A 137,416-nucleotide genomic window follows, 5' to 3' on the forward strand; every position below is an offset into this window, starting at 1 on the left:
TTTATAAATAATTGGTTTTTCTCTCTCTTTTATTGCTTTATTTAATTGTTCTCGATATCGACAATATGATAAGTGAATAGGGGACATGAAAGGACGTTGTACCACGAGCTGAGGGGAAGACCAACGCTGAACTCTCGCAATCGAACGGAGCTCTGTCATCAATCAAAGTCTACTTTAAATCTATATACATATATATACATAAAAAAATAGATTCATTGTAGTTAAATTATACAAGAAGCTATAGCATTTTGTTAATATTTATTTGTAATAAAAGTAATGAAACAGGTACTTAATTGATAACATTGCGACGCATAGTTATTTTTCTTAATAATTACTTGTTTAATTACCTGACTGTTGTACCAATTACCAAATTACAGGTCATTGATGTTGGGCCAGACCAGCACAGCACCCTAGCCTCTTGGCCTCTTCCCCAATGACCAACGCTTCTCCCTTTAACTGTGACCATTCTAAGGGGTAAAACTTTTGCAATCAACTAATGTAGATTGTTTTAAGTGGTTCGATACTTGTTCTATTTAAATAAGGTCCTGAATTCAAGTCATTGTAAATGTAAAAACTTCACGTTTGGAAGAGTTTTACTTCTTAGTAACCCGACCCGACTGGACTCGAGTGGATTAGTCGAGACTTAATTGAGCTTCCGAATACCATGATTCACACTAAAAAAACTCTTGCAATCATGTGATTAGTTTCGAACTAATTGAATCGAGCTACGGTGGTGAAGATAAAAACTTTTATTTTATCAAACAGCCCTTTTTTACTGGTTTTTTTAACATTGGGAATATTTATGGTTTATAATATGGTGAGGTTTAAGTAATCATATCGCGGTTACAAAATCAATTTTTTATTTTCTTAAATAATAGTAATAGATAATTTTTCATTCCTAATTTTTTGACCCCTTTTCCTTATTTTCAATTTAGCACCCCCGCCACCTCCCCCCGGCGGCCAAAACAACATATTCGATATATATGTCCTCCAAATAATTTAAATAAAACATATGTTTTATTAATTTTATCCATATGTTAGATGATGTATCAGTACTGTATCATATGCAGGAGATATCACTGCAACGAGGAAAATATCAGCGCGATGCCGTGGTTGGAATATTTTTTGATGAATTTGTTGATTTATTATTATTAGTTTGTGTAATAATTAATATACTACTAAGGTGTCAATTTTTCTAATTAGAATATCGATTGCAATATAATAGGTCTTAAGTGATTCGCTAATTTTAAGAAACGACCTTTTTCACAATAGGTTTGATATTTATTAAAAGCATATCGTGGTCAAGAGCATGTTAATACCCAAACAAAAATTACTTTTAAGTAAACATGTTAATCTAACATTAATTTCACCTTAAAAATAAAGGGCATTTCTAACATCACGTATTAAACAGACTACTTAAATAGGTGAAAAAATAAAAATAATTTATTCATTAGTGAGTCGATCTCGCTCGAATATAAATTAATCAGACGTAGAGGACTTTCAAGTGATACGCACCGAAAAAATCACAAATAAAAACAGACTATTTAGATTGGTGACGAATTGAAATACGCTTTTATCAACTTTAGTTGGTTTTAGGTGAGTTGACACTTATTATCCTTAGGTAAGGCAGCGGGTGCAAGTCACGTGGTTGGAGAAATTGACGATCATGAGAGGTTTATCCCTTAATGGATCGAGCTTGCTCGAACCTATATTAGTCGGACCACTTCTGAATATAAGGTGGTACCCATCGGAAAAAAAATATATTTAATAAAATTTTAAAATTAATTTATTATTAAAAGAAAAGAAAAAACGTATCCCATTCTTTTTATAATTGTAGCAAATAATGATAAAATATTTGTGACAAATAACAATAAGAAAAGGAAAAAAAACTCGATGGTGACACATGGTATCTATGTGCAATAGTTTTAGTTTATGAAGATGTCTTTTTATTTAAATAATAGAATAGCTGAACATTTCACGTTATATATATAACTAAGTAATATACGTAATTTAAATTAATCTAATGATACTCGAAAAAATAATATTTTTGAGTTCATATGAAATTACTAGACGGTGTAATCTTTAGATATGCATGCATAGATACGTAGCGTTTATTAGCTATAAAATCCACTTTCTGTGTAAGTGTACCTAACACAGAAACTCCATTTTTCAGCAGGTTCAGAGTATATAATGGTCGGTGAGTATGCATCCTCTATTTATTAATTAGTAAACTCGTCCAAATCGATCACATAAATAGGTAGCTAGGCTAATATTGCTTTTGCTTAAATTAATAGTCCAAAAATTAAGATAAGAAAAGACATAATGGGAGAAAAATTACTCATTGACTTAGTTGTATGTATCAGCCTTATAAGGATTGAGAAATTTATGCTTTGTTTGGAAAATGAAAATTTATTTAACTGTAGTTCATTTTAACTCCACTTTATGCCATGTGGGCTAGTGGAATTTTAAGATGCAACCTCTGGATCTTAGTTTCATCGTTGCAACGCTATGATCTTCTTTTTTTTTCTAATGAAGTAATCTCGAAGCTATATTTTATAATAATTTCTTTTATATTTTTTATTTATGGTTATGAGTTATGATATGATGATATGTTTCACTTCTCTTGCTCTTGCCATGTCATTCCGTGTTTGCCTTGTTGACCGGGGTCAACCACCGGACACTTTAAAATTGCGGCATAGATTAATGTTGCGTGTTATTTAGTTTGTAGACAATAAAATTTTATATATATATATATATTTATTTATTTATTTATTTATATTTTTTCAGCATGTATCATGACATCTGAAAGTTTATTGGATCCCGATTTATTCAATTCAAGCTGGATCGATTCACGAAGGCAGTAAAGCTCTTTCACTATAAATTTTCCCAAATAATGTTAAAGATATTTATATTAGTCCAAGGTTATAGATTCTCCTATATTTGGATATAGATATATGTGCATATGCTAGTTTCTGTACATCTTTCTACAAGTTAGGCAAACTAGCTAGTTATGATTAAATCAAGGGAAAACAAAGAAATCGTAATTTATATATAAGTTTGTGACAAGATTTCAGCCGTGCCCCACAATATCAACATTGCAATTATATATATATATGTATGTATATATGTGGTTACCAATTGATGTACGTACATATATATGGAATCACAGCTTTAATTTATCCTCTCGGCCCCATGCATCGATATCTTTAAGGATATTCCGGTCCTACATCTCCTAAATGTTTCGCCTTTCTTATCTCAAAACCTTAGCCGTATGATTTTATGGAGAGAATCCAAGAGTCAAGAAAAGTGATGGACTGCAGATTAGAGGGGAAGAAGATTATTGGAAGGGAACCCACATTATGTACGGTCCCAGAAGCACGGCGCCGTGTGTTATCTTTTTCGACAAGGAGAGGATCACAACTCCAATAAATTTAACCTAGTAATTAAAGAAAAGAAAAATTTAAGTATTCACCTAATTTCGAATTTGAAATCTCTTGAAATTACCGGAGCGTCTTTGACGTGATTATTCACGCCGTGCATCACCATAAATTCACAGAATCTCGAAGATTAATCAGGCGAAATTTGAACATCTCGTGTTAGCAAGAAAAAGACAGGGACAGGATCACTCCTACAAAGCTGGCTATTACTAGTCAGAACGTACTTATCAGGATTTTTTTATTTTTTTTTAAAAAAAAAGCTAATACGTACTCCTTTTTTTTTTTGCTCGAGAAAGCCAATACGTGCTCGATGGAGCTTACCATGAATTTTATGATTGGCTCGCAGCCAGCGAGCAGTGCATGGTGAACGAAAGAAGACATACACTAATCCTTCTCGATCGAGCCATATATACGAATTGGTATGGAGCACTTGCGTAGATTTGGATTATTGAATTAAGACATCTATAGTGAAAAAAATAAGTAAATAAAATAAATAAATCGTCTTAAGTTATTAAAAATATTATATAATCTAATGATGTCCTTTCTTTTATGAATTAGGGAACCGAAGTCCAATTGCGAAGTCCATTTTCCTTTCATTTGGATTGGAGAAATTTATTCATAATGAAATATTTATTATAGAGGAATGGATCTTAATATAGTAATATAAAATGTCTATTTAAAAGTACAAGATCATCCATTTAATCATTATCAGTGAGACTTATGTATTTTTTTATTTAATTTTATTTCGTTTTACATCATATTTATGTATTAGTCCATTCCAAGAATTTTTTTTTTTTAAAAAATTAATATATACATAAAATGGAGAGGGAAGGGGTGCAGCCTACGGAATTTGAGGAGGCTGACGTGGCATAACCCCATTAGTTTGGATAGGCCTTCCGTCCTTTATCAATATAGGGTGGGGGCGGGGCATGTCAAAATGCCACTCATTTAAAGAAATGGATCGTTCCGCTTTTTTTCTTTTAAATAAAATGTCATATTTGTCTCTTATGAATTAAAATAAAAAAGAATTGTGATTGGAAAAGTTTACTGTTAAAAGTGAATAGATTCGATTTGAACTCGATTAGTCAAATACATTAAATTTTTGAATATTAAAATACAATATCGAATAAATAAATTTAAAGCAATAATAGTGAAAATGACTAAGAGAAAAGAGTTAGGGATGGATGCATGGATCGATGATCGATCATGAGAACCTCATTGATTTTGGGGGACTGCAACTGTGGAAGGAACCGCACACTTCTTGGACGCGGATGGACACAGACACTGAATTGAATGAATGAACGAATCAAAGGAGCTAATTGATCGGCTCCGGGAAGGACGGAGGTTGACGTTGACTTGAGTTGGGTCCCACTGCCACTGCCACTGCCACTGCCACTGCCACTCCCACTCCCAGTCCCAGAATGGAATTCATTTCCTTCCTTCTTTCCTTTTTCTGGTTTGTCTTTTATTATTATTATTATTATTATTATTATTTATTTTTCCTCTCTCTGCTCCGATGAATCGAGGGGAAACCGCATCAAAGATATTTAGGTTGGCAGCCCACTTCTGAATAGATATGTACGCGTATGTGTATATATCCTCATCATCTCCGGCCATATTTGGGCCACCACTGAGACCGTCCAGCCAGGAGAGATGTATGTATTGATTACGCTGTTCTATGCACAGTACGTAACTCTAGTAATATTATGCACAAACTAGCTAGACATTATTCAAAGCATTTGGACAGTGCCATGAAAATATATGGACAATGAACATTGCTTTCCAGCTAGAAACTTAATTAGCAATGATACGATACATGGCTTTGCAGCTCGAGAGGTACGAGGCACGAGGTGAAGTGTGAGCTACTTGAGTGTACCTAGATAACGTTAAGTTTAAAAGATTAATTTCGTAAATTTACCGGGTCGATTAAGGGTCCAACCCGAAGCCCGCACGCATTTATCAGGTGAGGATGAGGATGCGATAAGTGATATATTATTTGGCTGCAAACTTTTACTTTCACGATATGGTTTGGTAATCCACAGCCAGATAGCCCACGAGACACATACCAAAACATTCTTCAAATTCGAACCCCAAAAAAGAAATTCTTATGCCCTTATCTCTTCCCCTTACTCTCTTTTCTTTTAACCCTTGGCTGGCCGGAAACAAGAATTTGGACATTCTTTTGCTGATAAAATGTCTCAAATCAGCAAAATCACAACACATGCTACTTCGCTTCTATCTATTCCATCTTCTTTTTTTCCCAATGTTCTGACATTTTATAGGAATCTCTTTTTTTCCTTTTTTAGGTCACTGAGTATTTTAAATTTGTCGTCTGAACTAATCTCCGAATTATGGCTCCGAGGTGATTCCAATAGGTTTTAAATCTTTGCAATGCTGCAAAACCCATATGCCACACTTGGTAGAACGGATTTAAAAGACTTACTAAAATTCTAAACCTATATTTGTTGATGACGGAATAGGAATTAGGATGGGTATTTACAGGGATATATAAATATTGCGCAACCACTTCCAACTAGGTGGTGGGTTAATGGTGGATTAAGATAATCTTTTGGCCAGGAAAACAAAATTACCTCTATCACTGTTCTGAGTTTACATGATTGCCGCAAAAGAAAGTGAAGAGAGGGTGCCGGAAACCCACCTGTAGTGGTGGTGGCCGTCGTCGAGCCAACCATCCCTCAATAGAGAGACAGAGGGAAAGAAAATCAGGGCTGTGGTAGTCTAAAGTTTGCCACTACGGTCCCAATCGCGTCTGATGTAGACGAGATTATGCAAATTCCACGATCATTCAAGATATCCATTTGACAGGCAGTGGAGCAGGACGGGACCGGACGAATAACAAGAAGTATATCAAACAAAAATGCTAACTGATTCATGTCTACTATTAGCCTTAGCTGCCATTATCCCTGTCTACAATATTGCTGATATCGGCTCCCCCCAATGCCTATTGGTTCTGCTTATACATAATCTAAACCCGGCACTTCCAACATTGCTTTAGGTAATCAGCTCCATAATAGTTAGCAACACAGATAAATAAACAAATGAAGCTCTGTCTAAGATTTCCAACTTCGTTCATCTATATGAAGAGATCAGGGTTTTTTCCTCTATTGGCATGTCTCATCATTTGCTTGAAGTTGCTATTAGAACTGTCCCCTGTTCATTTGGTTGCATTGGAGATTCATAAAATGGCCTGCAAAAAAGAATTAAAAAATGGAAATAACTTCTAAGTCGATGAATGAACAAAAGATAGACAAGATGCCAATGAGTTATTTACCTGAATCCCCATAATTGAGGCTAATATTTCACAGTTTCTGGTGGTTACGTGGATTTTTCATTTAAAAGACGTGAAAAAGCATGATAGCATCATCAAGCTTGCTTAGGGATTCCTCTAGGACCAATCTTATTCTCCGTAGCCGATTCACCTTTTCCCCTAAAGTCCCCACCCTTTTCTCAACAGGGAGACTTAAAAGCTGCAAGAAACCAGAACCATAGAATTGTAAGTGACTGCACATCCAGGTTCCAAACAGTGCGAGAAAGCAGGCGGGGAAAGAAGTTAGCAAAAATGGTGATTTATGCACCTCTTTTCCTTGTTCCATCTCATGAGCCACTCTCAGGCTCAAATTTAATGCAGCATGGTACATATCGTTCTCTACGTTTTTCCAGAGTGTGGCCTTATTCACTTTCCACAGCACAAACTGCGATTGCCTGTTTCCCATTACAGTTACTTTCTGCAGCAAGCACAAAGTTATTTATTGCTAAACTGATGGCTAAGTAAAAAGTGAACGCTAGAAGTCATCGTTGGCTCATTGCCATCAATTCTCAACATGTGTAAGAACATAATTTGAAACAAGGGCACCTCTAGCATAATGAATTTTCCATGCAATCCACACGACTAAACAACACAAAATTTCACTGAGCGCAACAGACTGCATGTTCAGTGGAAAATGCAGATCTTCACAAGAAGTCAAGAATGCATGTCTTTTAGGAGTCTAAGGATACCTGCATGTAAACATATTCATCCTTCCAGAGCTTGTATAGAATCTTCGGCGCTTCCTTCTTATCGACAAATGCAGTGTCTGAAATCTGCAATGAAGAAAATGTGGTAGATAATATACAAGCATCATACTGTGAAATCTCTTCCAACACACATTTCTTCCAAAAGAAACTCTTAAAGAAAAACATGTCAAAAGGAATTGGACAGTTGGACAAACCAGATACCAAGTTTAATACCATCCAATGTAACTAAATATCAGATAATATCCAATATAATATTTCTATTAAAAAGAGTAGCATAGTTACTGGAGGTAAGTCATTACCTTGTCGGTCTCAACAAGGTGACCTTCTTTTGATAGCAACCTGAATATTCTGTAAGAATCCTTACCATACTTTTTCAACACAATTGATTCGACCTATGGAAGAAAATCAACTCTTACAACTTAGTTTAATCGATCAAAATAAACTTTGTTGCACAATTTGATGTGAAAGAGAAGAAAGAAACGGACCTCTTCATTTTGAGCAAGTTCAAGAATACTCTTCAAATCTGCTCAATGCATTTAAGAACCAATTAAATATCTCTAGCACTAATGGAGTCCAAGAACTTAAGTTGCATGAAGTCCTGTTTCCTAGCAGGACAAATAATATGGAGGCAAGGAGAGCTGATACCAATAGAATACGATTCATCTGCTCCTTTCTGGCATTCCAAAAGAGTTAGATAATCTCTAAGATCATCCAAAGTCATGGAGCGACCTACTTCTGCTTTCATCGCCTCTTCATAAATAGCATTTATTGACACTGAAACTGCAAAAGATAGCATTAAGCATATAAGAACACATAGTTATAAAGATCTGAATTCTGAGCTTGTAACACGAGAAGAATCTACAATATGATAAGTAAGTGCAGTGCAGGAAAAGATTGGATGATAGAAACTAATGTCATTAATAATGTCAGATTTGGGGTTGGGGGGGGGGGGGGGGGGGGGGGGGGGTGGGGGTGGGGTGGTGTGGTTGAAGGGGAACTCCTGGTGGGAGCAAAATGCCCCAACTAAGAGGATACATGTATAGACCAGTCCACAACTCTGATAAATAACCTAAAGGACTATTTATTGATGACGTATCTAAGTGTACCAGTCTGAGCAGTTCCCAACTTCACATAGACCTATGATAGCATAGTCAAATAAGTATGGAATAGTATGCTTCTGGAATGGAGATCAACCACCATATAAACATGTTCATGAGTGAAAAGTGCATGATTATTATGATGAACAAGTCTAATGAATATGTTTTAGCTGCTCCTTTAGTGTACAATGAGTTTAGTAGAAAGCAAGACAAAGAACACAAAATCTCAAGAATAGATCACCAGAAGTTTCGGTTTTCAATTTGCTCTCCAGTCTCCTACCCGCCTCCAACATTGAGCTTAAGGCAATGGCAGCTCCATCATCCAGCCTTTCTCTCACATTCTCAACACAAGCCTACAACAGACAATAATGTGTGGAGTTGTCAATAACATAAAAAATAAATGATATACTAAAATAAATGACATTATATAAGGTGTACCAATATGTAGGGTGCATGTTGAGACAATAAAAGCAGTGCAGAAGCAAACAGAAAAATTCTTCATCCATGGGAGCACATAAAGTAGACTCTCACAGTTTGAAGAGGTGCTCATTTCTAATTTTCACAAAATATGGATAGAGTCTTTAACTCTTAAATGCATAGTTGATAAACAATCCATGGCCTTCAGATGAATCTCCTATGAAGATCAATAAGGCAAATGGGAGCATAGCATGAGCATTACACGTCACTACATCATTTTGGCATGCCAAAAAATTATCCCAGTTTTTAGCAGTACAAACAGGCATGCTCCAAGACAGAGGAAATGGGAAAATATTAATGAACAGGATAAGGGCATCTTCACATGGTCATAAGAAGTAAAGACACCAACTCACATATCCCATCGCTTAAACCAGTGGAAGACACCTCATCCCTGTCAAAGATAAAATAAAGTGGACAAAGAGGAAAGGCAACTCAACCTTGTGCCTAAAACGGCGAAGGAACTCCTCATAATTGGCACGCCAAAGGACCTCTTCTTTGATTCCAAGATCACTGTCCGATGCCAGAAGACTGTGCTTTCGCTGCATGGTATGAAAAGATATTAATTCGATATGTGCTTAAACCAGATGGCAAGCTTCAGAAATAATCATTACACCAACCTTTTCACCAACATCTACAAAAGAAGCCTCAGCCTTCTCCGAATCTATGCAGTTCTCATCGCTCATGAACAAAAATCTCTTAGACTCCATCGGAGCTGCTGCTTCTAGAACACGTTGCACAATGTCTGGTCCAGCGGCTATCTATAAAGAATTAACTTTTATAACCAAGCCAAATACAATTCCTTCAAGATTATTTAGTTACCAAATTTGAGTCCACGTCTCCAGATGCCAATGCAGCTTTCTTGGACTATTAGATAGTGTATATATATATTACATAGAAAAACACAAATGCAACCCATTGAACAATAGATATAATTTTATAACAGAGGAGTGTCATGAATAAAAGACCACGATGAATATCATCGCGAGACCTCAAATGCATTAAAAGGGCACAAAAGTACATGAGATGCAATTATTGAGAAATGTTCTACAATTCATTAAAGAATGGTCCACCAGAGAATTCGTGTCTCACTTTACATCCAATATTAGAAACGGAACTACAATGAGAATAATTAAATCCACTCCTGAGCATATGCCTGAATTAGCATCTAAGTAGTATGATCTCGACCAGATTGTCCAACAACTGAGGTTGAGATGACAACAGACAATGTTTGCGTAGGTCTTGCCTAACACAACTATCAACTCATAAAAATGCAAAACTGTCAACTCATAGACATGCACGACTCATAGAAATATAATAAGTACCTTCAAAGATCTTGACGCTCGCTTCTTTGCAGCTAGTTCGTCCTCACTCGGGGGAGCAAGAACTGGTTCAATGGCCGGACAGCGTTCAACGAAATGGGCATGCACAAGTTTGGAAAGGTTTTCTCGTACAGCATTCTCGATATTAGAATTTTCTAGAAGAGTACACAAGTTCAGTGTTGAAGTTAGTATCTAAAAATGTGTATGTTCTTAACCTATAATTTGAGCACATTTCTGTTCCCACTTAAGGGGATATATACTTAAAATGCCTGAGCCAACAAACTGATCAGAAGCACTAAATTCTCTCCACTTGCAAACTAAACATCAAATACAAACAAGAAGTAAGAGTTCAGATTGGCAGTCGCGGAGAAAACAAATGTTTTACAACTCACAGTCAAATATAATAACAAAATATTCAACCAATATTAGAATTATCGAACATTTCGAGACTTGCCTTGAATATGCTTGCCAGATTTGGCCCTGTCAATCAACTTCTCCAACGTTAGCCGACCATGCTGCAGCAAGCCTTCAAACAACTCCACACACTACAAACATCAACGGACAGAAAATCAGTTTCCCGGGAACCACCTCCAAGCTCAGGGACACATAAACTTAGAGAATGGTCGTCAAACCCACCCCTTTCTCTAGTTCCTGGGACACGACAATGATGAACTTTGGGAATCTTGTACGGTGGATAATGTTATCAAACAACGCTATATACTCAGTTGTTTGTTTCACTGCATCTCCATGACCACCTGCAGACAAAAAAAAAAATCTCAATTCGATGAGGTAGAATGGACTTTAATCCGAGCTCAATTGGGGAGAACTGCGAATCCGAAATACCTGGATCCTTGGCAGTGAAAGCCTGAACCAAGTTCTGCTGTATCAGAAGTAACAAGCAGGTCTTAACTTGTGAGGGAGGGGTCTCCAAGAACCGAGCGATGTTCTGCTGACTCAGAGGCCCTCTACGGAGAAGACACTCACAAATTTTCTGCACGTTCAAAAAAAAAAAACGAGCTAAGCTAAAGATGTGAGAATCAGCTCATAGCGTCAAGAACACGACTACTCGAAAGCAGGCAGAGAGAGAGAGAGAGGGATTTTACAGCAGCGAGATCGCCGAAGTGGGAGGAGACAATGTGTACTGCGTACTTGATGCCCCACTGCGTAGCCATTGATGAACTGCTACCTCCTCCTCCCCCCGCTGAAATCCTAATTTTATTCTTCACAGTTCAGTTCCGCCGCGCTGCTGCAGGGAGAAGAAAGAAAGCAAGGCTTCGACCGATAATGGGGCGTCCAATAGGGTCGACCCCAACCGAACCGGGATACCAGAAGATGCTATGGATCTATATTACAAGACCCGAACCGAACCAGAGTTCATCCCCTGCAAAGCAATTCACACAGAGCCCCTCACACTTTGCCGGCGCGGATCGCCATCGTTAGGGAGAGAGACACAGTGTATGTACTATGTGTGGATGTGGTGGTGCTCTGAATCGTGTCAAATTGGGAATCGATCGAACTTATTGTCCGCAGCCCCGATTCACTTTGACGGAGCAAGAGCAACCAGAGCAGAAATCACTATATATATATATTTAATTACCCTCTTTCGAGAGGTTATTTATTCATTTAACAAGAGATTTCCACGCAAGCTCATGAGATTGCTCTATTCATTCAAAGAAGTCTTCCGCATAGACTTCTTGAGCGATCCCATAACTCATGATTAGACGTCCTTCTGACTTCTTTAGATCAATAAATTTTAGATATTTTATCTTTGAAATATTTTCTAATTTTATCCCTTAATTAATGCATATATTGGTTATTACAGAACATTTTTTTAGCAATAAAACTTTTGATTGTATCCACTAATTAATACATGCGTAAATTATTGTAAGGTCCTACTCTTTAAATTTAGATGTATTCGAAAGTTACTTGATGACAGCGCAGCTGCGTAGATATAATTGATTAGATACTATTAAAAATAAACTCGTGCAACACGAGGCTTAGAACACTAATAAAACCCTAAAACAGACAGAGATTGAGGTGTCGATGGTGTCGCACCTAGCAGCAGAGATGAGAGCTCCATGGGACCAGAGAGACGTCACTGAGGCCACCCTTGGCTGTCGTCCCCCCTTAGATCCTCACAACTTTGGCGCCCTCCTTCCGGTTGTCGCCCCAACCTTGGCCGTTGTCCTAGCTCTGGCTATCATCGTCCCCTTCGGCAGCGAGAGTGAGTCCGTGTGGTCACCCCAACCATGGTCGTCGTCCCAGCTCTGAAGTTTTAGAGCTTCAAACTTCATAATCGTATTTGGTATTATAATTTTCTTTTATTTTAAAATTTCCTAAACAAAATATTTGTAATATTGGTTCGGTTCTATTATCCGCTATTATCCGAACCAAATGAATAGATTAACCTAACCAATTAGATGAAAAAACAACCGAACCGTTAATAACTGGTCCAATGGTTCTATTATTTGTGGATCGGTTCGCAATTTAGTTTGGTTAATTGGATATTTTGCCCAGCCCTACATAACCTAACCCTCCCCTACTGAGGATAACAATTAACCTCCACTCCTCTAATTCTGAATTTTCTGAAAATTAGAAAAAAATTTCCAAATCCTTTTTCACTTTGCAAAATAGCCCACACCACTCTCTTTCTCTCTTCTTTGCACCGTTTTTTCCTTCTCTGCACCATTTCTTCTCGAGTTGGAGTAGGAGGAAGGGCTGAAAGAGTTGTAATAACAGAAGAGAGAGAAAGAGAAGTGGGCTATTTTGAACATTAGAAAAATTTGGGGACCCTTTTTTATCTTCTAAAAATTGCGAGTGAAATGTGTGGGATGACTATGAGCCGAGAATTTTTCACAAACCCGACCGAATTGTTGCTCCGTTCGGATTGGGACGACCGCGCTATGCAAGGAAGGATGCCGGTTCGAACCGGTTTTCCCAGGGATAGATGGGCCGATATCGAGCCCAGTTAAGGAATCAGATGAGTGGGTGCTCGTCTCGCTCCAACTACATTCTCTGGCCCAAACAAGAGCTGGGCCTCCACCCCACCAAAAGTAGGATTAATCCCAACGAACCCCCCAAACAATTGATTCGTTGACCACTCACTCCAAAACTTTACATTTTATTACGTACAACCCCTTAACCTTTCGATTTTGACTTATCACCCTTGAAATATCGGGCTTTGTCTTGAGCAAACACCACCAGACATCTTATGTTTCATAACTACAAGTGCAAAACAGGCATACCTTATGGATCGACCCATTATTCGCATCTTAACAAATGGATTTCTCATATATTCTTTCGACCACTCCTTACATACACACAACACGACTGATAGAAAAAAAATATTAAAAAAAAGAGAAGAGGAAATAAGCAATTACATGTACATTTTCCGATTATCAAGCAAGTTCATGAGTATATTAAAATGTCAGAGGCATGAAAATGATGGGCGCGAGAAATTCTTGCCGGCTAAGATTGAACTTGAAACCTTATAATTTTCGACGAAAATATACGCCACTATACTATGCTAAGTTAAAATTCAATATATTTCTATAACCAAAAAAAATCAACATACATCTATATCTATATATATATATATATATATATATATAAATATAAAAGTAGTAAAGTATATGACTTTAAATATTTTCAAACTATTTATGATTTTTTAATAATTCGTTTCTTTTCAATTATAATAATATCGATGAATATATATGCCATGTAATTCACAATAGGTAATAAATGCATATTATTAATTAACGTAAACGGTTACAAAACACATGAGAGATTTCTATTTCACCAAATGTGCATACATAGTAGCCTCCGGCAATATAATTACCCAAGCATTATATATTATAATATATAGATTATTTGTCAATTCACTGTTACATAAAAATTCTCTTTTTTTAGCAATAAGAATTTGTTCAAACGATTCGACGCTTATTCTTTTAAATAATGTCTCGGATCCGAATCTCATGAATTGAGAAAATTCTTGACTGTGAGAGTTTTGTTCTCAGTAGACCGATTGGGATCGAATTAGATTACTCATGGTCCGTTTCGGATTTCTGAATACCATGATACGTACTCGAATAACAAAAATATCTTTTCTCGCTTACAAATGGCCCTGTACTATACTACAAATTTTGCCTGCGTTCATGGGACAGCTAGCTAAGTTTAAATTTGGAGAAGTAAATAAAGGAAAGAGAAAGATATATAGAGGATTGACCTTACTATACTAATGAGCAATTGGGTAGGGAGTCGGGGAAGAGAGAGAGTACGTGTGAAGGGAAGCGGCCGCCGGGGGGGGGGGGGGGGGGGGGGGGGGATGGAATTTGTGACCCCATATGCATCGAATCAGGGGGACAGAGGGACGTGAGTGATATAGAGACGGGACCACGAGGGGCACGCGTGGGGGCTTTGTGATGTGCTCCCCCACCCCCACTATTCTCTGGTCCCCCCCCCCCCCCCCCCCCCCCTTGGCCCAATCTCACATGATCCTGTCACTTATTAATGTTTTTTTTTTCCTATTGACGTGATTGCCTTCTTTCTAACTTTCTTGCTCGATAATTAAATCGACCGATACACATGTATCGATCAACGACCGATTATCGGCGAGAACTATACTGGCTTCCTCGCGATCGCAATTTCTTCCCAATCTAGCTTAGGCTACTTAGCTAGTGTTTGTTGATAAACTGCAGATTGAAATATGGTATATGTTATCGATAGTGCAGTGCATATGGAAGAATAAGATGTCGCTATTTGTGCATTTAATAATTCACCGAACTAACTAGAAGCTCATGTTTTCTTAAGATATTTTTTACGACCGAGATTGACATAATATAGACCGAAATTTACACGGCGGGCTGGGATGGTGCCACAGTCCCAGTGGCCATATGTAGCCCACCCTAGTAGTGGTGTTAGGCTAGTTTTTCGTTTGTATCCGATCGAAAGCCTAATAGCACGCTGAGCGGGAATCGTTCCCAGCCCGGCCGACATCTATATGGAGAATTATTGAGTGATTGTAAACTATATGCACATTACATGCCAAATTAATCCAACTATATATATATATATATATATATATATATAATATTGATGGTATATAGTATTTGTTCAGTCGATCGGATTACATATATGATGATATGATATCGTTGCTCCTAGCTAGCTAGCAAAGAAGAGATAGAGTAATCTCCCACCCTATGTTCGGACATCATGAATTTATTATCATTTATTATCTCTTGCTTTCTGAAAAATCAATAGATTAACTCAATTTTTATTTCAGGCCTTTTTCTTTTTTTTTTTTTTTTTTCTTTTTCAATTAGGTCTATCATCTATGTGAACCTCCCTATAATAATAATAAAAAAAAAGAGTATAGAATTTTTCGTTTTCGGTGAGAAATAGTGTACAATATATATTTAAGACCTGTAAAATGTGAAAATTTATTTTCAGTTTTCCCCTTTTTATTGTTTTTAAGTATATATCGCGTGCTTACTATCATTCATTCAAACACGTGGGCAAATACAGATATCGAATCGAGCTGACAGGATTTTTTACAGCGCTGAAAAGCTGGGTGGGAAGAGAAGGAAAATGCTCTAATTTGTTCTTCTCTGCAAGACGGGCATGATTTTGCATGATGATAATGCCACTTATATACGAGGTATACATACACACACATATATATAGATCATAGCACTTTGAACGATATTTCTCCGAAACATAAAAAATGTTAGAAATATCTGGAATAAACTTCTAATTTATTTGTACTTTTTTTTTTTAATTATATTGTCTATTTCACACCAAAAATTAAATTATGAGCTCTACCGAAAAAAGAAAAAAAAACATATAACGGATCGACTAGGAAGTTATCAATCGCAGGAGCAATGCATTTAATAGGGAGTCGGAAGTTGGCCACATTGTGAGAATGTTCATCTTCATAATTGCACGTCGATATAAGATGACAAAATAGGAACGATCGAATTGACGGCTATCCAGGACGGTATATATAATGAGCAAGAAATCATTATTAGCAGCTCAGCTCAGCTGGGCATGCATCATTTTCTTTGATGGAGGGACTTGTTAAGGTTCTTGCCAGCAGCATTAGTTGTTTGATGGTAACACTCACCTGCCCACATAAATAAATAAATAAATAAATAATCGATCAAATGGGAGAAGAGACTGAGAGAGCCTCATTTATTTCCTCTTCCTCCCTTCATGCTTGATCGAACTCCATTGATTAATTGTTTTTTTTTTCAAATTAATTTTTTCATTCATCTATTAATTGGTTCACTACATAATTTGATTGCACATATTATTACGTATATATATGTATATGTAGTTTGCGATTGACTTTTATTCGTAGATAAGGAAACTCTTTTCTTTTTCTATGGTTATAAGGAAACTGTTTTCCATAAAATATGAATGGAGTCTGCTCGATCTACTGTTTTATTTTCACACTTTCTTGTCTCGGTTCGAAGATAAACCTTTTAACTTAAATTCTTTTTTTTTTCGGTGTGAAACTTGATATCTGAAAGTCCAATAGGACCCCGACTAATCCAGTTGAGTCGGGTCAATCCACTAATGAATAAAACTTCCCCAACGTGAATTTTCTACGTTCACAGTGACTTAAATCCGCCTTTTAACTTTATTTTGAAGGGCTTTTTTTTCTGATAGTTTATTTCGGTGGGATAATATTAACCTCAGTGGGCAATCTTTTTAAGAGTAATATAATTTTTTCAGTAAAAAAAAAAAGGGAATAAAACTGAAAGTCCTAATAAAAACTAATTTACACTTTTTAAAAACCAAATTGCACGTAAATGGAGTTTGGACTATGGAAACCTCAGTAATGTCACCGGAAATTAGAGCCGTAAGGAAATGATAAAAACAAAAGGCACAAAAAAGAAGAAGGGGGGTGTGGGGAAGTATGACGACAGTGTATCCCACACAGCTTACGTACAGCTAACTTCCGGTTCCTGCCTTCCTCTTCTATCTATCTATCATGCCCTTTGCGTGAACTCGACACCAATAAATATCACCACTTGACCCTAATAAAAAAAAAAAGAAAAAAAAGAAGCCTATTTCTTCTCTCCTCGGCCTCCTCCTCGATCGGATACTACCGATCAAATCGTCATCTGAAACTACTGTCTCTCTGCGTTGGCTTCTGGCAGCTGGTGCGTTTCTTGCTTAGGGCAGATGGATAGTTCCAAAGGGATCGCATTGATCAGATCGAGCGCAGATGCTGAAGTGAGCTTCGGTATCCAGTTTTTCAATCTCATATGCATGCCCCTCAGATCATGCGATCCCTTTGGAATTTTCCATCACTTGCTCTAATAACTGATTTCCTATGTGGTTCCTGGTGCGTCGGATTTCTCTTCAAGGTACGCCTGTAATTGGATTAACCACTCGTATCCGTTACACGCACAACTTAGATCGATTCACATGAATATATGAAAGTCTGCTGTCTAGTCTTCTAGCTATAGGATTGAAAACTAGCAATATATAAAGAGAATTTGAAGGCATAGAATCTGTTCTTTATCTCTTATATATATATATATGATCTCTTGCTCATGGCTAGCTCTACTCACAGTGCACATATATAGTTCCTGCATATATACATATATATATATATATATATATAGGAAGACCAGGGTGTATGCTTTGGAAGTTACATCTGGATTTGATCCGTTTGAGCTCTACAAAGAGTCAACACACAGCTCTCTATTACATAAGTTAATTTCTGATCATTAGTGAATGATTTCTATTTTAAATTAGCATGTATATATATATATGTATGTATGTATGTATAAGACCATCTCTTCATGATATTAATTTGTCATATATCACTTTTGGTTTTATTTTTCAACATATTGACTAATTAATCATTTTTCTGAGAAACCCTCGAGAAGATCAATATCCATTAGCCGAGATCAAAGAATTTTCAAAGAAAACTAGAGGAAATGACGAGTTAGAAAGCATAAAACATGCTTAACACAAATACATATATATTGGGCAGGCAGTGGTGTTGTGAACATGAATGCTGATCTTTATCGAAGTTCCGAGATTGATCGAGAATCTAAATATATATGGAATTGCTTCTGTGCAAGAAATGATCATGCCGCGCGTTCATTAGAGACCACAAAATCAAGACTCGTTGAATTCTCCGTGTCATTTTCTCGACTTTTTGAGGCACACAGCAACACATATATTTTGTTGACAGTTTTGCCATACATCGATCACTAGCGCGCATACACATAATTGACTCAGGAATAAATATCCACTGGGGAGTCGATATTAATTTGTTCCTGAGTCCAAGTTTATGGTTTTTCCCGATGCCGGGCATCTTCTCAGTGTAAAGAGATCAGAAGAACCACAAAGTTCAATGTCATTCTTGCATGCATATATATATATATATATATTTTGTGTGTGTGTGTGTGTGTGTGTATTAAAGCATAGGATAGGAGATGGATTGTTAATCAGGGAGATAAGATAAGAAAAGAAATGCTTGATGCTTCCTTTGTTTCTTTTTGAGGAAATGATCCTTTTTCTTTCCCTTCTTCTTCCTTTTTTTTTTTTCCTTGGGCATACGAATTATCTTTGCCTTTCTAAGGCATATACATATATTGAAGGTATCTTCCACTTTACATATAGTTTATTATCTTTAAATAAATAGAGATTTATTTAACAAAAGAAGATTGAATTCTCTAGCTAGCTAAGATTCTGATCCTTCAGGAGGCTTTCTCCTTTTTGAAATAATTAATGCGTTGGAAACAAAAGGAATAGATTCTGATTCTCAATTCCTTGTTTGGTCTAAATCTCCATCAAATCTGATGCCCCTTCGACTTTCATCAATTGATGCGTTCCTGATCCGGTAATACATTATGCTGAAGAATACCATGTAAGTTATATATATATGTATACATCTCACAAACTTTATGGTAATGGATCTTCTCATTTTGGCTTCTCTTGAAAGCACTGGTGCAGCTTTTCCGTTAGTGGTTAACTGAAAAGCATTTCATCTTCTTTACTCACTAATTAGTATATATAGCGGAGTGTTTGATGCCAAAAAAAAAAAAGACAGAAAAAAAAAGCCAGATTGAAAATAGTCGTCGGCATAATAGTATTCGATCTTTTTGTGATATACTACGGAGGGCCATAGATTGAGGAAAGGATACATTGGACTGATGGACTCATACATATAGGTATATATATTCGTACATCCACACCAAATAGAGCACCTATCGGCTATCTTAGTACTGAATCAGTGAATTCTATACCCTACGATAGTCTTAGGCTATGGATTCTATTTCTATCTCTCTCTTTTTAGATTCCCCCCCCCCCCCCCCCCCCCCCCCCCCCCCCCCCCCCCCCCCCCCCCCCCCCCCCCCCCCCCCCCCCCCCCCCCCCCGAATTTCAGTGTGGGCCTTAGAAAGCCCAAAAACCTAAAGCTCAAATCCCAAATAGTAAAAGCCCCACTCCAAGCCCATGACCAAACCACAAACTTGGGCCTTTTGTTGGGCAACTGTTTCGTTGTCAAGGGGTCCGTTGGTCGAATCCTGGGCTGGAAGACAATTTCAATCTCGAGCGTATTTGATAACACAAAGTTTACCTTAATAAAAAAAAAAGGATAACACAAGTTTATTGTGAAAAATAAGGCTTCTTTTGGGATTTTGGTGCTGGTCATATAAATGTTTTTTTTTCTAATTTTTAAGCAGAAATAATGTTTGTTAAACTATTTCATAATCATAATTTTGTTGATTTTAGCGATTGAAAACGTGATTTTCTCAAACAAGTTAATTAGTGCTTACAAAAATTACTTTTACTCATTCTCTATTTTAAGTATTAATTTTGATTTTAGTATTTTCAAATTGTTACTTCTCAAATACTTTTACTAATTTTGAAATCATTTTTCTAGCAAATTATATTTTATTTCAGTAACAACACTCCCAAATCAAGCCAAAATTTTTAGCACTTAATTGGATTCAACATGCTCGATAAACACAAAAAAAAGTGACTTCACTTAATAGATTTATGTAAAAAAAAAACACTCGATGATGAAGTTAAAAAAACCTACTTGTTTTTTCCAGCTAAATTGCTCGACCATACAGCTAGTTTTTAAAATTTGCACCTCCCCTCAATTTATAACAATTTGCAAAAATGGTCCCATTTTCATATTTTCAATCAAAAGGCGAGAGAGAAAAGAGAAGGGGGTGAAAGGAAGTTCAGTCCACGCGTTCAAGTGGTGGTGGCTCTGATCACAACTACCACCATCAAGGGCGAGGTCATTCGCGATATTAGAGGTTGCCTTGGGGCCACAACCGCCTCGATAGTCCCTCGAGCGGTGGGAGCTGACGATAGGGCCCGCATTGCCCCGATTCATCGAAGAGAAAGAGAGGGAGGTTTGGGGCGGTGATAGTCTTGATCCCGGTCATCACAACCAAAATGAGGTCGCTAATAGCCTCTATACTCGCCAAAAACCTCATTTGTCGTTGTGATGTCCAAGATTGAGACCTCCACTACTCCTCTCTCCCTTTCGGTCAAAACCTCCCTCTTTTTCTTTCTTTCTTTCTTTCTTTTTTTTTTAGTTTTTTATTTTGTTATTCTTTATATTTATATATATATATATATATATGGGATAAATCTGAAAAGAAAGTTAAAGTATTGGGCAATTTTTCAAATAAATTTTCAAATAACTTCAAAACTTAGGAATATTTTTTATTTAACAAAACAATTTTCACTTACTCATTTAAGTACTTATTTCATTGAGATGTTAAATTTTGGGGTAAATTTACACTGATAGTCAAAAAAGTTTTACAAATATTTCAATATGATACAAAAAGTTTTTTTTTTGCTATTTGATGGTATAATATGTTTTATAGTTGTTTCAGTATAGTACAAACCGTCATTTTACCATTAACGCCGCCAAGCCGACACTGATGGTGCAAAATCGGTTTTTGTGGGACGCTACATAATGGTGCAAAATGTTTTGAAGTTGTAATTTAATAGTACAAAATATTTTACTTAAGTTATATGATGGTGCAAAATTTATAGATCTTGTAAATGACGGCTTAACGGCGTCAATGGCGAAACGACGATTTGTATTATACTGAAATAACTTTGAAATATTTTGTACTAAAAAAATCTTTTTATACCATATTGAAACATTTATAAAACTTTTTAAATCACCATTATAATTTATTCTAAATTTTGAGTAAGTAAAATTAAATTCAAAGAAATACCACCTAACGGTCCCACGTTTTCTGGAGTCAACTTTTCGCATGATTTGGTCGATTCAGACACAATCCTTCATTGGACTTCAAAGTTGAAATCAGTTGACAAGATTTGCCACGACAACCGTTAAATATGTACCTCCATCAGTAGCAATAAATCAGCAAAATATTATTGTTCTACAAAAGTTCTTCTAGAAACTATTATGTAATTACAGAACTATGTTATGGTTAAGCGATGATCCATTGGACTTGATTTGTCATGGATTCATGGCACCCTGATATGATTATTAAAAAGTCATTATATACTTACTCGAAATACTTTATTTTACTTTCACCGGGTAGTCCTGTGTAGGACTATGCTCTGCATCAAGTCTAGTGTATTCACGAGATCTATCTCACGTCCTTCAAATAATATTCGAGTTAAAAACCTTGAGAAAAATAATAAACTCTCTTATCATATGAACCAATCTCTTATATTCATTGGGTTTCATTTTTCCTAATGTAAACCTAACTATCTATGTAATATGGCCTAGATAATTAGCGGTAGACCGCGTGATTAGGCCTTTAAAAGCGCAGCTATGTAGGGGTGTGGATGGCATGGCAGCGTTTTTCCATCCTCCTTTGTTGGCACAGTCAAACTATTACTAGGCCTTGGAATGTCAATCAACACGAAAGTTTGGTCGAAGTAAACTAACTCCGTCTTCTACGAACTCCCAAGAAAATCATCATTGCCAATTAAGTTTGCACCGTAATGGGCGGGGCTTCAAAGACAAAAGTCTCCTTCAGTATGGTATTCCATAGAAATTTCTGTTAATCAATTGCGTACTACTTAATTAAGGTAGAAATTTGAGGAGGAGGAGGAGGAGGAGGAGGGTTGACCAAATTCGCATTGCCCAATTTGACCACGACCAATCGAGGCCAAATCGTTTTTGCCTCACGTTATTAGGTTTTGCTCGAAAAATTCCATTTAGAAACTCAAAAGAATAGCATCAGTAACCACAAGATCGTACGAATATCTCCACAAATCGACTATATAGCCAGTTACTATATGCCATTTCATTCATCAGGCAAAGGAAAAAAAAAAAAAAGGTTGACTGACCACGGATCGGAATTCGCAAAAATCACGATCACTCATTTCTGCTTCTTTTTTTTTTTTGGAACATGATTATGAAGAGTTTTGCAGGGGATTCGTGATTTTTTTATTATTTTTTTTCCGTTACTTCGCCAAACTTGAATAACACGGATCAAGACTCTATACCTGCCTAACTTTTATTCTCTCCACATAACTTAAGAGCCATTTCGTTCCACCCCCTTAAAAGGGGAACAATAAATTAGATATCCTGCTTTAAGATAGGCATATCATAATTATTAATTACAATTAACGAGTTCAGACTTCCCTTATCATGTTACTGGCCAAGAAAAAAGAGATCCAATATCCCGAATATTATATATTTTTCAGTGATCTGATCGTAAATAATTATTAAGTTATCGATCGAGACTGATTTTCATTTAAACCATTGGCAAAATGTTATAGAAGTTTGGACGAAGCTCCTAGAGGAGACCGGGCTGCTCGGTCTCAGTCAAAAGTTCCATCAGATATTACGGCATCAATTCATCACCTGAAAAAGCATCCGAAAATATGGGAGAACGAAGAATGAAGGAGAGAAGAAAACAAAAGGACCGACGGCGAACATAACTGAGGGCTCACCCCACCGACCGCCGCTGATGGCGGGAATTCCTTCCTGGGATTCAGATCGGACATCTCCCCCGAGGACATGTCGTGGCGGTTTCCTCGCCGAGGACTGGCCCACTGGCGGGGCCCACTCACCCACCCACGCGGCACATTGCTTTGCCGCTCAATGGGGTTCCAGAATTCACCGAGCACCGGCCCCCCCAAAGGCCCACGGTGCTGTTGGCAGACGGGGAAAAGTGTACTGATTTAAGCAAAAAGATATTAATGCGTAACATTCAATGACCCGTTCCGGCAAATAGACATTGTACGCTTGGGAGGAACCCTAATATTAAATTGGATGATTTACATAAATGTCGAAACAGTTAGAAAGGGTCATTTTCCCTCTTCAATTAGACACTGGAAGGGAGTCATGATTTTTATTCAAGGATAAAAATATTATTTAATATAAATAGTATATAAATATTTTTTTTAAGGAGATAAAATATTAATTTTACATAATTTTGATGTAAATTTTTTAAAAAATTCAAAGTTCAGGAGATAAATGTCCCCTTGTCAATTAACTGGATTTGCCGCCGATTAGACATGCTTTTTCATGGCCATTAACCATTGGAAGATCAATCAATCCCTTTCCACTCCATAAAAATGGAAAAAGAAACAGAACTCAAATCGCAATCTATGGAGTAACATCTGCGATCGTACAATTCCTTTTGGTACTAAAATGACCCTTGGATGTGAAATTGTTTTACAAAGATGGGACCATCCAATATGGTGATTTTATTTCATTCCGTTTTTAATCTTTCGTATCAGACATAAATTTACGATACTGATGTTAAGAACGAAAAGCCCTTGTATTGAGCTCGAATTCTCAAAACAATTGTGCATATTTATAATAGACTGTATCCAAAGCAGAAAAACATCCATGCCATGTGCTATATGTTTGGCGAATTATTCCCCGATCTATACGTAACTATAGAAATTCCAACTCGAGATAAATGGATATTGAATTCGAGCCTCTCGACGGTAATGAGAGCCACTGTTGTGGACCTATGGTTCAACATACCTACCAGTACTGTGACAAGGTCAAGGACCGGCCTGGTCGAGCCTTGACTTCGTCGTCATGTAGTCCCTTTCAAGTATCGGCCTGGTTGAGCCTCGACTTCATCGCCGTGTAGTCCCTGTTTCCCACAATTTGTATGCGTCCAATTTTTCTTTACCTTCATCCTTCATCCTTCACCGTCTTCAAGTCTTCTTCACTGGCCCACCTTGCAAAAAACAGCTTATAAATAAGGCCACCTTCCTCCCATAAAATGCATTCACTCATCAGCACATCCCGTTTATTTCATTCCATCCGTCGGAAAGAAGAACAGCGAGGAGGCTTCCCCCAGTCGTTGGTGAAAGCCGTTAACTGTCTTCTTTCCGGTCGAGAGATCTTCCCGAAACAATGGCTTCTCGCTTCAGCTCCAGCATCCTCGCGGTCCTCGCTCTCACTCTTGCCCTGTGCACTCAGGGAATCCTAGGTACTTATACGCTTCATTTCGCATAGTCGTTCATTTACACAAATCTGTTGTTCATAACATGATCAACAAAGTTTCTCCACGTACATCCTCGTATACCATTTTGATCGTCACATGTATTTTTCACACTTTTAAATTTAAAGAACTCGTGCCGACTTATGTCAGTACGATACGTTGAGCTCTGGAAGACACATTTTTTTTTTCTTTCCAGACTTTATCATGACTGGTGCGCCAAAAGAACCATAGTAATGTCAATTAACACATTATGGGTACGTGTCGTGTAATTGAACTCTTATGATTATATGAATGCAGGGGAAATTGCCTGCGAGGACCTGGACCAGGACAAGTGCGCATTCGCTGTCTCGGCCACCAGCAAGCGGTGCGTGCTGGAGAAGCAGGTGAGGCGGAGCGGGGAGGAGGTTTACACCTGCCGTGCTTCTGAGATCAAGGCCGATGCCTACCTCAGGGACTACGTTGAGACCGACCACTGTGTCAGCGCATGCGGTGTCGACCGCAAGTCCCTCGGCATCTCATCCGATTCCCTCCTCGAGGCCCACTTCACCCAGAAGCTCTGCTCCACCCCCTGCTACGAGTACTGCCCCAACATCGTCGATCTCTACTTCAGCCTTGCCGCCGGTGAAGGTATTGTGGCAACGCCCGTTAATTTATTTGGGCTGACATTTTAATTTTGGCCCATTATTTGGGCCGATCTTGGACCCCTCTCGGCCTTTTTTGGACCTCTTAGGCTGAAAAGAAAGGTGCCAATATGGGCCGGATTGTATTGGATCTATTGATCATCGGTCCCGATTTGATCTGATCAGTTCCAACGGATGAATTTTTTGAAAAAATATTTTAGAAAAAAGGGCGAGAATTTAATTTATAAATAGCTCTTAATATACTTTTATATCTGGTTCTCTATATAAAATCGAGTAAGTTCTTTGAACTTAGCAGTCACAGAGATAACATTGGGACGTTCGTGTTGTAGGAGTGTTTCTCCCAAAACTGTGCGAGGCACAGAAGGGAGATGTGCGCAGAGGAATGTCGGAGATCAGGAGCTCGGGAATGGTTGCCCCCGGACCAATTAAGCCAGTGAAGTTCACAGCTGCCCCAGCAGTGTCTCCTTCCTACTACTAGGGCTTCAGCACCCTCAAACAAGAAGAATTCATAGAACCAAAACTTTTATTTCATATGTTCTACATCATAAACACTTCAAATTTAGAGACTAGTTTTCCAGTTTTTGGTCACTAGCCGGGCATGGATGCATTAAAACATTTTGTCGCGTGCATTTGATGTCACGGGCCAGAGGACCTTTACTATGTAGCTGTGAGCAAAGGGGATTTTACTCAAATAAAGCGATGCACTTGATGTGCACGTCGCCTGCTAGGCTAAACCACGACCCAAATTATATCAGTTTGTTGCTTTGTAATGAATCTTTGGAGTGAAATAAAGTGTTTGTGGTGCTAAATGAAGTCTCACTCGATAAGACTCTTTCTACTGCTTAAGTAACCCGTTTTGTTGGGAATAATCACGCCAAGATTCGTGCTAAGTTTCTCTTTTTTTGCTCGATTCGTGCTTAGTTTCTAACAGAACCTGAAGATAAAAACATCATAATATTCGAGACTCGAACTGGAACATGCATCAAAATCCAAAAAGCAAAGTCGTACACACGAAGAACAAAAGAAGAAAATCCCTAGAACATGGATGGACTGCAGGGCCTGGCACCGGCAGGGAGGCCAAGATTAATTCCATGATCGAGATTTAAGAAGCTACCGATAGTGGTCTACCATGCCACGAAGAAAGTGATTATGAATGTCAACCGGAATTCATCCAGAATGGGAATACAGATTCCGGACTCCCAAACATACCGGTATTTTGTTTGCTCCGCATTAGTCTTTTCAGACTGCCGTTCAATTTCAAACCTCATGCTGTTCTTTTCAGACTGCCGTTCGAGTTCAAAGATCCCCTTCAATGATTCACTCTTCAACCTTAAACAGCATGTTTTCGATTTTGCTGCATCCTTATCTTATCCGAACTCCAACAAAACAAAAGCATCGTACCTATATTTTCAAACTCTAATCTCCCTTGATTCCAATTCCCTTTCAATTCTGTTACCCTTGATTATTATCTGTGAACCAATCGCCCCGTAAGAGAGAACATTCAGTGTTTTTCGGAGTTCGTTCCATAAGCATTGATACAGAATATAACATGCACTATTCAGTGTCAATCAACGGACTTAAGAAAACAATAATAATAGTAATAGCAACATGAACTTCCAATCCAACAATATCGAATCCATTCACTACTGATGTATTAAGCAAACATGGTAAAATCAGCAGTCTAAGACTAACAAGGATGCCTCAAGCAAAACATAGCGACAGGTCAAGAATGCAGCGCAAGTAAGGTGCATTGCAACCCCCCAAACGAGGCATTCAGGAACACGAAAACAAAACTCCATACATGAATTGCAGCAGACATAAACTAGGGCAAGGACCAAACACAAACACATCAAACTTCCTCCTCAACTTCCTCATCCTCATATTCATATCCCTCCTCATCTGCTGTAGCATCTTGGTACTGCTGGTACTCCGAGACAAGATCATTCATGTTGCTTTCAGCTTCAGTGAACTCCATCTCATCCATTCCCTCCCCAGTGTACCAATGCAAGAAAGCCTTTCTCCGGAACATAGCTGTGAATTGCTCACTCACCCTTCTGAACATTTCCTGAATAGAGGTTGAGTTTCCAATGAAGGTCGAGGCCATCTTAAGGCCAGTGGGAGGAATGTCACAGACAGTAGACTTAACATTGTTGGGGATCCACTCAACAAAGTAGGACGAATTCTTGTTTTGGACATTGATCATTTGCTCATCAACTTCCTTTGTGCTCATCTTCCCGCGGAACATAGCTGAAGCAGTAAGGTACCGGCCATGGCGAGGATCAGCAGCACACATCATGTTCTTTGCATCCCACATCTGCTGGGTGAGCTCAGGGACAGTGAGGGCTCGGTACTGCTGGGATCCACGGGATGTGAGAGGGGCAAAACCCACCATGAAGAAGTGGAGACGAGGGAAGGGGATGAGATTCACAGCAAGCTTCCGGAGGTCTGAGTTGAGCTGGCCCGGGAACCGAAGGCAGCACGTGACTCCGCTCATGGTGGCAGAGATGAGGTGGTTCAGATCTCCAACTGCACAATGTAAACATTTTTGAAGCATCAGTGAAATCAGCTCACAAGCAGTTGATCAAACTAAAGCAGATGATTCCTCGTATATATATTTATATATTTTCCGAAAATTTGATAATACTAATAAATATGAGAATCGACAAGCTTACGGCATGTCAGATCAGATGATTTGAGCAGTTAAACTGAGACAGTAGGAACATTTGGTAACAAGCTCGTGTGTGAGGTCATTGACTTCCGAGAATACTAAGGCATCACAGATCCAGGCATGCGCTGTGGGACACAGCCAACTAGGATAACATTGATCACTATAAGACTGGGGTCTCCCAGAATTTTTTTTTTTCCTTTTAAAAATTTCATGGTCTTTGGCAACTGAATAGATGCAGAACATGATATGATAATTCAGATTTGCACAAGATCTATCTATTTAACATGGAGATCAAATTGAGCTCAAGCATGTCTCAGCATGAAACCCAAGTGTAGCATTCACAACTACTTTAACATGGAGATCAGATTGAAAAATAACTGTTCAGCACCTCATAAGCTGTATCAATGAAATTTAAACTTACAGCTGGGGGTAGTGAGCTTCAGAGTGCGGAAGCAAATGTCATAGAGAGCTTCATTGTCGAGCACCATGCACTCATCTGCATTCTCAACGAGCTGATGAACAGAGAGAGTGGCATTATAGGGCTCAACAACTGTGTCAGACACCTTAGGAGATGGGAACACAGAGAAGGTAAGCATCATTCTGTCAGGGTACTCCTCCCGGATTTTCGAGATGAGAAGAGTTCCCATGCCCGACCCTGTTCCTCCGCCCAGCGAGTGGCATACCTGAAACCCTGCCATTGATACAAGTTCGTTCAGATATACTGATGATGGAAAACATTAGGGGCAAGATCTCTACTGAAAGCACTCCAATCTGTTTCGTTCTCATTCTCAAGCTCAGAGATACTTTTGAAGCAAAATTTCAGAGAGATGCTTACGAAAAGCTCTGTAATCGCAACTATCAGAACATTGACTACCAACTCATAAACCCTAACCAGAACAGACAATACTGTTTACGCTTAAACAAGCTTGCCAATGGAGATTTGAAGAGAAATTAGAAACCAAACCTTGCAAGCAATCGCAGTTCTCTGCCTCCTTTCTAACTACATCGAGGACCGAGTCGATCAACTCAGCTCCCTCAGTATAGTGTCCCTTGGCCCAGTTGTTCCCCGCGCCGGACTGGCCGAAGACGAAGTTGTCTGGCCTGAAGATCTGGCCGTAGGGGCCGGATCTGACGCTGTCCATGGTGCCAGGCTCCAGATCCATGAGGACGGCGCGAGGGACGAAGCGCCCGCAGCTTGCCTCGTTGTAGTAGACGTTGACTCGCTCGAGCTGGAGGTCATTGTCGCCGCAGTACCTTCCGGTGGAATCGATGCCGTGCTCGGCGCAGACGACCTCCCAGAACTTAGCTCCGATCTGGTTCCCGCATTGGCCGCCCTGGATGTGGAGGATTTCACGCATTTTGAGGTCACTGAGTTAAACCGAGTGGAGACTGGAGAGACGAGGGTTTCTTGAATGAACTGCGGAGAGGTGGGTGAAGTGAGGATGAAGAAATAAGGACAGAGACTGAGAGGTTTATATAGCAGGAAGGTGACGGAGGGCTAACGGTCGTTTGGGAGAAGGTCGGGGAGGGCGACCGGGATAGGTAACGCCGTTCAGTTTAAGTGGGAATTTCGAAATTTGAAAAGATTTTGACAGGGAAAAGCAACCCCTGGCCCTTGTTGGTGCGGAAAATGTGAGTCCCCGATGGCTGCGATTACACGCGAGTTTCGGGCAGTGAACAAGACGCGCCGTGCTTTTATATTCCATTTTACTTACTTTTTTTTTCCTTCTTTCCTTTCTTGAAAATTTGAAATTCCCTGTTTTTTTCTTTATTACCGCTCCTCCCAAATAAGCACTAACCATAGATTTGGAATTTGATTAGAAACTGTGTCTTGAACCCGAAAAAAAAAAAAAAAGACACCACGTCCTCTTTATCGAGTCAGTTTCAATAATTCTACTCATCTCTTCAAAGATTGTATTTCTTATCATGTTAGTTCAAGGGGATTTCCTCGGAACAAACCTTCAATATTATTTTAAACACTTTTAAGGAGTTGATTATTTTTTTTTTTTCCTTATCATTTTCTCTATATAGAATAGTGCTATCATTTTATATCAACTGTAGAATCTAAGGTTATATCCAGCCGGCATGATGGCCTCATCTCTCATTGCCCCGCGACAATGAGAGAGACAGCTGCGAGCATTTTTCTCCATTGAATGAGAGGAGACGCGCGCCAACTGGCGAGTTGCATCTCTTTGCAGAGGTGCTCAAGCCTCTGCATACGGACGCACTTAGCGCCAATAGTAGGCTGCCATGCGGCAGCCCGAGCCCATGTGGTAGCTGCTTTCCTTTTTATTTATTTTTAACATTTGTTGCCCTCATCTCTCTCTCTCTCTCTCTCTCTCTCTCTCCCTTCTCATCCTCTATTTCTCTTCACGATGTCGCCATTCAATTTCCCGCATAAAATGAAACAATTCATCTGTCTCAAACATCCAAAAACCACGGTAAAATCAAAGCTCGGGGCGATTGGCATCAATTTCATCGAGCTTCAAATTGGAAAAACCTCTACTTCTCTTTTCTTCGCTCTCTTTCTCTCTCTCCCCTTCCGTTCTCTTTGATCCGAGTTCTGGGTTTCTAGATTCGACCTGAGTTCTAAGTTCTAGGATTTGATATGAGTTTAGGGGATATATACAGCCTTGGGTTCGTGCTTGATTTGGGTCTGATTTGATTGGGGTTTCATGGTTGGCGGGTTTGGCGAGACAGTTGACGGCCACGGAGAGCTCATAGAAGCCGAGGTTTGTTAAGGTTGGCTCGAGACCATAAGGTTTACAGCAATGGATGAGGAGTGGAGATGGAACGATGGAGGAGGATGGGAAATTAATTAATTTTAATTGATATATATTAATTATATATAATATTACTTAAATCCATTTTAATTAAAATAATTATGTGTGGGCCCCCGATCAAAGACACTAAAATTAGAGACCTATTAGAGTATGTCTCTCTCTCTTTTTGGAGTTTGTCTCCATCTGATGTGACGATTATGTGGCAAAGCGGGGCCCAATTCAGAGACTCAAAATCAAGAGACCCATTAGAGATGGTCTAAGAAGTGAAATCTATTTTCTTGAAAAGCGTCTAACCTCACGGACACAAATATAAAGCATCTTAAGAAATTACGACTACGAGATCACATCTGACCTGGAAACAACTCGGAAGAGGTGGAATCAATGTCTGGAACTTCAAGAAATGCCTCTCTTGGTTAGAACCTTGAGTCTAACCTGTACATCATCAACATAGATAGTCTCAGTAGCTCATGCCTTGTTGTTATGCAGCAAGCAGATCGCCCTGTCGCCTTTTCTTGTTCCAATTAGCTTTAATGCCACTACAGGCTGAGGCTCACGCAGTCTACGTAGCGCTATCGATAGCCTTGGATTGAGATTGGAAGAAGATTTTGGCTCAAATGTGATGCTTTACTGCTCATTGATGTTATTCTTCACCCCCACCATTCACCTTGGGATATTAGGAGCTTTATTTCGTTAGTAGACCATTTAGTTCCTTTTCGGTTTGGAAATATAATTGGGTGCCTCGGTCGGATAACTCTCATGCCATGACTTGGGTCATTTTGACTTCTTGTCCAATTTTCATTCTCTCTATTTGTTTGAAGGATATCCGAATCTTGACTTAGTTCATATTTCGTAGTAGTAATTTTTAATTATAAAAAGATAGATTGAAATTGGAATAATCATGAGTAGGCAATGAAAATAATTTCCTTTAATTAAGATCAATTAATAAAAATACAATCTCCAATGTCGTCCCACTAAACCAAATTTAGCAGCTGGCCCACTTGATGTAAGAATCTGCAATTTGTGTGTGTGTGTTTGTTTTTTTCTTTTTATGTGCTTAGGTATATGATATGATGATTGATAAATGGAACTTGGATTATGGTCAGCGAAATTCTTAGGATCAGTTAACTGAAAAATCAGTCGTACGAAAAGTTTTCGTAGTTGAAGAATAACAGTTTAGACGAGGAGGATAATATTTCATACAAAATAATCAACCGATTGATTTGCACATGCAGTCGACTGATTATTTTATACGATTTTTTTTTTGTACAAAATGTTATCATTCAAGTATGAATACTTTTTCAATTTTCAGCCAACTGGTGTGAAGAATTACCATTATTTTATGCTCAACTTCATGCGCATTGCACAGTTGGTGTTGGGGCTGGGGGCCAGGGCCCAATCATGGACGACTGAGAAGAGGACAGGGCCCATTATATTATAAACAAATAAATAAATAAAATAGAAGAGTAAATTGAATTGAGTCAATCTCTGTGAGTCGTCTTCTCTCCTGTTAACTGCTGCTCAATCCTAAAAGCGGACCCATTGAGGACAGGGAAAGGAAAGGAAACCTTAACAAGAAGGCAAAGACCCAACCCCCCCTTCACTCTCTCTTTTCTTTATAGCCGAACAACAACAGCAGATCCATCCTTTCTGACAAAGCAAAAGCAAAGCAAAGCAGCGGGGAACGCAGATCTCCAATGTCTTGTTCGTGGGCCCACCCACCCACCATATATGATCATCATATTTCACTGTACTTGCCACGGAAAAAAATAAAAAACTTGAAAAAGGTTTATTCACTTTCCATAGAGCTCAGCTAATGCTCTTTGGTATGATAACGACGTTATAATTTGGACTCTCAACTCTTATCGATAAGAAAGCAATAGACGATAGCTGAGAGGCCATGGATGCACAAGGAGGTCGTTTTGTCGTCCCGCGTCCGCTGATTGACAATGTACTCTACCTTGTTTGAGGAACTAATCGCGCATTGGAAATCAGCATGTGAAATATGTCAAAATCAAAGAGAATGTTAGATTGTCCTATATGGATTTTGCATAAAATTAGGTGGCCCACCAACCGTACCATTCGCTCGCATTGCATCATACGATTGATTTACATGCATAAAGTATCTCCTGGGCCTCCCTAGATTCTTGTGTTTTGGGCCTATTCCACAATGGGCCGATCTCCGCTCAAAGCAGCTCCAGCGGGCCCAAATATTTCTCAAAAGTTCATCTTCTTTGGGTCAATCGAATCGAACGTTGTTCTTCCCTTCTGCTTCGCGGTTGACGTCAGTGCTTTCCCCGCCTGAACCCTAGAACTAGTGAACCTCCGGTCGTCCTGTTGCCTCTGTTTCAGAGCTCAGGAGCTGTTCCTTCGTTCCTCAGTTGAACTGACTTTAATCATTAGCAGCTAGGAAAACGATGGTGAGCCAGCGGCAAAGATTGGCTCGCAAGCGGTACAAAGAAGCGCATCCCGAGCTGTTCCCCGAACCGGAGCCGACCCCTCCTGAAGACCCCGACAAGAATAACAAGAAGAAGAAGAAGAAGAGTCTCAAGTTCAAACGCAAGAATTCAGGCTCGGGAGTCCCGAATGGACACGCCAGGCAATCCTTCAAGAAACACCCGCTTCGTCTTCCCGGCATGAAGCCCGGGGAGGGCTGCTTTATCTGCAAAGGAACCGACCATATCGCAAAGCTCTGCCCTCAAAAATCCCAGTGGGAGAAGAACAAGGTCCCTGATTCATTACCCAACCGCCCAATTTTGTTTTATTCCTGGAGATATGATTGTCAAAAGGACAAGCCTTCGCACTCCATTTAATTCTGGATGAGTTAATTTCGTTTTTGGGCTTTAACGGTGATGTTGTCCTATGCTGTTGTGGTTGGCAGATATGTTTGTTCTGTCGCCAGCGAGGGCATAGCCTCAAGCATTGCCCCAACAAGAACGATGACTCGGTGGATGTGAAGCTCTGTTACAACTGTGGGGAGACGGGGCATTCTCTTGCAAATTGTTCCCAGCCTATTCAAGATGGCAATTCCCTCGCTAATTCTTAATTCATTTGCTTGCTGTTGTTTGCCTTTCCTTTATCATATATCTGCAATATTGAATTCAACCTTATTTGCATCAGATAATTAGCACGTGGGAAGTTGGCAGTAATCTGTTAGACGAGTTGCTTTTTTCATCAATGACATACTGAGTCCTGACCTTAAAGAATATATGAAAGCTACATCAAAAGTTCAACCCTGATTTCACTTTGCAGGAGGGACGAAGTTTGCAAGCTGCTTTATTTGCAAAGATCGCGGGCACTTGAGTAAAAACTGCCCTCAAAATACTCGCGGTATTTATCCAAAGGTACACCAATTTATGTATTCGAGTATTTTATTTATGATCAGAAATGAATAAACTCCTTAAGGAAGGGAAATATATGTAGAATAACGATGCTGCATCATTTCATTATAGGTTTTGTCAACGTATTTTGAAACCTTTTCTTGCGAATATGATGTTCCTTAGTTCGTCTCTCCTGTAGGGTGGTTGCTGTAAAGTATGTGGTGGAGTGACACACTTGGCGAAAGATTGCTCTGAAAAGGGCAAGAGAGGTTCTTCTGCGGCTTATGGAAACAGTAATCGATGTAAGTCTGCCTGGCAACCTAAATGACTTTCTCGCTCTTTTTTTTTTTTTTTTTGGATGAGTGATTTTCTCACATTGATTTTTCAAAGAACTGGCATATGCCCTATTATAGAATGTTATTGTCACCATCTGCACATGTTGTAGGCTTGAAATTGGAGATTATGATTTATTTTGAGTATGCTAGACCGATAGAATAGATGTGATAATTGCTAGGGTACTATGGATGACTGAAGAAGAAGGGTTTATCATAGCCAGTATTTTCACCCTGCTAGAAAGGATCAGCACGAGTTATAAAATGTTTGATAGTTTCCTCTTTTTCCTCCAGTTTCACCAGTTTTAAGTATGATTCTATATCTCCTTTCTTGCAGTTGCAGATGAGGATAGGCCTAGACCTCAGGTGACCCGATTCATCAGCGGGGATGATCTAGAAGATGACTTTCTGATGGATGTAGCATCTACTGATAAGAAACGGAAAGATTCTGCTTCTGTAGCCGATCCTTCTTCCCAGAAAGATGGTGAAGTAAAACCAAAGAAAAGGGGTCCCAAAGTCATTAATTTTGTGGGATGACAATGACGATATATGTAGTTTTGGATTAGCTAGAGAAATTTTCCCGAGCAATGATTCGTTGATACTGAGCCCGCGACTTATACAGGATCCATGGATGGTCAAAAGTTGGCCAAGATGTTTCCAATTAATTGGAAGAGCGATTTTTCGAGTAACAGATTATTCTCATATGTTCAGTTTTCGGGTCTGAAATATCGATTCGTAGCCCTGACTTTACCTGAATTGCTCGGTCTCACCATCCCTAGCTTTCCTTTGGTATATCTCTAAGCTGTAGTCCAGTAATATATTTCTGCAAGTCTCTTGAGTGAAATGAAATGTTCTGTTCGGGATAGTGGCAGTTCTGTAATATATTTGATATGCTGAATGTCTCTAGAGAAATTAAAAACATTTGGCAGATGAAAGTTGAGACATTGCAGTTGCCAGTCGGTAATATCTCGATTCATTTCGTCTAATATTGAAGCGGACTCGGTTGATGATAGACAATTTGGGCAGTGCGGAGAAATAAAGAGAGGGAAGTCTATCTATAGAAAGAATTCAGGAACAGGCAGTTACTGGTTTTCCTGAATTGTCTCAAAGTCCCACCGGTTTTCGCTCAACCCCCAGGAATTAAGGATCTCTTCCTCTTCTACTACACTTTCATTCCTCTTCCCTTTCTTTTGGCTTTTCTCTTCCTCTGTCTCTCCATAGCTTCTGTCTCTCCTTGCAGACCAAAATGGTACGTTGCTCTCTCGTATTTCCATACTTTCTTTGATTTCTATTCTTACTTTCTTAGGCTTGAATTTGTTATCACTTATGTTCTATGTCGTATCGTTCGCCTTTACTAGAAAGCATCTGATGTCGAGTTTCTCTCGTGGGAAAATGGAAAGGCATGAATTCGCCAAGAAATAGAATACGATTTGTCAGTCCATTATCTATCCCGTAGAATGTTAAGAATATATTGCTTCGTTATCAGTGTTTCAGCCCACTGGATCTGGCGAATATGTCCTAGATATATAGATACGTTATTCTTTTTTCCTTTTTTTAGGCGAACGCGGCATCGGGAATGGCTGTGGATGATGAGTGTAAGCTGAAATTCTATGAGTTGAAAGCTAAGAGGAACCATCGGTTCATTATCTTCAAGATTGAGGGCCAGAAAGTCGTTGTGGAAAAGGTAGGAAGCCCTGAAGAGACATATGATGATTTTGCCAACTCCTTGCCCGCTGATGAGTGTCGCTACTGCGTGTTCGATTTCGACTTCATAACCGATGAGAACTGCCAGAAGAGCAAGATCTTCTTCATTGCCTGGTAATATAAGGATCAGTAATGCAGCAATATCCATCATTTGCATCTTGATACACACTATTGCAATTTGCAAGTAATGCATCGTTCATCAATCAGCTCAACCTTTTCTGTATCTTTTTTTACTTTTTTTGGGGAAAAAAAAAATAGGTCGCCTGATACATCGAAGGTGAGAAGTAAGATGGTGTATGCGAGTTCTAAAGATAGGTTCAAGAGGGAACTCGAGGGGATCCAAGTGGAGTTGCAAGCTACGGATCCAAGCGAGATGAGCCTTGATATCATAAAAGGGCGAGCGCTGTAGGAGCGCCTCAGCTGATATTCATTATTGTCTCTCCCATCCCGATTACGGCGGCTGGCTTCCAATTGATATATACATGTTTTATGTTGTCTGACGTCTGAACCACTCGATTTTGTCTACTCAGAACGTTCATCGTACTGCTCATTATTTCAAACATATGCTAGACTTCAATGTATCGATTTCGATTTATACTGTAACTATGTTATATTAATTAACACGTCCTGTCAACACCACCATTTGATCCTACATATGATTATCGTTTTTTGAAATTGATTTACTGTGTGGATAGGAATTTCCGTGCAATTCCAGAAATGACGACATATAGAAGCCCTCATGATGAGTTATTGACTTGACTTGTAGACCAATGCACTCGTTGATGCTTTAACTTCTAGACCAAGCCAAGGAATTGAAGTTACTAATGTCCGCTCTTCAGTTGCAGCAACAAGATAGTATTTTTTGGACTGAATCTAAATCTGGACAGTTTACTTCTACCTCAGCTCGGGAGCAACTTCGAACAAAAAAGCAAAGGTTCAATGGAGTAAAGCAATATGGTTCCGTGGAACATTCCAATAGGTTCTTTTATTTGTTGGCTCGCTTTGAAAGATAGGCTTTGCTACAAAAGAGAGACTGCTGGGATGGGGGCTTACAGCAGTGACTCCAGAATGCGAATTTTATAATTTGGAACTTGAATCTCGGGACCATATATTTCTTATCTGCCCAGTTACTCAAGCTCTTTGGAATAATGTTCTAAGCAAGTTTTGTGTTCATAAACATGTTAAGAATTAGACATTTGAAGTGAAGTGGATTCATCACTTTAAAGGTTGGATTGTGTTGCGTTTTTGTTGAACATGTTATGTTTATCAAATATGGCGGGAAGGAATGCTTGTGTTTTTCAACGAAAATGCAGCACTATTTCCTCAATTTTGCAACAGATTACGTCTTGTACATATTAGAATTCGATCTATTCCGAATTTAAAGTCTAAGCTTGGATTCTCTTTAGCCGCTAGGAGTTTCAAATTTTGATCTTGATGTAAATAGTTTTCTTTAATTGTTGTCTTTGAATAAGTGTACTATATACATTCTCTCATTGGTTAATAGAATTCATCACTTAACCAAAAAAAAAAATGTATGTATCTGAACGATAACCTCATAACCGGTCCAATAACGACATCATTGTGCAGTGCGGAAAATTTGTCGCAGCTGGATATTTCGGGAAACAGACTATCTGACATTCCCGACTGTTGGGGAAATGGGAGTTCTCCTTTTCTGTACTACATAAATTTGCCATTCAACAACTTGTCTGGACTTATTCCTAGTTCCTTCGGGAATATCTCTTACCTTACGTCGTTGCACTTGAACGGCGACAGCCCCCATGGAGACCTTCCTACGGCCTTGCAATATTCCGGAATGTTGAAAATTCTGGACATTGGAGAGAATCGTATTGAAGGGGATATACCGGCATGGGTCGGGAAGGATCTTCAGTCTCTGCGAATTCTAAGATTGCGGAATAATTAATTTACTGGACGGATGCCTACAGAATTATGCTTGCTTCCTGAATTGCACGTGCTGGATCTGGCAGCGAATGATTTGGAAGGAACAATTCCAGATTGTTTTGGCAACATGAGTGGCATGACTCAAGTTGCTTCCCCTGACAAATTCTGCCCAAGGTCGCCTGACACTTGGGATCAAGAGCGGATGGTGGAGGTCATAAATGGAAGGGAGCTTGAATATACCAGTAACCTGCAATTTCTAGTTACTTGGTTTGAATCTGTCAAATAACCGTCTTTCAGGAGAGATCTCGAAGAAGATTGGGGACATGAAGTTTTTGGAGTCTCTAGACTTGTCCAACAATCATCCGTCAGGGACAATTCCCCCGAGCATCTCGGATTTGGCGATGTAGAGTCACCTGAACTTGTCGAACAACGACTTGACGGGGAGAGTTCCAAATGGCAATCAGCTGGATACACTTTACGAGCCTGAAACCTCCATCTGTGCTGGGAATCCTTTACTTTGCGGGGATCCACTGCCGAATAAGTGCCCTGGTGATGAGGTGCCCACACCTTCAAAGAGCTCGGGTGAAGAAGAAGAAGAAGACGGGGACAAACTAGATTCAACGGAGAAGGTGATGTTTTATGGAGTTGTAGCGGCGGGATTTGCAACTGGTTTCTGGGCAGTTATCGGAGTTCTAGTATTCAAGAAGGAGTGGAGAGCTGCCTTGTTCAGGTTTGCTGAAGAAATAGCCGAGTGGGCTTATAATGTAGGTTTTGCAGTGAAGGTGGCCGAGTCGAAGAGAAGAATGAGAAGCACTTGATCCAGCAGGTGTCATGCCACGTTTCCTCTGTTTTGTTTTTCCGCTTTAGGCCTGCCGGAAGGCACTGTTTAATAAATGTCCGGGAATGTTCCACTGATTTGCAAACGTTTTGCTACCTCATGGATCGCTGTTGCTGCACCAGTATGTAAATATAGCGTTGTTTTCATTTGATTGTGAGCATCTTCTATATTGTTATGTTCGGTTGAGCTCGCTTCTCCAGTTAATATCTACATTTTGAGAGGAAAACGAAATGACAAGAAGAGATTCCTTTCACCGACAAACCTACTGCGCCTTTTTTTTTTCCCAGTAAGAGAGGTAGCCTTCTAGCGCTAGCGCCTGAAAAGTTGAGATTAGCCACGCCTTAGTGAGGCCAGATTCAAGATGGCTGTGCAAGGTCAGATCCAAGCCGGCGAGTTGAGCCTGGCATCCCGAGGTCAATCTCAGGTCTATCTGTGTATGGCTGAGCCCCGCCCTCGGACTAGTGGCACTCTATCCGGAAAAGGGCATGGTGAGGTTGCTGGGTGGAAAGATGCTTACTGCTTAGGGGTGCTGGTGGTACCAAACGAACTTAGGCCTCACAAAGTTCCACTTGTATATTCATCTACTCTATACGCCCAAAAAGGTCGACTTTTGAATGAATGGCCTGGAGCCACTTATTTGTTGGACAGGTCAGAATGTGCTCCATCTCCTGGAATTAAAAATTTCATTATAATAATAAATAAAAAAAGATATAGCGCAGTGGCGCATACTCTCTTCCGTTGACTTAAAGATCACAAGTTCGATACCCAGTGAGACTACTCATATCCATTTATTAGTTATTTATGATTTCTCTTTCATTATTCAAGACATTGGGCCTCCTTTGTAACTGAACAAAAAATTTTCATGATGATATTTCACTCCCAAAAAGAAAAATCATTATAATAGATGAAATTGATCATCTTGTGTTTGTTAATATTGTAGGGGTGATGGTTCCTAACACCACCAAACATGAACCAAAGCTCTCCAATATCTGAATTCGTTTGGTATTATGCGTCGTATGCGTTAGCTGCATGTATCCTGTTTCCACTTTCCAATTATGTGCAGAAACCATTCGTAAGTTTTACGGAATAAACAATGACTTGGGCAGAATTGTTATGGGTCTTGAGTCATTTTTCTGTCATCATCGCATGATAAAGGGTATATATAGTGGGACCAGAATATATTCCCTGCTGGGAATATATATAGTCATCTTTAACTCTCTCTGCACCTCTCATCTCCTCTCAGTCTCAATCCTTCACAAGGAGCCCGCAATTTCTCTTCTCAGCATCCTTTTTTTTTTTTTGATCTTTTTATTTATTTGATGAAAGTTCCCCCTCACTATGGCTCAGGTACTCTACTGAATTTTTCTCGTCCTTCGCTTTAATCGATAAAGTTGTTTCTATTTGAAAATATATATGTCAAAAATGATTTTCTTATTGTGGTTTGATATTAAGCAGAAGGTAGTCTTGAAGGTTCTGACTATGGCCGATGACAAGACCAAGCAAAAGGCTATAGAAGCTGCTGCTGATATATATGGTAGCTATTCTGGAAAGGAATTTTATTTCTACCTTCATATGCTGTCAAATATTTTCGCAAATACTCAGCTCCACTTAGGAAGGAGAAAACTTTAGGTATTTCGATATGAAGCGGAAGCTTTCCCTTTGGTATATATTCCATAACATTGGATCAGTTCTAATAAGATGGTTCAGTTGTTGACTGCACCTGACAGCTCTGTTTGGTTTAAAGTGCTATTCTGCTGATCAATTTGCATCAGTAAAATCTCAGACAGTGAACTGCGAATGAAATTAACGTGTATTGAAATGTTATCGTTGTTCGCATGTTCTAGCGATGCAGATATTTGTCATCAGTAAATCATGATTTCTGTAAACTATTTATATATATATTTTTTCTTTTTTCTGTAATAGGTGTGGACTCTATAGCTGCTGATCTGAAAGAGCAGAAGCTGATCATCATCGGCCGGATGGACCCGGTGGCAGTGGTGAAGAAGCTGAAGAAGGTGGGCAAAGTTGATATTGTATCGGTTGGGCCAGCAAAGGAAGAAGAGAAGAAGGAAGAAAAGAAAGAAGAGAAGAAAGAGGAGAAGAAGGAAGAGAAGAAAGAAGAGAAGACAGAAGAGAAGAAGTAGACCAGCAACATACGAGAATCTCCAATAATGATATAAATAACATACAGGGACCTTTGAGGCTCGCGTGTTTGAACTTTACGATGATACGAGTCAGAGTCACAAACCATTACTTTTAAAACAATATGTTGAAATGACCATGGCATGCAAGTTTTGATATTGTTTCTATTCAGCTAATAACTTATTCAATGGGCAAAAAAGAGAGGCTTCTTCTCCTCCCTCGGGACGTCAAGTACGTTTCTTTACTGTACAGACTGTTATAATCTCCATCTATAATAACATACTTACTAGTCTATCCACCCGCACGAAGCGAGTGAAGCTATTTTAGTATATATTAATCGCGGAGCACGGTCGTTGCACAAGATAATTCCACCAATCTAAAAAAAATTATGAGAAAACTTCATTCTTTTAGTAAATAGTTATATTTTCTCATGCAATCATATATCAATAAGAAGCCATTTACTGAAGTAGTTATAGCTTTGTAAAAGTCAATTCGTTGTTATTTCAACTGCAATAACATTATGATTGAATTAAGAACAGCAGTACAAAATATATTAGCGTAAAAATCCTAAAGTAAATATATACTTTTTTTAACATGTCAGTTATGCTCTTGTTAATTTTTGGCGCAACGCATTCATATTGCCCAAGAAGGTCATGAGAGCTGTTGAGCATAAGTGTAAAGCTTATTTGTGGAAAGGGAAGGATGGTGATGCTCGAGGTGCTCACGTCAAGTGGGACTCAGTGTGTTGGCCTAAAAAGGAAGGGGCACTTGTAATTAAGGATCTGATCTCTTGTAACACAGCTTGCAGCTTAAAGTTGACATGGTTGCTGATGAATAGGTCAGGTTTAATATGGATTGCATGGATCAATGCCAATCTCATAAAGGGTGAAAATTTATGGTCCCTTAAAATCCCTAATAATTGTTCATGTGCTTGGAGGAAGGTCCTAAAACTGACAGATAAAGCCTATTCACTTACAAAATGAGAATTGGGCAATGGCAATCTTATTCACTTCTAACATGACAACTGGACTTCACGTTGTCTAATTATAAATGACAGGAGGTTTGGGATCCCTCTATACTCTAAAGTGTCTGAAGTAATTCATCGCGGCAGACATCTTCAAAGGTGTTGCAGAGATTTTACTAGGCAAAGCATCTATAATGTTATTTCTGGTGTAGTATTGGTCAGTAGCAAGGTTGATAAAGTAATTTGGTTGGCTGATAGCAAAGGGAGATTCACAATAACGAGTGCCTGGAATGTCCTGAGGCATAAGGAAGCTCCTGTGCAGTGGTAAAACCTGATATGGAAGGAAGGCACAACTTCATCACCTGGTTGGCTATTCGTAATAAGCTCTCCATGCTCCATAAAGTTGCTACTCGGAACATAGGAGTTGATAAGTTTTGTCATTTTCACAACGAAGAGGATGAGAGTAGGGATCACCTCTTCTTTGCTTGTAAATTCTCCAAATAGGTCTGATCAAAGTCTTGCAGCAGAGTGGCATATATAAGACAGTGGGTGATTGGAGTGAAGAATTGGATTGGGGCATTAGGCATGTAAAGGGAAGATCTTCTAAAGCTTTCTCTTCTTAGGCTTGCTTGGAATGCCTACATCTATTTCACATGGAGGGCTCGCAACTTGAAGATTGGTGAAGATGAAAGCTTATTCATTGAAAATGTCCGGGAGTTGGTAAAAGGATCTGTTAAGGCTAGATTCTTGGGTTATAGCGAACCCCTTAATAAGAATAAGCATAATCTGCAGAATGATATTTTGTTGAGATGAGGCATCAGCTAATTGTTCTGTTGATTGCTTCTTTTCTTTATAAGGAGTGTGATGTTATGTGACCGAGCTTATATGCCTTGATAGTGTCTGAGTTTTGGATGAATGACTTTCCTTGTACTGATTTGAGCTTCATGTGGTTTGTACTCTAATTTGTTATATATGAAGAGCTTGCTGGATTTCATCCAAAAAAAAGAAATAGATGGTGCACAAATTCCTTTTTTTTTTTTTTAACACTTAAAGGGAAAACGATCAAAAAAAAAAAAGGCGGGGGCATCACGAAGACAATTATCAATTCTGGGCTTACAAAACGGCGTCTTTTCAAAATTTCTGACCGCAGAGTTGGGCTTTAATAATAACCCAAAGGCCCATCCATTTGAAGGGCGTGCTTCGCTAAGCACTTAATTTTCTTCAAGGTAAATTGTACCGGTGGTTCAAAATATTTTACAAATGTTTCATGATGGTTCAAAAAGTTTTTTTCGCTACATGATGGTACAAAATGTTTCAAAGTTGTTTCATGATGGTACAAACCGTCAACTCGAGCTTGACGCCGTCAAGCCGACGCTGACGTGGCTACTACGTGTCACCTCCTTGCTGACGTGGTCGAAAAATTTTAAATAATTTTAAAAATTTTAAAATTTTAAAACCTTTAAAAATAATTTTAAATTTTTAAAACTTTTAAAAATAATTTTAAACTTTTAATTTTAATAGGAAATTTTAAATAATTTTAATAAAAAAAGTTTTAATATTAAATTTTAAAGAATTTTAATATTAAATATTAAATTTTTAGAAAATTTAAAATTATTTTTAAAAAGAAAAAAATTATTTAAAAATTTTTTAAAAAATAATTAAATTTTTAAAAAATAATTTTCAAAATTGTAAAATAATTTTTTTTTTTTTTTTTTCTAAATTTTTAATCTTTTTTTTTTTTTTGTATTTTTTATATTTTTAAAAAAAATTTAAAAGATTTTAAATTTTTTAAAAATAATTTTAAAATTTTTAAAATATTTTTTTTTTCAAAATTTTAAAATATTTTTTATTTTTTCAAAATTTTCTCTTTTTTTGTATTTTTTAATTATTTTTTGTATTTTTTTGAATTTTTTAAAATTTTATTTTGTCGCGCACTATGATTGGTTCCACGTAACAAAAGTGGCACATAGGACGCGCCACGTCAGCAAAATGTTAACGGCGTCAGCTCGAATTGACGGTTTGTATTATCATGAAACAATTTTGAAACATTTTATATCATCATGTAGCGAAAAAAACTTTTTAAATCATTATGAAACATTTATAAAATATTTTAGACCACCAGTACAATTTACCCTTTTCTTCGCCACGAAGTATAAAAGGCGGGATAAGGCGCCAAATTCCATTTCCCATTCAAACACGTACAGACGTACGCCCAGTCGCTTCTGATCTGCCGGAGGAGCTCTACTCTACCATGCGATCTCGCTTTCTCAACGTCGACTACTTCATCTCCTCCTCCACGCCTTCTTCCGCATCCTTCTTCAACCTCCCTATTCCTCATCTCCGGCCTCCTTCCGATCATCTCTCCACGACGCAGCGCTTCCTCTGGTTCGGTTCTCCGCAAATCATCGACGTTCCCCTCGAAATCGACGATCTAAGGATCGAGGCAGCTCTTTCCAAGCTTCTCGCAGATGTTGTTCCCCGAAAGATCGGCGTTCGAGACGGAAGTTACGGGCCTGCATTGTCTTCGAACGAAGCAGCTCCTGAAAATGGAAACGGCGAGGTACGTGAAGCAATCGCTATGCTTTTTGCTTCCGTTGTTCACAAATGATCGCACTAGTTATTACTTATTAGAATTTTCAAATTGGTCCAGAATATTAGTTTGCATGGTTGTGGATCTGATGGCTTCATCTATGCTGGTTATTGTCGCCGACACCGCTGAACTATCCTCCCGGATTGCGTTTTTGTTTGTATTGTGGTGTTGAAGTTGCTATTGGTCAAATGATCGTAGTTGTGGCTCTCATCGACTCTCTACAGTGAAAATTGGTCGCGATTTAAATTATACAATTGAAAAATTGAAAAGATGATAGTGGCAGCCGCTGCAGGGAGAAACAGAGTTTCTTCATGAAGATGAAGCAGCCACGGAAAGCTACAGGAATTACGAACTCGCAGTTTTGGAAGATCCTCTTTCAAAAGTATGATCTGAATCCTCCTCCAATCCTTTTGCTTTTCCCTGTGGCTATACTTTTATATGCTCTCTGATACCTTCAATTTTGCAACAGTGTGAGAGCGGAGAATGTGTTGTTGATAAGGGTGTGGAATTTGTTGAAATAGTTCAATTCGAAATACCGGAGCTGGACATGCATCTGGTATGGCTAATTGCCTCAGGTACAACTTCGTTTTAATAAATTGTACACCTTTGGCTCATCCTATCTCTGTGTGTTCCTCCGTTATTATCCAGGAAGATCCTCACGTCTCTGAGAAAGAATATATGAGCATTTTCTCAGAATTTTCCCCAATTGGGAATGATCTGGTATCCATCTTGTTCCCTCGCTTTATTTTACTGAGTAGATTGATCTCTACTCTTGTTTTACTGACCTGGAAATTCAATGAACTTGCTATATGTTCTTTTGTTTTAAGTTGGTCTGTTGATCTGCTAGATGGTTTGTTGCAGGATGTACTCAACCAGGGTGTTGAAATACCCTATAATCACGAGACTGAAGAATCACTATATTGTTTTCGGGACATCGGGCTCGAGAATCTCGTGGAGCCAAAGGCTGATCTTGTGGAGGATGATTGCTCTGTTCAGGGCCCATCGCAGTTTCACTTTCCTCTTCTGGAAGTGGATGAAATATGTTTTGGAACTTTGGCATGCATGTCAATGGAAGATGAACTTGCAGCTCTCCTTGAAAAAATCGAAGACCAACTTCTGCCGCAAAATGAAGATTTCTCGGTTACATATGGACATACTTGGACTTTGTTGGAGCGTGCCCTGTTAGAATCCCCATCATATGATTGTCCATCAAACAAGTGCAGTGAAGCTGATTTCGCATCTGTGGAAATATTCTTGGAAATTGATTTCATAAGTATCGGTGATACAATCTGCCCTGAAGTAAATTTAGGCTCTTATCAAAGAATGGAAGATGAGAATCATATTATGTCGTTTAATCCAGTTGTTCTGGAGGAATTGCAGATACTTGATGTGGGTCCAGCTTCATCTTTTGAAGTCTTTAACTCAAGCAAATTTCAAGAACAGGAGTTGTGTGATAAAATGTCGAAGGGGGAACTAAGTTGCAAGAGCTTTGATGAAATGATTGTCAGCCATGAGCTAGCTCTGGTAGATGACATGTTCAAGCCATTGCCTATCCCTATTCTGTCCGACTGCAAAGCAATGAAGTCATTGTATGAACTCAATGAGAAAGCAATTATTGGTTTAAAGCCACAACCACTTTCTGCATCCGATGAGATATATCTGGACTGGCTTCTTCTGGAGGAAGAGAAGCGCAGCTCTGCGATGTGTTCTTCCTTTCGGAGCATGATTGTGGCAATAGATATTCAAAGCATTGACTTTGATTGGAGAACTGCTAGCATTTCAGAGGTTGTGCTTGATTTTCTCCTCTCTGATTATGATTCTGATGGGCTCATTGCTGAGAAATGTGGCAAGACAGCGGAAATTCTTATTTCTGGGGGGTCTATTCTTAGTGGGCATGCACCAGCTGCTTCAAATGATTTTGAAGTTGGACAGGGAAATCCCACAAATCAACCAATGCTTTCTGAAGAAAATCTCAAGAGAGCCTCGTCGGTATTAAACTCTATGTCATCATTCAATGATCTTGATTTTTTCTTGAATCCATCAAAAGCTAGAACCAAGAAGAAAAACCCTCATCCAGCAATGAGTGCTACTGACAAGGTCCAATCCGATAACTCAATGCCAGCATGTGATACCGTGGATTGGCACTTGCCACAGAGGGATTTCATACTTCATCAAGTTCACTTGTCTGATGACCTCATTGCAGTCACAGAGAACTTGAAAAGCAGCTACCTCGGTATACTGGAGAGCAATCTAGAACTGAAAGAAGTGCATAGGTCGTTTCAAGAAGCGGATGAGTATAGCTTGCTCAGTGTATCTAAGCTAGTATTTATGGGATGCATTAAGAATCTGGTCACAAAGAATCCTACATTGCCCAGTGGAGGTGAATTGGTAATGGCTTCTGCCACATTATGTGCAATTAAACAGATAACATGGTACTTGTGCTTTTATGGGATCCATACGGCTTGGTCATATTTAGATAAACTATGTGAAGGCTTTGACTGCTTTGCAACCAAATTGAGAGTGGTTCAGTGCTTTCTCGTGGATACTGATAAGAAGGCTGATGTGGTGAGAATCAGCTCACATCCATCACTATCTGCAGTTAAGGAAATTTTACTTTCAAGCATCTCTGAGAATGGTCTAAAAGCATTACTCGTAGCTGATAAGGTGTTCTGGTCAGCATTGAAGATGCTGCTGACATCCCTGGGCATATCGTCTTGTGAAATGAACGAGTCTACTCAATATCCAATACCAGATAAGTACAACCATGGCGATTTCTCAATTGAGAATATGAGGCTTCCCCAGGTTAAAGCTTGCTTGTTGGCATCCCCCGAGTATGTTCTTACTGATTATAGCCTTTTAATAATCCTCATAATTCTTCAATGATGTTCAGAATTAATGTATGTTTTGAGCTTCGTTTTCTTTTCTTTCTCCGAATAAGTGATCAAGATGCTGTCTTTTACATGTCCTAATATTTGTTTGTTAAGCCAATAACATACTACTTGGGCACTCGTAGATGACTCATGATCTGCATTGCATTTAGTAATTGCTCTTCGAGAAATGTGATTTCACACTGCACGCATTTCAGGAAAGTGCATGGATAAAACCAAGTATTTCAAAAGCTTACATTTACTGAGATATTAATAATACGGCAATAAGATTAATCCTTTAAATGCTCTAAATGCAAACAATAGCTTAATCCATGCTATAGGTAGTGATTTCCCTTATGGAGCAAATAAATAAATTTTTAATCTCCGTGCGAGCAGTTGTGCTATTTATATTACACTTTAGTGCTAGGAGTATCTGTATGGTATCACTACATTGGTTTTATTCTCTGTAGGAACATATCTGCGGATTTTCCTTTTGACAAGTTCGAGATGATTCTGGAGTATGGAGGATCTTGCGGCTCATCGAGGATAACTACTCTTTTGCCAAAGATGTCTGGCATGCCCTGCCTTCACTTCTTAAAGGTTGAAGTCGACAAATCAAGTGCTGCTGGAGCACTTTGTGAAGGCGTGAGTATGGCACAGCACACAGGCATGGGAATGGCAAGTTTCTCTCCCTCATTGCTGAGTGCATCTTCCAAAAAAGAAAAAAAAAAAACATAAAGTATCGTCAGAAATATCTTGGTAGAGATCTCACAGTGGCATATCATAAGAAGTCCATTAATGATAATGTTTACTGTTGGGATCTCATTGCTGACATAGATAAACATATGTAGAAGTTCACCCATGCAACAACAAGCGTTGGGCTCTTATGACGGTTGAATTAAGCCCCAGTTAGATATCGTACATCCCACCATATCAATAAAAGAGCCCCTAGCTAGTTTTATTAAAGCCATGACCACGAGATTATACAGCAAGTTATTTTCTAGCAGCATAGCATGACGCTTTACAGTATTCGTTGCTGACCCACTTACAGAGAGAAAACATGTCTTGTAAAACACTACTCGACATAAAATTTTCTAGTTAAACAATCCTGGATTATTTTGGATATAGCTACTTTACTCGGCTATCTTGCCTTAACAATATTTTAGTAGGTGATTAACCCCAGCTGTTTTAGGTAGGACAAGCTCAATGTGTTAAATACATTGAAGAGTATATAGATCTCTCGAAGTTAGAAGCATTGCTGAATTTTGTACCTCTTGGAGACGAAGTGGGAAACAGCGAAAGAGAAGAATTCTGTGCCGTACCTTCTGTATCCTGCGAGCCATTTTCTGCAGAAGCCAGGGACATTCAGAGTGGCATTACGTCTTTCCCTGAGTTAGTAATTATAATGAACACTCAGTGTTCTGAAAAAGAAATGATAGTGTCCAGAAGAAGTACATACCAAAAGATTCTGGCTCTTGAGAAAAAGGGAGCCCAAGTTATTGAACGGGACTCTAACCTGCCTGCTGATATCATAATAAGTCCTGCAGCTTGCCTCGTGTGGTACGCGAGCAATAATATGTTGAAGAAAGCAAGCGGTTCACTTGAAGCTTCTTCAATGCTACCCTGTCATGTTGAGAATATTGCAACCAACGTTTTGAGTTTCCTGAGTTTCAGTTTCAGCTGCTGCATTCTGGTAATTCGCACTCCACTCGTTGCAACTGTAGATTTTTTCCCTTCTAAAACCTGTTTTATTGACTGTAATGCATTCAGAAGCTGGAGCTGAATCATCCTTTCTGAAATTTACCTATTGGAGAACTAATTAGCATAGCAGTTAGAATTACACCTTTCCTGGATTCCTTGACAAGCCAGAATGTCCCCATACTCTAGGCGCTTTACGTATACACATGATAGAATCAACACCTTTTTTTTCTCCCATTTAACATCATTTCGAAGAATCTACTTTGTCTTTGATTAGACAATCTGGGAACAATATGTTATGTGTTACTTTGCAGAAATCAGATAACAGTATCCTAAGCTGCATGATTGATGACATATTCTGCATTAGCTGTATTAGATTACTTGCTTGAATTGTCGTCCTATGACCACAGGGAACTCTTTTGCTTTATACTCTTTTCATGCGCTGACTTTTCAAATCTAGCAGATTTTTGAGGGAGAAACTAGCTTCCTTGCGACCATGATGGAATCATCTGATGGACTTTATGCGGTGGCAGCTAGTCTAGGAATTGATTTACAGCTCTTTTGCTCCGATTCAGCAGAACTCACTGATGAAATCATTTTGAGCTGCATTGACGTTGGCACCAGGTTCATCAAGGGTCTTTTTCCTAAACTTCCTGAATCTGAGACTTCTGCAGAATCGTTCCTAAGCAAATTTCCTTCCATTAATCCCCTGACAGCTCACGCTATTGTTTCTAATGGAGGCATACTTGCTGATTTTCTTGAATGGTCTAATGAGAGCAGGATAAATGCAGTCCAAAAGTATCATGTTCCCAATGAAAGCATTTCTTTATTCAGTGCCTTATGCCGATGTGGGGAGCGAGAGGATTCTCAGTCTGTAATGACTGATAGCTCTTCTTCAGTGTCTTCGGCTCCCAATTCAAGAAATTGCCGTGGCAATCTTGGTTCAGAAAATAAGAGATGCAAGTATATGAGGAACCCTCATAATAGTGACGTGCCTGTGGATAATTCCCTGCAATTCGAGCCTGCAAAACAATCTATTGACAGTGGTCTCAAATTTCCTGAGCTTTCCAAGTATAATTCTTGGGAATTCCCTGATCCAAAAGGGTGTGAATCATCTTTACAGGATTTACATGGTGCGCAAAAGGGACTTGATCCTAGGGTGACTGGATATCCTTCTAGAGTTGCTATATCTCATGATTTTGATCTCCCAAAAGATGCTCCTGTCTGGAATGTTGACTCTGTTCATCCTGACCTGAGATCTAATGAAGCTACAATAAGTGGTTTGGATTGGCTTAGTTCTAGGAATTCTGAGGTGATGACAGAGGAAGTTAGAGGTGAAGGCATTGACCTTGTTGATCCTGCAGTTTTCAATCCTGTTGACTTCTCTTTTTTGGTACAAGACATGGATTATGATCCCATCAAGGAAGAGGATTATCCCTTTTGTCGGGGCAAAGGTCGAAGTTTCCCTACAGTTGCTGAGATCGAGTCTAGTTCATACTGCCCTGGTCCTGTGAAACATCAAAGCTATTCTTCAAGAGGAGAGATTCATGAATTCCACAATCAGGAGCAAAACAATGAGAGATTGCATCTGAACTATCAGAGGACACACTCAGATGCAGATTTTGAGAGGACATCTTCTAGAAGCTTGCCAAGTATGACATTGCAAGGGGGAAGATCAAATTTCAGGGGAACACCCCTTAGAAACGCCCTTCATTCATCCCATCTGCTGAGAAGTTCACCATGGACTGTGGAATTTCTGAACAGAATTAGGGAAAAGAGCAAGATGCGTCAGCAGAGCCTTCCACCTGAGACATCCCCTTGTCCCAGCATCAGAAGGAATACACCGAATCGAGCCAAGAGAAGAAGCCCATCCATCCTAGAATTTTTCAAGTACCAAGGAGGCAGCACTGACAGGAAAATACCTGAACAGAAGAGGCAGAAGACATCTTCTCAGTCTCTGTGTTCATTCAAGAATGAGAAAGCAATGTCAGTTGCCCAGTCATGCACACCTGCTGATAAAAGAGCGAGACGGGTTTGTCTAAGTTCCCTTTTCAATCTATGTTGTCTAGGTTGAAGTTTATTTTCTCATGTCCAATTTTCTGCAGACGCTTTCTTATGCAATGAACGAAATTGGTAGTCAGACTAGGCTGGTCTGGAGGGAAAGGAACACTCATAATCGAGTGTGAAGCTTCTGTAAGTATTTTGGATTCCTATGCTAATTTCTATGATATCTTATGAAGTGAGTGTGACCTTAATTTCTTTATGCCATGATAAGATGTTTTGCAACTGCAGATGGTATGGGCTGTCAATTGTTCGGCTTTCCTCATTTTCTTATTTTCCCTGCTATTTTAGAAATGCCCATATCTTTATATGCAGGAATGGTTGTCCAGAACTACGGGACGAAGTAAACTGAAAACGAGAAAAAAGAAATCTCAGTTGTTCGCATCAAGTGTTCATGTGACTTGGGTTTCAGGTAAGGCTTAGGATGCATCTTAGTCTTGTTCAAGTTGGTAGAACCACTTCCACAAGCTAGGTTGAATTTGCGAAGAATAGCTTTATGTTTCCCTTTACTGATACCCATGAATTGTATACATCTCCGGCTGAGTTCATCTGAAAGCCTGAACAACTACAAATGCTTCTCGGACCCGACATTATTATGGTATTTAAGGAATATCATGGCGGTTCTGAGGTTCAATCTAAATTCAGAAAATTTATAAAGCTCGGCATAACTGCTTGCTTGGGATGGATGGATTCTTTGCAGTAGCATTTGAGACAAAGATAACTGGATCATGATGTTCATAGCATACGTACACAATATTGGGGGATTGGAGTTTTCAAATTTTAACTAAGAATTCTTCAAACAGCAATTCTTAACTTCAAATTCAAGATTTTATTGAAATTATGCTCCAATAAAAAATTAATTATGAAGCACTGCCCATCCGCAATTTTAAAGAAATTAATATTCTCTTTGCTCTAAAAGCACTATCTCAAACTTTTGCTACCTTCTATTTCCAAGTTTGCCTTTCTCATTCCACCAATGTTTCCTTAAAGACACCAAAGGCATAACTTCATCTGCAAGTTCCTTCTTGCATCCCTTTCTTTTGATGCCTTATAAAGGCCTTTGTTTCTCACGTCAATCAACCCAATCCTATTAGTCCTAACACCCAGCTCTATTTTTAGTTCTCATCGGGAGAATATCCGGTCCAGGGGATGGTTAAGCTAACTATTGTTGGGAGGGTAAGAGATGGATTGCCTCTTGCACAAGGACATCGATACATGAACGAAGATAATGACAATTTTGCAACATACAAGAAACGAGGAGAATTCATACTTGCAGAAATATCAAGGGGAGCCTTGGCATCTCTGAGAATGACCATTCAGCTCGGAAATAATCATTACTTCCAGTACCGCTTTCTCTTTTCCCTAAATTTCTTTTACTGCTGGATTAGGTGTTATGATCCATATGGTGCCTGTCCAGATCTTTATGGTCTCAAAAAGATGCAATATACATCAGATTAAATATATCAATCTCCAATTTTCTTCCTTAATCATTTTATAGTGTGAATTATTACATAAAACGGCTGTGATACCTGAAATTTGTCTTCTTGCCGATTTTATAGTTAAGACAGTAAAAAAGCCTTTTATGGAATAGATGCCCCCTAAATTGTTAGAAATAGCTTGGCAGGGACATTTATCTGATTCATGTTTGTTATACCTCTGGTTATTCAGCTGTTTAGCTGAGGAGGGCACTTGCTTTATTGTATTGTGTGATTCCTCCTATCCAAGAAAACTAGCTTTCAGTTATCTACATGATTTGCAAGTGGAGTTTCAGAAGTTTGACGAGACATTCATAGAGAACATTAAAAGGCAATACAGCTTTATTAAATTGGGTAACTGTAATAATTTTATGAGCTTTTTTCTTCTTGATACCGCTTTATCGTAAATGTGTTATTGGTAATATTATCTTTGACAGAAGAGCATGTCTTAGAAAATGTTTTTGTAACTCGATCAGAGCATCTTCATTTGAATAACAGAGCCTGTTAAGGCCTCTTTAGTTTCTAGGCTCAAGTTGAATCTTCTCATGGCTGCACCTCAGATAGTATAATAGGGATATTGAAGAGGCAGTACATAGATACAAGGACACAGGCTAATCTGTCGAGGCTTAACGCGAGTCGTCAAAAAGACCTCGATGTAATTACAGAACACGTCTGAAGTTGCTGAAAGGAGGAGGGAATCAGGTATACATTTTTTTCTTTTTTGTAAATATATAGATTTGACAAAACATTATCCAGTGATTATATTTGTCCTTTATGAAGCAGTGTCAGACATTAAGAACTGTTCTTAATATACTTTTGCAGAGAGATTAGAAAGAATGCTGGCAGCAACAAGAGTTGTTTCAGCAGTTTGGGGCTCCCCGCTTCTTGAGGTATGGTACCTATGTTTTCAACAAAATCATTTTGCATTGTACTGTTTGTTAGGGAGAAAGCATCTCAATTTGCTAAAGAATTCGAGAAGTGCATAGTTCACCTCTGCCATATTTAGAACATATAAGATTAGATTCTTCCAACTTGATAAAAGGAGCCATTTGCCATAGTTACATGCATGTTAAGATTTTCATTTCTTAAGCAGGTAATTGCATTGAAATGGACACCTATTACACTTAGCATTGGTGTTGCTGCTGTTGTTTTCTGGGCGAGCTTAGTTCTCACGGACAGCCTTGTCATTTGAAGCCCATGAAACCAAACTGCCCCTGTAAATATATTAGTAATCTTCTGTGTAAATGCCTTAATTGATTCACATGATAGACCGTTTGCGTGGGTGAATTTGACTTGTAAACCTGGTAAAATGACTGAGCGAGTAAGTCCTGCATATGAAAGAGTAACTTCGACGGTAACTGCTTATCCATAGACCACCTACTCGAAAATTCTATAGCAAACCTGCACGTCTTGGCTATGTCCTCGAGTTAGAACTGTGATTCATGTCTCTCCAAATTTCAATTGCAATTCGCCAAGCCAAGCATTTCGTCAGAGCATGAACATCCCCAACTAGAAGTTGTTTTTTGTGTAGTTAAATGAGTCTAATTCAACGAAGCAGGTGGGTGGGGCAAACTTCATTTTTGAGACGTCTCCTGATCTTCACTGTCCAACTCAGTCAAGAAATTTCCCCTTCTATTTTATCACAGAGTCAATAAGAGAAGTCTTTTCCCGATTACTATTCTCTTTATTTAGGTACCCAAGCAGGACTTTTATATCCATCCTTCGTTCACATCTGTAGATCAAATTCAAAATCTTATTCACATATAGAATAGTAGTCTTGAAAACTGATTTGCCCTCAAACTCAAACTCTAGACTTTCACCGATCAAGGTCTCAGATCATCTCCCAAAAAAAAAAAAAAGGAACAACACCGCCACGAAGAAAACTACAGAAGACAATTAACAGTATTAGTTTAGGGGGCGGCAATCACTTTATGTAATAACTAGTTGACGCCTTGGTAGTTTTTTATTTTATTTTATTGTATTTTTTAAATAGATAATCAACACATATGACATGTCTAAATTTTTTTTATAAGATCATATAAATGAATATAGATAGAAAATAAAAAAGGATAGGTAATGAAAAACTATATAGACCATACATAATGAAAGAATACAAATTATGAGTGGAAAAAGCACATAAGTAAAAAATCAATATCGCAAACAAATTACGTACTTTGTCTTGTATTTATAAGAATGAACTTTGTCTTGTATTTATAGCAAATTTAACATATTAAACTTGAAAAGTATCAAGTTGTTCAAGGAGTCCTTTTCAATAATTATCGAGAAAACTTTTATTTTTTTAAAAAAATTCTTATGTATTACTACATGCATATAATATAGACAACTATCTAACATTTGTTGAATGTAATACCAATAAAATGTAGAAAAAGTTCATTTAACAGAAATTGAAATGTCCATTCACGTGGAGCTGAAGGTTTTATAAGAGGCTTACGGACCCGTGGTGCGTCATGTGTCATGCTTCGACTTTCACATAATAAATAGTGACTAGAAGAATCAATTACATTGTGCTCTTTAAGTATTGAACTATGAAAATGGACAAATTCACGAATCTCCTCATCATGAATTAAATTGTCCGAATAGTTCAAATGTTGATAAACCAAGAATTGAGGACTTAAAAAACAAGTCGTGGCGCTTTCTCATAAGAGCTCCGACTTATATATATATATATATATATATATATATATATATATGATTGTACTATATATGCCAAGTTTTTTTCTTTTTTGGTTGAACAAAGTGAATCATATCAAGTCGTAGTAAAATATCCCATTATCAAGTATAAATTACACGTTCTTCTAAATAATTATATGGGAGTAAATCATTTGGATGAATTTCTAGTAAATTACTAACAATATTAATTATGTCAAACAATAAAAGTATTTTATTGATTACATAATACAATTTCCCACAATTGCCACTTAAACTTTTTCTTTTTCTAATTTACCCTGACCCATAATTACAGACGCATATAAACAACTGAATTGTTCCGTATTAACAATAAATCTCACTTTTATTCTTGCAAGTAAAATAGCCCTTCCCACCATATGAACAAACTAATTCTTTTCACATGTACATTAAGTCACTGTTCATTGTATGCATATCACTGCTGTAAATATAATCCGTTGACATAAAATCTAGTAGGAAACCACTCTCTGAACTCTGATCTTCCATCTTATAAGAACAATCGATCAGCTCCCCGCCTCCGAAAGCTCCATTATCGACATTGCCTAGAATAACATTCTGTAAGAGAGAATCCTGCAACAAGTTTGCGCTGCAATCCGTGCAGTCCTCACAGATCATTCTCATTAGATCAGTATCTGCATAGTGAAGATAGTAATCTGAGAAGCTCCTTTCATTAGCATTCTCATTAGTATTATTATCGAGGGTCAGCCACCCTGCAAAGAGAATGCTCTGCGGTAAGGAGCTTAAGTCCGTGGCTCTTGGGGGATTGCTGGAGGGTTTGTGTCTCGGTTCCTGGAAGGATGAAGAATCCATAGCATCTGCTGATTTGCATTCGCTTTTTGTCCGGGGCTCCACTGGCTCAGGTTTTGCCACCCTCTTCTTGAGATAGGAGTGCCAGTAGTTCTTTATCTCGTTGTCGGTTCTGCCGGGCAGATGCTGCGCTATCTGAGACCACCTGAACCATAGATGCAAGCAGCACGTCCGCATTAAAGATTTTGACACGACTGAGAAACTTTGATGGATGTTCAAGACTTTAGAGGCAGGCTGGGTCGGGCTTACTTGTTGCCTAATGAGCGATGGAGACTGAGGATCGTCTCCCCTTCATGCACTGTAAACATCCCTCTCTTCAGCCCAGGCCTCAAGTAATTAATCCACCTTAATCTGCAGCTCTTGCCATTCCTCTGCAAGCCTGCATTTTTGTACAATTCTAACAAGTATTCACGGTAGATTCTTTTTTACATGGTCCCCATACATTAATCCCATGAGACTGGTTAGTGTCTATTATCCAACATTAATACAAAAAGGTGGAGCTGTTCTCTAATGAGGACTGTCTATTTCTCTCTATTATATTATATCAACAATCAATTGAAATTGTCGAATGGTCAGTGGCTATCTGATCGAATTTTTACCATATGAATGTTTTGTCGGATTGGCTAAGTTACATTAACAGGAGTTAGGTGAACCTATATATGGATAATCCATTTTAAATCTCTAACCTGTCACTATTGGGAGAAAATATATTAAGAGACCAATGCGAACAAGGATACTCTAAATGTGAATGAAAAGATGTAAGCTTCTAGAATGTTGTTTTTTTTTTTTAGTTATTATAATATGGACTTCTAAGGTCGTGTTTGGATATTTAGCATGAAATTAGAATTGAAAAAAGGCAACCGAATGAAATTGTTATATAGGAGAAGAGTGCTCTTATGTAAAGCAAAACATGTTAGCCTCCGTAATGGCAAACCAATGAGTTAACGGTTGGGTTAGTTACCGGCATTGATAGGGACGGAGCTCCAGCAGCCATGGCCGTGCCTAAGGATGTAGTCTCTGAGCCGCTGGTCTTCTTCCGGTGACCACAGCCCCTTCCTGTGCTTCGTCTTCGGCTTGGTTGCCTTCTGATCAGTGGTCTTGCAGCTCATTGCCAGAGCCAAGCCTTACCAAATCAAGAGATGAAGCTAGAGAGATAGACAGAGAGAAAGATATATGGGGGAAGAGAGAGAAGTGAGGGCCTTTTGTTTTGGGATTTAAGGGATCATTGGTGGGGCATTTAAAGGAGGGGAATTAGTTGAGAGTTGTCTTGCAAAATATTTAGGAGTAGAATTATAATAAGTAGCGTGGAAAATCAATATTTTATCATATAAATAAAGAATATATATATACAAAAAAGACATAAAAGTATGAACTTGTCTTTTATTAAGTTCAATTTGGGCCACTTCGGAATCTTATACTAGACATGCGTCTCGCTTTTAATTTCTAAGCAATCAGCTGCTTCTGACCATCAAATAATTTCTCTGGACGTCGGTGTGGTTCACTTTTTTTTTTTTTTCAATAAATAGTTGTTTTGGTTAGCTTCTGATGATGTACTATTTAGGCTATGGAGTTTGATGAATTCTATGGAAATTAATTTTAAAAAGAAAACGAGAAAGAGTTTTTTTGGTAAATAAGGAGAAATAATTTTTTCCTTTTGTAAATTTAAATATGTTTAACGGAGTTATCAAAAGATGATGTAGTATAATGATGCACGTCAAAGATTCCAAGTTTGATAGGACGATCCGTACCCCTTTATTAATTATTAGAGTTTTTATTTTATTGGGTTCATGTCGCGATGCTTTTTTTTTGTAATTGAAAAAATATATTTAAGGGAGTTGGATATAAAATTAATTAAGGGTAAATTAAAAAAAAACCCAAATTTTGTAAAATATTTCAGTTTTGTCCTAAATTTTGTTTTGTAACAGAAAAAATCATAAGTTTTCTAAAATGTCTAAACAATGACCTCCGTTATAACTTCCGTCAATTTTTGCCTACGTGTGACCTACGTAGACTGTTAAAGGGACCCACCATCAGCAGCAAAAATTGACGGAAGTTATAACAGAGGTCATTTTTTAGACATTTTAGAAAACTTATGATTTTTTATTACAAAACAAAATTTAAGACAAAATTTGGATTTTTTTTTTGTAATTTGCCCATTAATTAATAATCTGTGATATTCCATCCGTATTCTACAGGATTCCTGTCTCCGCGCTGGCAGTTTCTTCCGCACAAACTGGAAATTACTGAACAATTATATTAATTAGCATTAGCAGATAACATATATATATATATATATATATGTATGTATGTATGTATGTATGTAATAGCTAGGTTTAAATAAGGTTTTCATATGTATCAATGTATCATTTTCATATATTCCTATGTAAATCTATTCATATATGTCTTGTGTCTTGTTACATTTTCTCTCCAAATTCATGATCATAATCAAGTATATACAGGTTGTGACCTAAACACCCTAAAAACCCCATTAATCACCGACTATATCGTTCTTGGCATCCTTAGATTGGAAATAAATGCAGTTTACTTCCCGAACTATAGAGTATTTTTAGGTTTATCTTCCAACCTTCAAAACCTTCAAAATTTTGCATGACGCCTCCTGACCTACTTCGAAAACGTCGTTCTTTTGCATCAAATCTTCGATTGGGTGTTCTTGGTGTTTTTAGAAACCTTTTGCAGAATACTACAATATGGAATCAATCAAAAGTTTGAAACGACAATTAATGACCTCAAAAAGTAAGGTAAAAATTCGGATCTTGTCATAAAACTGAAAAATTTACTACGCCATAACTCTTAAATCGCTCAAGGAAATTCAGTGTTGTAAAGACCTATTACGTCTTATAACCTTTAGAATCTATTCATATAGAAATTTGGGATCCGAAAACAACATATTAAAAAATCACCATTAATAAGAAATTTCGAATTTTGTCCCTCTATTTCACTAGTGATTCGCTAATATGTTATTTTTTGCCTTAAATATTTATGTGGTTAGACTTTTAGAGGTTGCAAGGAAGTTAATTATATGTCTTTACAGCACTCAATGTCATTGCATAGTAAAATTTTTGGTTTTTTGACAAAATCCAAATTTTGACCTTTTTTATTTTTATTTTTTTTTATATGTAAATCCTTATTATTTGGAATTTTCAATTGATTCCAAACCGTAGTACGCACAAGATTTCAAAAGACATCAACAGCACCCCCATCGGCGGTCCAACGTAAGAGGGAGATGTTCCTAAAATTGGTACTTGGATAGGATGAAGAAAAATCTCTATTCTAGTGGAGTAGGTTTCGTGCTTGTTCCTCGCTTAGGTCAAGGGACAACGTGTGAAATTTTGAAGGTTGGGATGTAAACCTAAAAGCATGTCATAGTTCGGGGGCAATAGCATTTATCTCTAAAATCTAAAATGCAAAAAATTATTTATTAATTAATTATTAAGACATAGAAATTATAATGCCATTAAGATGGGAGATATATACAATGTACAAAATGGGAAAGGAAACTAAACTACTGGAGAGTTTGGTCAATGAAACAACAGTTTGTTAGGAGCCCCAGCGAAAGCCATGAGCTTGCTTTAAAATAAAGCACATAATTTTTCTTTATGATTATCTCAGAATTTTGTACTACATAAATCACATGATTAACATGATTAAGCAACAATATATTGTCGTCCTGCCGCAGCCATTTAAAAAAAAAAAAAACAAAGAAGGGAACAAAATCTCGGGCAAATCGTGATTGAAAACATAAATGCAACGCCCAACAATTGTAATCATTACCTGTCAGGTGTTTAGCAATCCCCTAAATATTAATGTATAAATAATAAGTTGAGTATATACTAAATTATATAGCTAAAAATAACAACTATACCGAGCATTTTATTCGAGCGAGCTATTATTTTTGAAAATTACAAACCTCAAACTCAACATTATATCTCTATATTAAGTGCTTCTATGTTAATCTCTATGCATCACTACAATTTCAAAAGCATATAAAATAGCCTCTAATGCTTAAGAATTTAACTAGATTATTTTATCTTGAAATAAATATGATATTTTTTTATTCAAGATATTAGAGATAAATAATATGTAATACATAAACATATTTTTTTTATTTATAGCTGAAAGTAAATATTTATATATAGGGCCATATATCTTTTTATTTGTAAAAGTGAGGATTTAGAAACAAAATATTAATTTATCTCGAATCTTTTATCTTTAAATGTAATTTATTTTGTAATGATTGTGTTCATTGAAACCTTTTTCCTTTACCTCTAATGTCTTCCAAGTTTTCAAATAAGTTCCACTACTTGGCATATATTATGATTACTTGTTAAAATCACAATAACTAATCTAACAGTAATTATTAACAACGACGGATGAACAACATATATTTAATAGTGTTTATGTAATTAATTTACGTTATTAATTTTATGAGTGACGAGCCTACCTATCAACAAAATTAAATATATAACCTTTACTTTTCCGTTTGAAGAGTAACAAATTATTAAAACAGCACTTGTTTCAAATGCTAATTATTGGGATTTTAGAGTTTACTATACAACACGTTATCATTAGTGGTCAATATATTATAGAGTGTGAATTAAAATAAAATAAAAATGCCACTACGCTACCAGCTGAAATCCTAGGAGAGGGCCACTCCATTAATTTTCTTGCACGAGTTAAAGACTACCCTTATAAAATAACATACATTGATCTGACATTTGCACATCTACATGTTCTGTCCACATATATGTGTTTTTCTTTTATAATGGCTTCCATGTTATTGCATCAGTACCATCGACCGATCATATCAATCAACTGTGCTGGTGAAATAATGGCAGATTTGAGTTACAACAACCTACTACTCATCAAACTGATGATTAAGTAAATGAAAATATTTGCTACCTGCTAATCGTATGAGGCAAATACTTTGAAATTTGTGTTAAAACCTTTTCGTTATGCTTTTCTTTACCTTATATATGTGGTGAAAATTTTGAATCTCGAGAATTCATAGGACCCATTGTTGTTTTATATTCAAAATTTCAAACATTTGCAACCGCAAAGTTAATTCATCATGTCTATAAACTCATTGTTAATTTACTTTTAATTTTCATAAAGACACCTATATCACCAAAGCTAATTTCTCCATTTCATTGATAGGCTCAGTTCTCTCATCTTTGTATATTTTTCTCCTTTGTGCCGAGAAACTAAAATTTTCAGATTTCATTTTTTTTATATAACATATTAACATTTGATAGAATATTTTGATAACTTTATTAAAACAAAGATATATAGCGCAAAAGTTGAATATTAATTATTTTTTACATTTTGTCGAGACTAATTGCTATTAAGTAGTATTGTTTTATTATTATATTCTTTGATATTGAGAATCCAAAAGATGTTTGTTTTGATATTAAACTTATTTCACAAATAAATTTCCTCATTTTATCACGTGATATTTATGAAACACTAAAAGATAGATGTTAAATATATCAATTCTCATTCCGATTATTATTTCATTAATGCAAGTTTTCTTGCCTATTATATTGCTTTAGAAAATTCTATATATTTTACTACTGTATTTCCAATATATAATAATAGTGATGCTCTAGACATATTTATGCTAAAAAAATTGATGTTTGATACATATGACGTTAATGAGATACGAATTTACAGTATCTAAAAAATATGTGAATACATGTAAATAATTATCTTTTATGGTTTTATAATTTATGATTTATAACTACACATATATATTAGATTGAACATAACAAAATTTTCTGATTGACCTTAACATTAATTATTTGAGAATTTTTTGGATTATGTATTATGTTCCTTTCTGTTTGAATTTTTTTTCAAGATTTTTTTAATTGTTTTACTTTGCTAAAGTATTTTCCTGGCTTACATGGATTCCGATCTGAAATACTAAAATCTCCTATGTTGCCAAAGAGCAAGCGACCTCTATTACACTAATTTATTGAATCACGAACGTGCGGTATTCACAAACATAAACAAGATGATGCCAACATAAATATAGTCACTATCAATATAATAATATAATTATCTCTAATTTTTAGTGAATAATTTTCTACAAAAAGTATCTAATTATTTTATGTTACTTATTATTAAGAAAAATTACAAATATTGTGCTGTTTTCAAAGTATTGAAAATCATTAGGAGTATGTAAATACACAAAATAGAATACGTATTCTCATATTCTTATATAATTCATTCTAATTTGATATTGTATTATGTAATATTTACCATTGTTAGAAAATACAGTAAATATAAATCTACTATAGTTAATCCTACTGAGAAAATATATCAAATGGATGACGTGATTTTGTGGAATATTGTATTATTCTTTTCTTTTTTGGTGAGTAGTATTGTATAGTTTTATGAGATGATTGCATAAGAGACCGACATATAAAGGTAACTTCTTAATGGACTAGGCAAGGAGCTTGATATTACATATATATATATATATGTATATATATAGTTACAGATACTGATTGTGCATATTTGAGTACATTAAGCACAATTTTTAAGTAATTAATTAGAAGTAAATCGCTTAAATTCCTAATAAGTTTCTTACGATAATAATAGTAAAATATAGGAGTTTTTATCTAAAATGACCCATGGTTTACGTGTTTTGTCAAATCTATCATATATTTTTTTTGTCAGTTATATCCCATGATTTACATTTTGTTTCAAATCTATCCCGCCGTTATCTTTTCCGTCGACATCTAACGGCCATGTTGACTTGGCGCCCTCGTGGCAAGTCGGGTCCACTATCTCTCCACGTGCCACGTCAGCACGACCGTTAGATGTCGACGGAAAAGATAACGCCGGGATATATTTGATTCAAAAAGTAAATTATGGGATATATCTGACAAAAATAAAACATATGATAGATTTGACAAAACGAGTAAACCATGGCCCATTTGAGGTAAAAACCCCTAAAATATATAGATTTATAAGAGTTTTATATTAGTCTTAGTAAAATTACTTTATAAATAAAACATTCAATTTGGTCTTCGAAAAATTAGTTTGTCAATAATTTGGTCCTTCAATGAAATTTGTCAACAATTTGGTTCTCGAAAAATTAATTTTGCCAACAATTTGGTCCCCCAATGAATTTTGCCAACAATTTGATCATCGAAAGATCAATTGGCCAACAATTTGGTCCTCAAAAGACCGTTCCGCTAGACAATTTAGTCCCAACGTTAACTAACCGTTGATGCCGTGACGATAATCTAACATGAAAGCTGATATGGCACATTCTTAATTAACGGTAATTGAAAAATTGACTTTTTAATCTCCAAAGCCGATATGAAGTCGTTTTGGTTGTCTCACCCCCCATCTTCTACAACGGAAACTGGTATCTCAACTGACCTAGAATCAACCGAGGTGGTCCAACCTGTACGCAACACGTTATGGAGTTGTTGATTTCGCCATTCATTCACTGTGTTTTCACACTTGGCAGAAATTTTTTTGAAGTTAGGGTTGAAATGGGGAGGGGGAATGGCGGTATTTACAGAGCTAAGGGGGTGAAAATGTGAACAACATCTTTTGGTAGAATGGGGGGTGGAACGACTTCATTTAGTTTTAGTGGGGTTGTTAGGGGGAGGAGGGACGGACTACCAAAATGATATCATATCGGGTCTGGGGATTAAAAAAATGATTTCTCAATAGCCGTTCGTTAAGGAGGTGCCATATCAACTTTCGGTCAGATTATCGTCATGGCGTCGACGGTTAAATAACATCGGGACTAATTGTCTGGCGGAGACCAGACCAAATTATTGGCTAACTGACATTTCAAGGACCAAATTGTTAACAAAATTCATTGAGGGACCAAATTGTTGACAAAATTACACTGATCAAATTGTTGGCCAACTAATCTTTCGAGAACCAAATTATTGACAAAATTCATTGAGACATCAAATTGTGGCAACCTAATATTTCGAAAACCAAATTGAATATTTTGTCTATCAACAACAAATCTCACTTTTATTCTGGAAGTAAAACAACCTCGTCACAATATAAAACAGACTAAATCTCCTCATCCCACGTGCCTCCTTTACGACCGAAAGAAGGGGAAAAAAAAAAAACTAATTCTCCTCATATGTACATCAAGTCACTGTTCATTGTATACTCATTACTGCTGAACATATAATCCCTTGATGGAAAATTTAATAGGAGCCCACTCTGTGATCTCTGTTCCTCCATCTTCCTATAATTAGAATATTCGTCGATCAGATCCCCACCTCTGAAAGCTCCATTATCAACATCGCGTAGAATAACATTCTGTAGGAGAGAATCCTGCAACAAGTTTGCGCTGCAATCCGTGGATTCCGCACAGGCCATTCTCATTAGATCACCATCTCCATAGTGAGGATAGTAATCTGAGAAGCTCCCCTCATGACCACTCTCATTAGTATTATTATCAAGGGTCAGCCACTCCGCAAAGACAATGCCCTGAGGTAAGGAGCTTACGTCCGTGGGTCGATTGCTAGAGGATTTATGTTTCGTTTCCTGGAAGGACAAAGAATCCGTAGCATCTGATTTGCATTCGCTTTTCATATAGGGCTCCACTGGCTCAGGTTTTGCCACCCTCTTCTTGAGATAGGAGTGCCAGCAGTTCTTTATCTCGTTGTCAGTTCTGCCGGGCAGATGCTGTGCTATCTGAGACCACCTGAATCATAGAAGCAGCACGCCCATATATCAGAGATTTTGACAGAACTGAGGGACCTTTGATGTATGTTCACTTTAAGACTTAATTAATAGGCATTCTCGGGCTTACTTGTTGCCTAATGTGCGATGAAGATTGAGGATAGTCTCCTCTTCATGCACCGTAAACATCCCTCTCTTCAGCCCGGGCCTCAGGTAATTGATCCACCTTAATCTGCAGCTTTTGCCATTCCTCTGCAGGCCTGAGTTTTTGTACAATTCTAATAATGAGGGCAGTTCAGATAAATCGTGGTTTTTTTTTTTCTTGCTTTTTTCCAGTCTACATACATTAATTCCATAAGACTACTTATATAATGTCCATTATCTAATTCGTTATATAACATTATATATACATATACCACTGGAGGTGGAGTGCTTATATTCTAATGTGGACTGTCCATTTCTCTCTATTATTTTTATGTCAACCATCGAGTGTGAAAATTGTCGAATGGTCAGTGATTATTGGACAAATGAATGTTTGTCTGATTAGCTTAGTTACAGGAGTTAGGTGAACCTATACATATGGATAATCCATTTTTAAACCTCCGACCTGTCTCTCTTCGGAAAAAATAAAAGACACACTTGGATATTTCAAATGTGAATAAAAAGATGCAGAGAACTTTTTTTACATAGATCACTAATTAATAAGGGCAATTAAATTTGGTATGAAAGAATGAAATGGAGTGGAATGAAATTGTTATAAAGGAGAAGACTTCTCGTAAAGCAAACATGTAAGTCTATGAGGTTCTAATTAAGGAGAAAACTTTCTCATCATTATTAATCATCACTTGGCAATGGCATACTATATATTGGTCAGAATGAATAGTAAACCAGCGTGCATGGCTACACAATTGGTTCTGTTCCTTGGTTAAGTTTATTGGTGAATCGATGAGTTGATGGCTGAGTCAGTTACCGGCATTAATAGGGACGGAGCTCCAGCAGCCATGGCCATACTTAAGGATGTAGTCTCTGAGCCGCTGGTCTTCTTCCGGTGACCACAGCCCCTTCCTGTGCTTCATTTTCTGCTTGGTTACCTTCTGATCGGTGGCCTTGCAGCGCATTGCCCAGTTCCAGGCCTTATTACCTAATGTAGAGATGAAGTTAGACACAGAGAGAGAGAGAGAGAGAGAGAGAGAGAATTAAGGGCCTTTTGTTTTGGGATCAAAGGGATCATGGGTGGAGCATTTAAAGGGAGGGGAAGAATTAGTTAGGAGAATGGTTTTGCAAAATATTTAGAAGAAGAATAATACTGGTAGAGTGGAACATCAATATTTTATTCTATACAATATACAAAAAATATATCCTACATATATATATATATATATATATATATAAAGTATGAACTTGTCTTTGTTAACTTCAATCTGAGCCACTTTGTTATGATCCTATGAATGAAGGGTTGCTTAGTTATCAATAACAGTTCAATTTGGGCAGCTTTGGAATCTTCTACGAGACACGCTTCTCGGATTTAATTATGTAAGTAGGCAATTACCTTCTGACCATTTTATAAAATAATATAATTGGCCTAAATTTCTCTGGGTCGGTTGGTTCCACTTCCTTTTCTTATCTTCAATTAATAAATAATTTTTTTCTTTTCTCCACTAGTAATTGGGTTATGGAATTTGAAGAATTCTCTTTGGAAATCAAAAGAATAAAAAAAATGATCCTTTTTGATATTCCCTCCGTATTCCCAAAAGGATCTTGTCCCTCCCTCTGGCTTTTGATTCCACACAAACGGGGAAACTCAACAATAATTATATTAGCATTAATTAGCAGATATATATATATCACAGCTAGGTTTAAATAAAGTATTCATATGTACGTCATTTTCATATATTCGTCTGTAATAAGTCTATATAGCATGCCTTGTTTCTTCACCTTGGCGCCCTCTCCGTATTCATGATCAAGTATATTTAGTTCATGTGCTAAACATTTCAAAACCTGATAATGACTGACTAAAATGCTGTAATTCCCTTCTCTGGTGGTTTTGTAAGAAACACATTTCCACAGCATTCCGAGATAAGATTTAAGCTCGAGGAGCTAGAGTACGCTACTTTTTTGTTACATCATTATAAATTCTAAATAATGCAAAAAAAAAAATTGATATACAAAATGTAGTTTTCTGGATTTCGAAGATGGTAGCGAGATATGTAGAAAATGGGAAAGGAAACTCTGTCTCTGTCTCTCTCTCTCTCTTTTTTTTTTTTGTGTAGAAAATTGGAAAGGAGTAAAAGATTACTGGAGAATTTGGTCAATGAAACGCCATTATGTTATAAACTTAATTATAGGAGCCCCCGCGAGAGCCACGAGCTTGTTTTAAAAATAAAGCACAAAATTTTTCTCCATGATTTTCTCAGAATTTTTGTACTACATAAATCGCATAATTAATTCCACCCAAAAAAATGACATAATTAAGCAATAATTATCTCTTTTAGTTAGCCATTAAAATAAATAAATAAATAAATAAATAAGGAACAAAATCTCGGGCAAATCGCGATTGAAAACTTGAATGCAACACCCAACAATTTTATAATCATTCCCGTCATTGGTGTCGCTGATCATGAACTAGTAGTAACTCGTGCACCGAGAAACGCAAAACTCTCTAGCTCATTCTTCACACATGCACGTTGTCCAATACATTTTTTCCCCGAAACTTTTTGGATGAGAATCCACCGACTCCTCTCTCTGTATCAGTAAATTGCCCATTATCTCTCTTACCTACTAAACCATATACTATAATTTTTCTAATATAAAGTTGCTGCTGTAATATTTTTCAGTTAATGTAATCAGTTGAAAGATGCCCTCCCTCCGGTCTATAATGTAACATCTTGGACATTTTTCCCATACTTATTTTTTATATCAATGGATATTCATTGATTACTGAGAGGGAAAAAAAATCCTCTGGAAAAAATATATATATATAGGTCTGACATTTGCACACCTTATCATTCACATTAAATCATTAAAAGGAAGAAATGAGTGACATATATGATTATGTGTGTGCTAGCTAGTTCGATGTAGGGCGAGTGGGAAATTTAGTTGAATAATGGCAGATTGAATTGCGAAAACCGACCACTCATCGACTAATTTGATGATTAAGTAAATGAAGATATTTGCCACCTACTAATCGTATTGTCGTCTAATGCGGTTTACTTCACCTCATCGATGGTTTCTTAAAGTTTACAACCTTTCCGGTCCATTGATTACAATTTTTTGCAAAGTCAAATTAAACTAAATATGCTGCTCAGTTCTATATTTTTCTATTTGATCGTATTCGTCGCAATTAATGTTTTTGTTTTATCCACCCCCATTGCTCTTTAATTTTGTTTCTCTCAAATATATATATTCATGCATATAATGCCCCCCTTGCATCTTAGCTCATGGGTGAACGCGATGAACGATGCTATCTCTTCTAGAACTACCTTAACGTCTGCCATCCCCGCCGTTAATTTCTTGACCTTTTCAATTTAGTTACTGACTTCATTAGCTCATGCCTTTTACAAACAAAAAAGATGATTGATAAAAGAATAGAAGGACTGGTCTTAGTCACATTAATTAAGGATTAATGCTTGTTTATAAACGTTAATAATAAGATAATAATTATAGCCAAATCATTGACAGATGTTAATCCACTGGTCAAATAACTGAGCAACGCTTGTTCAAAGCCAATTGAATGCTGGCTCTCACTTAGCTTAGCAACGGTGATCATCATCGGTTTGAAGTCAACGGCCATATGGGAACTTAATCGGTTCTCTTTTTTTTTAACTTTTTTTTAGCATTTGGTATTATTAATCAATAAAGGAAAATTATGTTGATGTTGACTTAATTAAAATTTAGTTGCAAACCAACGCGTTGTGTGGATCTTTGAAGAAATTAATAAAAAAATAATTTATTTATTATTTATGGAGGAGTTTTAATTTGTTGAAACATTTTTTTTTAGATTGGTTTGAAGTTTGAACATTTATTCATACATCGGTAGTTAAAAAACATTTAATATTTATTCGACCACGATTGAGAAATTTGTTTTTAGTACGTATAATATAATAATTAAGAATGACCATGACTTCATCAATGATATCAAATTTTTTGAGTAGTCGAAAAAAAATCAATTACAAGTTGAGATTTTCACAAAAAAAAAAATTAAAAATGACGTTGTTGCACTTCCTCTCGTATCGCTTTCTGACTTGTATATATTATAGTTGATGTGTCACCCAAAAAGAAAACCGAAATTTTTGTACTTTCTTGGCTATAATATTCATGTATATTATGTTTGTTAACTTGGAAGTATATTACTAATTTTATTCCCGTATAGGTATCTGAATGCAAAGTCACTTGACATTATTTTATATATGCATATTTAGAGACTAGAGAGGACTTGTTGGCACTTGAATTAGCCTTCGTTTCAATGTCCTATCAGCCGCTGAATCAACTTAAAGCGATTAGAACTCTTGAATTAATTAATCTTAATTTCACGGCAGTTAACCATTATTTGAACAGTTACTATATGAGAATCAGTCAAGCGGTAATAATTTGAAACGATCATAGAACTTCTTATTTCCTTTTCTTTTTTTTTCCTTTTTCTATTTTACCATATCGCTTGCGAATTTGCAGGGTGATGCAGTATTTTCAAGAGAACTCCAGAGTTAATTATTTGTGATGATGGATGAAGTTGACATGAAAATCATTGACTATCATGTTCATGATGTAAAATCCCTGCGTGTGACTACCATTTTTCAATACATTTTAAAGCTCACAGTAATAATTAATTAATTTATTAATTAGGTAACTTAATTACAGTATTTATATATCTCTCTGTCTATAATTTTTGTCTCCTGGTCCCCAAGCACCCTTCTATATATATTTTTAAGTTATTTTAGTTGGAACTTAATGTCTGTTGTGACCTAGATAGAGAATTTATATATATTTAAATAAATAATAATTGATAAATATATTCATATATCATATATAAGAAGGCAGCGTGTAATTGTATCACTTTATCGTACTTCTTACTGGAAACTGTGTCCACACCCTTGATTTGCACTGATTAGGAGCAAGAGCAACGAAATATCACATATAATTTCTTCATTCATAGAATTAATTAGGTGATACTATTCCATGCATCATTATTTCGATCTAACGGTTTACCCTTATCAAGGTACGTGTAATTACCTTCAGCTAACAGATGTACCAGTGATGCAAGCATATCAGCAATGCAAATTTCTAAAATTTATAGTCAATTATCTAATGTGTATATATACATATTTATACACACACTATGATGAGGATAATGGGAAATAATATATTTGGACGGTTCATCAGTATATAAATATATATATATATATAGGGACGAAAAATATATATATGCAGACTGCCGTATATATATATAACCTAGAGTACTGAACATATATTACCCCCTATGGGGGGAAAAATACCGTTGTTAATTATGTGATATAGAGAAATTCTAATATAATCTATTAGATATTTTAATATTTAATTTCGATCGTTGATAATTTACATATTTTGCTCTTATCAAATCGTTTTCAGTCCATCTTACAACGTGGACCGATCACAATCGCCAAGTCTAAACCGGTATATGAACCAAATTAACTCAACGTTGGCCACTACCACCTCAAACGGGCCGGACAACGCCATCAGAGGCCATCGGCGACCTCGTCTGGGCTGTGGTGGCCCACACCCGAGCCACCACCGACCGAATCCCCCCTTCTCTCTAAAAGCCGTTGCCCCCAACCAAAATCCAATCCCCTTTTCTTCTTCTCTCTCTTCGCAGCAAACGCGCTTTATGTTTTTTTTTCAAATTATTTTATTACTAATAATATTTATTATAAACTACATAGTAAATATTATCTCAAAAATATTCATTTATTTTACTTATTTTGCAATTATTTTAGATTTTTACTTCTCATTTTACAATTTAAAAATCAACTTTATAATTTTGTTTTATTTTTTGTTTTCCAAAGCACAACTTATTCTAGATAGTTTTTTACTTAACATATTTATTTGATCTAATAAAGAACCAACTTTATAATTTAAAATTATTATATTTTTTTATAATCAACTTTATTTTCAATTTATCTTAGATAGATAGCTAGTTCCAATTATTTTTATATGATAAAGAAAATAAATTATATAAAGAAACATATTATATATAAATGATAGATATTAATATGATCGTATTAATTTATATATAACATTGTATCATTATGATAAATTATTTTTTCTAACTTTTTAGCTTGAGTTAACTGGGTTCATGTCGTCCGTGCCGACACACATTCTTCATAAATTAATAGAAGTAGGATTTCATGTTTGGTAGGAACCAACAAATAAATTGGCCCCAAATAGTATGTATAATAAATTGCTTACTATATTTTTTATTTCTAGCACAGGCCGATACTTATTTTTTTTTCCAAAAGGACCAGCTATGTTGGACATCTTTTTTATTTGCTTGACCTGATTATTTATTACTATTGTGCTCAGAAAAATCAATTAGTCGCTGAGAATTTTTATTCATATGGACCGTTCAACGAGAGATTTTTTCTATATCAATCATTCACCGAGGGATTTTCTTTGTTCAATGTCAAATGTAGGGAATGAGCTAGTTGTGGGGCTCAAATGTGTCTTAGACGGCATAGTGCCTTCTTGTTATGTAATCCTCATTGTTCATTACAGTAGAGTGAATAAAAACTCGATAAATATAGTTATTTGTATTTTAAATTGGTCTACTAATAATAACATATTGAACTCTTTATGCATGGGTCCAATCTAATCAAACTGTTAGTAGTAACATATTTTGATTTAGTTCTGCTAAAGAGACAAAATTGACAATATTTGATATTAGCCTCGGTGCTTGTAATAATTGGCTTGAGCTTACATGTATATATGACAAAAATTATATATTTTTATATAATAATTGTAAGATATTGCAAATAAATTTAATACTAATTATTTCTTAAAAATAAATATTTTTATAGAATATTTTTAATAAATATTTATACTTATATAAATAATTTTTTTGTAATAAATAATAATTATTGCAAAGTCAAAAATTTGTTACATTGAAATATAAAATCAAGCCAAAAAAGGTGAAATAGAATAAAATAAGATAAAGTTAAAATAATAATAATAATCGTTACCGACGCCACCAAAGGCTACCGACGCCACCAAAGGCTGCCTCGTCTAGGTGGTGGTGGCCAGCACCCGAGCCACCACTGTCGGATCTTCCCCCACACACACCCCCTAGCCCCTTTCCCTCCCCCAACCCCCACTTCTTCTTCTTCTTCTTCTTCTTCTTCATTGATTCGTAGATCAGCTTTTTATGTGGTCGTTTCAAATGAGTGGACCGCTTGTTGAATCGGTTTAGCTTTCAAGATGCGTCATCAATCCCGAAAATTTGACGAATTTCAGATTTGCCCCGATGAACTTATGGCATGACGAAAACATCTAGAAGTAAAATGTAATTTTTAACATTCGAAGGACTTAAAAATTATGCGTCCCACCATGGGATATTTTTTAACGTCTCGCTCTAGAAGTAGTCATGTGATAAATATACAATCCAATCCATTTATTTAGTATTACACGACAGTGACCTAATTATATTATCTCTTGTTCGAAAGATTTAAAATTTGTAAAAAAAAAAAAAAGATTAATTCTCCCTCTTCCTCCACATGATTACAAAATGATTGAAGCCCTGCCCGGTTTATGCACTAATCATTTAAGGTTCGAGCCAATGGGAGTTTAAGTACATATATAAAGCTCCAGAGGAAGCTTCCAATGTCAACAACCTTAGAATAAGTGCAACCATCATTGTCATAAATGTAGACGAAAATGTGATATTCCAAAAAATTCCATGAGACATGACACTGTCAATTACATAAATTTCCAAGTCCCTTTCATGGTTGCTGGGACGACAATACAGAGAAATGTGTGTATATGTAAATTAGTATGTATGACATATATGATTGGATCTACGAATACGTAGACCCATTTTTATATACGCATGAGTCATGACCGTCGAAGGAAGACTAAACGCAGTTAGAATGAGGTCATTTTCTATTTTTGGTCCCTCCAAAGAATAAAATGCAATCAAAGTGGTACTAAAATTCGTGTTTTAGTTCTTAAAAAAACAAAAAAAAAATCATGTTTTCTTCTACTTCTCCTTCAATTTGCAAAGCATTCGTTGAATAAGCATCGCTTATAGAGTACGACTCAAGTTTAGTAGAATACTCAGACTCGAAAAGATTAAAGGCTATGGAAGATTTTGTTTGATTTTAAGCATGCGATTAAAGGCCATGGAAGATTTTGGAATTAAAACCGTGTCATCTTCGTCAGCATTGCACCCCAAGTTTATCCTCCTTTATCCTTTTGTTTCGACCATATGCAAGAATTTTTCTGAGAAAAAAAGAAGGTTCAGTATGACATCCAGTCCATCTACGTTTGTCTAACCTAAACGGTGGATTAATTACCAGACCAAGTCATATCAAAGGTAGAAAAGACACTAAACTGGATGAGCCTAAATCCATTTTTCTTAGCTAAAAGCTCGGAGGTCTTTCTCCATTTCAGAAGCCCAAGTCTCACTGGATTCATGTAATGAATGGCCCAATTCCAAGGATTAAATTATATGGTGCCTTATAGTATGCCTTGTTAGTTGTCAAGTATGAAAGAATGTACTAATTACTAAATAATGTAGGAATGTACAGAGTTTTAACATGGTAAGAATGACCACATTGTGCGAATCTCAAGCATTAGAAGGCGGCGGATTATGGCATTCTTCAATTGAGGAATTTGAACTGCAATCACGTTGGCTGCTTCAAGTAGCAGATGCATAGCCAGACAAATTTCTCCAGTAAAAGGGCGCAAGTTTTGCTCTCTAGCAACTGCACTTGAGTGGGCTTGTCGAGCCATATAATATGCAAGTTTTGGACCTCGTCTACTGTTTCAAAGATTTCCATAGCAGTTGCTCGCAATTAATCTTGCACGCGGTGTAGATTTCTCAAAACCTCGTCCTGGACGATATACCAACTTAAGGAAACCTGAACACCGCTGAAAGAGCGTACTTCATTTGAACTTTGGGCATTATCGACGTCAACTCTGCAGTGAGTCCTCTACTCACATAGAATCTCGAGCTCGTGGACAGTTGAAAACAGTTAGGTTCAACCATACTGGCTTAAAAATCTCCTCTACCTCCAACCAACTTCCTTACACCAAATACAACACAAAATATTCCTTTTGTGTCTCATATTTGTCGATTGCTTATTTTTGCGAAAAAAAGACATATTCATTTATGTGGCATATATGTCAATGACACCATATTCATTTATGTGTCATGTACTTATTTTAATGTTGTAAAATGATAAAGAATTACCATGCAATGTGCGAGTATCAATTAGTTACATAAATTTTCACGTTTCTTTCATGATCGTTGGGACAAGACAAGAATATATATGAATGCATATATATAAATAATATATATGAAGTGTATGATAGGGTCTACAAATACGTAGACACATTTTTATATATCCACGAGTCATGACAATTGTAGTGGAGACAGAAAGCAACTGGAAGAATGAGGTCATTATCTATTTGTGGCACCTCCAAAAAAAAAAAAGGCAATGAAAGTCATTCTCAAATTTTTGTTTTCTTCTTCTCTCTCTTGCCTCTTTCGATTTGCAAATCATTTATTGCCGAAACTGAATAGGCGTTGCTTATAAAATACAACACGGACTCGATGGAAGATTTAGATTTGGTGGGCTATCTTGGACAATTGGCCACGACTGCCAATGATGGTTATTTGCGGTGGCTTTATGAGGAACTGTCTAGGGGCAACATTAATTTTAGCATGAGATTAAAGGTTATGGGAAGGTTTTGGAATTTAAAGAGCGCCATCTTCGTTTATCCTGTCCTTCCAGCATTGCTAGTACTTCCCCCTTTATCCATACTATTATCTATATCTATACTACTATAAAGGGAGAAGTATCTTTTTATATAACTTTTACTTCCAATATAAGCTATGAAAATAAATATAATCCAATATATATAAGGTATTAAAATAAAATTAAATCAATAAATTTGCACAAAATAACTACCCACTACTTATCCACACTATTTTTTCCCATTCTCTCCTCTTATCATCCTTCTATCCCGTGCATAACCTCCCTTTCGCGTTCTCGCTTCTTCTTTTTTTTTTTTCACCTTCACATGATAACGTATATAAACACAAACAAAAAATAACAATAATAATAATAGAAAACATAATCCTTTATTTTAAATCATTTTTTATTCAATTACATAATTTTAATATGTGCCATGCATCGCGGGTCAGTGTCTAGTCCTTCCACATGGAAGGATTTTTATGAGGGAAAAAGAAGAAGAAGAAGAAGAAGGTTCAATACAGCGACATCTATTAATGTACATTTGTCTTTATAGGTGGATAATCACAGACCTGGCTATATTGAAGGAAAGAAAAGACACTCACCTCGATGGGCCCAAAATCCAATTCTCTAAGCTAAAAGCTGAGTCCTTCCTCCATTTCCTCAAGCCCGAGTCCATTGGATTCATGTAATGAATAACCCAATTTCAAGGATCAAAAATTGCATGCTGCCTTGCTAGCCACCCGAAGAGAGAGGGAGTTGGCAATACTTCCTATCTCAGCTCATACTAGTCATAGTAGTTTAGATTGAGTGCCGCAGAAGTATGACATGCAAGCCCAACCATTTCCAGGAAAGATTCTCGCAGTACTCTCGGTTTGAAGTTTGCAAGGAATACGTCGGAGATGAAGGAACTCGAATTTGATCGAGAGGGTGGGACAGGAAAGGAAAGGAAAACAAGAAGTTCCTCTGAAACTAAACAAAATATAGCTCTCCCTTCAAATCCTTGCCTTTATCACGGTGCTCTTAATTGTCCTATTTCGACACAACATATTGTGAAGACACTGATGACAAGAATCAACTGAATATCCTCAATGGACAATACCAATGCGTTTGTTTTCGGAGTTAAAGTCACAAATTTGTGATTGTGATTGTGATTGTAGAAGAAGACAAAAATATATGGGGCCCACCAGTTTGACTTTTGAAATATGAAATGAATGGAAGGTATAGATAATTAATTATAATGGGATTGTATTTTAATAATATATGGGGCCCACCAATTTGACTTTTGAAATGTGTGTTTTGTTGTGTAGTGTTTTGAGTTAAAATTAAAGTTAAAATCTTAAATCACGACTTTGAAAACAAACGGAGTACATAATCTTTGCCCAAACTGCGTAGGGCGTCCCTTCCGTGTTTACAATATCAATATAATCATCCCATCCCAAAAACTTTGGGTGTATATAGAGCGAAGCATGAATGTTGCTGTGAAATTTACTAAGGAAAATATCGGTTATGAAGATATCGGGTACGGGTCGTTGGAATTTCAATTTACGAAGTTCGAGAGTAGAGAAATGATAGGAAAACACTAGATATGCCTCGATGTAGAGAAGGGAATTTATTATTCGTACCCAAATCGATGCTTCTCTAATAGTACAATATGACGATACTCATACAAGTGCCTAGGTAGTACCTATTACAAGAAATTTCTTCTCAGTGTTAAAACAAACTAATTTAAAATAGAAAAGAGGAATAATCAATCCAGAATATAATGTAAAAAAATAAGTATCATCAATCAGTCCCTGTAATAACAAATGTTAGCAAGATCAGAGAAAAGTTGTCCCCAAATGTCCTCTATGTAATGCTCGTCCCGCCACTATCTTCTTTGCTCTACTAGTTTATTGTAACTGTGGACAAAGTGACAATTCGTTCATAGTATCGATTCTTACATCCATCATCTATTTAGTCCCGCAACAAGTTGCAATTGATGGTTCGAGATTCTCTCTTAATTAGCCGCATCCTCATGGTAATGGTATGGAGGGCGACAGGCTCCTCGATCAAATCATCAATAGTTGTAGATGAAAATATTGCATGAACTGCTTCTCCCACGAAGGACCTCTGATCGAGCACTTTTGCGATATTCTTGACTTTATCTTATAATATCCTTTGTTACAAAATTTCCAGTTCCTGGAAATATGCAACGAATCAGGAACACGGACGATCATTTCCTCTTGCCCGTAAAAACCCGCAAATCCCCATCTGATCCTCCAGCGACTAATGTACACTCATCCACGCCAACTTGTCTCCAGCAGACGCTGCTCACAAAGCCTCCGCCACCGCCGCACACCGCCTCACTATTGAACCTGTGGAGCCAAATGGGCTCGCCCCACCGCTTGTCGTAGACGAACACCTCGTTGCTCTCCGACCCGCAACCCAGCAGTCCCCCATTCCTCCACACGGACAACCCGACGAAGCTGCGGCTGTTCACGTGACCCCTGTACGTGCGGATCACACTCGTGTCGTCCACGCTCCACAGCTTCAGGCACCCGTCAGTGCTCGCTGAAACTATATTGCGCATGTCAAGGAACCTCAAATCCGTCACCGTCTTGGCGTGCCCGTCGAAGACCACCACCGGTTCCACTAATTTCCGCGCGTCGTACCCGTAGGCCTTCCGGTCAGCGCACCCCACGGCCACCAGAGCGCCACCGAAGGGGTTGAACTCGACGGAGCATACGGCAGCGCCGGAGCCGGGGCGCACCGTGGCCACGCAGCTCCCTCCCTCGCACCTCGTGTCCCATACCTGCACGGTCCCGTCGTCAGACCCCGACGCGCCGACAGCGGGATCCCAGCGCGTGTAATCCATGCTCCACACCCGCCTCCCTCCGTGCTCGTCCCTCTCGAAGGTGGGCACACGCCGCTCAAGGTCATACTCCGTCACTACCCCGTCGTAGTCCCCTGCCCCAATGATTCGGCTGCCGGAGTCGGGCTTCCAACGAAGGCTGCTCAGCTTCGCGGGAGTACAGAGATAGTAATCATACGCGCTGGCGTGGTCAAGAACTGCGACGCTCCCCTCCTCTCCAGCAGTAGCAACGCCCACCAACGAACTCAAACTGTAAACCCGGATCTTCCTGGAAATCCCGCCGGTGGCTACGAGGTTGTCGGAGGGGTCGAATTCGATCACGCCGAGAGTGTCCGAGGCGGTCGCTCTGCCGGGGCTACTGCTCGAGGAGACAGTCGAGGTGAGCGTGAAGTCCCATTCGCATCGCGCCCCGCAGCCTCGCTCGACCGTGTGGAGTGTTGCAACGGTCTGCTTGTTGTGGTTCGGTGGTGGTTGTCCAGTCGGGGCAAACTGAGGGGAGGAGTTGTTCATGTCCCATACATGAAGAGGGGGAGGGAGGGGAGTAGTGGTGGAGGAGAGGGGGAAGGTACAGTTGGAGGCTTGTGGGCTTATGGACCAATAGGGACTTAAGGCTCCCATGGAAGATGGAATAAAGGCAAGACAAAACTAATGATCCACGATTATACACAATCTTATGGGCCAATAGGGACTTAAGGCTCCCATGGGAGATGGAAGAAAGGCAAGAGAAAACTAATGATCAGCTATTATACATAATAATAATAATAATAATAATAATAATAATAATAACTTCGTCTCCATTGTTTTTTGGTCTTTGTGCTTGGATCGGATGACGTGGAAAGATGTACCACCGGAAGGGGCGGTTTATCTTGTCTTGTGATATTTTTATATCCGTGATTGCGGGAATTTATATGAGTTTCTTGGGTGGAAGTTGAATCCTTGGAATTTTAGCTCAAATTAATTACCATATCGTCATTGTACGCATATGTTGTTAATCGAACTCAGATCCGGGGATGTGGTTTAAAAAAAAAAAAAAACTCGGATTCGTTGGGGATCTATAACTAGATGTCCTGTGTATACCAACCTTGTCGAGAAAATGACATAGTTTGTATAGCTCGCGGGGGTTGCAGTTGCACTGTCAGGGCAATATGATTGTGCAGCAACTCGGCATCTAGGAAATACTTTCGGATTGTGGCAGGGACGGATCTAGGAATCTCGTCCAAGCGGGGCAAAGTAATTCATGAGAACTTAATATCCGAAAATCAACGCGGCGAAATATGATAATTTCACTAAAAAATGATAAATCCGACAAAATTCATTAGAAGTTTTATGACTTTTTTCCGAGTCCACACCCCAAAATCCATCCTTTAATGTGCATGTTGAATATAGTTGATCAATGGGGGAGGCAAATGCACAAAATAGAAGCGGTGGTCGCTTTTGTACCTCAATTTTAATTTGTTGATTGACGATCGATGATGGTGAGCATAGAGAGAGAGAGAGAGAGAGAGAGAGAGAGAGAGAGAGAGAGAGAGAGAGAGAGAGAGAGCTGTGGACTGTGGATGCAAAAAAAATAATAATAATCACAGGCTGCAAACTGAGCTGTTGCATTGCCCCAAAGGACCGCATACGTGGTCTAACCAAAACCTTTTATCCACTTCTGTTGGCCACTACTTTTCTCGGCTTCTCCTCTCAGCCTCATGAATAACTCCCAGATTACATCACTATTTTTATTTTTTTATTTTTTTGTGTCAACCAGATATCTAAAGTTCAATGGAGCCCAACTTATTCAATCGAGCATAATTAACTCATCAATGAGTTGAATTCAAAATCTTATTTAAGGAGAATAAGCGTCAAACCGCTTGAATCAATTCACATTACTAAATTACATCGTTATTTACTTTATATACATACTATCTATCCACAACTTTTGATCAGGTGGAGTACCCTCCACCGTATATCGACGTTGGTCCCACTCAGCCTAAACTAGAGGAAAATGAAAAATGTAGGAACATAAAAAATCCTATCGGCGAGAATTTAATTCGAAATCAAGTGAGTGGGAGTATATTATACTATCCTCAGCTGGGGACACATCTTGGTCCCTTTCCCTATCCAATCAAAATATCACGTCACAGGAAGTTATCATTGTATGTTATGTGCAGCGTTTTTCTATTTATGGCTTATCAACTTTATATGCATACAGTGCGCTATAGAAGTAGATGAAGGGTCTTCACAACTACCACCAGACACTCTCTGCTCGAGCAGTTTGATTTCGTCGTGGATCTTGCTACCACGCGTACGTATAAACATGGCTACTCGGCCATAATATCATCAAGTCGTGTTTCCTCTACATACATTATTATTTCGTCGTGTATTGTTTTCTTCTATATATTTATATATCATAATGATCTGCATATCTTATTGTCACTTCTTTCCTTTATCATACATTTTATTCGCATCAAACGGGAAGCAAATATATATATATATATATATATATATGTAATGCACCAGATTAGAGCAACTTCTCAGGAAAAATAAGGTATAACGCAGTCCACCCTCATTCATCAATTAAGAGATTGCTATTTAGATATTAATTATCTATAAAAATTTCTATTGTATTGTGTTATATATACCGATATATCTCATTTATAATTATAAAAAAAATTGAGATGGGCTCATAATGAGGCCCCACATGCATGATTATGAATGTGTCGATTATATGTATGGTATTATTATTAATTAGTGGTTAAACACAGACCGGGACCATTAGTTGGATCGAAGAAGAGGAAAAAAATATCCCAAAGTGCAGTCAGTGCGCGACGTTTCTGCAATCTTTATGATGAGTTGGGCTAATAATGGCAGCCAAGGGACAGTGATTTCATTTCTCCAACTATGGCAAAGAAGAAAGCCACGTCACACACATAGGTCTGTCCTGCTCTGGAGCTCGAGATCTGGCTCTTTGGCAGCTCCTAAATCCGGGTTTTATGAGCTCTGGATGGGGTCAGCACCATCCCGCAGCTGCCCACAATTTTCAGTGCCTATCTCCCAACTAGATCACATTTTCACCGGGCCCGACTTATAAGCTGGGACGAAACAATGAGGGTTGAGAGGACAGTCACCTCCTAACATTCCGATGTTCTAAGAGAATTGATTTTGTATCTCGCGTTTCAATTATCATTAAATTATTGTTGTTTGTCATCCTTATCGAAAAATTTATATTCCTATTGCTCCTCTAAGGGCCTTGCCCCCCTCCATCTAAATCCCACGTCCGTCCAAGGGCAAGGCCAGACTCAGGTTGCTGACATGATCAAAGAGAAAATTGCTCCATGCATTCCTCAAGTTACGAAGCAAGCCTATGCATGAACTCCCTGGGGTTTGATTTGGCAGTTAAAAAAGAGTACTAAGTATCCATTCTGTTTCAGACCAAAAGCTCTTTGGAGTCATTCTGCGCGATCTTTGGCCTATTTATCCTGTCATGTGCACTTACAAACCTGCATTCGGAGCCATGGAGATAAGTCGGACGAATCTCAAAGATCTCACAATATCAACAAATAAAAAAAAAAGCAAGCTTATGTATATATCCAAAAATAAAATTGTCTCGTGATGATAGAAGTAAATAATGACTGCTCCATAAGTTCGACTTGCAATATGAATATCTCCAAAGAAAAGATGTAATAAATCTTGTTTCGATTAGAAGAGCCGTCTATGTGACGTTTAAGGACTTCAATCTCGATCAATTGTAGTGTACTGGGCTGAGTGCGAGCTGTCAACTTTGGGCCTGGGACTCAAGCAGGCCTTTTTGGGTCCAGTTTAGTTTTGGCGGGGATCACTGTTCGGTCCGTCTCTTCTTTCTCCAGCGTCATCAACTTCCATGCACGACCGGCTGGAAAGCGCGCGAAAATCCAGCAGAGCAGACGCCTGTCGTTCTACCGCCGAGGCTCCGCTGCCGGAGCAGCATGGGGAAGCAGAAGCAGCAGGTGATCTCTCGCTTCTTCGCCCCCAAGCCAAATTCACCAGCCCCACCTCCACTTTCACTCGATCCCATCGCATCTCCTCCGCCGCCGCAGCCCAAAATCTCCGCCACCGTCTCCTTCACCCCCTCCAAACGCCGCCTCTCCTCCCACCTTACCCCGCCCCGCAAAGCTCCGAAGCTCTCCGCTCACCCTCCACCCTCCGCTGAACCTGATCCCTCCTCCCCCGACCACCCTCCGACCACCTCGGCACCCACTCCCACTGAGCCCAGAAACTACACGCCCTTAGAACAGCAAGTGGTGGAACTCAAATCAAAGTACCCTGATGTCCTATTAATGGTCGAGGTCGGATATAAGTACCGCTTCTTCGGCGAGGACGCAGAAGCCGCTGCTAGGGTTCTGGGAATTTATGCCCACATGGACCACAATTTCATGACCGCTAGCATCCCGTCGTTTCGGTTGCACGTTCATGTCAGGCGACTTGTGAATGCGGGCTACAAGGTGGGTGTCGTTAAGCAGACCGAGACAGCGGCTATCAAGGCCCATGGATCGAATCGTGCAGGTCCATTTGGCCGCGGGCTGTCTGCCTTATACACAAAGGCTACGCTTGAGGCGGCCGAGGATTTGGCTGGAGTTGGGGAGGAGGGATTTGGTGCGGAGAGCAGGTACTTGGTCTGTGTTGTGGAGAGGAGTTTGAATGTTGCTGGGAAGAGTGATTTGGAACGCGGAGTGGAAAAGGAGAACAGGTCCGACGTGAGGATCGGGTTTGTTGGGGTTGAGGTTTCAACGGGAGAGGTAGTCTATGGGGAGTTTGATGATGATTCAATGAGGAGCGGGTTAGAGGCTGTTGTGTTGAGCTTGTCCCCTGCAGAGTTGCTGATTGGGAATCCACTTTCAAATCCAACAAAAAAGGTGGGCTTCTATTGGTATTTGTTTCCCAGTACTTGGGTGGTCATCTCGCTCTGTTAAAAGATGTAAATTTTTAATCATGTAGTACTAAGGTTTGTGGTTCTTCTTGGTTTGGTTTTGGTATGTAATTACTATGTGTTGGTGTATCGAGAAAGCAGCTCTCTTCTATCTTCCCCACCACATTGCAAATTTATTAACTTGGTGAGAAGCAGTTATCTTACAATGGTCCTGATAATGGATGTTATCTTTAGCTGTTGCTAGCCTATTCGGGCTCTGCCTCAAGTGTACGCGTGGAGCATAAGCCACGAGATTGCTTTGAGGGTGGTGGTGCACTTGCAGAAGTAGTGACATTATACGAGAAGATAAAAGGAGATGAAAAATCAAATAATCGAGGAGAGGAGGAAGAGCCACAGAATGACTGGTCTGCAATTGAGGTAGTTTTGGGGGATCCTTCTCCATGCACAATTTATATTAAATTTAATATGAAGGCTTTGGGTTTTACATTTTATGGACTAGTATATCAGGGTCAAGCAGCGATCTCTAATGTTCTGATGCGAGTTTCCATGTTATCTGTTTTACACTTTTCCTTTCTCCTTTTGTGGATTGAAAGGTAATAATGAATATGCCAGATTTGGCAGTCGAAGCACTGGCCTTAACCATTCGTCATCTGAAACAATTTGGTTTTGAAAGGATTCTGTGCCTCGGAGCTTCTTTTCGGCCCTATTCAGCCAAGATGGAGATGAGTCTTTCAGCAAATGCTCTTCAACAGTTGGAGGTTAACTCTTATGGCTGTTTATAATATATTATGGCATTATTTTCCTTTGCCTTGATTGATGCATTTTAAATCTTTTACTATTTGACTTCTTGATACCCCTCTCTCAGTTCGTTGTTTTCACATTGTAACACTCAAAATGCCTCTAGGTTCTGAGAAACAACTCTAATGGCTCTGAAGCTGGCTCCTTACTTCAGATCATGAATCATACTCTAACTGTTTACGGCTCACGGCTTCTTAGGCATTGGGTATGCCCTGAAATTCAATCTTAAATTCAACTCACGTTAGATATTTATGATGTTATATGCTTCATTGTTGTGTTCTTCCTGGGTCATCCAGGTGACTCACCCTCTGTGTGAAAGAAGCATGATTTCCGCTCGGCTCGATGCTGTTACTGAGATTGCAGAATCTATGGGGTCTTATAAATCTACACCTAGTGCTAATGAACTTGACAAAAGAGATTATAGAGAAGAAGTCGCACAACCTGGCCTTAGTTGTTTACTTTCTTCAGTTTTGACCACTTTGGGAAGGTCTCCCGATCTTCAACGTGGTATAACCCGAATCTTCTATCGCACAGCCACTGCTTCAGAGGTGATGTTTGATTTTATCCTTTCTGCTAGAATAGTTTGCAGTAGTTTCTGATATCCTTTGTTGCTAGGCTATGGATTCTGAATCATAAGTTGGTATAGTTCATTGCAGTCATGCATGCTGTATTATATGCGGGCAAACAACTTCAGAAACTTAAACTAGAGGAAGAATACAACAATAAGATGCTTCACTCGAGCCCGATTCGCTCCATTTTGATAAGGAAGTTGGTATTGACTGCATCATCTTCTAGCTTAATCGCCAATGCTGCAAAGCTACTTTCCTCTCTAGACAAAGAAGCAGCTGATAGAGGGGACTTGCAAAACTCATTGATCATCTCTGATGGTCAATTTCCAGAGGTCTAATCACATCTTCTGATTTTCTTTCTATTTCTGTTGTTCCCGCTTCATCTTACATGGTGTTACGGCCATCCACCTCAATGTCAGCTTATGTAAGTTGACATGTTTTTGCCTCTACAAGGTTGCCAGAGCTCGAGCAGCTGTTCAGTCAGCAATGGAGGAACTCGATTCATTGATTTTCTTATACCGAAAGCAACTTGGAATGCGTAATTTGAAATTTATGAGTGTCTCTGGAAGTACACATTTGATTGAGGTAAAACATCCTAATTCATTCTGCATATCAGTATTGGTCTAATAATCGATTTTTTTTTGAGAAGTTCTATAAAAGCCCAGGTCTTGTAATTCAACCGGGTAATTGGCATATTTGCAGCTTCCAGTGGATAGAAGGGTTCCCCTTGAGTGGGTTAAGGTGAACAGTACTAAGAAAACAGTCCGTTATCACCCACTAGAAGTGCTGACTGCTTTAGACCGGTTGGCTTTGGTAAATGAAGAGCTGATGGTTGCTTGTCGAACTGCTTGGGAGAATTTCTTGGAAGGATTCAGTAAATACTATGCGGAGTTTCGAGCTGCTGTTCAGGCTTTAGCTGCTTTGGACTGTCTGTACTCACTAGCTATTCTTTCTCGGAATAAGGTCTAATTTCTTTTAGGGATAATGGATTCTTTCAACCTCATGTACTTCATATCTGCTGTCCTCTGATGCTTTGCAAGTTTTTTGTGGCAGAATTATGTTTGTCCAATTCTCATGAAGGATGAGGATCCTGTGCAACTGCATATTTCTTCTGGACGTCATCCCGTATGTATTTAATACTTATTATTTCCTAACTAATAGAAACTCTTGCCTTTATTCAAATTTGGATAGACCCAATTAAAAGTTGAGGCTCAAATAGAGGTTCTTTTATCGAGCTAAGTAGTTTTCTCCTTTTAGTGTATTGTTGGCTTTCAGCAGTTAATCGCTGGTTTCAGCGGCATAGATTTAATTGATTGTTGCACTTTTTCTGGGGTATTACAGTCTTCGGTTCCCTATGATGTGAAATTGGTCGAGTAAATATTATCGGCTATCAACTAAGACCCCCCAATTAGCAAGAATTTGCCTCTGATGACTTGTGACAGCTTTCCTGCGCAAGTTCTTGATCCCCAAAAGTCTTCCTTCAAGAGCTTTACTAATAGAGAGGTCCATATAGCTTCTATGTGGTAGAATTTGCCTCTGATAATAGAAGCTATATGGCCCTCTATTAGTAAAGCTCTTGAAGGAAGACTTTTGGGGATCAAGAACTTGCGCAGGAAAGCTGTCACAAGTCATCAAATTCTTACTAATTGGGGAGTTTTAGTTGATAGCTGATAATTGAAGTTTGTTGGGCCTGTGTGCCTGTTTCTTGTTGAGCCTGCGAGCTCGGCTTGGGTTGCATTTCTGATCTTCTGGGTTTTGGCCCAGCTTGGGTTCCCATTGTACTTGACGATTACTGGTTATTAATATAGAGAGCCTGCTGATCTTGATCGGAATTTTTTTCTTGTCTAATTTCTTCCTTCACTTTAAAGACATCCATAGAGTAGTAATTTGGAAGTGGTCGTTTCTATTGAACTCATTTTTGTTTTCCGCTTTACTTTATCTGATCATGTTACTTTCTCATCTGTTGTTTGCCAAAGTCGGGGAAGAAATTTTGTCATGGACTAAAGGCCAGTTTCACGGCACTTTATACTATTTGTCTCTGGTATTGAACTGGCTTTGCACTGTTTGTTACTGTTTCGCACCAGGTTTTGGAGACAATATTACAAGACAGTTTCGTCCCAAACGACACAAAACTGCATGCAGATAGAGAATTTTGTCAGATTGTCACTGGACCCAATATGGGCGGTAAAAGCTGTTACATTCGTCAAGTTGCTCTGATAGCTATTATGGCTCAGGTATCTCTTTTGTACGACCCATGCTCTTCTAGACAAAGATTATACTTTTCTGACCCCATCTTCTTGTATGGGTCGTAATTAAGATGACAAACTTCTGATATATCACCTGGCCAAATTTGTATAAAATATCACCTGGCCCAATTTGTATAAAGCTTTATTATATGTAATAAAGAAAAGCAAATTGCCCAACTGCTCCAAAATTATGACTAACATTATCATTTGCAAAATGGGGTTGGTGTTAATTACAGCGTCCTTTCATACACTGTCCAAGTTCCAGTCAAAACATACCGGAAAAAAATGGAATCGTCTCAAAAGTACCTCACCTTGTATATGTTTTCAATCACACCTCGCTTTAATTACCCATACCAACTCGTGTGCACCTTGGCAAGTTTCTGCAAAGGCAGCTCCTTGAGTCTCCCACTCTATGCATTGTTTGTTTTTAACATAATGGATCATTTTTCTGGTAGGTTGGCTCCTTTGTACCGGCATCATCAGCAAAACTTCAGGTGCTTGATGGTATTTACACCCGGATGGGCGCCTCTGACAGCATCCAGAGAGGTCGGAGTACTTTCCTCGAGGAATTGAGCGAGGCCTCTCACATACTTGACAAGTCCACATCTCACTCCCTTGTGATCATCGATGAGTTGGGAAGGGGGACGAGTACTCATGATGGAGTAGCGATCGCTCATGCAACACTGCACTATCTTCTAAAGGAGAAACGGTCTCTGACCCTCTTTGTGACGCACTACCCGAAGATTGCTGATATTCAAATAGAATTTCCTATTTCTGTGGGCGCCTATCATGTTTCGTATCTGACTGCGGAATCAGATTCCAGTGATGGAGGAGATGTGACTTATTTGTACAAACTAAAGGTCGGTATCTCAGAACGGAGTTTCGGGTTTAAGGTCGCAGAGCTCGCACAGGTTAGTGGGTTTCTTGTTATGCAATCACCATTATATAACTCAAAGCAGGTATTGTTTATTAAAAACACCCATAAATTAAATGCTTGCTGCTTGTATTTTTTCTTCATTTCCTAGGACCGGGTCGCCACAGTGTATTTGTAGAGTCATCCATCTATAAACTGTAATTAAACCAAAAGAGCATGACAGGTACCACCAACATGTGTTAGTCGGGCGGCTCTAATGGCCGCAAAGCTTGAGGCAGTTGTGAGCAGCAGATTAAGGGACAGGTCAGTGGGAAGAGTGGTCGAGTTCGGGGGAGATTGCATCGTTAAAAGGTCAAAACCTCCCGGAGGAGGAGGGATAGAGGATTTGGAGGAATTATCTACCGTGTTGGAAGAGGTCTTTTCAAACCTGAAGCCCGCTTTAGGGGGTAAAGATCCCACAGAGAGACTCGAGTCCTTGGTTCGTGCAAGAAATCATTCCAAGGAATTGGTATCAACCCCCTGGTAAATTCAGTCACATTCATATTTATCTTCAATTTTTGAGATTGCTGTTTTTGGTTTGACCATCATGTGCTATTACTTTGCAGATTCAAGGTAAATGCCAACCAAAATCATGAGAATCTACCTCGCCGCTGGAACTGATTCATCATCAATCATTAAGTTTTCGATAATTTTGTAATTTATAGCGCTCCATCATAATTTTTGTTGATTTTAGCTGGGTGTCTAGTGTTCGATTCAACTAAATCGTTTTGTGTAAAACTATTGTATCTGGGTATTGCAGTTGATTGGATCCAACTTGTGCCGTAATCAATGCCAAATGGTATTCATGTCTGGTATGCATCTTTTGATAAGAGCTATAACCAATAGGAGATGGGTGGCATTCTTCATAGGTTAGCTGCTGCCAAGAGCTGCATTAGCAGTTGATGGGCAAGTCTAGCAGACACCTTTTCTGGCAAAGGCTCTCTGAAGCAAACTAAAGTTGAGATCGATCGCAAACAAAGAACCTCGACAGAATCGAAGGACCCAGTCGCTTTTGAATGAGCTCATCTTAGCTAGATCTGACCTTTGAATGAGCTCATCTTAGCTAGATCTAAACCCCCAACATTACAAAAGACAAGACAAGGGCAAAGACACTCTAGTGGGATCACGCGGAACCGTTAGCGATGGGTTGAGCTTAGGCTCGACTGTCATGGATTTCGATGGGCCTTTCAGATGTGATCAATGGACCTAACTTGGGCCCAACTTCTATAAAAGCCCACTTGCACACAGTACCGTAGTAGTATGGGCTCCGTTCATTCGTAAAACGCTCACCGCCTCTCTCTCTCTCTCTCTCTCTCTCTGAGATTTCATTACTTCATACAGTTCATGAATCATGATAGCTGAAATCGGCAACTGGACAGAACTAAGCGAGAGGGGCCAGAGAGGTTCGTCATTGTTGAATTTGATCTTATTCTCTCTTTTGCGAAGCTCCATTTTTTGTGCGTTTGCTGTCGTTGAACTGAGTGGATTGCCCGTCCCTTTGGCTGCTGAGTGGTGATTTCACCCGGCGATGCTGAAAGTGGGATGCAGCTCCCAACTTGTAGCTTGTGACATGGTTCTTTCTGTTTGATATTGATTTCGATTTCAGCATTCTTCATGGAGGAGATACAATTGCAATAGTGTGTTTCGAGGATCTTGATTCAGCTTAGGATTTTGACGAGAATCCATAATGTTGGTGGTCTCCATATGAAATGTTGCTCAATTTCAGGCATCTATAGTGTTGGACAATCAATTTTATTGAGCTTTTCTTTTTGGGTGATCATTCTACAGATATGGACTTTTACTTAAAAGAGAAAATGATACGAGAACTCACGTGGAACTTCCACGGAGCTCAGCTACGTGAATTCTTGTTCTATTGTTGGATTAAATTGATTTAGATCTTCTAGCCAAGGAGACGGGGTCAACAAATTTTGGTTTTTAGAGTTTTGGCCCTCCAAAGACTTTAAGCCATGTCCAAAAGAATAGGTTACTTCTTGTTCAATTGTGAGTTCCTCTGTCATCATGATACCGTTCGATGGAATTTAAAAACCATGAAAATGTCCTTCAACAAATTGCTGTGACCATACCTTACTACATTCTGTAAATATGATCACCTCAATTTTTAACACATGTCGTATTGTTTGGACAACCTCAGACAAGAGAGGGGAATGTGATATACCCAGAAGTACAGAACACTCAAGGATGAGCTACCTGCAAGCAAATAAGGAGTTAGGGAATAAGTCAGCACAGGAGGAGGACCAGGAAAAAGAGGTAGACACTGAATTGGAAGATGATCCAGGAGAGGAGTTGGAGGAGGATCCTGATGAAGAAGTAGATGTTGAAGAGGAAGATGATCCTGAAGAAGAAATAGTTGATGAAGAGGAAGATGATCCTGAAGAAGAAGTAGATGATGAAGAGGAAGATGATCCTGAGGAAGAAGTAGATGATGAAGAGGAAGAGATTTCTGAAGCCTTTTACAGCAAAAATGTCAAGAATGAGTTGGTAGAGAAAAGTGGTGGCCTTCCTGATGGGGATGAGCCTTTCAAGGAATTAACCAAGGAACCAAAATTACAGTCGCCTTTAAGCTGCGATGTAGAAGATAAGTCAGCTCCTGCCCAGTGTAGTACATTACAAAAGAATGGCAGGCAAGTTGAAGTCGATCTAAAGGTAGAATATGATTGTGGGTGCGCTGCATCCAATCAAGACAGCCATGAGGGTAACTTCTTTAAGGCAAGCGATGATGGGTGTAGCTCTGGAAAACAGGAGTCATCGGGAAGTTCGGGAAAGCGGAGGCGTACAAGATGGGACGAAGGACCTGAGGGAAGCAATGTCGGAGAAAATGTTATTGGCGATAGGAGCAGCAAAAGAAGAAAAACTAGGTGGTCTAGCATCAATTCACAGATAAAATTGCTCGGTCCACTTCAACTCCCTGACTTCACCAAAGAGACCGTTCTAGTTTCCGAGTCTGATACCGAAATGCAAAATTTGAGGGAAGAACTGGTAGACATTGACTACAAGTTGCAAGAACCTGTAATTCATGATGAAAGACCTAAGGAGGAATGGTCTCCTTCTCCTGAGCCAGTTTATAACAATTTTGGCATCAGAATAAATACGCGTGAAGAAAGGCTTCGCCAAAAACTCATTGAGAGACGTCAGCATCTAATTTCAAGGCTGATTAAGAAGCAACCAACTTTTAAGACTCCGAAATACAATAAGACCCCCAAGCTCTGCAAGAAACTCTATGTACCAGTGAAGCAGTATCCTGGCTACAATTTTGCTGGCCTTATAATTGGCCCGCGTGGGAATACCCAAAAGACGATGGAAAAGGAGTCCGGGGCAAAGATTTCATTAAGGGGCTCAGGTTCCTTTTCACGAGGAAAGCATGCTTCTGAGAATGATGATTTGCATGTCCTTATAGAGGCAGATAATGAAGATTCCTTAGATGCAGCCTCTAAAATGGTTTTGAAACTGCTGACTCCAATGGATGAGAAAAGGAATGATCATAAGCGTGCTCAGTTAAAGGAACTAGCCCAGTTAAAGCAATCTTCTAAAGAACGGAATATGTGCTACTTTTGTGGTGCTCAGGGGCATCAGCATCATGCCTGCCCTCATCAACTATTCAGTTCTCCCTCTGTTTTCGGTAATGCAGGCGACGGTAATAAAGCCTGCTCAGACAATGGGACTACGAAATCAAAGGACTTGCCTTTGCATGGGAAGGGAACTCTCTATGTGACCCAACTGCCTGAAAGTGTAGATGACCATCTTCTGAAAGAGCTCTTTTGTCCATTTGGGAGCCTTATTGAAGCTAAAGTCTCTCGGGATGGAAAAGTGGGGAAGAGCAAAGGTTGTGGATTTGTCAAGTTTGAGGATCCAAATGACGCGGCTGTAGCTGCATCACATTTGAATGGGTTCACATATAAGGGCAATAGGTTGGCTGTTAAAGCAGTTCAAAGCTCAACAGCTGTAAGATCAGTGAGTCAGAAAAGCATGGGAATTTCTCGTGATTCCTTGCGCATTACAAAGGAGACCGCACAGCCTTGCCAACCAGGATCAGTGCTTATGGAACCTCAGGCACCTTTTCCTATGGCTCACAGTTACCCCCTTGAGGGTGGACCACGTTTAAACAAAAGGGCAGATCTTATTGTCAGCAACCTACCTGACAGTGTGGATGAGAATCGCCTGAAGGATCTCTTTTGTCCTTTTGGCAGGCTTAATGAAGCTAAAGTGGTGAGGGATGGAAATGCTGGAAAGAGTAAAGGCTGTGGTTCTGTTGAGTTCGAAAATCCTGCAGATGCTTCCATGGCTTTGTTGCATCTAAATGGGTTTGAACTTGAGGGGAGATTATTGACAGTTTCCTGGAATTTTCTAGGTCAAACAGCTTGGCCTCCAAGATCTTGTCTTACGGAGCCCAAGCTTCCTTCCCCTGTGTTCCCAGGACACGGTGGTCTTCTTCCTAGAGGCCCGAGCTTCACCTTCACTCCTCCCTCTACTGGCTCAAGCTCCTTTGATATCGATAGTGTAAACAGTTTCGGTTCATCATATACTTTCTCAGACAAAAGCCCTTTCTTGTCTCTGGGTTATGTGACAGGAGTCCCTGGAGATCCCAACAACCCAAACTCGCAATATGGAGCTTACTTTACAACACTTGACAGCAGACCATCTCCACCATCACAACTTGTTCATACGCCTGAGAGCAGTGTGAGGCCCATATTCTGGTCCTTGGCTCCCTGACCATCGTGAAGAATTATGATAGTGTCCAGATTTGATCTGAAAACGTGAAGTGAATGGCTGAAGTTTTGTCTAGTTCTGTCGTTTCCAAAGTAATTCAGATGTCAGTAGGAGAAAGATGCCTTGGTGCTGCTTCGTATAAAAACTGTAAATATATTCTTCCTTAGTTCATGCAGTGCATCCTCTTTTTCCTAATTACTTAGCCTAAATTGTAACAGGCCGAAATGGACTTTCCGGGAAAATCATATCCATGAAACAGAACAAAAGGATTTTTTCCAGCTGGTAGAGATTATTATATAACTGGATCGTGACTTGCAGTTGGTTTACTTGGGTTACGTCTTCCAATTCCGTATATTATGTTCCTGTTCTTTCCGTCAAATTGTCTTTCAAGCACATCATCCAAAACAAGGCGCCTTAAGAACGAAAAGAAGATACTCAACACATAAATGAGAAATCACGACATACATACAAATCAATTTCTCTATCAGTACATGCAATTCTCTCAATCGACATCATCCCTAATGCCTGCGATAAATAATCTCAACTCTCTTGCCTTCCTCGTATGCTCGGGAGAAGCATCATTGTCTGACTCACTCAGATCAATAACATCAATCTGATGATGTCTAACTTCTCTACACTTAGAAACAGGTCGGGTGCAAATTGCTGGAGATGGACTCAAAAGATCGATGACCTCGAAACCAGAAGTACTAGGTACCGCTGGAAAGCCTGATGAAGTAGCACCTGATAGATCTATTTCTATCGGGAAACTTCTGCTCTCCAGCACTGGCATGGCTCTTGGAGGGGGAGGACTAGGATTTGTATTGGTATTCCCTTCCAAGTCATTATCGAGCAACAGATTTTGAAGCTTAAGATCAATTTCAGCCACTGATTGTCCGCTCTTTGGTTTTCTCTGTCTAGTTTTTGGATTTCGCTGTTTCTTTCGTTGAGCAACACTTTCCTCAAACTCACGTATCTTTTCGGGACAACCACTGCATATTGGAACAAAAAATCCAGAAGTAAGAGACCTGTAGATTTCCTCATTGAACTGGCTTGATCAAAGAAACAGATTACCTCTCTAGGAGATCTGCAGGCACTACAGTCATTTCTAGTCCTTCGAGGCCTTCCCACGAAACTTCAAAGCACTCTCTTCCCTGAACTTTTCTAGGCTTGATGATTCTCGACACTGGGCACTTTACTGGAATCTGAAACTTAGATCATTTTTTGCATGAGTATGTGCTAAAGGTTGGATTTGGGCAACACATGCATCAACCCCAAAAAGAGAAATCACAGATAAATCCCATTTTCTTTCTTCAGGAACTATATTCTATATGGACAAAGATTCATATATACCTGGTGTATTGGAAGCTCAAGTCCGAGCGCTGATGATTTTGATCGCAGATAGGCGTATCTCCGCAGATCCCTTTCAGCAATCTTCGGAAGGACGTATTCATCTAGAAACATCATTTAAATAGGTCAGCTAACCTTCAAGATTGCAGGTGAGGAAAATGAGAAGCACAAAATTGTATACTCAGAGGACCTGTTTTTTCTGGAGGCCACTCAAAAAACTGTGCACATATCTGATGAAGTTTGGCCCGGTCAAATCGGTGTTGAGCAAGAACCCTGCATAAGTATGTACTCAATTCCAATAAATGCCAAGACAACAATATAATACATTCTCCTTGTTTCAGAGATATCAGGGCCATTTTCATGGAGAAATATGGATGTCTCCATAGCAAGCCCATCTATCCACTACTTTCTTGGTTCTTGTCTACATAGTCCAATCAATTCATGTCATGGGACCAAAGTTTAGTGATTACCTATGAACAGCATCTGAATCTGCCAAGTGACACTTTGGCTTCGTATATGCATCAATTACTGGCAAGAATTGTTTATCCTCTTCGAATTTATGGTCACCACCTAGCAAAGGCATTTAAAAGAAAATCAACTTAGTTGATTAAAACACCAAAAGCAACACTCAGATCAAGGAACAAGAAGTGAAACCATAAGGTTCCAGTGACAATACCACTAATGGGTAACTCGTTATCAAGCAAGTTTTCCTTGTCATTGGGCTTCGGTGGCCTCCCCTGTTTCTTTGACCCTTTTGTCTTCTTTAGAAAGGGCAAGCCCCCATGTGTGATCCTTTGAAGTACTAAGTCATCACCCGCTGATTTTACAATCTGACATGCGGACTCCTGTGAGAACAAAGGACCCCATAGAATCTTAAAACTGCCATTTGTAGAACAGCTTGTCCTCAAAATAGAGAATGTGTACAAAATGTGTAACTCGCCTGACCAAATCCATGAACTCCGTGAGAGTAGTCGCTCCCAAGAAGCAACGCCAGGGCAATCTGACAAAGAAATTTTTTAAGGCTAAAATCCAAAAGGAGAGTAGAGCAAAGGTCTTTATCCACCAGACAAAGAAACTAAATCCTTAGAACATGAAACAGATAAAAAATGTAAGAGCCAAACAAAATGAGCTGATCAGATCTACAATTGACCTAAAAAGTTTTCCTTCATTCAGATGATGTTTAAAGAATATAATTTAAATTGAAAAATCGATAAGCAGGCATTTTGAATTACCAATGAGTTCCTCCCAAACCCAAGCTGCCTCTCTATGTCTGCCATTTCATAGCAAACAACATAACCACCATCCCCTGATTGCCAAGCGAATGTGAGGATCAGCATTCAGCAGTCCTATAATTATGTCACTAAATAGATGAAATATGAAAACAGCCCAATAATTACCAAGGCAAATGTCCCTATAAACTGTCTTCGCACCGAACAGGAATATGTCCGAATCCAATGTAAAACAGCCATCCTAATAATTCAGGTGATATATAGTGTGTCAAAAGCAATAAACTAAAGAGTTTAACAGATGTATGGTAAGTATTGATCGTGAAAGAGATTATGAGATTTCTTGCTCACACAAAGCGATTCTGAATTTAATAGAGCACACTGGGCTTCAGCCTCTTCTATCCTGAGTAGAAGGGAAGAAAACGAGAAAGTTAGCCTAAAAGATCATTGGTGAAAATTGGGAAAGAGTCATTATATTCTGAATTTAAGTTTCCTGGGAGCATATGATATCCTCCTTTTTCCCGCCTTCCACAATGTTGCCTAAAAACTTTCATTCGCTTCCAAGGTGATAACCTGGTAAAGTCCATGTTAAATTCCTTACCCGTCTAAGCAAGGGATCCCGAGCGCCAGGCCCAACATTTTCGCCTCTTTGATCATGCAAGAAAACACGGAGCCCGTGTTTCTACGCAGTGAAGATGCATTCTGCAAATTCTTGTCATCTCGATAAACCTGCCTTAGTGTTAGTATAATGAGCTTTGATCAAAGGAAATGGAGCACATAATGAAATGAACAATTTTTTGGAGGACCTCATTTCCCGAATTCAATCGCCGCCGATAAGTAGATAGCTTGATGGCCGGAATTGCTCCATCTGCAGGACATTGAAAAATTATGACTCCGTAAGTGCTGTTTCTGGAACTCTAGAAAGATTACATGACACATTCGCATGCACCTCGGAAAACATAAGCACGTTGATAACCAGCACGGAAACTAACAAAGAATCAGGAGACTAACAACTGTTTCAGCTCAAACGGAGAAATCCATAAACTCCGTCACGAGTCAGAACAATTAGAGAAAGGACTTATCTTCTTCTCAGTGAGGTCCAGTCCATCACAAACTCACAGCGCCAAGACCAAACATTAAAGACAGAAGCAGCAAGATTTCCTTGAAGAATCACCTAAAGATGAAGAATTGGACCATACCAGTGACAAAGATAAGGCTGCAGTTGAGGGCAATGAGAGTTCGAAGGCGGTGAAAGAGGCCTTTGAGGTAAACCTTCTCCCGCATACAATTGTGGGACTTGCTCACGTTCTGAAGTTGCACCATCCAACATGAGAGATCTATACACAACCTCTTGTTCCTTGTCAAGTTTCAAAGCACAGACAGCAGACAAAAGTGTGAGAGTTTGATGGAAATGAAGAGGAAGAGGCAAGAACAGAGACAAAGAAGAGACCCACTGAAGATGGTGAAGCGGGAGAGTCTTCTTGCATGATTCCAAGATATCCCACAAGTTCTTCACTCCCATGTCGTCACTGTCTCCGGCTTACTCCCGGTGCGATTCTGACTCTGACTGTCGGGAGAGAACGCGAAGGAGCGGAACCGGAAACGGAATCTCGACCCCTTTTTTGCAAAAATTCACAAGCACCCCTAATGGTTTGTACTATTTGAAAACTGGCCCATCTTGCTTTTGTTTTCAAAATTCAGTCCCTCAAATTGTAAGGTTTGGGAGATGGATCCTTCTCTAAATTCTTTTTTTCTTTTTCTTTTAAATATTTGGAAAGGACAAAATTAGGTTCAACCTAGGTAAATACGGGATACACTCGAGATGCACCAAAACATTCTAGATATATTGGGGCTTGTTTGGTTTTAGGATAGTATTTTAGAATTACAATTCTAACTTAACTCTACCCACTACAAAACAAAATAACTCATACAAAGTCAGAGAGTGGGCCCCATTTATATCACTTTTTTCCACAACAAAACAACATAACTCATACAAAGTCAAAAGGAGGACCCCATTTATTCCACTCAAAATTAAAATCAAAATCTGATTTTAAAATCCTACTATGAAACCAAACGCAACTTTGATATCTCGGGAAATCTCTTTGTATAATATTGTTATTTATTGTATACTATCTAGTTTAGGCATCTAGAAATTTTCCTAGACTTTCTTGCCTTATAGATATAGCAGAGGTGTATACTTATTGTATTCTCTTCATCCGGTAATGTATCAGAGCGTTCAATTCCAAAGTTTATGATGGTGTCAGAGCGAAACAATCTCTGAGATCGAAAACCCTATTGAATTAGGATTGAGTTGGGATGTCGAAGGACGAGAAGAAGATCGAGAATTCTAGGAAGCAATCAGAAATTCCATCGATCTACAGCATAGGCACATTTGATGTGCTGGGGAGTCAACTTACCTCTTGTCTCCTCAATGGAGAAAATTATCTGACATGGTCTAAGGCGATGACATCCTTGATCGCGAAGGGGAAGCTGGGATTTGATCCGAATTATGAGAAATGGGTGATGTGCAACTCTCTGCTTCTGTCATGGATTTTCAATGTGCAACCCATGCCACGGATGCGAAGGTCCCGTGGGACGATCTAAAGGAGAGATATTCTCGAGGGAACGAGACGCAAATCCACCAGCTGAAATCGCAGATTTGTCTGACTAAGCAGGAAAGGAGGTCGGTTCAGAAGTATTACTCGAGTATCAAGATACTATAGGATGAACTCGATAACTATCTCGAGTCGCCAAGATGCACGTGCAATGCTGCAACTCGCTATGCTGCCCAGAAGGAGAAAGAGAAAGCTTAGCGGTTTTTGATAGGATTGGACGCCGACTTCAGCGGCGTGAGGTCTGATATCTTAAGGCTTGACAAGCTGCCATCGTTGAGCACGATTTACGAGATGGTTGTCCAGGAAGAGCAACAACGGGTAGTAGCTCATTCCCGTGAGACCGAACCTGAAGCTGGAGTTTTTCTCACCCATGGAGATATAGGAACGCCGCCTGCAATAGGTAGCAGTAGAAATCGGCAGTGACAGCGCTGGACGGCGAAAGGGAAGCCAATTTATTACCATTGTGGTAAAGCAGGCCACACAAGAGCTCTTGTTAGGCACTCCATGGGTATCCAGCAGAGTTGGGAAGCAATGGGAAGGGGCAACAAGCCTTATCAAGGCAAGCAGCAGACAAGTCAGTGGAAGGGAGTCGGGCAACTTGGTGTAACACAGGGGCAATGGACTGGATCTCGCATGCCAGGAAGTGTTGGGAATTGGTGTATGCCCTAGAGGCAATCTATAATCAGTTTTGTAATATGATATCTATTTCATTATAAAACGAGGCATATCTGTTATTGTGTAGATTGCGCTAAATATGATTTTACACAATAATGTCCTTGGAATAGTAGGTTCAATAGGCATCAAGTGTGACTTGATTGTGAGATCCTATAATTACTGAACATTATTCCTAAATGTCCATAGTCAAAGTATTATCGTTAATTAGGACAACGGTAATACGGTTAGACTAGTGTGAGTGTTGATTGATGACCAAATCTCATAGGTCATGGATATGGAGATATCAAATCACACCACATGTATACATTAAGAGTAATGTGTATTGGACTGACCCGCCATGAGATTGCTACATGGGTTGTTACGTGACTGTCATTAGCATATCTCAAAGTGACTATAGTGTAATGGTCCTTTGACTTGAGGTCACCATGGATTCCTACGTGTAATGTCGTATATTTTGATACTGTCAAACGCCACCGTAACTGGCTGGTTATAAAGATAGTTATTGGGTATGCCACAAAGCATGGAAAAGAATGCGAGTGACCAAGATAGGATTTGTCCCTCCTACGAAACGGGAGCGATATCTCACGGCCACTTGGTGGTTAAGTCTAAAAGTGTATGCATACCCAAATGAGTCGATATAATGATATCGAGCTCATTTGCTCTGATAGACTTACCCGGTAAATCAAGAAAGAGAGATATTAAGCCATACAAGGATGTCATCGACCATGCCTTGGGCTCAATAGAGATATAGAGGACAATGGATTATATTACACGGTAATATAGGTCACGAGATTCGTCGAGAAATTGACTTTCCGATTACTTGAGTAACAGTGATGCATTGCTAGATGCCGCTCACTGTTTGTAATATTAAAATAGAGATTTCGATATTACTATCAACGTAATTGGGAACCTACAGGGTCACACACTACGACTAACTTGACGAGATATTTTGAAACAACAAAATTGTCTAATAAAGATTAGATGATTTATGGTGCGACCGATTAATCGGATATTTAATGAGATTAAATTTGCCGATTAATTAAACCCGATTTATTAGATTTAATGGTGTGCTAAGTGGTTATTTTTATGGAACCACTTGGAGCCAATTATAGAAAGAAACATGGGCCAATTGTATGATAACACTTAGCTATACACATGGACTAATTAAATGATGTCACCTAGACTTACACATGTCACTTGGAGCCTTGATTCTCCTTAATCCCACATCGGTGGGGCTTTGAATTTGTCTTCCCCATATTGCTTATAAAAGGGGCAGCATGCATGTTTAGATATAAGAGATATATATATACATGTATATGGGTGTACGTGTATAAGTGTAAGGAAATTCAAGTTGAATTGTTCAATTTGAATTAATCCTACTAGTCTAATAAATTTCGGGTGTCGCATCGGGGTGTTTCTTTCGAGTGTTGGTCGCTAGCACCGCCGATCTCGAAAACTCGTCGACAAAGTCGGTGTGGATACCAGTAGAGGCGTCACGCGTGGGACGCTCGGTCGACAACTTTAAATATTCCAGGTACGCTTTTATTTACTCTTACTCTTCTAGTAGGTCTTGGAATTAGTTTCACGGGTAGGAAATTTTGAATTTCTGTTCCTTTTACGCTTCCGTTAGCCCCGTGGAACTAGCAATTGGTATCAGAGCCTAGCTAGTTAGAATCTGAGTAGATAATAGCATAAAATATGATTTTATGCTTGGTACTCGTGTGATTATGTTTGATATTTGCGGTGCATGACTGTTAGACATGGACAATGTCCTAGTTGTGTTAGTATAATAGTTATGCGTTTGGACTATTATGTAATTGTTACATAATAGTGTATGGTGAGATCGATTAAATGTTAATCAAATCCCTCAAAATATTAAGTCCATATCCTTCCACCGTGTAACGCTCGTCAAGACCAAGATCGATGAGTGTGTAGACCTTGCCTTCGCAGGATGCCCTTATCTATCCTAGTAAGACGTTGTGTTTACCAGTGGGTCGGACTTAACTGAGCATGCCTAATAGGATTAGGAGTTCAGAGGCATGTAGTTGGGTATCGATCTATAAGATAGATTTGAATAAGGAGTTATTCACTCAACTAATCAAGAGTTGCATGTGATGCAATTGGGAAAGTGAGTACCCTACCTAAATAGCCAGTTCTGGGTGAATCAGCCCTCGTTGACTCAGAGCTTGGTGAGATATGGATCTTGAGCTACTATGAGAATGATATTTTCTGAATCAATGTTGAGGGTCATTGATATGATATAAATAGTGGGAGCAATATTTATAAAGTCCTCATTAAATATTGTTGTGTCATAATACTTATTTTGTATATTTCTATGGTAGTTACCATGGCAGGGAGCACTTCTAGTACTTTCTGTTTGCGATCCGTCCTTGATAAGGACAAACTGTCAGGGAATAATTTCCTTGGTTGGTATCGAAACTTGAGAATTGTTCTCACCCAAGAAAAGAAGCTATATGTCTTAGAGCAACCTCTTCTTGCGCCACCGCCTGACGATGCCCCCCAAGCTGAGAAAGATGCTTATAGTAAGCATCATGATGATGCCGTAAACGTCGGATGTCTCATGTTAGTCACCATGGACTCGGAGCTTCAGAAGCAACACGAGAACATGAAGGCGTACGATATGATCGTGCATCTCAGGCAGCTCTATCAAGAGCAGGCCCGACATGAGAGATTCGAGATCTCTAAAGCACTTTTTCAAGCAAGGTTGACTGAGGGTAGCCCGGTAGGTCCTCATGTACTCAAGATGATTGGGTACGTCGAGACTCTGGGAAGACTGGGATTTCCTCTTGGTCAAGAGTTGGCCACAGATTTAGTCCTACAGTCGCTGCCCAGCAGTTATAGTCAGTTCATTATGAGCTATAATATGAATGACTACAATAAACCATTGCCTGAACTGCTTAGCATGTTGAGAACAGCTGAGCATGATATCAGCAAGGGGACATCCGTTCTAATGGTCCAAGGGACCAAAAGAAAGGGCAAGAGCAAGAGTAAAGGCAAGAAGGCTAAAGGTGCATCCAATTTTGACTTGGGTGCGTTGAAGCCTAAAGCCAAGGTGGCGAAGAATGATTACTGCTTCCATTGTGGAAACACTGGACATTGGAAGCGGAATTGTAAGATATACCTGGAAGAGTTGAAGAAGAAAAAGGGAAGTGAGACTTCCACTTCAGGTATCCATGTTATAGAGATTAATGTATCTACTACTTCTACATCTTGGGTATTAGATACCGGATGTGGTGCTCATATTTGTGGAAATATGCAGGACCTAAAGGATAGTAGATCGTTGACAAAGGGCGAGGTGGACCTACGAGTTGGAAATGGAGCAAGAGTTGCTACATTAACTGTAGGGACTTATCACCTAGTTTTACCTACTGGGCTTGTATTAGATCTTAACGACTGTTATTATGTACCTGCTATTAGTAGAAACATAATATCTGTTTCTTGTTTGGACAAGAAGGGATTTTGTTTCACTATAAAGAACAAGTGTTGTTCTATGTACATGAATGATGTATATTATGGCAGTGCACATTTAAGTAATGGTCTGTATGTTCTTGATCTAGATACGCCTATTTATAATGTGGAAACCAAACGGCTCAAATCTAATGATTCGAACCCGACTTACCTCTGGCATTGTCGTTTAGGCCATATTAGCGAGAATCGCATCTCTAGACTCCATAAAGATGGATTACTGGACTCGTTTGATTTAGAATCGATCGAGACATGCGAACCTTGCTTAATGGGGAAAATGACTAAGGCCCCTTTTACTGGAAAAGGTGAGCGAGCTAGTGATCATCTGGCTCTCATACATACTGATGTATGTGGACCAGTGAACAAGCTTGCTAGAGGTGGGTATCTCTACTTCATTACATTTACTGATGATTTCAGTAGATTTGGATATGTGTATTTGATGAAACACAAATCTGAATCCTTTGAAAAGTTCAAAGAATTTAAGAATGAAGTGGAGAATCAGTTGGGTAAAAGCATTAAAGTTCTTCGATCAGATCGAGGAGGTGAATATTTGAGCTATGAGTTCGCTGACTATCTTAAACAGTGTGGGATTTTATCTCAACTGACTCCACCTAGAACACCACAATGGAATGGTGTAGCTGAGAGGAGGAATCGAACTTTATTAGATATGGTTCGATCTTTGATGAGTCATGCAAACTTATCTGACTCCTTCTGGGGATATGCTCTACAGACAGCTGCTCTCATATTAAACAATGCTCCGTCGAAATCAGTTGAAAGGACACCATATGAGATGTGGTATGGGAAACGTCCCAAGATGTCTTTTCTAAAGATATGGGGTTGCGAAGCTTATGTAAAGAGATTGTCTTCGGATAAGCTTGGCCCTAAATCGGACAAATGTTACTTCGTGGGGTATCCTAAGGAAACTCGATGATACTATTTCTATAATCCCATCGAGGGCAAAGTGTTTGTCGCTCGAACTGCGGTATTCCTTGAGAAAGAGTTTCTCTCCAAAGGAACTAGTGGGAGGAAATTAGAACTTGGGGAAGTTCTACCACAAAATGACATTGACCAATCGACGGGCGATGTTTCAGAACAAGTACCACAAGTTGTTGTGGCACAATCTTCTACACAGGTGACACAGGAGCCTCGTAGGTCTAGTAGGATACGTCATGAGCCCGAGAGATATGGATTTCTCGTGACTCAAGACAATGACATATTGCTCATAGATAATGATGAGCCTACAACCTATGCGGAAGCCGTAATAGGCCCTGACTCTGAGAAATGGCTGGAGGCCATGAGATCTGAGATGGAGTCCATGTACACTAACCAAGTATGGACTTTGGTTGATCCACCTGAATGGGCAAAACCCATTGGGTGTAAGTGGGTCTTCAAGAAGAAGACTGATATGGACGGTAATGTGATTACCTTTAAGGGCCGACTTGTGGCAAAAGGTTTCAAACAAGTTCATGGTGTTGACTATGACGAAACTTTTTCCCCGGTGGCTATGCTTAAATCCATAAGGATCTTGCTTGCAATTGCAGCTTATTATGATTATGAGATCTGGCAAATGGATGTCAAAACTGCTTTCCTGAACGGGAAGCTCCTCGAGGATGTGTTTATGACACAACCTGAGGGTTTTGTCGATCCACATTGTGCCGGAAAGGTTTGTAAGCTACAACGGTCTATTTATGGACTGAAGCAAGCTTCTAGGAGCTGGAATCTTCGTTTTGATGATGCAATCAAAGAGTTTGGTTTCATCAAGAATGAAGATGAACCCTGTGTTTACAAGAAGGTTAGTGGGAGCATAGTAATCTTCCTGGTGTTATATGTAGATGACATACTTCTGATCGGGAATGACATTCCTTCCTTACAGTCTGTGAAGACTTGGTTGGGAAGGTGTTTCTCTATGAAGGACTTAGGCGAAGCTACCTACGTGCTAGGTATCAGGATCTATAGAGATAGATCCAGGAGACTGCTTGGCCTAAGTCAGAGTGCATACATAGATAAAGTGCTTCGGCGTTTTAGCATGCATGATTCTAAGAAAGGGTCGCTGCCTATGTTACATGGCATAAGCCTTTCGAAGGCTCAGAGTCCTTCTACTCGAGAGGAGAGGGACCGCATGAATAGGATTCCATATGCGTCAGCTATGGGATCCATCATGTATGCTATGTTATGCACTCGATCAGATGTCTCGTATGCTTTGAGTATGACGAGTCGATACCAATCAGATCCAGGTGAAAGACACTGGATTGCAGTAAAGAACATCCTTAAGTACTTACGAAGGACTAAGGAGATGTTTTTGGTATATGGAGGCGAAGAAGAGCTCGTTGTAAGAGGTTACACCGATGCTAGCTTCCAAACCGATAAGGACGACAGTATATCGCAGTCAGGATATGTGTTCTGCCTGAATGGAGGTGCTGTGAGTTGGAAGAGTTCCAAACAGGAGACAGTAGCCGATTCTACCACAGAGGCCGAGTATATTGCTGCCTCTAACGCTGCAAAAGAGGCCGTTTGGATCAAGAAGTTCGTGACAGAACTTGTTGTGGTTCCTAGCATCGCAGACCCAGTGGATCTCTATTGTGACAACAATGGAGCCATTGCGCAAGCTAAGGAACCCAGGTCTCACCAGCGATCCAAACATATACTCAGGCGCTTCCATCTCATTCGCGAGATCATCGACAGAGGAGATGTGAAGATATGCAGAATACCAACAGATGAGAATCTCGCAGATCCACTTACGAAGCCTCTTGTGCAGCGCAAGCACGAGGCTCACACTAGATCTATTGGCATAAGACATGTGCCAGATTGGCTCTAGTGCAAGTGGGAGATTGTTGGGAATTGGTGTATGCCCTAGAGGCAATCTATAATCAGTTTTGTAATATGATATCTATTTCATTATAAAACGAGGCATATCTGTTATTGTGTAGATTGCGCTAAATATGATTTTACACAATAATGTCCTTGGAATAGTAGGTTCAATAGGCATCAAGTGTGACTTGATTGTGAGATCCTATAATTACTGAACATTATTCCTAAATGTCCATAGTCAAAGTATTATCGTTAATTAGGACAACGGTAATACGGTTAGACTAGTGTGAGTGTTGATTGATGACCAAATCTCATAGGTCATGGATATGGAGATATCAAATCACACCACATGTATACATTAAGAGTAATGTGTATTGGACTGACCCGCCATGAGATTGCTACATGGGTTGTTACATGACTGTCATTAGCATATCTCAAAGTGACTATAGTGTAATGGTCCTTTGACTTGAGGTCACCATGGATTCCTACGTGTAATGTCGTATATTTTGATACTGTCAAACGCCACCGTAACTGGCTGGTTATAAAGATAGTTATTGGGTATGCCACAAAGCATGGAAAAGAATGCGAGTGACCAAGATAGGATTTGTCCCTCCTACGAAACGGGAGCGATATCTCACGGCCACTTGGTGGTTAAGTCTAAAAGTGTATGCATACCCAAATGAGTCGATATAATGATATCGAGCTCATTTGCTCTGATAGACTTACCCGGTAAATCAAGAAAGAGAGATATTAAGCCATACAAGGATGTCATCGACCATGCCTTGGGCTCAATAGAGATATAGAGGACAATGGATTATATTACACGGTAATATAGGTCACGAGGTTCGTCGAGAAATTGACTTTCCGATTACTTGAGTAACAGTGATGCATTGCTAGATGCCGCTCACTGTTTGTAATATTAAAATAGAGATTTCGATATTACTATCAACGTAATTGGGAACCTACAGGGTCACACACTACGACTAACTTGACGAGATATTTTGAAACAACAAAATTGTCTAATAAAGATTAGATGATTTATGGTGCGACCGATTAATCGGATATTTAATGAGATTAAATTTACCGATTAATTAAACCCGATTTATTAGATTTAATGGTGTGCTAAGTGGTTATTTTTATGGAACCACTTGGAGCCAATTATAGAAAGAAACATGGGCCAATTGTATGATAACACTTAGCTATACACATGGACTAATTAAATGATGTCACCTAGACTTACACATGTCACTTAGAGCCTTGATTCTCCTTAATCCCACATCGGTGGGGCTTTGAATTTGTCTTCCCCATATTGCTTATAAAAGGGGCAGCATGCATGTTTAGATATAAGAGATATATATATACATGTATATGGGTGTACGTGTATAAGTGTAAGGAAATTCAAGTTGAATTGTTCAATTTGAATTAATCCTACTAGTCTAATAAATTTCGGGTGTCGCATCGGGGTGTTTCTTTCGAGTGTTGGTCGCTAGCACCGCCGATCTCGAAAACTCGTCGACAAAGTCGGTGTGGATACCAGTAGAGGCGTCACGCGTGGGACGCTCGGTCGACAACTTTAAATATTCCAGGTACGCTTTTATTTACTCTTACTCTTCTAGTAGGTCTTGGAATTAGTTTCACGGGTATGAAATTTTGAATTTCTGTTCCTTTTACGCTTCCGTTAGCCCCGTGGAACTAGCAGGAAGCACACAGGCAAACGCTACTCACTATGGGGCAGCATCGAGCAGCAGAGGCGAGTCCTTTCCGGGATTATCTGAGTCTCAGTTTGAGACTTTACTCGGGATGATAGCAGCCCACGACGGGAGCACCGAACCACTTATCGGTAATGATCTTATTTCTATTATGACAAGTGACTGGATAATAGATACCGGTGCCTCGAGGCACGTGATTGGGTGTGCAGGTTACTTGACGGAGCCATGACCAATTGCTGGGAAATTCCCAATATTTATACCCAGTGGGAAGTCGTCTCGGGCCACGAGTATCGGGATTGTAAAAATTGGGGGCTCCTTCGTTCTATCTGATGTTCTATTTGTACTTGCATTTAACCGTAATTTGATTTCTGGCAGTCAGCTAAGTAAGGAGATGAATTGTAATGCGACATTTTTCTCCGATATATGTCTCATACAGGACCCCGCCTCGAGAACGGTTGGACTGGGTGAGCTGAAATGGGGTATACTGTCTGAGACAAGTGGCTACCTCAACACTGGCTTATCAAGCTTCTGGCACGGGAATATTTGGCATCGACGTCTTGGGCACCCATTTAGTGGTATTAAATTTAAAGGGATTGATTTTGATTCCGGTACTATGAACAATAAAGATTGCAATATATATCTTTGGGCTAAACAAACACGCTCGCATTTTGATTTAAGTTCGAATAAAGCTCCCTCTTCATTCCAACTTGTGCATTGCGATTTGTGGGGTCCCTATAGGGAGAAATCCATTTTGGGTGCAAGTTATTTTTTAACTATTGTGGATGACCATAACAAGGCCATATGGTTATATTTGTTACGCGAAAAATTGAAAGCATGACGAAGTTTAATGGGATTATGCAATTTAGTAAAGAACCAATTCAGCACAACTGTTAAAATTTTTCGAAGTGATAATAGGCTAAAATTCTTGTCTCGAGAGTCGCATGATTTCTTTTTCCAAAATGGGATGATACACCAAACGTCGTGCATGGATACCCATAGCAAAATAGCCAAGTCGAACGAAAGCACAGGCATATCCTTAACATTGCACGGGCATTTCTATTTCAAGCATCTCTTCCAATGCTGAATTATTTGAACCTGCGAGTGTTCGGACCGTTGTGTTATGCTCGTCATCGACCTCGTGATAGAGATAAATTTTTAGGAGCACAACGATGTGTATTTGTCGGTTACCCTCATGGGAAGAAAGGATGGAGAGTTTATGATCTGAAGAAGTGAGAAATTTTTGTTTCAAGAGACGTGCGATTCTATGAAGATGTATTCCCATTTGAGAAGGAGGATAGACCACTGAAGACTGTTGGAGATTTTGATGTTTCTTGATTCAGCACTGCGGGATGAGGAATTTCGCATTTAGGGGGGAGAGAAATGATGGAGGCCCGCGACAATATGAGCAGTCCAGCCCGAGAGACAACTCAAGAAACGGAGAAGATGGGCCCGAGCGAAGAAACAAGCCCAAATCCGGCCAGGCAAGCCCGAGAAAGTCGGGCCCAGCAATCTAGCCCACCGCCTGGACAGTTCAGCCCACAGCCTGAGCAGTCCGGTCCATCACCTAGACAGTCCAGCACGGGAGAGAGAGGGAGTGGTCATGGCATTCCCTTAAGACAGACCAGTCGGAGCTCTGTCCATTGGGATCTTTCTCAGAGAGTTTCTGAGACACAAGCAGATTGTAATTTGGATGTAGGGGTTGAATCTGAGAATAATGATGCATTTGTTCTACAGCGTTCAGAGAGAAACACATCAGCCCCGAAATATTTGAAGGATTTTGTGGATCATAAGATGAAGGAGTTTTTCACTCACACGGCTACGCATCACCCCCATTCGTACGGCACGTCTATTCCACTGAAATCCTCAGGTATGCCTTATCCTATTGAGAATTTTATCAGATATGCTGAGTCTATTGATATTGATCTGTCTTATTTAGCTGCGATAGACTGAGATATTGAACGTAAGTATTATCGGGAGACTGTGCGTGATCATCGATGGCGAGAGACAACGACAGAAGATGGGCTTTAGAGTTGAATAAAACATGGACAATGGAGAACTTACCTCTTAGAAAGCGACCGGTTGACTGTAAGTGGGTATACAAGATCAAACGACGAGCTGATGGAAGTGTGGAGCGATATAAGGCGCGACTGGTTATAAAGGGATTCACTCAAGTTGAAGGTATCCATTTTCATTAGACTTTTGCTTTTGTGGCTAAACTGGTTACTCTGAGACATTTATTAACTGTAGCAGTGGCGAAGGGTGGGAGATGCACCAGATGGATGAGCATAATGCCTTTTTGCATGGAGACCTAACTAAAGAGGTCTATTTGAAGATGTCGCCAGGATTATCTGCCAGGAAGAAGGGGGTGGTTTGTCGTCTTCAAAAATCACTTTATGGCATTCGTCGGGCATCTTGTAACTGGTACTCCGAGTTTGTAGACGCCTTACAACGGTATGGTTTCCAGCAGTTAGGCGTTGATCGCTCTTTATTCACCTATTCGAGAGGCAATATTTTCCTAGGAGTTCTCGTTTATGTTGACAATCTTGTAGTGGTTGGCAACAGTTCAGCTCACTATGCTTCTTTTAACAAGTACTTGGATCGATGTTTTCGAATTAGGTCCACTGAAGTATTTCTTGGGGATTGAGGTCACTCGAGCATATTCAGGTCTTTTTCTGAGTCAGAGGAAATATGTGCTTGATATTCTCGCCAAGTGTGGCATGCTCGGGTCTCGGCCTTCTTTGTTTCATATGGAACAAAATCATCTTCTTTTTGCTGACTCCGGTCTCTATCTAGAAAATGCAAGTAGATAGAAACATTTGATTGGCCGGCTAATTTATTTGACCATTACCAAACAGAACTGGGTCATTCAGTGCATATTTTTAGCACAATTCATGCAGGACTCGCGTCAACCTCATTGGGATGCAACTATGAGGGTTGTACGATATCTTAAACAGTCCCCGGGACAAGGAATATTTTTGCAGCCTGATTCAATGGATCTTGTGGCATATTGTGACTTCGACTGCGCAAGTTGTCCCATTACTTGGTGTTCTGTCACGGGATATTTTATTACACTTGGAGGCTCACCGGTTTCTTGGAAAACCAAGAAACAGACTACAACGTCTCGATCTTCGGCGAGGGCTGAGTATAGAGCAATGGCTGTGGCAGTTAGTGAAGTACTTTGGCCATGGAGTTTGCTGAGTTCACTTCGAGTTCGGATCACTCTTCCTACTCAGCTATTTTGTGACAACCATGTTACTTTGCACATTGCAACCGATCCTATGTTTCACGAGCACACTGAACAGATCGAGATAGATTGTCATTTCATTCATGAACACATCCAGTCTAAAGTCATTGCTACTGCACATGTCCCCACCAGATCTCAGCAAGTTGGGCATTCGATATCCTCATACTCCAACTTGAGGGGAGTAATACGGGACAAACCCGAGATGCACCAAATCCTAGATATATCGATATCTTGGGAAATCTCTTTGTATAATATTGTTATTTATTGTATACTATCTAGTTTAGGCATTTAAAAATTTTCCTAGACTTTCTTGCCTTACAAACATAACAGAGGTGTATACTTTTTGTATTCTCTTCATCCAGTAATGAATTAGAGCGTTCAATTCCAAAGTTTATAACTAGGCATTCATTAACACGGCCAAGCCTACCTACTCAAAACAAAGGGCTCGAAGGAGAAAAGAAATGGCCAGCTTGTATTTCTTATATCAAGCTTTTCTAATTGTTCTTCTAAAGCAATTTCAGAAACACGAGTCTTATTTAATTCATAATAAATTCATCATTATTTTCGATTATAATTGAGGTTCATGAGTCTAGTACAATGAGATAGAAATCCTAATAGGTAATAAAGGTGTATGCATAATCCCACTAAGTATTGAACCTGCAATCTTTTGGTTGTTAAGCGATAATTTAAATTCATAATTACTATTCTTTTAAAAAAATCCCCATTTATGGATTTACTTTTTTTTATTGAATTATTAATTAGCCAAATCACAAGATATTGATATGATACAATAAATTATAACATATAAAATCCAAGTCGCGAGTGTCTTTTCGATTATTCGTAGTTAGTGTTTTTTTTTAATAAACTTTTATCACCGTCTCTTTGTATTTTTCTACATTTCATGTAAGATATCGGGATGATATTCTTGCATAAATTAAATTCTTTCTAGATATTCATGCAACATGCCTAGCCTACGCTGAGTTTTTATGTGATTGCATATAGAGAAAACTATCAAATACACCATGAAAGATCGATTTTACATCAAGCATGTGCTCGAATAATTTTTTACATAACATAAAACATTGGTCGTTTGAACGCACACCTAAGGAGACCTTCCATTTGGCTTCCGTCAAGAATTGGACGGAATTTTTCAATGTGGCATTATTTATTGTTTGTTTCTCTCTCCCCTTTTGTTTGAATTTCTTAATTATAAAATGAACCCAAAACTTTTTATTTTAAAAGAATAACCCAAATTCTTCTCTCCCCTCTATTTTCTTTATGCACCATCTCTCCCATGCATTTTTCCTCCCCTTCCATTCCACTCCCTTTAGCTCCCCCATTACCACCAACCCAAATCTCACATCTTTAATTTTTCCTTTTCAATTTATGAGCAGTGATGTTGCAAATCGGAGCACAAGGACTACGATTGGAAGGTCGTTGCTTTGATTCGAGGCAAAGAGGGCTTTGATTGAAGCCCTTGTGATGCGAATTGCAATAGCAAGCTCCAATCACAGGCTTGAGGGCTGCGATTTGAAGCATAGGGGCTTCGACCGAAGCCTTCTATGCCTTGAATTACAACAACAAGGCTTCAATCAAAGCCTTGTTGCTTCGATTTGAGGCATGAGGGCCTTCGATTAAAGCCCTTGTTCCTGGCCTCCGAGGAGGAAAAAAGAGAGAGAAAAAAAGAGAGTTTAGGACGGGTCTGCAGTGGATGAGTGGTCAATTGATGTTTGAGGAACTAGAGGAGATGGCAGGGGACGTCAGCTACTGATGCAAAGGGTCACGAGTAGAATTGAAGGGAGAGATGGAGATTGGGAGAGAGGAGATGAATTGGTTGCAAGAACCCCACCAAAGCTCACGAAGGCCCATTCTTCCTCTTTGATTTTGTCCTCTACTAAATTCGAGTTATCACACACTCCTTTTATCCCTCTACGCGCCTTGCCTTCTCCTCATCATTTATCCTCTTCCATTTCATACTTTCAGTCTGTTCTAACTTTTCTACCATTGCTGTCCAACTCAACCTAAACCAAAAATGAATCGTTGTTGCTTAATTAAATTGGAATAAAGGGGGGAAAAAAAAGAAATGGATCCTTCAGCTTTTGTTGATCTTGCATGCCGTCAACTTGTGTATATGCTTTGCTACAAGAGCCATGTCGATGAGGTTGAAGATGGCATCAAGAAGCTAGTGGATGCTAGAGAAAGGGTTTAACATGCCGTCAACGAAGCCACTTCCAAAGGGGAGAGGATCGAAAGTGATGTCAAAATGTGGCTTAACGAAATTCATGTGTTGACAAAAAATGTTAGGAAGCTTATCACGGACGAGAGCAAAGAGAGCTGCTTGTGCTTCATTCTGAATCCCCTCCACCCAATATTCCTCAAAGTGACCGTGAAAAAAATAATAGTAGCAACAAGGATTGAATCATGCTCCCATCTCCCTAGAATTTCATCTTTTATGCTGGAAAATTAAAATCAAAGAGGAAAATGGGATCTTTCCCTCTTTTTTTTTCTATGAGATGGAAAAATAGAGTCCATTGATCGACGGACTCATGAGTTTGAATTAGCTCAATGTTGGGGGAAGTAAAGATTTTGGCTATCATGTGGAATGAAAAATGGAAAAGGATTTCATTTTTTGGTTTTTATTGGGTGTTGAAGAGTTCTCTGCTTCTTGTTGTGTTTGTGTTGAAGGTGGACCGATTTATGGCAAGGTTGCAGAAGTTGCAGACTTGCAGTACACCGTGGCGGGTGGGAGAAAGGTGGTTTATGGGGTCAGTCTCAGTCCTCGGACCACTCAGGGTTACCTATGGACGAGCTTCAGGGTAAGCAAGAGTCCTTAAGGTCGTTCAAACATCTTTACTCGACCATGTGGCTGGAATCATACATTTTTATTTAGAAGAGAGAGAGGAAAGAAGAATTTGTGTCATTTTCTAAAAATAAAAAGTTTCGAGTTCACTCTATAATTGTGTTGGCCCTGGGGGCTCCAGTGCTTTCCGTCGATTAGGGAGCACGCAACAGTTAGTTCGATTCTGGTTGATGGATGCTGGCATTGGCCTAGAAGCTCGGATCTGCAAGCTGGCCTGCTCCGTGATCTCGCTAATGCAATTCAACTCTCTGATCGTGATAGGGTCACATGGACGGCTCACAAATCCGAGACATTTTCTGTTGCTAGTGCGTGGAAATGCTTTAGTCCCAGAAGCCAGAAGATGGAATGGAGGAACGCAATCTGGTTTGAGGGGCAGTTTCCTCGATCCTCTTTCATTAGCTGGCTTTGTATTCATAATAGATTGAGTACAAAAGATAGGCTTATGAGTTGGAGAATCTCGATTACTGCACCCGAATGCGAATTCTGTAGTTTGGAATTGGAGACCCGAAATCACCTCTTTTTTGAATGCCCTATCACCCAAGGGATTTGGAGAAGTTTATTAGACCGTGTTGGAATGAACAAACACAATGTCGACTGGAATACGGAACTTTGCTGGGTCTCCTCTCTCCGTGGAAAGAAGCTGGATATTATTTGTCTTAAACTTCTCTGGACTCACTACATTTACTGCATCTGGAGGGAGAGGAACGCCAGGCTCTACCGGAATCAAGTCTCGCCTCCAACAATTATAATACGAAGGATCTTCTCGGATGTGAAAGCAAAGTTGTCTGTTCTCCCTCGATTCTCATGCAAAATTGCACACTCTATCATTGCGAGGCATATGTTTCACCATTTTGATACTGCAACTAGTTGACTTGGGAGTAGCTCTTGGGTGTTTTTTATTTTACTCCGTATAGAGGAAAATGGTATTGGTTTCTGATGTAAATTCATCTGTTATCAATGAAGTTTCATCATTTATCCAAAAAAAAATAATTGTGACATTCAAACAAAAGTGAGAGAAAAAGAAACAATAAATAATGCCATGTTGGATGATCCGTTCAGCTCTTGACGGAAGGTCTCTTGAGGAGTGCGTTCCATCAGTCAAGGTTTTATGTGATGTAAAAAGTGATTCGATGACACGTTTGATGTAAAGTCTACATTTCAAAGTATATTTGACAGTTTTTTCTTGCATATATATACAATTTATAGATTAAGCAGATTTTTAGAAACAACTCCACTTTAGGTTGGTGAATTTTTCCAATTTACAGTGAACTAAAAAATATATCGGGGGAGAATTTTGACTAGAAATGTACTCTCATCCTTTTACTATTCGTTCCCAAATTGAAACCAAACTCTTTCAATAATTTTGCTTAAATTATTAAAAGGAAAATTAATAAATATGAAGAATCTCAGCTCCCTGGCCGGCCTCCCTCTCTCTATCTCTCTTCCCCGGTGTCTTTACCCTCTCTGTCCTCCCCACCAATCGGAAAACATCCATCAGTCCCACTGAGGACTACCCCGGCGATGGCTCTGCAACTTTGGGAGACGCTAAAGGAGGCGATCATTACTTACACGGGCTTGTCTCCGGCGACTTTCTTGGCGGTCCTCGCCCTGGGCCTGGCTGTCTACTACGCCGTGACCGGGCTTTTCGGGCCCTCCGATCATCACCCGAGGTCTCGGGATTACGGAGAGGAGACGCAGCCGCTACCTCCTCCGGTTCAGCTCGGCGAGGTCACCGAGGAGGAGCTGAAACAGTACGACGGCACCGATCCTAAGAAGCCTCTCCTCATGGCCATCAAGGGACAGATCTACGACGTCTCTCAGAGCAGGTAACGATAGACAACTCGCTAGCTCCCGCGAAAGCTTAAGCTGAGATAGAGAACTGCTGATTGAAAAAAGCTTCGATAGGAAAGAACTTATCGGTACAGCCACGGTGATCACTTCTCAATGTTGTTGTAAAGACCTGAACTTTTTTTTTTTTAATGAAACAGTTGATTGGGAACTTTGCATATTCTTGGTCAATTTTGTACCTTTCTTTGACCAGATTTTGCACCTTAGGAAATCAATAGTTGCCTATTTTGGTTTCGCTGCAGGGATAACCATTTTCATGGTCAAATGTTTTCTGAAACGTTGCTTGATGTATCCCGTTCGATGGTTAACCAATGATTTATTCAGTTTGATACGTGCTAATTGCTGATGAGTTTGATTGGATTATAATCTGCGAAGTGCAAATCGTTTGAGATGAATAAATGCGGTTTTTCTTTCAAACTTTGATTCTCCGTGGCCGTGTCGAATTCAGATTTACTGGAATCTATTCTCATGCCTGCAGGATGTTCTACGGACCTGGAGGGCCATATGCCCTGTTCGCTGGGAAGGACGCGAGCAGAGCTCTTGCGAAGATGTCGTTTGAGGAGAAAGATCTCACCGGGGACATATCTGGTCTGGGTCCATTTGAGCTCGACGCACTGCAGGACTGGGAATACAAGTTCATGAGCAAGTATGTTAAGGTCGGAACTATCAAGAAGCCTGTTCCAGTAACTGAGGAAGGGTCTTCTGCTAGCGAACCAGCACCCGCTGCTGATAAGACCGAGGAGAAGTCATCTGCTGAATGAAAGCTGTAGTTCTGGGTGCTGATAAGACCGAGGGGAGGTCATGTGCTGAATGAAGCTGTAGTTCTCTTGTATTTCTGTAGTGCTGTCACCGTGTCAAAGATCACGCTCGATATGTGATAAGTATGTTTACAAATAACTTTCAGGAAACACAGTCCCCATTGGAGATGAATAACTGAAGGAGAAAAATAAGCTGCGACGAGTAGCCCGATGCGATGATCCATTGTGTTGAAAAACTGAAATCAGAATCTCATCAATTATTCTCCCCCGAGAGTCCTACTTCTAATGCTGTGTTCTTATTGCTGAATCAGAAAGTAATAATTCAGGGGCTGTCACGTCTCAGAAAATTTTCCTTGCCACTTTACGATGCCAAATTTTTCCGCAGGATGTCCGCAAGCAAACATATATTAGGCTGCTAATTTCAACCGTTGAGATGAAGAAGTATCTGCGAAATTCAAGAAATGGATTGAGAAAATGCGCTGCAGTTTGTGACATCATTTTCTTAATTTTCAATGGGAATAGCCTGCACGATGACAGACAACGTTGTCAAAAGTTCGGCTTAGCTTCTGGCGTTAATTTCAGTCGATAAAATAAAACTGAGCCTTGAAAATACAGAGTAACAGCGGGAAATGTCCTTGGCAATCTCTGGTTGCGATCACCAGCTGAGGACGAGTCCCAGTTTCAAGAATGGATTTCGTTTCGTGGTCGTTTACTGGCGACTAACAACTATCTGTTGTATGCGGAAATTGGATGATCTTTGAGATTAAGAACGCCCATTCAATGTGATGAAAGCTCCTAAGACCGACTGTGCTCATCAAAGGGAAAAATCCTAGTAAGATAATCTGGAGAAGAGTCTACTGTTGTATTCCTGGGAAAGCGACGTGCTTGAAAGTCAACTCTTGGAGCCTGTCATGCGCATTTGTGGTAGAAACATGACGTCAAAATGAGAGAATAAATTAGAGGTTTAGCATTATAAAATCTCGATTATGCCATAAGACTTTAGGCTCAATCTCCTTATCAGTGGACTCTTAAGTTGGCCTGAGCACTCAGATGCTCGGAGAGGGTCTTTTTTCAAGTGATCCATATCTCATCTCTCGCACCCTCTCTGTCAGTCGAGATCATGAAAAGTCAGGGCTCTCTGCTTCGGTTTCTTGCGATCCTTGTAGTTTTCGTACTCGTAGGTGTTGGGAGCTGCCGTCCTATTCACATCTCCGGTGATCAAAAAGTTCACAGAGAAAGATTGAGGGCCATGTACTCTCCTAGTTTCGCGCCGAGCTTTCCATTGATGTTCAGTGCTGGGAAGCCCGGGAATGGCGAAGTTAGCTCGCTGCACACAGTATCGCACCGACTTGTCCCAACTGGGCCAAACCCGCTTCACAATTGATAGCGCAAAGTGTCACAGTTCATACTACGATCGGGTAGAATATCGATAAGAGCTATTCATTTTTGTACTAGGCGAGACTCCGTGTTTTATGGTGTCCTGTGAAAGTACCTGCGTGTAACTTCATTTAAGTTTGTGACTTTGTGCCCAAATCCCTGCATGGTGCTCTAGATCGGCTGCACAGTAACAATTTATGTATGGCACGGCGTGTGTATCTTCTTATATTCCCCCTCAGTTTTATTGCCTTGTCCTCTGATTGCAAAGAACCCTGGATCAAGATCCAAATCGAAAGAAATATGTTATGAGGAGGAAGCTCGATTGATTTTCCATGACTTCTCTAGTACCCAACTAGACCTCCAGGATGCGCTTCCATTCCGACCTAAGGTTCTCGGAATGGTTGGTGAGCTGAACGCTTTTCTAGAAGCTGCAAAAGGGAAGTGGTTCAGGTTGAATATATAGATATCCACCGAAGAGATCTAAACCCAAGTGTCGACTCTTTTATCTATCTGCTCTCTACTTGAACCCTGGTAAGGCTAAAGACAATGAAAAAAAAAAACTCATAATTATCAGATTTTCTATCTTCACTTATTATTGATGGTTGAAGTACAGAGCTGCGAGTTCTTGTGTCATTTTTTCCCCCATTTCTTTATTGATGGTTGAAGTATAGAGTCGCGAGTTTTTCTGGTGCCATTTTATTGTTTGATTAAGAGTGAGTCTTGGTGTCACGAGCATCTATATGGTAGAACAAAATTACAGGTAATACATGTATGAATGTTTTAAAGAATTGCTCGAATGTTTGACCAAATGGGCCAAACACAATCTAAAACGAGTCTCAGTTGCCATAGAAGACCAGGCCCATCAGCATATGGGCCCAGAACTAATTCAAACAACAGGCCTTGTCTTCGCGACAATGGCACTTTTAGGAAACTGTTATGTGATACATGACAATCAGTTAGCTTACCCAAAAAAAGAATGAAAAATAAAATAAAATAAAATCGGTTAAAGACATCCAAAAGGAGAGGAAACGGAGTGTAATGTAGATGGGCCGGTTTGAAATCTAGAAATTTCCGATTTGATTCTGCGTTCTCTCTATAGTTCGGACTCAGAGATCTAATGGATAGTATTGCATCCCGAGACGACATGTGCAACTTACCGGCCATTTCATCTTTTATCTTTATCTTATATATTGATAGTAATATTAATGGGTGCAGCAGCGCCGGTTGTATATCCGATTAATCAAAAATGTGGAAGCAAGCTTGCCGTCCGTACTCGAGGAAGCTCAGCTGAAAACGGATAACGACGGAGTAATAATTTAATAGAGAAAGCAAAGCATTAATTTTATTTATAACGTCGAGAGTGAAAATAATCGAGTGCGGTCCCATCCAGCACTGGCCGACGGTGGGCTCGACTTTCCCTCTTTTTGCGTTGCGCGTCTCAATCTCTCTCACGACCACCACCTGCACTGCAACGCAGCAAAGCAACAATCAATGAGTTCGGCACCACGTGGTCATTTGCTTTGCTGCAATGACATTTCTGCCCTTCCTAATTTCGTAACTCCCTCTTTTTGTCTTTTGGGCTTCGTTTGGGGGTCGTCGACTCTCTCTAACTTTGTTTGACTCCTTCACACGCACGGAGCGAGAGAGAGTAAAGAATCATAGATAGAGGAGGGAGGAGGAAAGGGACCATTTCGGAGAAGCCGTCTCTGGTTCCGGCGACCGTGAGATTCCGGCTGTATGGCCGACCAGAGCTCCGACGACTGGCTCCCCGCTGGCTGGACTGTTAACTTGCGGGTGAGACCTAGCGGTAAGAAGGATAAGGTAAATTTTTACGACACTGCCATTTTCTCGAACTTTCCTCTCTCTTCCCTCTCTGTAGCTCTGCTTCTTGCTCAGTTAGCTGGATTTTTAGCTCGGCCTGCCGAGATCCTCCGGTATTCCTACGATTAAGTGGCGAAATTGCAAGCTGGGAGTAGTTGTTTGGCGATTTGGTCTTCTCATAGATATTACTGATGGTTAGTATTTGAGGTAATCAATGGAATGTTTATGCAATAGAAGGAGCAGTCCAGCTCGAAGTTTCCGGGTTTTGCAGTTTTTTTTTTCCTTAGTTCTCCTTTGTATCCTATTGTAGGTTACAGGCTGCATATATGTATAGTTCAGTCTCAAGTGCAGCGAATGATCGCCTTAAAAACGTTTCTCCATATCAGGATGGAGATGAAATTCTGTATTATTCTAGAAAGTGAATTCATTTGCGAGCTACGAGCAGAGAGTGCGTACAATTTTATACAAAATCTTTGGTTTTGAGCTTTTGCTTGGGACATGCATGTGTCTGTTTGTCATCCGGACCCCTTACTCTTTTGCAGTAAACTGTACTGATTTTTTCTTCTCTTACACATTCTCAGTATATATATTGTCGCTTGGAATGTAATATGCAGCATTATTTTGCTCCCTCTGGACACAAGTTCTATTCAAAAGCAGAGGTGACGCGTTATCTCAAGACTGTGCCATGCAGTCCTCCCCAGTCGAAAGAGGAGAAAGGCGCCATCGTCGAGGAATCTGCTGAAGATGCTTCTGCCGATGCTGTACAAAAAGACAGTCCTAATCCTCAGGAGAAAGGAAAGCTGGGGCTTGAGCTGTTTTCACAAAATGTTTGTACTCTGTAGCAAAATTTATTTCCGATTATGAATTTGTTTATATGATAATTCAGTGACAGGATCATATGTTGTCAAATAATGCAGCACGGTTCTCCTGAATCTGAGGAGAAGTTTTATAGTGCTGAGGAAACTGCTGAAGACGATTGTGGCAATGCTACACAAAGTGGCTCTCTCAATTCTGAAGATAAAGAAAATGCTAAGCGAGATCAACCTGCAGAAATTGTCTGTTGCTAAATTTCTTTCCCATTATTTCTTCCATTACCATCCAAGTTGAATGACGCAGTTGTCATGCAATTTCAACTTTGTACAGTGTGCCAGAGAGGATAAAGCTCTAGCTGTCGATGAATATGCACAAAATGTTTGTGATTCTCCAATGGACGAGGCAAAATCCAATCTAGAGCAATCCACAGAGAATGTTGGTGCAAAATATCCTTATTGTTTTCTTTTATCAGTGAATTCAAAATTTTGACGTTAAATGTTGTTTGCCACTTGATCATTGTACAGCGCAGTTCTCCTCGATTCAAAGAAGTGAAAAATGTTGATCATGAGGAATCTGCAGATCAGATCTGTGGCAATGCTGCGGAGAATGGGTCTCATCAATCCAAAGAGGAGGAAAAAGACGGAAGAGATGCTTGTGACCATGTCAAACAAGCCTGTTCTTCTAGTCCAAAAGAAAAGAAGAAAACCAGGGCAAAGCAATCTGGAAATGTTTGTAGCAATATCTCTTCTTTCTTCTCCTAATTTAGGTTATACATTTATTATGCTTCTCTAATTAGGTCCGTTTGATAATTCAAGCACTCTAGGTTTCAGTTGAGAGGGGTGTAGCAGAAGGATTGCCTGATGGATGGATCAAGGAAATAAAAGTTACAAAGAAGAAAAATGTTGTCAGAAGAGATCCGGTATTTTGCACCAACTCTACCACTGATGTTATGCTTAAATTTACATTTTGGTGTTTCTACTATGCAGTTCTTGACTTTGAGTTTCACCCAAGTGTCTCTTTTCTATTTTTCCTGTCTACCTTCTAACACCTGAAGGGGGCAGTACCATATCTTATAAACACACTGTTTTTCGCAGTACTACATTGATCCTGTGAGTGGATATATATTCCGCTCAATGAAGGATGCGCTTCGTTACGTTGCCACCGGGGACATAGGGAGGCTCGCGTTTAAGAGAAAGGATAAAGGTGACAGTGATGCAGAGTTGGAGGACGCAAAAAGCTCTGTAAGTGGTTCCTTCTTTTGGGCTTCTGGCGTATTTCTGGTCTGACTACAGTACTTTTCCTTCGTCAGTTCATAGGATTTACTGATTGATATCGAGGTCAGGAAAACTGCTACATGGAGGATCTTGAGGATTTTGGACGTTTATTTATTTTCAGTCTTGATAGGTCTTACTTGTAACCTAAATGCCGTTTGTTTGTCTTGAGCTTGACTACTACTTAATTCTTCACGACTTTGGTAGTTGGTACTTATCCTTGACTTTAGATTTTTTTGGGTCTGAATGTTACATTAGGTTTATGGACTTCTCTGATGTTTCTCTTTTCGCCTGTATCAGTCACCCTCAGCGATCAAAAGTAAAAAATTAGATGAAAATGGAATAATTACTGAGGATCAGAGATCAAAGCGGACGGAACAGCAGAATTTAGATGAAAATGGGACAAGTGCTAAGGATGAGAACTCAATACAGCATGCTGGAGCAACAGATGGACAAGTTCGTGGATCTGCTGATGTAGGAGGAGCCAAACCTGGTACTAAATATAGTTTTGATCAGAATAATGCTACAAGTTATTTTAAATGCATATTTCACGATGCTTCATGTTTTGGCCTTTAAGCCTCCAACAATAGCAGCACAAAAGACCTGCTTCATCACGATTTTGCATCTGGTAAGAGTTCTATTTCCCGTCATGCAGGCGTTTCAGTCCCTGATTTGAGTGGCTCAAACCTTCCGAAGCTGAGGGAGCGAACTGAAGGAAGGAATAATACTGATGGAACCAATTTAACTCCAGCTAATGAAGCTGGGGTCCCTCGAGATGTGTGGCCCTTACAAAAGACAGGAGAGGTGCCTGCTTTAGCTGACAAAGCTGCGGTCCCTAGAGATGAGATGCGCTTAGAGAAGATGGAAGACATGCCTGCTACAGCTGAAGCATCTGGGGTCCCTCAAGATGATCAGCCTCCAAAGCAGTCAGAAAAGACTCCTCCTGCTGCTAATGAATGTGGGGTCCTTCGAGCTGAGCAGTGTCTAGGAGAAGAAGAGACTCCTGAGCCAGCTGATGAAGCTGGGATCCCTCAAGATGAGCAGTGCCTGGAGATGACAGAAGAGGCGGTGGGGAACAAAACGACGCCACAGGGCACACCCAAATCTCGAAAAAGGAAGCTCCTTGACTTGCCTCGTAGGACATCAAGTCGACTTGCTGGTGTTGCAGTTGATCCTAACTTGGAAGTTACAGGAGCTCGAGTACTGCGAACTGCTATTAGAAGGTTGGATGAAGGGGAAGCTAGTGGAGTGAAAAGTGTTAGCCCTGATGCAGTTGATCCTAGCTTGGAAGTAACCAGAACTCGAGCACTGCGAACCCCTACTGGAAGATTGGGTGAAGGGGAAGCTAGTGGAGTGAAAAGTGTTACCACTAACAGTTGCGGTCAACTGCAGCCACTGAGTAAACGCACTAGAAGAGGAAATAAGTTGTCAGACTCAATGACGCGTGTGGGCCCTTCAGAAGCTGTTTTGGAGGAGGATGCCAATAAAGTGGAAACAGACCAAGCAGAAGCTGTTACCACTAGGGGTCGCTGTCAATTACAGCCACAGACTAAACGTGCCAGAAGAGGAAACAAGTTGTTGGACTCAGTGAATTGTGCGGGCCCTTCAGAAGCTGTTTTGCAAGACAATGCTGATAAACTGGAGAGAAACCGAGCAGAAGGTGTTACCGCTACGGATTGCTGTCAACTACAGCCACATACTAAACGCACCAGGAGAGGAAACAAGTTGGCAGAAACAATTACTAGTGTGGCCCCTTCAGAAGCTGTTTTGGAAGAGGATGCCGATAAACATGAGAGAGACCGAGCAGATGACAAGAAGAAAGGTAAAAGCACTCTCTCATCACCCCAGGAGAATATATTTGCTGCCAATCATGCTGAAAAGCCAAGAGCCAATGAAGAGTCGGAGGAGAAGCCCATGTTACCGTTCGAGTTGCCTTCTGGGGATATACTATCAGACCCGTGCATTGAATTCGCTATAAAGACACTCACAGGAATAGATTTTGATACTTCCAAAAACACCCCCAAATCAAGCAATGACAGCAATGTGTCAAGGGATGTAGCTTCCTTGAAAGTGAAGGCTGAGCACATGGAAATTGAGAGAGAGATCAATAAGCAGCAAGCTCCCCCAGATAAAAGTACTTCAAAGGCCTGTAATTATGAAGAGAAGGCAGGATCGGAGATTCCTGGCTCCTCTCTCTCTAACTTGCCGTTTGGAGACTCATGGCAAGACCCGTGTATTGAATTCGCCATAAAAACTCTTACCGGCGCAATTCCTGTGGAGTACGATTTGGACATTCCCGACCTCATGAGACAGCAAATAAGATCGTCCCAGATCCAAGAAAGCTCTGAGGTTGCTCTGTCTAATGTCGGGCTAGACAATTTTTGTCGAACGGATCTGTTGTGGCAGCATTCTGGTGATGCTTCTTCAGATAAGACTGCTCATAGGCAACAAAGCGGGGTAATTCCCATTGCACAGCAACCTGGTAATAATGTAGACTTACACAGGAAGGGGGGAGCTGTTCTGCGACAACACCGCCAAGACCGAGGTAACAAGTACCAAAGATAAAGTTAAGAGCTGTTAGTGGGCTACTTTGTTGTAGGGAAATTAAGAAAATGTACAGCTTTAGAGGGATCGGGGAAGGGATTTTTTATCAATGGGGTATGGCCTCTTTCTTTCTTTCTTCATTTTTTGGGCTTCTACTGCAGTGTTGCTGCCATAAAAGCTGGAAATGAACCCTTTTAGTATCGATGGTGGTGGTGTTGATTCTCTTAGGTAGTCTGACTTTTGTACCGCTGTAGTCTGTAACTATTAATGTATTCAATTATGTCGGTTAGCGGGAGGGTGTCGAAGGGCGATTTAGAATCCCATTTTGAACGTCCCCGATCAAGCCACCCTTAGATTTGAGTTCATCCCCCCCCCCTTTTTTTTTGGTTGTACTGAATGGACATCGGTTTCATGGGAGCTCATCAGTGGAACTTTTCTTTACATGTTCTTATTCGACGCAGTAAAGCTGAGCTGCTATAGGGGAGAGGTTGCTAATCTTCCATTCCTACGAGGAAAATTCTATTGGCACCGTAAGTTAACTTTGTGGTTGAATGTGGTGATAGGATTGATCTCAACTACTGTACTTGGGGGTAATAGTAGAAGTTCCGAATTCTTGGTACTCTTTGGGGATACATGTCCAGACAATTGATGCTGATAATTGGTTCTATACATATCCATCTACCTACCTGTCATTGTTGCAATTTCCCTCATTCATATAATGAGGGGTGGTTCAAACAAATATATATATAAAAACTTGACTCGGAGTGGGCTGAGGAGAGTATGATTCGAATCCTATATTCTCGCAATTGTGATTCATTTTCATTTATTTTTTGTTACATTTTTAATAAATTCATATTACCTATAATATATTTTATTCGACTTTTGAAAAATAAACGAACGAAAATTATAAGTGTGTTTATATTATTATTTCATCATATTAGACAAATAAATTATTAGCGATAAAGTAAATAATAAAATTATAAAATAATACAATAATAAATACGTTGATTAACGTTAAAGTAAATAGTTATATTATAAAATAATATATTAATATATATACGTTTACTTAACAATTAAGTAAATAATATTAATATGTATGTTTATTTTTCTATAAGTTTTACAATGAATGAATTTTCATGAATTTCGTAGTAAAATTGATTGGTAACATATTTGATTAAGCGAATGATTTTCTTGAGTACTATGTATCACATTCTATCCTTTCGGGGTAAATGATCGAATCTATTATGACATAGTCTTTTAGAATTTAGGATAGTATGGGTACATAAGAATTCTATACTACTCACACTTACATTTTAAAATAATAATATTTTACTGAAAAAAATAATAAATTTTAATTTATTTTGTTACATTTACTTAGTTGAAAGCTAAATAATGTATAAATTTCAATTTAGTTTTCATAAATTACAAAAAGTGTTGTTTTTTGCTGCTTATCAAGCATATGTTAACTCTGACATTATTCAATGAGAAGAATTATTAACTTCATTAATTGCTTCAATTTAATTTTTACCGACCACATAACATTAATTTTTAAAATAATTGATCTCATATAATTTTTCCCCATTAACTATCCTATTTAGCTTAAACGCCACAATAAAATTTTTTCATAATAACATTATTAATGACCGTGCGTAGCATGGCCATCACCCTAGTGTGTGTACATGTATATATATATATATACACAACCGAGGGGTGGGGGTGGGGGTGGAAAATCCTAAGAAAAGAATTATTATGGGCCTAAATAGCCCATAAGTGGTTGACAGGTCTTCTACTATTGGGCCGGAGTCATCGTCCTATGAACCCATCCCGGCCCAAAAAGTTTTGCGATCAAGTAAGGGCGGGGAGTTTAGGCGGGAAAAATCAGCAGAAAAGGCTAGTCGGAGCGATTTCTCATTCTGTCCCGCTCTCAGCCTCTCAGGACGCCTTCATCTCATCTGACCTGCTGCCTACATTCATCCTCGGTCTTCACTGGAGGATGCGTTGAGGTTCCTCGAGACGAGAGATCGCGCTCCTACGGGTATAAATCTCTCTCTCTCTCTCTCTCTCTCTCGCTGCTACCTTGACATTCCATCCATTACGATTACAGCCAGAGATTTTTCTGGTTTTCCATACGGAGATGTCACTCAGTGAGCCCTAATCGGTCTGTCTGCCGTGTAATTTCAGCATAGTATATCCCAGAGTTATCATGAAGCTTCTTTTGTAGGCGCTGTTCCGACGTTTATAGTTTAAGTTTCCTTTTTCTAAAAAGAAAAAAAATTAATGTTTTGGTTTAATCCCGACTGTATGGAGCGGCTTTCGTAATTTGTTTAATTTCCCATTTTCCCGCTGTGAGAACCGGAAATTTGGCTAGAAAATCGCATGTTGTTGTATGGGCTATGGGAGAAAGCTGTTCGGAGTATATATGTTTATTTGGATAAGTTTTAGAGGATATTTTTTCAGTTGCAGCCCTGAAATTGCGGAGTGATTTGGCTTGTTTCTCAAGCTAATTGGGATTTCCAGTTCCTCTATTTCTGCTTTGTTTATGGGAATGTCAAATGATGTGGAAATAAGTCTGGCCGCTATATGTTTGGCACCGCTTTCCTAATTGAATAGAGTATTCTAAGATCGAGAATCCTTACGTATGCACATTCTGTGTAGTACCGATACAGTAAAGTCAATGGCAAAGGGTATGCATCCCCTGTGGAGAGCTTCACAATCATTACTATCAGCAAAAAGTTGCGATCCCATTCATAGATTTATGTTGTAAGATTGATAAACTAAAATGTCACTCCATGTTTTTGAGCAAATATTGGGAACGCCTATTCAGACATCGATGTTATGGCTCAGGAAGCAACAAGATTATGCAGATACAGTTGAAGTGCAGTTGTGGAGAAGGAAACTGCCTTGAATGGGCAATTATTGAATTGCAAGGTGTGGTTGAAGTCCAACCGGGCTTCCAGGACCAATTACAGGACCTCGAAATTGGTCGGCTGTGTCGTCCTTCTCAGGTACTTAACTTAGCCTGCACGCTTTGTTTATTAATACTTGCAGCTACGAATTGAATACCTGAGAAACAGATGGTCTGCTTTTACTTTTCACGTACCCATCTTTTGTATTTAGCTTTGTAAGAGTAATACTTGCACGCTTTGTTTATTAATACTAGCAGCTATGCTAATTGGAATTTTCCCCTAATGAGCTATCCCGGATTCCATATCTATTTTGCTTTCATCCTTTTCCTGATACAACTTGTATACTGTGGTGATTATCATGCATTAAGACAATTAGTGGCTGTCTGTACTCTTTAATTAGTTGACCTACTTTTTTTTTCCCCCCCCTTCTCTTGGATTTGTCCAGGACACCTACACTTTTACTGTTGGATATCATGAACTGACTGGATCAAAAGTTCCTCTGAAGAAACCTCTTGTGGTGCTGAAGAAAATAAAACACTTACGCATGGAGGAAAGTAGTGATGTTAATTCGTCCAGTTCTTCCGAGGTAGAGCTTGAAGTTATTGGAATCATCAGGCACCGGATATTGTTCAAGACCAGACCAAAGGCCCTTATATCACGTGAGTACTTTCACATTATGCTGAACATGAAGGTTTTGCCATCACTGCTGCAATGCGCTATAATTGTGCAAGCAATTCAATGGCAAATCGTAATGCTTGTTAGCCATCGAGAGATAATCAGATTAGATTATGATATACATCAAATGTAATTACAAAATGCCGTAATCTAGTATGATAATACCATACAAAATATCAAAGATAATATCTAATCTGATACTCTTTTCATGACATGTCTGCCAATTGCCAACAATAAGATGCATCTGAAGGGGCATATAGATCTTGAAATGATTTGGGACTTGGTGGCTTGGTTATAGTTTAGCACCATTTCTATCCCCGAGTGTGTTACAATGATGGGATTCTGACGTTCTTTAGATTGAAAGAAGCATATGGTGACTATCTCACATCCTCGGTTCTTAGATTTCTTTCACACAATGTGATTCTGAACTTTTAATACTGAAAGACCTGTCTGGCTTCTAGTTCGCATGGTTTGGCATTAATTTTCTTCACACAAGCACAAGTTCAGTCTAAGCTTTTCCATGAACGTCCTAATTCTGAATTAGGAGAGATCGGTTCTTGTTTACATATCTATCGAATGTGTATCTATTGTTGCCTACAATGCCAAGTTATTCTGGGAGCTCCTTAAATCTTCAGCTTTCAGCAATCCTACCACATTCAAGATTTATCCCATTCATTTATTAGACCACGAGGTGCGGCCCAGTTTACTTTGTGGAATACACATGACAATTGACATGCCTTTGGATGAGCTTTTAGGATGCCATACATATCGTGATAGAAGCTTCCCTTGAGCAGTGGGAAGTTATATGACCTGTTTAACCCTTGCAGTCGGATCATCAGATCTCAACAAAAAAGCTCTGTTCTCCTAGCTCTCAGTATTGGACGATAATAATCCTTTTTCCATGTTCTGCTGTTCTTTTGGTTCAGCATGTCACTAAAACTCAGCCCGCATAATGGCTCTTATGTTTCAGGACCGCCGCCAGTTGTGAAGGAAAGAAACCATGCAGAGGGATCGGTTGCATCAGGTTAACCATGAAGCTTTGAGCCTCTGAGCGGGAGGAGAAAAAAAAAATCATGACGCTGCAAGCTTGTTGCTCTGCAAAGTTTGTGTGTATCATCATGAACTGCCTATAGTCCAGCGATCAAATTTGTGCTAAAACCTTGTTCTGTCGAGTAAGAGAGGTAACCTGGATTTATCCCTGAGTTTTGAGGAAACAACAGGGCAAGCAACTTGAATTTCATGCTCTCTCTCTCTCTCGCCCTTGCTGGGCCATGATAAGCCGTACACCTGTCATGCATTCAAGGACCATCCAATGGGCCTTTGTTGTCGTCTCAAAGGAAACGGAAACCACAACCATTGAGCAGATTCTATTGATAGAAGAAGATAGGCGGCAAATTAAGGCCGAAGAAATACAGAGAAAGAGGGGGGAAAAAAATTTTTGACTTCATCAAATCACAATGAGAAATCTACGATATGACGAACCTCTAAATGCAAAAATGCTAAAAATGGAATTCTTTATTAAAAATAATAATTACTAAGCAGGACTTGCTCCTGCACGTGTGCTCAACATCTCGGTTCTCTTGCTTCTCTCCATGACTTCCACCAGCCACTCTACACTCTCTCTAATCCCCAGCCTGCCATTTTATGAGACAGTGAAAGCCACCATGATCAAGGTTATTCACCAATTTCAACACACACACACTCCATGCATTAGTGCAGCAGCTCAAAATTTTTAATAATCACACAGTCGGCACAACAATCCATTGGAAACTCATAACATAACCAACAATGCCAGTTATTCTTCGAACAGGTGCCTTTCAGCGCACATCACCAGGATAAGAAGTTGAATCATGCCAGCAAAGTTTATTAAGGGACCATTTGCTTACCCGTCATAGGCTGAAACAGCTTCATACATGGAAACCCTTTCATCCAACTTCTTCAAATCTAGGTAACGAGCAAGTTCTTCTGTTGATACAGCTTCAGGAAGATCCTGCAGTAACGAGGTAAAATGTAGGTCCCAGTCATCTCTCTCGCATCTAAGATAAACACGAATTATGGCAACCAGAGAGAAAGACCAATGGTTGATCCTGATCATAACCATGGAAGGCTACAAACCTATGACACAAAAGTGATTGAGGTACAAATTCTATTCAATAGAATAACATTACCTTGATAGGAAGTGAAAAGAATATCCTATTGTCAAACTAGTAATGTAATGTAGTATCCTATGCTGGTTAACCTAATCATTACAAGTGTATTTTCCTGGCTGAAACCATATTATCACCATACTTCTGACGGAAATTGGGCTTGCTTAGAAAATTGAGTTTGTGACACAGCAAAAATTTGGCCATGTTAATTATTTAAAGTACGGAGGCAGAAAAAGGTTTGGACAGAAAGGTTCTTATTTAAAATTAGCAGCAGTTTATTACACAGAGGTGCACCTGCTTGTTTGCTAATATCAAAACTGGAGCTCCTTGCAATTCATCATTCCGGAGGACCTTTTCTGATAGACAAACACACAAGTCAGAATACTTCAGCAATAAGAAGTGCCACCACTTTCCAGCACATTATGTCATCATAAGTTACCTAACGCAGATTTTGAATCTTCAAAACGCGACGGACATGCAGCATCAATCACAAATACCACCGCATGGGCCTCTTCGTAATATTTCTCCCATATTGAACGAAGACCAGGCTGAAGGAGATGGGTTTTATATTAGTGAATGACAAGCAGCCATCCTGCTGGCTCCAGTTACATCAGCGAAGACAAAATGACAATAGAAATAATAATCCCAATGGATTGACATGGCGAGTTTTCCAGCAAAATAATTATCACTGGCAAAAACTCATCCAGACCGTCTGTTTGTAATGCCTCAGATCAAGAAAGAAAGAAAGATATGATAAGCCAGTCCATCATTCAAGTATGTTTATTTGTTGTTGTCCTAGCGATTTTATTTATAACTGCAAATTACATTATGTCATCTTAAATAATTACCTAAGTCATACATTAGAAGTTGCACATCTTTGCTAAAAAATCTAACTATGTCAGCCAATTTTGTGAATCACTGCACTTTTCCATGTGTTGGATACTATCAGAAGAGTTACAGTTGGAAGGGGTGCCATGTTTGAAGACTGGATTCAATGTGTAATGGAATTGAAAAGAAAATGGAACTTATACTAGTGAGAAGTGCAGCAGAACAACTCAACCATGTGCGGAACACAAAGTGTCAATATTCCTACTTTAGCATACCTGGCCTCCTAGATCCCAGAACACCAGCTTCGCATTGGGCAATGCAACTCGACCGATATTCAGTCCGACAGTGGGAACAATTCGATCAGGAGGAAGCCCTTCCAAGTTTGAGTATATAGATTTCAATTTCTCCAACAAGGTCTAATGATGAATGAAAGTATAGTATCAATAACAAAATTAGAACAAAAATGTGAACCGATAAATATAAACCAGGGAAATTAACTATTAAATAAGTATCGCCAGAAAACAAAAAACAATACTTAATGAAGATAAGAAAGCAAATTACCGTTTTTCCCGATTTGTCTATCCCAAGAATGAGTATATGAAACTCCGTCTTACTAAACATATACTTCCAAAGTCCATAGAACAAGGAGAACATTTCCTCAGCCTAGCTTTACACAGTCGTTTTTCTCTCTAGATCCTCGAAAGTGAAAAGGATGTAGCTCATTGTCTCATAACTCTTCCTGAACACAGCAGTAGAGCGGCAAATTTTATGTCATGCACAAACCGAGCAGAAAACTTGTAGTATGGCAGAACTATGACTAAAGAGATACGAAACTTGGGAGATTTTCCCACTCTGTAGCATAGATACACGAGACATTCCTTAAATTCCTGATCTGAGGGAGAATAAAGTTCCGGCGTTTATCGCAATTAATGAAAATCTCACACGGAGGAGCTCATTCAAGAGGAGAATGGAACGGCAATGAAAACAACAATTCAGCATCAAGTTCTAGAAATCGAAACAGCAGATGCGAAATCACAAACAGAATTTGCTACACGCGGAATTCGAGCTCGAAATCACGCACGCGTCGAAACAAAATTCCATATGATCAGCACGAGCACAACACGGAAACACCAGATCGGGACAACCGAAAATGAAAACGTGGAAAAAGTCTCCGCGGCTCGGGAAGAGCAGAATCAGATCAATGAAACGAGAGAAGCAGGAACAGAAGAAATCATCAATTGACATTGACGAGCTCAGATAAAGAGAAGGATTCGTACTCGGGACTATCATCACCGATCCTGCAAATCAGGGGAGGGAGAGCTCCAGCAGAAGAGCTATTGCATATTATTATTATTATTATTATTATTATTATTATGTGTTTCTTTCTATTCTATTCTTCTGAGCTATAATAATGAAATCGATTGAATTTTTTCTGATCATTATTATTACGATTCCGCCTAATTCCGCTAGTGCCGCGTGATTTTCCTATTTTGCCCCCGAGTGGCGGTCTTCTTCGGAAATGGACCAGATCTTGCCATGTAAGCCGAGTAGCTCGAGACGACCCGATTTGAAAAATCATATATGATATATGTAAAATAATATATTATTATTATTATTATTATTATTATATAGTTCGATAAATAAATTCATGTATGGTTCTATCAAAAAAAGCATATAATATCTAGAGATCAATTCCACTTCTTTTTTTAACATTCAACAACACAGTCATTACTATTTTATTTTTCTCCAATTTTATAATAATTCTCATTGCACATTTTTTCCTGATCATTATTACAATTAACTTTTTAATATTAAATTTCATCATCCCACTCAATTTTCTATCAATTCAACGATATAATTATTATTTTTTCTTTTTTCTTCTTATTTAATAATAAATTTACATACATACTTTTCCTAATCATCATTATAACCTCATTTAAATATAAATAAATATATATATATGTATATTTGGAATGGAGTTAAGTTTAATTTCACTTCATTATAGTTGGAGACATGATTTCAGGCTCCAACCCGATGCAGCCTTGAGGGCCTAGCGACCAAGGCGAGGCCCAACGGGGCCCAATCCGATCATTCACGAGTCATGTTCAATTCTCCTAGCGAGGCCCACTCGCAAGGGTCTGTTAGTATGAGTTATAATAGGGAATTTTCCATGATTACGAGACACGTTTCTTAATATGTCGAAGTATATGATAGGAAAATATACCGAATATCTTGTCATAGTGGTAACTATAAATGCATGCACTTTACATATTTCTAGGGTTGATTAATAATTCACAAAATTTTTCCATATTTACGGCTCACACTGACTTAAGCCTTGGAGAAGGAAATAAGGCACCATCCCCGATCTCCCCTCTGTGCAGGTGTTCGAGACTAAACGTAGGCTGTGAATAAAGTCTTTTCATCGATAAAACGTGTGGGTTATTAGTGATTTGGATTCGAATTTCATTGTCCAAACAATTACCAAACGCAACATAAAATACTCAAATACGATAAAAAAGAAGTAACTCTTTCTTAATCCAAGTAAAATTATGAACTGCTCTTTTTTTTCCATGAATAAATTACGAGATACTCTAGGTAAATGGATTAGAGTTATTTTGATCCAATTATAAGATACTTTGATCGCTTATTTTCTTTTGATTTCCCCTTCCTAATGGAGGAGAAAAGGGTCGAAGTGGAAAGTCACCATGAATGATTCCGATGAATAAAGATAGACAAACTAGCGGTGGTGATCACAACGATACCAGAATCGGTAAAATTGGCATTTCCGATCCATCCGAGGGTATGTTGGGAATTCAACCTCTAGCTAACGCCAAGCAACGGAGGAAAAAGTTTCGGGGAGAGGAGAGAGAGAGGGAAGCGTAAACATCATTTACACGTCAGAGCGCAAAGAAAAAGAGCTCGCCGGTCTGTTCTTTACCGAAGAAGAAGAAACAAGAAAGTCTGCACTCGTCGCCTCTCCTCTCCTCGCCGCCCCTCAGCTCGCAGCTTGTAACCCGCTCTTCCTCTTCCTGCTTTAGTTTTCATAGTTGCACAGGTTCTGCTACGTAGCTCAACTTTCTTGCTATGTTGTTCTGATTGATCTTTTGGTTTCTGTTCCTCACGATGCTGCGCTTCAATCTGCTTAAAAATTGAAGTTTGGAGCTTTTTCCTAGCTTCTATACTGCTTGATAGCTTAATCTAGGTTCTTTTCAGTTATCTAGGGCGATTCTTCTATGTACATCACTTGCTGATATATTTGGAGACGCGTTTTTTGCTTGATTAGGATTAGCTATACATAGGTTTAGCTCTTCGTTGCTGCTAGGGAAATCGGGGATAATGGAGGAAAAATAAGCCTTTCTAGAAATAGAATATCCGTGTAAAATAGATTATCCTTTCTTATGTTAAGACTGGTGAACATATGTCTCCGAGGCCTTGGCTTTTTGATGGATGCCTGCTTTGCCCTGCGACTTTCGATGAAGTGGTAGAAGAAAAATACTGCATTTAATTGGTGATAATTTCTGCAGTATATATCCTTTTCCATATAATGGCCTATCAAATCTATCGGGCAATGAACATGCAATTGTGTTGCCAAAAAAATAACGATGCCATTGTAAGCAGAACGACATTTTTCTTTTTTTGTAAACTTGCTGTCCTTCTATGATCAGTTTGTAGCTCGTCGCTGTACTTCATTTTCTTGTTCAGGTGAAAACAAGCTCACACTTAGTAAAGCAAATTCTCGGGAAGCTCACTCTTCAAATCAATGACGTAAGTGTTGCGTGTTCTTTATATCATGTTTCAATTGTTTTCCTGCTATGAAATTACTATTAAGGAGCTGTTAGTTGTGCTGAGAGTTCATCCCACGCGGAAAAATAGAATAGAAAACCATGGGTTTATGTGAGACTGGGTACCACAACCTATTAGCTAGAGCTTTTGGATTGGAGATAGACCCAATCGCTTATAGGCCCAGCGGAATTTTATACGGTATCAAAGTGGGTTATGCTTCTACGCGCCCGTATGGGCTCATTTCACGCCAAGTCTCTTGCCGACTTCTAATAATTGAGCGTCTCCTCTCTGGCCCAAGTGTGGCATGTCAATTGTCGTCCCCCCTCCCCCCTGAGCATGGAAGTCTAGTCTCACACGTTGCCACACGAGGGTGGGTGTTAAGAGTTAAATCCCATTTGGAAAAATAGAATTGAAAACCATGGATTTATATGAGATTGGATACCACAACTTAGTAGCTCGTATTTTTAGATTAGAGATGAGCCCAATCGCTTATAGGCTTAGTTGAATTTTACAAGTTGAATAAGGATATCTAAGTTATTCTCGATAAAAAGGTTGGATCCACTGAGATGGTTGTTACGTAGTTTAAATGGCTTTAGATGTGCTGGTCTGCTGCCCTGATGGTTCTAGCACCATTACTTATGCTTAACTGCTAGTGAATTGTGAATCTTTCTTCAGACAAGTGAACTGACACCACTTCTGGTGGACGTTCAACATCCAGCTTATGATCAGTATGATCATTAATTGCTGACTTTTACTGTTTAATTCTGCAGTTTGTGGTTGGTTTCTTCGTCTATGTCTGCATATAATTACTTGGTTTTTGGATAGTATATGGACTCGCTGATTCAGCAATTATGCAGGGGTAAGAAGGGCCGTGTACGATGGGATGAGGATAACCTTGGTGAAATTGAATCCAACAAACCTGTTAGGCAGAAAATTACAGAGCCCAAGACACCCTATCATCCAATGATTGATGATGATGGTATGCCATTTTCATCTTTTCTTGACAGCCGCTCCTTGAATGATTACCTGGAAAATGTTAAGTTTGACACTGGCTAACAGTGAGAGTTGGCGATCATTAGATTATTTCAAACTAGGTACTCTCAGCTGCTGAATGTTCCTTTCAAATTGCTATTACATGCTCTATTCTTTGTCAAGTGTAACTAACTTTGAAACTCCTCGTGTCATGATGGAAGATTTTGCTAAGCAATCGCTGATTTGTTCTGTAGGTTCTGTGTCTCCAAGACGTAGTCACTTTGATGATTGTGTTGATCAGCATGCAGAAGCTATACAGTCTGCTCTAAATAATGTGGGTTATGAAGAAGGCTCTTCGAGTGAAAAAATGGGTCCAGAGTCTGGTGATTGGGCGTCATCTGAGGATGAGGCTGATGCTATGGGACCCTATTATGAAGGTTGTACAGAAATCTAATCGGTTTCTTCGTCATGGCCTTTCCATTTAGTGTTTACTTAGGGGCTATTTATATTCAGATTAAGCCAAAGCATAGTCATTATGGGCTACACTGGAAAAGGGCTTTGGAACTGACCAGTCCGGTTGAGATTGAAAAATATCATCTTATCTTTAACTTTCTGATTGGTAGTGATATCTCTTTCTGTGATGCCTCCAGATTCTGAAACAGATAGTAGTGGGATGAGCTTTAGAGAGCAGAGAAAAGCACACTACGATGAGTTTCTGAAAGTGAGAGAGCTCCGGCAAAAGGGTTCTTTGATTGAGGATGAAGACGATGATGATGCTGAGATGGATAAGGATGATAGCTTGCAAGATTCTTCTTCATCTTTGAGTGCTGGGGTGAAAGACATAGAAATCGAGGAAGGCAGACCAAATGGAGCGGGGAAACCATGAAACCCGACCTAAGACGAGTGTGACTACTGATTGTGTCATCTCTCCTCTGTAGTTTCCATAGACTTTGTTGTGAAAAGTAACTGTATGACCATCCGATCCCTGTCTCATTCCTAATTCTTAGTGATGAAACAAAAAGATTCTACTGTGACTCTCGGCGTTGTTTGCTTGTAAATAGCCTCCTCGATTTGGACCCATGTGGACTATTCGAGGTCGGGGAAGCTATTGCATCATGTGTTATCTGCTTTCCCTTGTTCAACAGTTTTGAGATGAATGTAAAAACTAAAAACTGGGGAGGTATCCAGATTCTCATTCAGCTCATTATCAAAGACTATCGCTGCAAATGCAGGTGTGATTTACTTTTAACCAAGGACCTGACTGATGTCTGGCAACGAGTGAAGTGTTATCATCGGTAACTATTGTCCCAACAAAAGCTGGACGTCATGTTTCGAATATGTGCACTAATTCGACTCTGAACTGTCGTCCTGACCCAGGTGATGATGTATTATTCCTTGGTCGGTCCCTACAAGCGCAAAGTTCCAATGAACTCCCCTCCCTTTAAGTCTAGCTTACAACTACAGGAGGGAGAATCGCCATCGCCATCACCATGAAAGATGAACCTTACATCAGCAGATTCTTCGATGTTTCTCGGTTGTTACTTTTTCCCATACCGTGAAGAGGATCTCTACGCTTTTTGCTTGGGCAAGATATCTCATTCCCAAAAACAGCACAAGCCTCCAGATATTTTTAACCCCTTTCCTCTCACAAGTCACAGGTGTACACCAGCACCCCAGCATCTATACATACATACATACAATATATTCAAATCCTATTGAATCCTTCAACTTTATGAACCTTGTGCCAGTGTTAAAATCTTGCTTCGTTGTTTTTGTCAGACTTTGCGTGCACTTAGGCATCAGTATATATCACAATACGATAGCATGAACACGATGCCAAGGCACGTTCATTCTTCAACCAACAAAGATTAGAAAGATATAGAGAGTTTAGTATGTAACGCCCGCATTGATTACCTCTGCAATATACACAACATTAAACCGGAATCCAATTTTACTATCAGATAATGACTTTTTCAAAGAAAACTGCAACACTTCGAGATATGAAAATGCACTTCTACTGCGAAAAAAAGGTACTAGTGCTACGGGTGTCTTTAATTTGCATTAAAGCCGTGTCGCGCGCTGTTCCCGCTCGTTTCATGTTTTTCTAAGAAAAATCTTCTTTATCATCATTCAATCTCTCGTTTTTTTTTTTTGTTTTGTTTTTAAATAAATTTTCTTCTTTAGCTACATATGCAATTTAGGGATGGCAACGGGTTTTACCCATTTGGTCACGGGAAGGGTTTAGGGATTTGAGTTCCAAACCCTATAGGGTTTGGAAAGAGTTTAAGATTTTACTTTACCCATCACAAACCCGTTAAACGTAAATTTACTAAATTACCCTCCTTATTACTCATATTTACAAAATGGCATTTATTATTTTCTTGAAATCCCTTTATTATAATTGTAATTTCTAGTATTTGTAATACTCATTTAGTGTTATGAACTTGAAGGTGCTGTGATTTATTATTTTTGAACATATTATGAACTTATAAGTATTGTAGTTCATTTTTCTGGAACATGTTATGAACTTATAAGAGTTGTAATTTATTTTCTTTCGTATAATTATATGTTTGGAATTTATATTTTGTATTTGAATACTTTTTGATATATTTTCTATAAATTAGATACTATGATAAGTTCATATAAACTTTTTCTCGCAAACTGATTAACGGACGGAAAATATGTTTCCAGTGAGTTTTTGTTAATTTAGTGGGAATGGTTTGAGAATTTTCCTTTAAAATCTTAACGGGTTTGGGAATGATTTAAGATTGACTTTTTTTAAGGGGGTATGAATATGGAATGGATATAGCCATCTCAAACCCTCCCCAGTGTCATTCCTAACATACATAAAAGACATGCAAAGAGTGAGAATGAGATTTTTTTTTGTGTGAACCTTGGTATCCGGAAGCCACAATTGGACTCCGGCTAATCCAATTGAGCTGGATCGGCCTACTGAGGGATAAAACTCTCACAGCGTGAATTTCTGCATTTACAAGAATTTGAAATTGAAATTTTATTTGAGCGGAATAAGCGCCGAACCGCTTGCGGTTAGAATGGAACAACATAAATGATATCATCCTTTCTTTAGCTCGTTCAATCAAAAAGCTCGCTTGTGAAAGTGAAATTCGAATTTAGATTGAGTAATGAAATTGGTGCGTACAAATCTAAAATCCAAAATCTTCATATATAATTTAGTTAATTATCGCATGTGTATATGTGATCATTGCAATATATGTATTTCCCACATATGTTAAATACTCCAAATAATACGAGTCTAACGGGGTAACTCGAAGTTAGAGCGGAAGCACGTGAAAAAAACCAAAATTCTGAGGTGTATAGTACTTCTTCCTCAGCACATCTTCATATATATATATATATATATGTGTGTGTGTGTATATAAGACGGTGCCACCCACCTCCCCCTAAAAAATATTCATCCTCGATTTAACAAACCCTCGGCCTCCTTCATGCACTTTCTTCAGGGTTCCCACTACACCACCAGCCGGTTGAAGGACCATTACTGACAGCGGCAGCCGCGATCGACCTGATTGATCATGGACATGAGTCGACAGCGGTGCGGGTCATCTTCCTCATGGACTAACGAGAAGCACCTCCGGTACCTCAACTCAGTGGAGGCTTCGTTTGTCCGTACGATGCTCGACGGCAACAGTGGCGGCATCGGCCATCTCCGCCTCGACAGATACATGCCGGACAGCTCTGAATCGACTCGGGACTTGAAGGTCCAGAGAAAGAAGAAACTCCACGCAACAGGTGAGAA

At 39.1% G+C, this 137,416-nt stretch overlaps 19 protein-coding genes and 2 long non-coding RNA genes across 29 annotated transcripts in view; 14 read left to right on the forward strand and 7 right to left on the reverse strand.

Moving 5' to 3' along the window:
- Positions 1 to 6,291: 6,291 nt before the first annotated feature.
- On the reverse strand, positions 6,292 to 11,893 carry LOC116197469 (DNA-directed RNA polymerase III subunit rpc3). Its single transcript, XM_031527624.1, has 15 exons — positions 11,469 to 11,893; positions 11,209 to 11,356; positions 11,002 to 11,120; positions 10,820 to 10,910; positions 10,369 to 10,520; positions 9,664 to 9,804; positions 9,484 to 9,585; positions 8,811 to 8,922; positions 8,118 to 8,252; positions 7,958 to 7,995; positions 7,772 to 7,864; positions 7,455 to 7,538; positions 7,034 to 7,183; positions 6,730 to 6,925; positions 6,292 to 6,645 (listed from the first exon to the last, which is right to left on the reverse strand). Exons 1-14 carry the CDS (start codon positions 11,535 to 11,537, stop codon positions 6,791 to 6,793), a joined length of 1,569 nt encoding a protein of 522 aa, XP_031383484.1. The 5' UTR covers positions 11,538 to 11,893; the 3' UTR covers positions 6,292 to 6,645; positions 6,730 to 6,790.
- Positions 11,894 to 17,218: 5,325 nt separating this feature from the next.
- Positions 17,219 to 19,453, forward strand: LOC116194836. Its single transcript, XR_004154537.1, has 2 exons — positions 17,219 to 17,738; positions 18,374 to 19,453. It is a non-coding gene; the product is annotated as an uncharacterized LOC116194836 (long non-coding RNA).
- Positions 19,454 to 24,582: 5,129 nt separating this feature from the next.
- LOC116195603 lies at positions 24,583 to 26,269 on the forward strand. The gene is made up of 3 exons (XM_031524881.1): positions 24,583 to 24,797; positions 25,107 to 25,436; positions 25,780 to 26,269. Exons 1-3 carry the CDS (start codon positions 24,722 to 24,724, stop codon positions 25,926 to 25,928), a joined length of 555 nt encoding a protein of 184 aa, XP_031380741.1. The 5' UTR covers positions 24,583 to 24,721; the 3' UTR covers positions 25,929 to 26,269.
- A 792-nt stretch (positions 26,270 to 27,061) lies between these two features.
- On the reverse strand, positions 27,062 to 29,573 carry LOC116195602 (tubulin beta-1 chain). The gene is made up of 3 exons (XM_031524880.1): positions 29,083 to 29,573; positions 28,540 to 28,809; positions 27,062 to 27,976 (listed from the first exon to the last, which is right to left on the reverse strand). The coding sequence occupies exons 1-3, from the start codon at positions 29,474 to 29,476 to the stop codon at positions 27,300 to 27,302; spliced, it is 1,341 nt and encodes a 446-aa protein (XP_031380740.1). The 5' UTR covers positions 29,477 to 29,573; the 3' UTR covers positions 27,062 to 27,299.
- A 3,562-nt stretch (positions 29,574 to 33,135) lies between these two features.
- LOC116194050 lies at positions 33,136 to 36,906 on the forward strand. The gene is made up of 9 exons (XM_031522770.1): positions 33,136 to 33,624; positions 33,780 to 33,921; positions 34,151 to 34,242; positions 34,418 to 34,520; positions 34,888 to 35,084; positions 35,480 to 35,510; positions 35,696 to 35,799; positions 36,109 to 36,368; positions 36,513 to 36,906. Exons 1-9 carry the CDS (start codon positions 33,316 to 33,318, stop codon positions 36,661 to 36,663), a joined length of 1,389 nt encoding a protein of 462 aa, XP_031378630.1. The 5' UTR covers positions 33,136 to 33,315; the 3' UTR covers positions 36,664 to 36,906.
- Positions 36,907 to 40,183: 3,277 nt separating this feature from the next.
- On the forward strand, positions 40,184 to 41,358 carry LOC116194654 (heavy metal-associated isoprenylated plant protein 39). Its single transcript, XM_031523514.1, has 3 exons — positions 40,184 to 40,338; positions 40,447 to 40,525; positions 40,915 to 41,358. The coding sequence occupies exons 1-3, from the start codon at positions 40,330 to 40,332 to the stop codon at positions 41,133 to 41,135; spliced, it is 309 nt and encodes a 102-aa protein (XP_031379374.1). The 5' UTR covers positions 40,184 to 40,329; the 3' UTR covers positions 41,136 to 41,358.
- A 2,836-nt stretch (positions 41,359 to 44,194) lies between these two features.
- LOC116197112 (protein SHORTAGE IN CHIASMATA 1) lies at positions 44,195 to 54,075 on the forward strand. 3 transcript variants are annotated; one of them, XM_031527137.1, is made up of 12 exons: positions 44,195 to 44,657; positions 44,971 to 45,069; positions 45,157 to 45,243; positions 45,336 to 45,407; positions 45,549 to 47,518; positions 48,025 to 48,232; positions 48,747 to 49,247; positions 49,716 to 51,284; positions 51,358 to 51,445; positions 51,629 to 51,725; positions 52,433 to 53,490; positions 53,611 to 54,075. In XM_031527137.1, the coding sequence occupies exons 1-9, from the start codon at positions 44,349 to 44,351 to the stop codon at positions 51,436 to 51,438; spliced, it is 4,896 nt and encodes a 1,631-aa protein (XP_031382997.1). In that variant the 5' UTR covers positions 44,195 to 44,348; the 3' UTR covers positions 51,439 to 51,445; positions 51,629 to 51,725; positions 52,433 to 53,490; positions 53,611 to 54,075. The 3 variants fall into 3 exon arrangements, with proteins under 3 accessions (XP_031382997.1, XP_031382998.1, XP_031382999.1); XM_031527138.1 differs by having other exon boundaries at positions 44,980 to 45,069; positions 51,629 to 53,490; XM_031527139.1 differs by having other exon boundaries at positions 44,521 to 44,657; positions 44,748 to 45,069; positions 51,629 to 53,490.
- On the forward strand, positions 52,433 to 54,647 carry LOC116194052 (25.3 kDa vesicle transport protein). The gene is given in 6 exon segments (XM_031522771.1): positions 52,433 to 52,656; positions 52,982 to 53,142; positions 53,349 to 53,451; positions 53,453 to 53,490; positions 53,611 to 53,678; positions 53,831 to 54,647. Coding segments are annotated over 6 exon segments (714 nt in total). The 5' UTR covers positions 52,433 to 52,462; the 3' UTR covers positions 53,981 to 54,647.
- Positions 54,648 to 55,716: 1,069 nt separating this feature from the next.
- LOC116197113 (transcription factor MYB10-like) lies at positions 55,717 to 57,571 on the reverse strand. Its single transcript, XM_031527140.1, has 3 exons — positions 57,263 to 57,571; positions 56,551 to 56,680; positions 55,717 to 56,446 (listed from the first exon to the last, which is right to left on the reverse strand). The coding sequence occupies exons 1-3, from the start codon at positions 57,408 to 57,410 to the stop codon at positions 55,873 to 55,875; spliced, it is 852 nt and encodes a 283-aa protein (XP_031383000.1). The 5' UTR covers positions 57,411 to 57,571; the 3' UTR covers positions 55,717 to 55,872.
- A 6,604-nt stretch (positions 57,572 to 64,175) lies between these two features.
- On the reverse strand, positions 64,176 to 66,260 carry LOC116195199 (transcription factor LAF1-like). Its single transcript, XM_031524197.1, has 3 exons — positions 65,960 to 66,260; positions 65,120 to 65,249; positions 64,176 to 65,011 (listed from the first exon to the last, which is right to left on the reverse strand). Exons 1-3 carry the CDS (start codon positions 66,105 to 66,107, stop codon positions 64,438 to 64,440), a joined length of 852 nt encoding a protein of 283 aa, XP_031380057.1. The 5' UTR covers positions 66,108 to 66,260; the 3' UTR covers positions 64,176 to 64,437.
- LOC116195201 lies at positions 64,666 to 65,293 on the forward strand. The gene is made up of 2 exons (XR_004154595.1): positions 64,666 to 64,799; positions 64,904 to 65,293. It is a non-coding gene; the product is annotated as an uncharacterized LOC116195201 (long non-coding RNA).
- A 10,669-nt stretch (positions 66,261 to 76,929) lies between the features above and the next one.
- Positions 76,930 to 78,478, reverse strand: LOC116193550 (WD repeat-containing protein RUP2). Its single transcript, XM_031522295.1, has one exon. It carries the CDS (start codon positions 78,400 to 78,402, stop codon positions 77,146 to 77,148), a length of 1,257 nt encoding a protein of 418 aa, XP_031378155.1. The 5' UTR covers positions 78,403 to 78,478; the 3' UTR covers positions 76,930 to 77,145.
- Positions 78,479 to 81,612: 3,134 nt separating this feature from the next.
- On the forward strand, positions 81,613 to 88,012 carry LOC116193547 (DNA mismatch repair protein MSH3). The gene is made up of 13 exons (XM_031522291.1): positions 81,613 to 82,661; positions 82,910 to 83,092; positions 83,269 to 83,433; positions 83,580 to 83,678; positions 83,770 to 84,021; positions 84,120 to 84,374; positions 84,496 to 84,627; positions 84,745 to 85,005; positions 85,096 to 85,167; positions 86,127 to 86,276; positions 86,744 to 87,199; positions 87,386 to 87,684; positions 87,768 to 88,012. Coding segments are annotated over exons 1-13 (3,252 nt in total). The 5' UTR covers positions 81,613 to 81,734; the 3' UTR covers positions 87,769 to 88,012.
- Positions 88,013 to 88,451: 439 nt separating this feature from the next.
- On the forward strand, positions 88,452 to 92,226 carry LOC116193548. The gene is made up of 2 exons (XM_031522292.1): positions 88,452 to 88,604; positions 89,354 to 92,226. Exons 1-2 carry the CDS (start codon positions 88,553 to 88,555, stop codon positions 91,927 to 91,929), a joined length of 2,628 nt encoding a protein of 875 aa, XP_031378152.1. The 5' UTR covers positions 88,452 to 88,552; the 3' UTR covers positions 91,930 to 92,226.
- Positions 92,227 to 92,340: 114 nt separating this feature from the next.
- LOC116193549 (flap endonuclease GEN-like 2) lies at positions 92,341 to 96,114 on the reverse strand. Its single transcript, XM_031522293.1, has 14 exons — positions 95,954 to 96,114; positions 95,699 to 95,856; positions 95,306 to 95,367; positions 95,101 to 95,228; positions 94,851 to 94,902; positions 94,671 to 94,743; positions 94,506 to 94,579; positions 94,214 to 94,273; positions 93,950 to 94,118; positions 93,744 to 93,843; positions 93,464 to 93,546; positions 93,277 to 93,377; positions 92,998 to 93,128; positions 92,341 to 92,915 (listed from the first exon to the last, which is right to left on the reverse strand). The coding sequence occupies exons 1-14, from the start codon at positions 96,019 to 96,021 to the stop codon at positions 92,429 to 92,431; spliced, it is 1,746 nt and encodes a 581-aa protein (XP_031378153.1). The 5' UTR covers positions 96,022 to 96,114; the 3' UTR covers positions 92,341 to 92,428.
- Positions 96,115 to 113,293: 17,179 nt separating this feature from the next.
- LOC116194074 (membrane steroid-binding protein 1-like) lies at positions 113,294 to 114,775 on the forward strand. The gene is made up of 2 exons (XM_031522789.1): positions 113,294 to 113,722; positions 114,223 to 114,775. Exons 1-2 carry the CDS (start codon positions 113,418 to 113,420, stop codon positions 114,503 to 114,505), a joined length of 588 nt encoding a protein of 195 aa, XP_031378649.1. The 5' UTR covers positions 113,294 to 113,417; the 3' UTR covers positions 114,506 to 114,775.
- Positions 114,776 to 117,471: 2,696 nt separating this feature from the next.
- On the forward strand, positions 117,472 to 122,993 carry LOC116194073 (methyl-CpG-binding domain-containing protein 13). Of its 2 annotated transcripts, none has more exons than XM_031522787.1 (9): positions 117,472 to 117,700; positions 118,282 to 118,527; positions 118,618 to 118,755; positions 118,844 to 118,948; positions 119,038 to 119,241; positions 119,337 to 119,432; positions 119,608 to 119,754; positions 120,085 to 120,277; positions 120,440 to 122,993. In XM_031522787.1, the coding sequence occupies exons 1-9, from the start codon at positions 117,617 to 117,619 to the stop codon at positions 122,347 to 122,349; spliced, it is 3,123 nt and encodes a 1,040-aa protein (XP_031378647.1). In that variant the 5' UTR covers positions 117,472 to 117,616; the 3' UTR covers positions 122,350 to 122,993. The 2 variants fall into 2 exon arrangements, with proteins under 2 accessions (XP_031378647.1, XP_031378648.1); XM_031522788.1 differs by having other exon boundaries at positions 117,473 to 117,700; positions 118,315 to 118,527.
- Positions 122,994 to 124,207: 1,214 nt separating this feature from the next.
- LOC116197797 (chromosome transmission fidelity protein 8 homolog) lies at positions 124,208 to 127,154 on the forward strand. The gene is made up of 4 exons (XM_031528047.1): positions 124,208 to 124,363; positions 125,173 to 125,333; positions 125,680 to 125,893; positions 126,880 to 127,154. Exons 2-4 carry the CDS (start codon positions 125,187 to 125,189, stop codon positions 126,936 to 126,938), a joined length of 420 nt encoding a protein of 139 aa, XP_031383907.1. The 5' UTR covers positions 124,208 to 124,363; positions 125,173 to 125,186; the 3' UTR covers positions 126,939 to 127,154.
- Positions 127,155 to 127,246: 92 nt separating this feature from the next.
- LOC116197796 (ADP-ribosylation factor-related protein 1) lies at positions 127,247 to 130,300 on the reverse strand. The gene is made up of 7 exons (XM_031528046.1): positions 130,162 to 130,300; positions 129,446 to 129,623; positions 129,160 to 129,300; positions 128,496 to 128,604; positions 128,351 to 128,412; positions 127,796 to 127,899; positions 127,247 to 127,543 (listed from the first exon to the last, which is right to left on the reverse strand). The coding sequence occupies exons 2-7, from the start codon at positions 129,536 to 129,538 to the stop codon at positions 127,444 to 127,446; spliced, it is 609 nt and encodes a 202-aa protein (XP_031383906.1). The 5' UTR covers positions 129,539 to 129,623; positions 130,162 to 130,300; the 3' UTR covers positions 127,247 to 127,443.
- A 1,441-nt stretch (positions 130,301 to 131,741) lies between these two features.
- LOC116196867 (protein phosphatase inhibitor 2) lies at positions 131,742 to 134,856 on the forward strand. Of its 3 annotated transcripts, none has more exons than XM_031526780.1 (5): positions 131,742 to 131,893; positions 132,587 to 132,649; positions 133,525 to 133,646; positions 133,894 to 134,076; positions 134,290 to 134,856. In XM_031526780.1, the coding sequence occupies exons 2-5, from the start codon at positions 132,645 to 132,647 to the stop codon at positions 134,523 to 134,525; spliced, it is 546 nt and encodes a 181-aa protein (XP_031382640.1). In that variant the 5' UTR covers positions 131,742 to 131,893; positions 132,587 to 132,644; the 3' UTR covers positions 134,526 to 134,856. The 3 variants fall into 3 exon arrangements, with proteins under 3 accessions (XP_031382640.1, XP_031382642.1, XP_031382641.1); XM_031526782.1 differs by having other exon boundaries at positions 131,773 to 131,893; positions 132,557 to 132,649; XM_031526781.1 differs by having other exon boundaries at positions 131,778 to 131,939.
- Positions 134,857 to 137,009: 2,153 nt separating this feature from the next.
- The window catches only part of LOC116195265, a 2,275-nt gene continuing 1,868 nt past the window's right edge, over positions 137,010 to 137,416 (forward strand). The window contains exon 1 of one of the 4 annotated variants that reach the window (XM_031524329.1): positions 137,010 to 137,409. In XM_031524329.1, the coding sequence (XP_031380189.1) occupies positions 137,193 to 137,409 (217 nt within the window). In that variant the 5' untranslated portion in view covers positions 137,010 to 137,192. The remainder of the gene's footprint in view (positions 137,410 to 137,416) is intronic. The other 3 variants (XM_031524327.1, XM_031524328.1, XM_031524326.1) reach the window with 3 other exon arrangements.

The sequence above is a fragment of the Punica granatum genome, chromosome 2 (assembly GCF_007655135.1).
Source record: "Punica granatum isolate Tunisia-2019 chromosome 2, ASM765513v2, whole genome shotgun sequence".
NCBI classification, from domain to species: Eukaryota; Viridiplantae; Streptophyta; class Magnoliopsida; order Myrtales; family Lythraceae; genus Punica; species Punica granatum.

What these genes read in the sequence shown, in the direction of transcription:
- LOC116197469 (XM_031527624.1), bottom strand. Translation starts at nt 11,537, where the DNA reads ATGGCTACGCAGTGGGGCATCAAGTACGCAGTACACATTGTCTCCTCC. An exon ending in ATCTGGCAAGCATATTCAAG is followed by an intron (nt 10,521 to 10,819) that starts GCAAGTCTCGAA and finishes GTACTCTTCTAG; the next exon opens with AAAATTCTAATATCGAGAAT. An exon ending in AGATGAATCGTATTCTATTG is followed by an intron (nt 7,996 to 8,117) that starts GTATCAGCTCTC and finishes TGCATTGAGCAG; the next exon opens with ATTTGAAGAGTATTCTTGAA.
- LOC116195603 (XM_031524881.1), top strand. Translation starts at nt 24,722, where the DNA reads ATGGCTTCTCGCTTCAGCTCCAGCATCCTCGCGGTCCTCGCTCTCACT. An exon ending in GTGCACTCAGGGAATCCTAG is followed by an intron (nt 24,798 to 25,106) that starts GTACTTATACGC and finishes ATATGAATGCAG; the next exon opens with GGGAAATTGCCTGCGAGGAC. An exon ending in CAGCCTTGCCGCCGGTGAAG is followed by an intron (nt 25,437 to 25,779) that starts GTATTGTGGCAA and finishes TTCGTGTTGTAG; the next exon opens with GAGTGTTTCTCCCAAAACTG.
- LOC116195602 (XM_031524880.1), bottom strand. Translation starts at nt 29,476, where the DNA reads ATGCGTGAAATCCTCCACATCCAGGGCGGCCAATGCGGGAACCAGATC. An exon ending in GAACTGCGATTGCTTGCAAG is followed by an intron (nt 28,810 to 29,082) that starts GTTTGGTTTCTA and finishes TATCAATGGCAG; the next exon opens with GGTTTCAGGTATGCCACTCG. An exon ending in GAAGCTCACTACCCCCAGCT is followed by an intron (nt 27,977 to 28,539) that starts GTAAGTTTAAAT and finishes TACATTGTGCAG; the next exon opens with TTGGAGATCTGAACCACCTC.
- LOC116194050 (XM_031522770.1), top strand. Translation starts at nt 33,316, where the DNA reads ATGGTGAGCCAGCGGCAAAGATTGGCTCGCAAGCGGTACAAAGAAGCG. An exon ending in CCCAGTGGGAGAAGAACAAG is followed by an intron (nt 33,625 to 33,779) that starts GTCCCTGATTCA and finishes TGTGGTTGGCAG; the next exon opens with ATATGTTTGTTCTGTCGCCA. An exon ending in AAGATCTTCTTCATTGCCTG is followed by an intron (nt 36,369 to 36,512) that starts GTAATATAAGGA and finishes AAAAAAAAATAG; the next exon opens with GTCGCCTGATACATCGAAGG.
- LOC116194654 (XM_031523514.1), top strand. An exon ending in AGCTGCTGCTGATATATATG is followed by an intron (nt 40,526 to 40,914) that starts GTAGCTATTCTG and finishes TTTCTGTAATAG; the next exon opens with GTGTGGACTCTATAGCTGCT.
- LOC116197112 (XM_031527137.1), top strand. Translation starts at nt 44,349, where the DNA reads ATGCGATCTCGCTTTCTCAACGTCGACTACTTCATCTCCTCCTCCACG. An exon ending in CCCCAATTGGGAATGATCTG is followed by an intron (nt 45,408 to 45,548) that starts GTATCCATCTTG and finishes GGTTTGTTGCAG; the next exon opens with GATGTACTCAACCAGGGTGT. An exon ending in CTGATAAAAGAGCGAGACGG is followed by an intron (nt 51,285 to 51,357) that starts GTTTGTCTAAGT and finishes AATTTTCTGCAG; the next exon opens with ACGCTTTCTTATGCAATGAA.
- LOC116197113 (XM_031527140.1), bottom strand. Translation starts at nt 57,410, where the DNA reads ATGAGCTGCAAGACCACTGATCAGAAGGCAACCAAGCCGAAGACGAAG. An exon ending in CTCCGTCCCTATCAATGCCG is followed by an intron (nt 56,681 to 57,262) that starts GTAACTAACCCA and finishes ACAAAAATGCAG; the next exon opens with GCTTGCAGAGGAATGGCAAG. An exon ending in CATCGCTCATTAGGCAACAA is followed by an intron (nt 56,447 to 56,550) that starts GTAAGCCCGACC and finishes TCTATGGTTCAG; the next exon opens with GTGGTCTCAGATAGCGCAGC.
- LOC116195199 (XM_031524197.1), bottom strand. Translation starts at nt 66,107, where the DNA reads ATGCGCTGCAAGGCCACCGATCAGAAGGTAACCAAGCAGAAAATGAAG. An exon ending in CTCCGTCCCTATTAATGCCG is followed by an intron (nt 65,250 to 65,959) that starts GTAACTGACTCA and finishes ACAAAAACTCAG; the next exon opens with GCCTGCAGAGGAATGGCAAA. An exon ending in CATCGCACATTAGGCAACAA is followed by an intron (nt 65,012 to 65,119) that starts GTAAGCCCGAGA and finishes TCTATGATTCAG; the next exon opens with GTGGTCTCAGATAGCACAGC.
- LOC116193550 (XM_031522295.1), bottom strand. Translation starts at nt 78,402, where the DNA reads ATGGGAGCCTTAAGTCCCTATTGGTCCATAAGCCCACAAGCCTCCAAC.
- LOC116193547 (XM_031522291.1), top strand. Translation starts at nt 81,735, where the DNA reads ATGGGGAAGCAGAAGCAGCAGGTGATCTCTCGCTTCTTCGCCCCCAAG. An exon ending in ATGCTCTTCAACAGTTGGAG is followed by an intron (nt 83,434 to 83,579) that starts GTTAACTCTTAT and finishes AAATGCCTCTAG; the next exon opens with GTTCTGAGAAACAACTCTAA. An exon ending in GAAGTACACATTTGATTGAG is followed by an intron (nt 84,628 to 84,744) that starts GTAAAACATCCT and finishes GCATATTTGCAG; the next exon opens with CTTCCAGTGGATAGAAGGGT.
- LOC116193548 (XM_031522292.1), top strand. Translation starts at nt 88,553, where the DNA reads ATGATAGCTGAAATCGGCAACTGGACAGAACTAAGCGAGAGGGGCCAG. An exon ending in AAGCGAGAGGGGCCAGAGAG is followed by an intron (nt 88,605 to 89,353) that starts GTTCGTCATTGT and finishes GGACAACCTCAG; the next exon opens with ACAAGAGAGGGGAATGTGAT.
- LOC116193549 (XM_031522293.1), bottom strand. Translation starts at nt 96,021, where the DNA reads ATGGGAGTGAAGAACTTGTGGGATATCTTGGAATCATGCAAGAAGACT. An exon ending in GGTTTGGGAGGAACTCATTG is followed by an intron (nt 94,274 to 94,505) that starts GTAATTCAAAAT and finishes TTTCTTTGTCAG; the next exon opens with ATTGCCCTGGCGTTGCTTCT. An exon ending in TAACGAGTTACCCATTAGTG is followed by an intron (nt 93,844 to 93,949) that starts GTATTGTCACTG and finishes TGCCTTTGCTAG; the next exon opens with GTGGTGACCATAAATTCGAA.
- LOC116194074 (XM_031522789.1), top strand. Translation starts at nt 113,418, where the DNA reads ATGGCTCTGCAACTTTGGGAGACGCTAAAGGAGGCGATCATTACTTAC. An exon ending in TACGACGTCTCTCAGAGCAG is followed by an intron (nt 113,723 to 114,222) that starts GTAACGATAGAC and finishes TCATGCCTGCAG; the next exon opens with GATGTTCTACGGACCTGGAG.
- LOC116194073 (XM_031522787.1), top strand. Translation starts at nt 117,617, where the DNA reads ATGGCCGACCAGAGCTCCGACGACTGGCTCCCCGCTGGCTGGACTGTT. An exon ending in TTGAGCTGTTTTCACAAAAT is followed by an intron (nt 118,528 to 118,617) that starts GTTTGTACTCTG and finishes CAAATAATGCAG; the next exon opens with CACGGTTCTCCTGAATCTGA. An exon ending in TAGAGCAATCCACAGAGAAT is followed by an intron (nt 118,949 to 119,037) that starts GTTGGTGCAAAA and finishes ATCATTGTACAG; the next exon opens with CGCAGTTCTCCTCGATTCAA.
- LOC116197797 (XM_031528047.1), top strand. Translation starts at nt 125,187, where the DNA reads ATGCAGATACAGTTGAAGTGCAGTTGTGGAGAAGGAAACTGCCTTGAA. An exon ending in GGCTGTGTCGTCCTTCTCAG is followed by an intron (nt 125,334 to 125,679) that starts GTACTTAACTTA and finishes GGATTTGTCCAG; the next exon opens with GACACCTACACTTTTACTGT. An exon ending in ACCAAAGGCCCTTATATCAC is followed by an intron (nt 125,894 to 126,879) that starts GTGAGTACTTTC and finishes CTTATGTTTCAG; the next exon opens with GACCGCCGCCAGTTGTGAAG.
- LOC116197796 (XM_031528046.1), bottom strand. Translation starts at nt 129,538, where the DNA reads ATGTTCTCCTTGTTCTATGGACTTTGGAAGTATATGTTTAGTAAGACG. An exon ending in TCTGGGATCTAGGAGGCCAG is followed by an intron (nt 128,605 to 129,159) that starts GTATGCTAAAGT and finishes CATCTCCTTCAG; the next exon opens with CCTGGTCTTCGTTCAATATG. An exon ending in TGATATTAGCAAACAAGCAG is followed by an intron (nt 127,900 to 128,350) that starts GTGCACCTCTGT and finishes TCGTTACTGCAG; the next exon opens with GATCTTCCTGAAGCTGTATC.
- LOC116196867 (XM_031526780.1), top strand. An exon ending in TCCAATGATTGATGATGATG is followed by an intron (nt 133,647 to 133,893) that starts GTATGCCATTTT and finishes TTTGTTCTGTAG; the next exon opens with GTTCTGTGTCTCCAAGACGT. An exon ending in TATGGGACCCTATTATGAAG is followed by an intron (nt 134,077 to 134,289) that starts GTTGTACAGAAA and finishes TGATGCCTCCAG; the next exon opens with ATTCTGAAACAGATAGTAGT.